This window comes from Oncorhynchus gorbuscha, unplaced genomic scaffold (genome assembly GCF_021184085.1).
Source record: "Oncorhynchus gorbuscha isolate QuinsamMale2020 ecotype Even-year unplaced genomic scaffold, OgorEven_v1.0 Un_scaffold_1225, whole genome shotgun sequence".
NCBI classification, from domain to species: domain Eukaryota; kingdom Metazoa; phylum Chordata; class Actinopteri; order Salmoniformes; family Salmonidae; genus Oncorhynchus; species Oncorhynchus gorbuscha.
In genome coordinates, this window is record NW_025746065.1 from 52,501 (window position 1) to 180,820 (window position 128,320).

At 44.7% G+C, this 128,320-nt stretch overlaps 1 protein-coding gene across 1 annotated transcript; it reads left to right on the plus strand.

The window, feature by feature from the left end:
• The first annotated feature begins 32,507 nt into the window (after positions 1-32,507).
• Positions 32,508-101,420, plus strand: LOC124021818 (protein asteroid homolog 1-like). The gene is made up of 6 exons (XM_046336946.1): positions 32,508-32,851; positions 94,335-94,933; positions 98,148-98,668; positions 100,223-100,436; positions 100,547-100,721; positions 100,863-101,420. The coding sequence occupies exons 1-6, from the start codon at positions 32,508-32,510 to the stop codon at positions 100,999-101,001; spliced, it is 1,992 nt and encodes a 663-aa protein (XP_046192902.1). The 3' UTR covers positions 101,002-101,420.
• The last annotated feature ends 26,900 nt before the right edge of the window (positions 101,421-128,320 follow it).

Below are 128,320 nucleotides of genomic sequence, written 5' to 3' on the forward strand. Positions count from 1 at the left end.
ATGCTTGTCTAGCTTTGGCTGTAAAGCATATTTTGACATTCTGAGACGACAGGGTGATTAACAAAAGGATAAGCTGTGTCTCAATATATTTCACTTGCGATTTTCATGAATATGAATATTTTCTAGGAATATTTATGTCCGTTGCGTTATGCTAATTAGTGTCAGTCGATGATTACGCTCCCTCGTGCGGGATGGGGAGTCACTAGATTAACTGACTTGCCTAGTTAATTAAAGGTCAAATAAAAATATATCAATAAATACCCCCTCTAGTTAAGTAGTTATTCCTATTCTTTATGCGGCCATGCCATTCAGACAACATATTGCTTAGTTTTACTTCTTCATTTCAGTTTTACATAGCCAAATTGTTCAAAATCTATGTAGGTCTAACCAGAGCCATATATTTAGAATGACTATATCGAAATACATGACTGTTGGCCCGAACCATTATAAAATTATTACTGCTGTGAAACCTTGTCCTTCCTGGTTGAGGTAACTTGAGGAAAGATATCATCTGAAATCCTCCTGTCAAGTGGACCTTTTGTGGAAATAATTGATAAAATTGCCACTGTGATTCATAAGATATGGAAGTTTTCCATGGCTCTCTATTCCCTATATAGTACACTATACTTGACCAGAGCCGTTAGGACCGTGGTCAGAAATAATGGGCTCTAAAGCAAATAGGGTGCCATTCGTGCCGTAGTTAAAATGTCTGTGTTTGGGCCCCCATTGTGAACCCGACAGCGTTTGGGCCCCCATTGTGAACCCGACAGTGTTTGGGCCCCCATTGTGAACCCGACAGTGTTTGGGTCCCCATTGTGAACCCGACAGCGTTTGGGTCCCCATTGTGAACCCGACAGCGTTTGGGTCCCCATTGTGAACCCGACAGCGTTTGGGTCCCCATTGTGAACCCGACAGCGTTTGGGCCCCCATTGTGAACCCGACAGCGTTTGGGCCCCCATTGTGAACCCGACAGCGTTTGGGCCCCCATTGTGAACCCGACAGCGTTTGGGCCCCCATTGTGAACCCGACAGCGTTTGGGCCCCCATTGTGAACCCGACAGCGTTTGGGTCCCTATTGTGAACCCGACAGCGTTTGGGCCCCCATTGTGAACCCGACAGCGTTTAGGTCCCCATTGTGAACCCGACAGCGTTTGGGCCCCCATTGTGAACCCGACAGCGTTTGGGCCCCCATTGTGAACCCGACAGCGTTTGGGTCCCCATTGTGAACCCGACAGCGTTTGGGCCCCCATTGTGAACCCGACAGCGTTTGGGTCCCCATTGTGAACCCGACAGCGTTTGGGTCCCCATTGTGAACCCAACAGCGTTTGGGTCCCTACTAGGTCATTGTGCCTGACTAATAAGGTTCAGTGAAACAGTAATGTTCTGTATTGTTTGTAACTGTGGATGTATAGCCTGCAATAGGTTGTTTCCATTGTCCAATGGGAGTAGCCTAGAGATGAAAGAAGAATTACAATTAGTCCAATTCGTTATTTTGTTCCATTTCCAGCAGGTCAAACAGTTGTTTAATAGTTGGAATGAAACAATAGATAGTGTTGTGGTATGTTTTTAAATCACGAGGTTGGTGCACGTGGAGACACTAAGCACAGGAAAGTAAGGGAAACATGACATGGATATACAAGTGAAGATAGCCTGGTCTCAGATCTGTTTGTGCTGTCTTGACAAATCATGTGGTCATTAGGTAAGACAATGCAAACAGATCTGGGACCAGGTTATAAGACCGTTAGATAACCAAATCACCTTCTCCCAATGCCTTTTTTTAAAGAATTGTTACGGTTTTCTTGTGGTGAAGGAGAGTCGGACCAAAATGCAGCGTGGTATTCTTGATACATGTTTAACCTCTTGATACATGTTTAACCTCTTGATACATGTTTAACCTCTTGATACATGTTTAACCTCTTGATACATGTTTAACCTCTTGATACATGTTTAACCTCTTGATACATGTTTAACCTCTTGATACATGTTTAACCTCTTGATACATGTTTAACCTCTTGATACATGTTTAACCTCTTGATACATGTTTAACCTCTTGATACATGTTTAACCTCTTGATACATGTTTAACCTCTTGATACATGTTTAACATGTTTAACCTCTTGATACATGTTTAACCTCTTGATACATTTTTAACCTCTTGATACATGTTTAACCTCTTGATACATTTTTAACCTCTTGATACATGTTTAACCTCTTGATACATTTTTAACCTCTTGATACATGTTTAACCTCTTGATACATGTTTAACCTCTTGATACATGTTTAACCTCTTGATACATGTTTAACCTCTTGATACATGTTTAACCTCTTGATACATGTTTAACCTCTTGATACATGTTTAACCTCTTGATACATGTTTAACCTCTTGATACATGTTTAACCTCTTGATACATGTTTAACCTCTTGATACATGTTTAACCTCTTGATACATGTTTAACCTCTTGATACATTTTTAATGACGATGAAAAAATGAACAATACAAAAACAACAACCGTGAAAACCTCTACAGCCTGTCTGGTGACAACTAACACAGAGACAGGAACAATCAACCCACGAAACACTCAAAGAATATGGCTGCCTAAATATGGTTCCCAATCAGAGACAACGATAATCACCTGCCTCTGATTGAGAACCACTTCAGGCAACCATAGACTTTACTAGATAACCCTACTAAGCCACAATCCCAAATACCTACTAAAACCCCAAGACAAAACACCACATAAATAAACCCATGTCACACCCTGGCCTGACCAAAGTAATAAAGAAAACACAGAATACTAAGACCAGGGCGTGACAGAACCCCCCCCCCCAAGGGGCGTGACAACCCCCCCCCCCCCCCAAGGGGTGTGACAGACCCCCCCCAAGGGGCGTGACAGAACCCCCCAAGGGGCGTGACAGACCCCCCCAAGGGGCATGACAGGACCCCCCAAGGGGCGTGACAGAACCCCCCAAGGGCCGTGAGAGAACCCCCCCCCTAAGGGGCGTGACAGGACCCCCCAAGGGGCGTGACAGAATCCCCCCCTAAGGGGCGTGACAGGACCCCCCCCCAAGGGGCGTGACAGAACACCCCCCCCAAGGGGCGTGACAGAACCCTCCCCCCCCAAGGGGCGTGACAGAACCCCTCCCCCCAAGGGGCGTGACAGAACCCCCCCCCCCAAGGGGCGTGACAGAACCTCCCCCCAAGGGGTGTGACTCCCAAGGGGCGTGACAGAACCTCTCCCCCAAGGGGTGTGACAGAACCCCCCCCAAGGAGCGTGACAGAACCTCTCCCCCCAAGGGGTGTGACAGAACCCCCCAAGGGGCGTGACAGGACCCCCCCAAGGGGCGTGACAGAACACCCCCCACCCAAGGAGCGTGACAGAACCCTCCCCGGGCGTGACAGAACCCCCCCCCCCAAGGGGCGTGACAGAACCCCTCCCCCCAAGGGGCGTGACAGAACCCCTCCCCCCAAGGGGCGTGACAGAACCTCTCCCCCCAAGGGATGTGACAGACCCCCCCCCAAGGGGCATGACAGGACCCCTCCCAAGGGGTGTGACAGAACCCCTCCCAAAGGGGCGTGAAGATCCCTTCTTCAAGGGGCGTGACAGAGCATTATTATAGACTAGAGCCAGACTTTCAATACAACCACCCAGGTTTCATTCTCTGCTGTTCGGGGTCTTTGGTTCAAAGCCTTTGGTGTCGTGTTAGAACTACAAGAACACAAATAAAGATTCTTAGAACTACAAGAACATGATTAAAGATTCTTAGAACTACAACACAAATAAAGATTCTTAGAACTACAAGAACACGATTAAAGATTCTTAGAACTACAAGAACACTAAAGATTCTTAGAACTACAAGAACACGATTAAAGATTCTTAGAACTACAAGAACACGATTAAAGATTCTTAGAACTACAAGAACACGATCAAAGATTCTTAGAACTACAAGAACACGATTAAAGATTCTTAGAACTACAAGAACACGATTAAAGATTCTTAGAACTACAAGAACACGATTAAAGCTTTACAAGAACACGATTAAAGATTCTTAGAACTACAAGAACACGATTAAAGATTCTTAGAACTACAAGAACATGATTAAAGATTCTTAGAACAGTCCTAAAGTCTTAGAACTACAAGAACACGATTAAAATTCTTAGAACTACAAGAACACGATTAAAACTTAGAACTACAAGAACACGATTAAAGATTCTTAGAACTACAAGAACACGATTAAAGATTCTTAGAACTACAAGAACACGATTAAAGTTTCTTAGAACTACAAGAACACGATTAAAGATTCTTAGAACTACAAGAACACGATTAAAGATTCTTAGAACTACAAGAACACGATTAAAGATTCTTAGAACTACAAGAACACGATTAAAGATTCTTAGAACTACAAGAAACGATTAAAGCTTCAGAACTACAAGAACACGATTAAAGATTCTTAGAACTACAAGAACACGATTAAAGATTCTTAGAACTACAAGAACACGATTAAAGATTCTTAGAACTACAAGAACACGATTAAAGATTCTTAGAACTACAAGAACACGATTAAAGATTCTTAGAACTACAAGAACACGATTAAAGATTCTTAGAACTACAAGAACACGATCAAAGATTCTCTTTTTGATTCTTCACTTCCTTGTGGTCAGATCATCCATTTTGAACCTGTTTAACCAATGTCTGTTACAACCATATATGTTACCGTTTTATATAAACAGTACATACGGTATCTATAAACTAATAACTAACTCATCATTTGACATTTGTTAAAAAACAATGTATAAACCCTGTATGAATACTTTACAATGAAAACTAATGCTTCATGTAGTGTTACCTAATTGTCGTCACCAACGACACGGTATACAACCTTTGACCCTGGTTACCCTGCGACCCCTTCTCACCTTCCCACCTGTCTTTGACCCCAAGAGAACTAGGCTCTCAGTTAGAGGAAAGCAATCTGATACCAAATGATCCCTAATGCACCCAATGATTAAACAAGCAGAGACATTAAGTATGTGTTGGTTAATGAGAGAGACAGAGTGAGCACCATGGCAGTGTGTCTTATTTAAGGGGAGTTGATTGTTAATTGTTTTCAATCTGTAGCAGCATCTTTTAATTAGATTGTTTGTGTTTCCTTCAAGCACCAATGGAGTCATTCAATCTCAGTTATTAAATTGAGAGCCTGTGTTTCTATCTGGTTGAGCTACGTACTGTATCTATAAAGCCTGGCTGTACATCATACCAATGGCAGACTATAGGTAGAGCTACAGGTAGGAGAGCTACAGGTAGGAGGGCTACAGGTAGGAGGGCTACAGGTAGGAGAGCTACAGGTAGGAGGGCTACAGGTAGGAGAGCTACAGGTAGGAGAGCTACAGGTAGGAGGGCTACAGGTAGGAGGGCTACAGGTAGGAGAGCTACAGGTAGGAGAGCTACAGGTAGGAGAGCTACAGGTAGGAGACTACAGGTAGGAGGCTACAGGAGGAGAGCTACAGGTAGGAGAGCTACAGGTAGGAGGGCTACAGGTAGGAGAGCTAAAGGTAGGAGAGCTACAGGTAGGAGAGCTACAGGTAGGAGAGCTACAGGTAAGAGAGCTACAGGTAGGAGAGCTACAGGTAGGGAGAGGTAGGAGAGCTACAGGAAGGAGACTACAGGTAGGAGAGCTACAGGTAGGAGAGCTACAGGAAGGAGACTACAGGTAGGAGGGCTACAGGTAGGAGAGCTACAGGTAGGAGGGCTACAGGTAGGAGGGCTACAGGTAGGAGGGCTACAGGTAGGAGAGCTACAGGAAGGAGACTACAGGTAGGAGAGCTACAGGTAGGAGAGCTACAGGAAGGAGACTACAGGTAGGAGGGCTACAGGTAGGAGAGCTACAGGTAGGAGGGCTACAGGTAGGAGGGCTACAGGTAGGAGGGCTACAGGTAGGAGGGCTACAGGTAGGATTCATTCTATGATATGTTTGATAAAGTGTATTGATGAGGTTTTAAAACTTTGCATACAGTATGCATTGGTTGAGCAGCGATGAGACATGTAAAATGTATATATTAAAGTGGAACCATCACACTTTCTAACCGAACATACTGTACTTGTTTGTTTACATCACATCTGATGTAGTACAGAACCAATAGAAGAAGAGGTCAGTGAGTTGATCTGATGTAGTACAGAACCAATAGAAGAAGAGGTCAGTGAGTTGATCTGATGTAGTACAGAACCAATAGAAGAAGAGGTCAGTGAGTTGATCTGATGTAGTACACGAACCAATAGAAGAAGAGGTCAGTGAGTTGATCTGACGTAGTACAGAACCAATAGAAGAAGAGGTCAGTGAGTTGATCTGATGTAGTACAGAACCAATAGAAGAAGAGGTCAGTGAGTTGATCTGATGTAGTACAGAACCAATAGAAGAAGAGGTCAGTGAATTGATCTGATGTAGTACACGAACCAATAGAAGAAGAGGTCAGTGAGTTGATCTGATGTAATACAGAACCAATAGAAGAAGAGGTCAGTGAGTTGATCTGATGTAGTACAGAACCAATAGAAGAAGAGGTCAGTGAGTTGATCTGATGTAGTACAGAACCAATAGAAGAAGAGGTCAGTGAGTTGATCTGATGTAGTACAGAACCAATAGAAGAAGAGGTCAGTGAGTTGATCTGACGTAGTACAGAACCAATAGAAGAAGAGGTCAGTGAGTTGATCTGATGTAGTACAGAACCAATAGAAGAAGAGGTCAGTGAGTTGATCTGATGTAGTACAGAACCAATAGAAGAAGAGGTCAGTGAGTTGATCTGATGTAGTACAGAACCAATAGAAGAAGAGGTCAGTGAGTTGATCTGATGTAGTACAGAACCAATAGAAGAAGAGGTCAGTGAGTTGATCTGATGTAGTACAGAACCAATAGAAGAAGAGGTCAGTGAGTTGATCTGATGTAGTACAGAACCAATAGAAGAAGAGGTCAGTGAGTTGATCTGATGTAGTACAGAACCAATAGAAGAAGAGGTCAGTGAGTTGATCTGATGTAGTACAGAACCAATAGAAGAAGAGGTCAGTGAGTTGATCTGATGTAATACACGAACCAATAGAAGAAGAGGTCAGTGAGTTGATCTGATGTAGTACAGAACCAATAGAAGAAGAGGTCAGTGAGTTGATCTGACGTAGTACAGAACCAATAGAAGAAGAGGTCAGTGAGTTGATCTGATGTAGTACAGAACCAATAGAAGAAGAGGTCAGTGAGTTGATCTGATGTAGTACAGAACCAATAGAAGAAGAGGTCAGTGAGTTGATCTGATGTAATACAGAACCAATAGAAGAAGAGGTCAGTGAGTTGATCTGATGTAATACAGAACCAATAGAAGAAGAGGTCAGTGAGTTGATCTGATGTAGTACAGAACCAATAGAAGAAGAGGTCAGTGAATTGATCTGATGTAGTACAGAACCAATAGAAGAGGAGGTCAGTGAGTTGATCTGATGTAATACAGAACCAATAGAAGAAGAGGTCAGTGAGTTGATCTGATGTAGTACAGAACCAATAGAAGAAGAGGTCAGTGAGTTGATCTGATGTAGTACAGAACCAATAGAAGAAGAGGTCAGTGAGTTGATCTGATGTAGTACAGAACCAATAGAAGAAGAGGTCAGTGAGTTGATCTGATGTAGTACAGAACCAATAGAAGAAGAGGTCAGTGAGTTGATCTGATGTAGTACAGAACCAATAGAAGAAGAGGTCAGTGAGTTGATCTGATGTAGTACAGAACCAATAGAAGAAGAGGTCAGTGAGTTGATCTGATGTAGTACAGAACCAATAGAAGAAGAGGTCAGCGAGTTGATTTCATGTAGTACAGATTCAATAGAAGAAGAGGTCAGTGAGTTGATCTGATGTAGTACAGAACCAATAGAAGAAGAGGTCAGTGAGTTGATCTGATGTAGTACAGAACCAATAGAAGAAGAGGTCAGTGAGTTGATCTGATGTAATACAGAACCAATAGAAGAAGAGGTCAGTGAGTTGATCTGATGTAATACAGAACCAATAGAAGAAGAGGTCAGTGAGTTGATCTGATGTAGTACAGAACCAATAGAAGAAGAGGTCAGTGAGTTGATCTGATGTAGTACAGAACCAATAGAAGAGGAGGTCAGTGAGTTGATCTGATGTAATACAGAACCAATAGAAGAAGAGGTCAGTGAGTTGATCTGATGTAGTACAGAACCAATAGAAGAAGAGGTCAGTGAGTTGATCTGATGTAGTACAGAACCAATAGAAGAAGAGGTCAGTGAGTTGATCTGATGTAGTACAGAACCAATAGAAGAAGACAGTGAGTTGATCTGATGAGTACAGAACCAATAGAAGAAGAGGTCAGTGAGTTGATCTGATGTAGTACAGAACCAATAGAAGAAGAGGTCAGAGTTGATCTGATGTAGTACAGAACCAATAGAAGAAGAGGTCAGTGAGTTGATCTGATGTAGTACAGAACCAATAGAAGAAGAGGTCAAGTTGATGTAGTACAGATTCAATAGAAGAAGAGGTCAGTGAGTTGATCTGATGTAGTACAGAACCAATAGAAGAAGAGGTCAGCGAGTTGATTTCATGTAGTACAGATTCAATAGAAGAAGAGGTCAGTGAGTTGATCTGATGTAGTACAGAACCAATAGAAGAAGAGGTCAGTGAGTTGATCTGAATACAGAACCAATAGAAGAAGAGGTCAGTGAGTTGATCTGATGTAGTACAGAACCAATAGAAGAAGAGGTCAGTGAGTTGATCTGATGTAGTACAGAACCAATAGAAGAAGAGGTCAGTGAGTTGATCTGACGTAGTACAGATCCAATAGAAGAAGAGGTCAGTGAGTTGATCTGATGTAGTACAGAACCAATAGAAGAAGAGGTCAGTGAGTTGATCTGATGTAGTACAGAACCAATAGAAGAAGAGGTCAGTGAGTTGATCTGATGTAGTACAGAACCAATAGAAGAAGAGGTCAGTGAGTTGATCTGATGTAGTACAGAACCAATAGAAGAAGAGGTCAGTGAGTTGATCTGATGTTACAGAACCAATAGAAGAAGAGGTCAGTGAGTTGATCTTGTAGTACAGAACCAATAGAAGAAGAGGTCAGTGAGTTGATCTGATGTAGTACAGAACCAATAGAAGAGGAGGTCAGTGAGTTGATCTGATGTAATACAGAACCAATAGAAGAAGAGGTCAGTGAGTTGATCTGATGTAGTACAGAACCAATAGAAGAAGAGGTCAGTGAGTTGATCTGATGTAGTACAGAACCAATAGAAGAAGAGGTCAGTGAGTTGATCTGATGTAGTACAGAACCAATAGAAGAAGAGGTCAGTGAGTTGATCTGATGTAGTACAGAACCAATAGAAGAAGAGGTCAGTGAGTTGATCTGATGTAGTACAGAACCAATAGAAGAAGAGGTCAGTGAGTTGATCTGATGTAGTACAGAACCAATAGAAGAAGAGGTCAGTGAGTTGATCTGATGTAGTACAGAACCAATAGAAGAAGAGGTCAGCGAGTTGATTTCATGTAGTACAGATTCAATAGAAGAAGAGGTCAGTGAGTTGATCTGATGTAGTACAGAACCAATAGAAGAAGAGGTCAGCGAGTTGATTTCATGTAGTACAGATTCAATAGAAGAAGAGGTCAGTGAGTTGATCTGATGTAGTACAGAACCAATAGAAGAAGAGGTCAGTGAGTTGATCTGATGTAGTACAGAACCAATAGAAGAAGAGGTCAGTGAGTTGATCTGATGTAGTACAGAACCAATAGAAGAAGAGGTCAGTGAGTTGATCTGATGTAGTACAGAACCAATAGAAGAAGAGGTCAGTGAGTTGATCTGACGTAGTACAGATCCAATAGAAGAAGAGGTCAGTGAGTTGATCTGATGTAGTACAGAACCAATAGAAGAAGAGGTCAGTGAGTTGATCTGATGTAGTACAGAACCAATAGAAGAAGAGGTCAGTGAGTTGATCTGATGTAGTACAGAACCAATAGAAGAAGAGGTCAGTGAGTTGATCTGATGTAGTACAGAACCAATAGAAGAAGAGGTCAGTGAGTTGATCTGATGTAGTACAGAACCAATAGAAGAAGAGGTCAGTGAGTTGATCTGATGTAGTACAGAACCAATAGAAGTTGTTTTGAAAACAATTATGACATCTTGTAGCTTTTCAATTTTCCTCTATTTGTTGTTTTCCTACCCTGGTTGGTTTATATGAGAGGTGAGTGTGTCTTTACAGAGGTAATCACACAGCTGCTGTATAAAGCCGCCCATTGAAATGTAGACAGATGAATACAAGGCTTTACTCTCAATGATAATGTCCCTCTATAGAGCTGCTCCCTGCATCAGGCAGAGATTTATGAAGAGGATCACAAGAGAAATAGACATGTTTTTTCATGTCCGAGACACGTTATTATTCTGTCGATTTTATGTTGTTTGTTGAGGTGGTTAGAGTTGTTTATGGCGCCCGAGGCCGTATCTCTTGGCAATGTCTGTTCGTCCTAGAATGATGCAACCAAAGGGCTGACAATTGACATTTATTGTAACGTGGTGAAGGGAAATGTGTAGTCAGCCGAGCAGCCAACAGCGTCCCAGACTAGCTACTTATCTTTCATCACGAAATGTGCCATTGATTCCTGGTGAAATGTTGACATCACATAAGTCAAAACGTGCGGCTGACCTTTCTGGATATTCCCGGAGTAAGGAGGAGCAGATAGAAACTGGGAATACCTGCTCAAATTTATTCCACCTTGACATTTTAACACCAGCTCGCCAGATTAGTATTCTGGACCTAAGATGGAGGGGAAACATGTCACATTTTTTTTTATTTACTACAGGGAATAGTCCAATTAAATGTGACTTTAAGGCCACTCCAGCCCTGCCACGTTTACGTTCTGTTGTCCATATTTTTCATTCATGTTGATGCTTGACACCTGGTATAAGTTTTTTCTCTCACCTAATGAGGATCAGCTTCTCTCTCTGAAACTAACTCAGCTGACCTCTGTAAATCAGGTTTAGGATCAGCTTCTCTCTCTGAAACTAACTCAGCTGACCTCTGTAAATCAGGTTTAGGATCAGCTTCTCTCTCTCTGAAACTAACTCAGCTGACCTCTGTAAATCAGGTTTAGGATCAGCTTCTCTCTCTCTCTGAAACTAACTCAGCTGACCTCTGTAAATCAGGTTTAGGATCAGCTTCTCTCTCTGAAACTAACTCAGCTGACCTCTGTAAATCAGGTTTAGGATCAGCTTCTCTCTCTCTGAAACTAACTCAGCTGACCTCTAGAATTCAGTGGGTGGTGGTGAATGTACAATCCTGTCTCAACCCTACTCTGTGTTGATGGGGGGGTGAATGTACTATCCTGTCTCAACCCTACTCTGTGTTGATCTGGGGTGAATGTACTATCCTGTCTCAACCCTACTCTGTGCTGATGGGGGGGTGAATGTACTATCCTGTCTCAACCCTACTCTGTGCTGATGGGGGGTGAATGTACTATCCTGTCTCAACCCTACTCTGTGTTGATGGGGGGGTGAATGTACTATCCTGTCTCAACCCTACTCTGTGTTGATGGGGGGGTGAATGTACTATCCTGTCTCAACCCTACTCTGTGTTGATGGGGGGGTGAATGTACTATCCTGTCTCAACCCTACTCTGTGTTGATGGGGGTGAATGTACTATCCTGTCTCACCCCTACTCTGTGTTGATGGGGGGGGGTGAATGTACTATCCTGTCTCAACCCTACTCTGTGTTGATGGGGGGGGGTGAATGTACTATCCTGTCTCAACCCTACTCTGTGTTGATGGGGGGGTGAATGTACTATCCTGTCTCAACCCTACTCTGTGTTGATGGGGGGTGAATGTACTATCCTGTCTCAACCCTACTCTGTGTTGATACTCTGTGTTGGGGGGGTGAATGTACTATCCTGTCTCAACCCTACTCTATGTTGATGGGGGTGAATGTACTATCCTGTCTCAACCCTACTCTGTGCTAATGGGGGTGAATGTACTATCCTGTCTCAACCCTACTCTGTGTTGATGGGGGTGAATGTACTATCCTGTCTCAACCCTACTCTGTGTTGATGGGGGTGAATGTACTATCCTGTCTCAACCCTACTCTGTGTTGATGGGGGTGAATGTACTATCCTGTCTCAACCCTACTCTGTGTTGATGGGGGGTGAATGTACTATCCTGTCTCAACCCTACTCTGTGTTGATGGGGGGGTGAATGTACTATCCTGTCTCAACCCTACTCTGTGTTGATGGGGGTGAATGTACTATCCTGTCTCAACCCTACTCTGTGTTGATGGGGGGGTGAATGTGAATGTACTATCCTGTCTCAACCCTACTCTGTGTTGATGGGGGTGAATGTACTATCCTGTCTCAACCCTACTCTGTGTTGATGGGGGTGAATGTACTATCCTGTCTCAACCCTACTCTGTGTTGATGGGGGTGAATGTACTATCCTGTCTCAACCCTACTCTGTGTTGATGGGGGGGGGTGAATGTACTATCCTGTCTCAACCCTACTCTGTGTTGATGGGGGGGTGAATGTACTATCCTGTCTCAACCCTACTCTGTGTTGATGGGGGGGTGAATGTACTATCCTGTCTCAACCCTACTCTGTGTTGATGTTGATGGGGGGGGGGGTGAATGTACTATCCTGTCTCAACCCTACTCTGTGTTGATGGGGGTGAATGTACTATCCTGTCTCAACCCTACTCTGTGTTGATGGGGGGGGTGAATGTACTATCCTGTCTCAACCCTACTCTGTGTTGATGGGGGTGAATGTACTATCCTGTCTCAACCCTACTCTGTGTTGATGGGGGTGAATGTACTATCCTGTCTCAACCCTACTCTGTGTTGATGGGGGTGAATGTACTATCCTGTCTCAACCCTACTCTGTGTTGATGGGGGTGAATGTACTATCCTGTCTCAACCCTACTCTGTGTTGATGGGGGGGTGAATGTACTATCCTGTCTCAACCCTACTCTGTGTTGATGGGGGTGAATGTACTATCCTGTCTCAACCCTACTCTGTGTTGATGGGGGGGTGAATGTACTATCCTGTCTCAACCCTACTCTGTGTTGATGGGGGGTGAATGTACTATCCTGTCTCAACCCTACTCTGTGTTGATGGGGGTGAATGTACTATCCTGTCTCAACCCTACTCTGTGTTGATGGGGGGGTGAATGTACTATCCTGTCTCAACCCTACTCTGTGTTGATGGGGGTGAATGTACTATCCTGTCTCAACCCTACTCTGTGTTGATGGGGGGTGAATGTACTATCCTGTCTCAACCCTACTCTGTGTTGATGGGGGTGAATGTACTATCCTGTCTCAACCCTACTCTGTGTTGATGGGGGGTGAATGTACTATCCTGTCTCACCCTACTCTGTGTTGATGGGGGTGAATGTACTATCCTGTCTCAACCCTACTCTGTGTTGATGGGGGGGTGAATGTACTATCCTGTCTCAACCCTACTCTGTGTTGATGGGGGTGAATGTACTATCCTGTCTCAACCCTACTCTGTGTTGATGGGGGTGAATGTACTATCCTGTCTCAACCCTACTCTGTGTTGATGGGGGTGAATGTACTATCCTGTCTCAACCCTACTCTGTGTTGATGGGGGGTGAATGTACTATCCTGTCTCAACCCTACTCTGTGTTGATGGGGGTGAATGTACTATCCTGTCTCAACCCTACTCTGTGTTGATGGGGGTGAATGTACTATCCTGTCTCAACCCTACTCTGTGTTGATGGGGGTGAATGTACTATCCTGTCTCAACCCTACTCTGTGTTGATGGGGGTGAATGTACTATCCTGTCTCAACCCTACTCTGGGGGTGAATGTACTATCCTGTCTCAACCCTACTCTGTGTTGATGGGGGTGAATGTACTATCCTGTCTCAACCCTACTCTGTGTTGACGGGGGTGAATGTACTATCCTGTCTCAACCCTACTCTGTGTTGATGGGGGTGAATGTACTATCCTGTCTCAACCCTACTCTGTGTTGATGGGGGTGAATGTACTATCCTGTCTCAACCCTACTCTGTGTTGATGGGGGTGAATGTACTATCCTGTCTCAACCCTACTCTGTGTTGATGGGGGTGAATGTACTATCCTGTCTCAACCCTACTCTGTGTTGATGGGGGTGAATGTACTATCCTGTCTCAACCCTACTCTGTGTTGATGGGGGTGAATGTACTATCCTGTCTCAACCCTACTCTGTGTTGATGGGGGTGAATGTACTATCCTGTCTCAACCCTACTCTGTGTTGATGGGGGTGAATGTACTATCCTGTCTCAACCCTACTCTGTGTTGATGGGGGTGAATGTACTATCCTGTCTCAACCCTACTCTGTGTTGATGGGGGTGAATGTACTATCCTGTCTCAACCCTACTCTGTGTTGATGGGGGTGAATGTACTATCCTGTCTCAACCCTACTCTGTGTTGATGGGGGTGAATGTACTATCCTGTCTCAACCCTACTCTGTGTTGATGGGGGTGAATGTACTATCCTGTCTCAACCCTACTCTGTGTTGATGGGGGGTGAATGTACTATCCTGTCTCAACCCTACTCTGTGTTGATGGGGGTGAATGTACTATCCTGTCTCAACCCTACTCTGTGTTGATGGGGGTGAATGTACTATCCTGTCTCAACCCTACTCTGTGTTGATGGGGGGTGAATGTACTATCCTGTCTCAACCCTACTCTGTGTTGATGGGGGTGAATGTACTATCCTGTCTCAACCCTACTCTGTGTTGATGGGGGTGAATGTACTATCCTGTCTCAACCCTACTCTGTGTTGATGGGGGTGAATGTACTATCCTGTCTCAACCCTACTCTGTGTTGATGGGGGTGAATGTACTATCCTGTCTCAACCCTACTCTGTGTTGACGGGGGTGAATGTACTATCCTGTCTCAACCCTACTCTGTGTTGATGGGGGTGAATGTACTATCCTGTCTCAACCCTACTCTGTGTTGATGGGGGGTGAATGTACTATCCTGTCTCAACCCTACTCTGTGTTGATGGGGGTGAATGTACTATCCTGTCTCAACCCTACTCTGTGTTGATGGGGGTGAATGTACTATCCTGTCTCAACCCTACTCTGTGTTGATGGGGGTGAATGTACTATCCTGTCTCAACCCTACTCTGTGTTGACGGGGGTGAATGTACTATCCTGTCTCAACCCTACTCTGTGTTGATGGGGGGTGAATGTACTATCCTGTCTCAACCCTATTCTGTGTTGATGGGGGGTGAATGTACTATCCTGTCTCAACCCTATTCTGTGTTGATGGGGGGTGAATGTACTATCCTGTCTCAACCCTATTCTGTGTTGACGGGGGGTGAATGTACTATCCTGTCTCAACCCTACTCTGTGTTGACGGGGGGTGAATGTACTATCCTGTCTCAACCCTACTCTGTGTTGATGGGGGTGAATGTACTATCCTGTCTCAACCCTACTCTGTGTTGACGGGGGGTGAATGTACTATCCTGTCTCAACCCTACTCTGTGTTGACGGGGGGTGAATGTACTATCCTGTCTCAACCCTACTCTGTGTTGACGGGGGGTGAATGTACTATCCTGTCTCACCCCTACTCTGTGTTGATGGGGGGTGAATGTACTATCCTGTCTCAACCCTACTCTGTGTTGATGGGAGGTGAATGTACTATCCTGTCTCAACCCTACTCTGTGTTGACGGGGGTGAATGTACTATCCTGTCTCAACCCTACTCTGTGTTGATGGGGGTGAATGTACTATCCTGTCTCAACCCTACTCTGTGTTGATGGGGGTGAATGTACTATCCTGTCTCAACCCTACTCTGTGTTGATGGGGGGTGAATGTACTATCCTGTCTCAACCCTACTCTGTGTTGATGGGAGGTGAATGTACTATCCTGTCTCAACCCTACTCTGTGTTGATGGGAGGTGAATGTACTATCCTGTCTCAACCCTACTCTGTGTTGATGGGGGGTGAATGTATGGGTGTTCATCTAACTCAGCCTGCCTCTCCGTCCATAATGATACAACATAATGGACAAATGTAACACTCTTATACAATAACGAGTAGATCAAAAGGACTGATGCAACGTTTTAAATTGGATGGGTAACATGTGCTGATGTGCGTGTGGGATTCGTTCATCATTAGTGTGGTTACAACACTTTCATCAACGTTGTTTAGAGGCCAGTTTCAGAGAGGAGTCCTCAGTGGGCCTTTACCACCATCTATCTGTCTGGAAATATGCATCACTCTTTCCCTCCCTCTACATTCCTATCTAACGACTCTGCTGTGCCCTGCAGGTTCCTGGCTCAAAACCACCCCCCCCCCCCTTTAACGACTCTGCTGTGCCCTGCAGGTTCCTGGCTCAACCCCCCCCTCTAACGACTCTGCTGTGCCCTGCAGGTTCCTGGCCCAAAACTGTCCCCACCCCCCTCTAACGACTCTGCTGTGTCCTGCAGGTTCCTGGCTCAACCCCCCCAGTACGATTCCTGCAGTCTAACTAACGCAGAAATAAATGGGCCAAAGTTTGTCTAATTGGAGTTGCTTGGATGTGTGTGTGTGTGTGTGTGTGTGTGTGTGTGTGTGTGTGTGTGTGTGTGTGTGTGTGTGTGTGTGTGTGTGTGTGTGTGTGTGTGTGTGTGTGTGTGTGTGTGTGTGTGTGTGTGTGTGTGTGTGTGTGTGTGTGTGTGTGTGTGCCTGTCTGTCTCTCTGTGTGTGTGTGTGTGCCTGTCTGTCTCTCTGTGTGTGTGTGTGTGCCTGTCTGTCTGTGTGTGTGTGTGTGCCTGTCTGTCTCTGTGTGTGTGTGTGCCTGTCTGTCTCTCTCTCGGTGTGTGTGTGCCTGTCTGTCTCTGTATGTGTGTGTGTGTGCCTGTCTGTCTCTCTCTCTCTCTGTGTGTGTGTGCCTGTCTGTCTCTCTGTGTGTGTGTGTGTGTGTGTGTGTGTGTGTGTGTGTGTGTGTGTGTGTGTGTGTGTGTGTGTGTGTGTGTGTGTGTGTGTGTGTGTGTGTGTGTGTGTGTGTGTGTGTGTGTGTGTGTGTGTGTGTGTGTGTGTGTGTGTGTGTGTGTGTGTGTGTGTGTAGAGATTGTATCATGCTGTATGAATCACTCGTAACATATCAATATTGAAGTAACACAAATCTGTATCTGTTGAACCCCCCCCCCCCGTTATTTTCCCCCGTTATTTTCCATTTTAACAACAGCCGTTAATTCTTTACGTTTAGATAAATATCAATGACCTATGCTCTCACAATACATAAAATAAAATGCTTGTTGCCAAGAAGATTTCAGAGACAATAGACAATAAGCTTTCCAATACAGTACAATTGCCAGGCTGTCAGCCCAGATTGGCTCGTTTTAGACTATGGCCTTAGGAGATCCCAGGTAAAACCCCAGCCTCTATCCTTCCAACGCTGATCTCATGGAGGGGAAACGTCCGTCTCTTTTCAAAGCCCCAGACGTGGCTGTTAACCCAATGCCCTTCGCTGCTTCCTCCAGTAGAGTCCAGAGAAGAGTTTGGGATTGTTCCAGACACCAGTCCATCTTGAAAGAACATGTTACAAAACAACCATAGACAATAACAATACTAAGACAACAAAAAGACAAAATGGTCCTTTGTCTTGTCTTGTCCTGTCATATCCTGTCCTGTCTTGTCCAGTCCTGTCATATCCTGTCCTGTCTTGTCCAGTCCTGGCTGGTCTTGTCCTGTCATATCCTGTCCTGTCTTGTCCAGTCCTGGCTGGTCTTGTCCTGTGCTGTCCTGTCATATCCTATCCTGTCTTGTCCAGTCCTGGCTGGTCTTGTCCTGTGCTGTCCTGTCATATCCTATCCTGTCTTGTCCAGTCCTGGCTGGTCTTGTCCTGTCCTGTCCTGTCTTGTCCAGTCCTGGCTGGTCTTGTCCTGTCTTGTCCAGTCCTGGCTGGTCTTGTCCTGTCCTGTCTTGTCCAGTCCTGGCTGGTCTTGTCCTGTCTTGTCTTGTCCAGTCCTGGCTGGTCTTGTCCTGTCCTGTCCTGTCCTGTCTTGTCCAGTCCTGGCTGGTCTTGTCCTGTCCTGTCCTGTCCTGTCTTGTCCAGTCCTGGCTGGTCTTGTCCTGTCCTGTCCTGTCTTGTCCAGTCCTGGCTGGTCTTGTCCTGTCCTGTCTTGTCCAGTCCTGGCTGGTCTTGTCCTGTCTTGTCTTGTCCAGTCCTGGCTGGTCTTGTCCTGTCCTGTCCTGTCTTGTCCAGTCCTGGCTGGTCTTGTCCTGTCCTGTCCTGTCCTGTCCTGTCTTGTCCAGTCCTGGCTGGTCTTGTCCTGTCCAGTCCTGGCTTGTCCAGTCCTGGCTGGTCTTGTCCTGTCCTGTCCTGTCCTGTCTTGTCCAGTCCTGGCTGGTCTTGTCCTGTCCTGTCTTGTCCAGTCCTGGCTGGTCTTGTCCTGTCTTGTCTTGTCCAGTCCTGGCTGGTATTGTCTTGTCCTGTCCTGTCCTGTCTTGTCCAGTCCTGGCTGGTCTTGTTCTGTGCTGTCTTGTTCGGTCATGTCCTGTCCTGGCTGGTCTTGTCCTGTCCGGTCCTGTCATATCCTGTCTGGACATGTCCTGTCCTGGCTGGTCTTGTCCTGTCTTGTCCAGTCCTGGCTGGTCTTGTCCTGTCCTGTCTTGTCCAGTCCTGGCTGGTCTTGTCCTGTCCTGTCTTGTCCAGTCCTGGCTGGTCTTGTCCTGTCTTGTCTTGTCCAGTCCTGGCTGGTCTTGTCCTGTCCTGTCCTGTCTTGTCCAGTCCTGGCTGGTCTTGTCCTGTCCTGTCTTGTCCAGTCCTGGCTGGTCTTGTCCTGTCCTGTCCTGTCTTGTCCAGTCCTGGCTGGTCTTGTCCTGTCCTGTCTTGTCCTGGCTGGTCTTGTCCTGTCTTGTCTTGTCCAGTCCTGGCTGGTCTTGTCCTGTCCTGTCTTGTCCAGTCCTGGCTGGTCTTGTCCTGTCCTGTCCTGTCTTGTCCAGTCCTGGCTGGTCTTGTCCTGTCCTGTCTTGTCCAGTCCTGGCTGGTCTTGTCCTGTCCTGTCCTGTCTTGTCCAGTCCTGGCTGGTCTTGTCCTGTCCTGTCTTGTCCAGTCCTGGCTGGTCTTGTCCTGTCTTGTCTTGTCCAGTCCTGGCTGGTATTGTCTTGTCCTGTCCTGTCCTGTCTTGTCCAGTCCTGGCTGGTCTTGTTCTGTGCTGTCTTGTTCGGTCATGTCCTGTCCTGGCTGGTCTTGTCCTGTCCGGTCCTGTCATATCCTGTCTGGACATGTCCTGTCCTGGCTGGTCTTGTCCTGTCTTGTCCAGTCCTGGCTGGTCTTGTCCTGTCATATCCTGTCTGGACATGTCCTGTCCTGGCTGGTCTTGTCCTGTCATATCCTGTCTGGACATGTCCTGTCCTGGCTGGTCTTGTCCTGTCATATCCTGTCTGGACATGTCCTGTCCTGTCCTGTCTTATCCAGTCCTGGCTGGTCTTGTCCTGTGCTGTCAGCCACTGAGAGAAGTTGTTTATTAAATCAGGCAGTCGATGAGATCAGCTCACCATCTCAGAGGATTATCAACACCATGTTCTCCCTAAGGGCCCGATTCAGACTGAGGGAAATGTACACCATGTTCTCCCTAAGGGCCTGATTCAGACTGAGGGAAATGTACACCATGTTCTCCCTAAGGGCCTGATTCAGACTGAGGAAATGTACACCATGTTCTCCCTAAGGGCCTGATTCAGACTGAGGGAAATGTACACCATGTTCTCCCTAAGGGCCCGATTCAGACTGAGGGAAATGTACACCATGTTCTCCCTAAGGGCCCGATTCAGACTGAGGAAATGTACACCATTCCTACACACGCTTTTCCTAAGCACTTCTCAGTAGTTGGTATTCAGACATACCTGATGCAGGTGTGTAAACGGGCTTTGGTCCCCTTGTACACGTTGAATACATTTTATTCAACTGCTGAAAAACCCTCCCACCTTCTGGCCAATAGATTTATTCTGTAAAGTTTTAAATTCATTAGGGTTTTAAGTACATTAATCTAAAGCCACCCCTTTAATGTTTGTGTACCATTTAATGAGAATTTTCTCGACAGACTCACTAGAATATATGGAGAGAAAGAGTTAATTTAGAATATTAGCGATCAATTAAAGAAAGCCATGTAAATGGAAGTACGGGCATATTCATCTCCTTTTCAGCACCGATTGGTACATAAAAAAATACTCTGCTCTTGTATATTATGTAGGCTTAGGAAAGTATCTATGAATAATAATTTAAAAAACTACACGCTACATATTTACACGCTAAAGATACTGGTGAATCATAAACACAGTGATTTGATTCAACCTACATGGTTCAAGCCATGAAATATTGGAAGATGAGATACTGGTGAATCAAAAACACAGTGATTTGATTCAACCTACATGGTTCAAGCCATGAAATATTGGACGGTGAGATAAGTGTCCAATAATGGGGTTTGAACATTAGTCCTATAAAATGTACCCTGATCCTGGTGAACCGTGCTGCCAGGCTCCAGGTTTAAACGGCTACGTTCAGTCAGCTTTCCGTGATTGATCCAAGAGGCTACATGTCCCAAATTATGGCACCTTGTTTCTCTATATAGTGCACTACTTGGCACCTTGTTTCTCTATATAGTGCACTACTTGGCACCTTGTTTCTCTCTATAGTGCACTACTTGGCACCTTTTTTCTCTATATAGTGCGCTACTTGGCACCTTGTTTCTCTACATAGTAGTGGATAAGGATCTTTATCAGTAGTGGATAAGGATCTTTCTCAGTAGTGGATAAGGATCTTTATCAGTAGTGGATAAGGATCTCATCTTTATCAGTAGTGGATAAGGATCTCACCTTTATCAGTAGTGGATAAGGATCTCATCTTTATCAGTAGTGGATAAGGATCTCACCTTTATCAGTAGTGGATAAGGATCTCACCTTTATCAGTAGTGGATAAGGATCCTTTATCAGTAGTGGATAAGGATCTCATCTTTATCAGTAGTGGATAAGGATCCTTTATCAGTGGTGGATAAGGATCTCACCTTTATCAGTAGTGGATAAGGATCTTTACCAGTAGTGGATAAGGATCCTTTACCAGTAGTGGATAAGGATCTTTACCAGTAGTGGATAAGGATCTTTACCAGTAGTGGATAAGGATCTTTACCAGTGGTGGATAAGGATCTTTACCAGTAGTGGATAAGGATCTTTACCAGTAGTGGATAAGGATCTTTACCAGTAGTGGATAAGGATCCTTTACCAGTAGTGGATAAGGATCTCACCTTTACCAGTAGTGGATAAGGATCTTTACCAGTAGTGGATAAGGATCTTTACCAGTAGTGGATAAGGATCTTTACCAGTAGTGGATAAGGATATTTATCAGTAGTGGATAAGGATCCTTTATCAGTAGTGGATAAGGATCTTTATCAGTAGTGGATAAGGATCTTTACCAGTAATGGATAAGGATCTCATCTTTATCAGTAGTGGATAAGGATCTCACCTTTATCAGTAGTGGATAAGGATCTCACCTTTATCAGTAGTGGATAAGGATCTCACCTTTCTCAGTAGTGGATAAGGATCTCACCTTTATCAGTAGTGGATAAGAATCCTTTATCAGTAGTGGATAAGGATATCACCGTTATCAGTAGTGGATAAGGATCTTATCTTTATCAGTAGTGGATAAGGATCTTATCTTTATCAGTAGTGGATAAGGATCCTTTATCAGTAGTGGATAAGGATCTTTATCAGTAGTGGATAAGGATCTGTATCAGTAGTGGATAAGGATCTCATCTTTACCAGTAGTGGATAAGGATCTTTACCAGTAGTGGATAAGGATCTTTACCAGTAGTGGATGAGGATCTTTACCAGTAGTGGATAAGGATCTTTATCAGTAGTGGATAAGGATCTTTACCAGTAGTGGATAAGGATCTCATCTTTATCAGTAGTGGATAAGGATCTTTATCAGTAGTGGATAAGGATCCTTTATCAGTAGTGGATAAGGATCTTATCTTTATCAGTAGTGGATAAGGATCTCACCTTTATCAGTAGTGGATAAGGATCTTTCTCAGTAGTGGATAAGGATCTCACCTTTATCAGTAGTGGATAAGGATCTCACCTTTATCAGTAGTGGATAAGGATCTCACCTTTATCAGTAGTGGATGGATCTCATCTTTATCAGTAGTGGGATCTCACCTTTATCAGTAGTTAAGGATCAGTAGTGGATAAGGATCTCACCTTTATCAGTAGTGGATAAGGATCTCACCTTTATCAGTAGTGGATAAGGATCTTTTATCAGTAGTGGATGGATCTCACCTTTATCAGTAGTGGATAAGAATCTCACCTTTATCAGTAGTGGATAAGGATCTCACCTTTATCAGTAGTGGATAAGGATCCTTTCTCAGTAGTGGATAAGGATCTCATCTTTATCAGTAGTGGATAAGGATCTCACCTTTATCAGTAGTGGATAAGAATCCTTTATCAGTAGTGGATAAGGATCTCACCATTATCAGTAGTGGATAAGGATCTTATCTTTATCAGTAGTGGATAAGAATCCTTTATCAGTAGTGGATAAGGATCTCACCTTTATCAGTAGTGGATAAGAATCCTTTATCAGTAGTGGATAAGGATATCACCGTTATCAGTAGTGGATAAGGATCTCAACTTTATCAGTAGTGGATAAGGATCTTATCTTTATCAGTAGTGGATAAGGATCCTTTATCAGTAGTGGATAAGGATCTTTATCAGTAGTGGATAAGGATCTGTATCAGTAGTGGATAAGGATCTCATCTTTACCAGTAGTGGATAAGGATCTTTACCAGTAGTGGATAAGGATCTTTACCAGTAGTGGATGAGGATCTTTACCAGTAGTGGATAAGGATCTTTACCAGTAGTGGATAAGGATCTTTACCAGTGGTGGATAAGGATCTTTATCAGTAGTGGATAAGGATCCTTTATCAGTAGTGGATAAGGATCCTTTATCAGTAGTGGATAAGGATCTTTATCAGTAGTGGATAAGGATCTTTATCAGTAGTGGATAAGGATCTCATCTTTATCAGTAGTGGATAAGGATCTCACCTTTATCAGTAGTGGATAAGGATCTTATCTTTATCAGTAGTGGATAAGGATCTTACCGCTATCAGTAGTGGATAAGGATCTCACCTTTATCAGTAGTGGATAAGGATCTCATCTTTACCAGTAGTGGATACGGATCTCATCTTTATCAGTAGTGGATAAGGATCTCACCTTTATCAGTAGTGGATAAGGATCTCACCTTTATCAGTAGTGGATAAGGATCTCACCTTTCTCAGTAGTGGATAAGGATCTCACCTTTATCAGTAGTGGATAAGGATCTCACCTTTATCAGTAGTGGATAAGGATCTCACCTTTATCAGTAGTGGATAAGGATCTTTCTCAGTAGTGGATCAGGATCTCACCTTTATCAGTAGTGGATAAGGATCTCACCTTTATCAGTAGTGCATAAGGATCTCATCTTTATCAGTAGTGGATAAGGATCTTTATCAGTAGTGGATAAGGATCCTTTATCAGTAGTGGATAAGGATCTTATCTTTATCAGTAGTGGATAAGGATCTCACCTTTATCAGTAGTGGATAAGGATCTTTCTCAGTAGTGGATAAGGATCTCACCTTTATCAGTAGTGGATAAGGATCTCACCTTTATCAGTAGTGGATAAGGATCTCACCTTTATCAGTAGTGGATAAGGATCTTTCTCAGTAGTGGATAAGGATCTCACCTTTATCAGTAGTGGATAAGGATCTCACCTTTATCAGTAGTGGATAAGGATCTCACCTTTATCAGTAGTGGATAAGGATCTCATCTTTATCAGTAGTGGATAAGGATCTCACCTTTATCAGTAGTGGATAAGGATCTCACCTTTATCAGTAGTGGATAAGGATCCTTTATCAGTGGTGGATAAGGATCTTATCTTTATCAGTAGTGGATAAGGATCTCATCTTTATCAGTAGTGGATAAGGATCTCACCTTTATCAGTAGTGGATAAGAATCCTTTATCAGTAGTGGATAAGGATCTCACCGTTATCAGTAGTGGATAAGGATCTTATCTTTATCAGTAGTGGATAAGAATCCTTTATCAGTAGTGGATAAGGATCTCACCTTTATCAGTAGTGGATAAGAATCCTTTATCAGTAGTGGATAAGGATATCACCGTTATCGGTAGTGGATAAGGATCTCAACTTTATCAGTAGTGGATAAGGATCTTATCTTTATCAGTAGTGGATAAGGATCTTATCTTTATCAGTAGTGGATAAGGATCCTTTATCAGTAGTGGATAAGGATCTTTATCAGTAGTGGATAAGGATCTGTATCAGTAGTGGATAAGGATCTCATCTTTACCAGTAGTGGATAAGGATCTTTACCAGTAGTGGATAAGGATCTTTACCAGTAGTGGATGAGGATCTTTACCAGTAGTGGATAAGGATCTTTACCAGTAGTGGATAAGGATCTTTACCAGTGGTGGATAAGGATCTTTATCAGTAGTGGATAAGGATCCTTTATCAGTAGTGGATAAGGATCCTTTATCAGTAGTGGATAAGGATCTTTATCAGTAGTGGATAAGGATCTTTATCAGTAGTGGATAAGGATCTCATCTTTATCAGTAGTGGATAAGGATCTCACCTTTATCAGTAGTGGATAAGGATCTTATCTTTATCAGTAGTGGATAAGGATCTTACCGCTATCAGTAGTGGATAAGGATCTCACCTTTATCAGTAGTGGATAAGGATCTCATCTTTACCAGTAGTGGATAAGGATCTCATCTTTATCAGTAGTGGATAAGGATCTCACCTTTATCAGTAGTGGATAAGGATCTTTCTCAGTAGTGGATAAGGATCTCACATTTATCAGTAGTGGATAAGGATCTCACCTTTATCAGTAGTGGATAAGGATCTCACCTTTCTCAGTAGTGGATAAGGATCTCACCTTTATCAGTAGTGGATAAGGATCTCACCTTTATCAGTAGTGGATAAGGATCTTATCTTTATCAGTAGTGGATAAGGATCTCACCTTTATCAGTAGTGGATAAGGATCTCACCTTTATCAGTAGTGGATAAGGATCTCACCTTTATCAGTAGTGGATAAGGATCTCACCTTTATCAGTAGTGGATAAGGATCTCACCTTTATCAGTAGTGGATAAGGATCTTATCTTTATCAGTAGTGGATACGGATCTCACCTTTATCAGTAGTGGATAAGGATCTCACCTTTATCAGTAGTGGATAAGGATCTTATCTTTATCAGTAGTGGATAAGGATCTCACCTTTATCAGTAGTGGATAAGGATCTTATCTTTATCAGTAGTGGATAAGGATCTCACCTTTATCAGTAGTGGATAAGGATCTTATCTTTATCAGTAGTGGATAAGGATCTCACCTTTATCAGTAGTGGATAAGGATCTTATCTTTATCAGTAGTGGATAAGGATCTCACCTGTATCAGTAGTGGATAAGGATCTCATCTTTATCAGTAGTGGATAAGGATCTCGCCGTTATCAGTAGTGGATAAGGATCTCACCTTTACCAGTAGTGGATAAGGATCTCACCTTTACCAGTAGTGGATAAGGATCTTATCTTTACCAGTAGTGGATAAGGATCTTTCTCAGTAGTGGATCAGGATCTCACCTTTATCAGTAGTGGATAAGGATCTTTACCAGTAGTGGATAAGGATCTTTACCAGTAGTGGATAAGGATCTTTACCAGTAGTGAATAAGGATCTTTACCAGTAGTGGATAAGGATCTTATCTTCACCAGTAGTGGATAAGGATCTTTACCAGTAGTGGATAAGGATCTTTACCAGTAGTGGATAAGGATCTCATCTTACCAGTAGTGGATAAGGATCTTATCTTTATCAGTAGTGGATAAGGATCTTTACCAGTAGTGGATAAGGATCTTATCTTCACCAGTAGTGGATAAGGATCTTTACCAGTAGTGGATAAGGATCTTTACCAGTAGTGGATAAGGATCTCATCTTACCAGTAGTGGATAAGGATCTTATCTTTATCAGTAGTGGATAAGGATCTTTACCAGTAGTGGATAAGGATCTTATCTTTACAAGTAGTGGATAAGGATCTTATCTTTATCAGTAGTGGATAAGGATCTTTACCGGCAGTGGATAAGGATCTTATCTTTATCAGTAGTGGATAAGGATCTTTACCAGTAGTGGATAAGGATAAGAACACTCGGCCCAATCAATAAAATAATCTGATTTCCAGTCACTTCAATGTGTCAAGAGGTGACATCAACAACAGCATGAAGTCAGTCGTGTAAGTTAGTTCCAGAAGTCAGTAGTGTGTCGCTCTGTAGTGACATTCATTCATCATGTATGCAGCTGGGGACGTTCTGATTGGCTTAACCTTCAGTGGTGCGAGGATCGAGTCTTGAGGGATCCCTATGAGAACCATATTTTAATGCCCTGTAAGCAGCAAAGCCTCGAAAGTCTCTCTAACTAACAAGACAGTGCAATGGGCCCGGCCCGGTTCCAGGCAAAGTGATGTCATATTGTTTAATTAGTGGAGATTGAGGACCTCACTCATCTCGGTTTTGCTGGAATCCATTCTGCCTGAGGTGACAAGAGGAAGTGGAATGAATTAACATTTAAAACGATGAATGTCAGAGAAACATTTAGACAAATAACAATACTGCTACCTGTCAGATCCCCTCCCTCCCTCCCTCCCTCCCTCCCTCCCTCCTCCCTCCCTCCCTCCCTCCCTCCCTCCCTCCCTCCCTCCCTCCCTCCCTCCCTCCCTCCCTCCCTCCCTCCCTCCCTCCCTAGCCCTCCCTCCCTAGCTCCCTCCCTAGCTCCCTCCCTCCCTCCCTCCCTAGCTCCCTCCCTCCCCCCTCCCTCCCTCCCCTCCCTCCCTCCCTCCACATTACATTTTTTATCATAGAACACGTCATTAACCAGTAGGATGACAGACCTAATTGGAGAAGAATGGAAATGATTTATGTTTCTGTCTGTTATTGTATCACATCTAGGCAATCAGAATGTGTTATTCCCAAATCAAACCCTTTCCCCTATATAGTACACTACTTTAGACGAGGACCAAATGGAACCCTTTTCCCTATATATATAGTACACTACTTTAGACGAGGACCAAATGGAACCCTTTCCCTATATATATAGTGCACTACTGTTGACCAGGACCAAATGGAACCCTTTTCCCTATATATATAGTACACTACTTTAGACGAGGACCAAATGGAACCCTTTCCCTATATATATAGTGCACTACTTTAGACCAGGACTAAAATGGAACCCTTTTCCCTATATATACAGTGCACTACTTTAGACCAGGACCAAATGGAACCCTTTTCCCTATATATATAGTGCACTACTTTAGACCAGGACCAAATGGAACCCTTTTCCCTATATATATAGTGCACTACTTTAGACCAGGACCAAATGGAACCCTTTTCCCTATATATATATAGTGCACTACTTTAGACCAGGACCAAATGGAACCCTTTTCCCTATATATATATATATATATATAGTGCACTACTTTAGGCCAGGACCAAATGGAACCCTTTTCCCTATATATATATATATATATATATATATATATATATATATATATATATATATATATATATATATATATATATATAGTGCACTACTTTAGACCAGGACCAAATGGAACCCCTTTCCCTATATATATAGTGCACTACTTTAGACCAGGACCAAATGGAACCCTTTTCCCTATATATATAGTGCACTACTTTAGACCAGGACCAAATGGAACCCTTTTCCCTATATATATATATATATATATAGTGCACTACTTTAGGCCAGGACCCAATGGAACCATTTTCCCCATATATATATATATAGTGCACTACTTTAGGTCAGGACCAAATGGAACCCCTTTCCCTATATATATAGTGCACTACTTTAGACCAGGACCAAATGGAACCCTTTTCCCTATATATATAGTGCACTACTTTAGACCAGGCCCAAATGGAACCCTTTTCCCTATGTCTACTTTTTTATTGACTTTGACAAGATACGGAGGGGCCTTCTTTACTTCACAAAGAGAAAAGACTTGACCATTATGAACATACACTTTATGGACTAAGAAGAAGGCAAAACAAAAACATTATGATAAGAGGAAATAAAACACTATGATGAGAGGAAATAAAACACTATGATAAGAGGAAATACTACACTATGATAAGAGGAAATACAACACTATGATAAGAGGAAATACAACACTATGATAAGAGGAAATACAACACTATGATAAGAGGAAATACAACACTATGATAAGAGGAAATACAACACTATGATAAGAGGAAATACAACACTATGATAAGAGGAAATAAACACTAACTGATAAGAGGAAATACAACACTATGATAAGAGGAAATACAACACTATGATAAGAGGAAATACAACACTATGATAAGAGGAAATAAAACACTATGATAAGAGGAAATACAACACTATGATAAGAGGAAATACAACACTATGATAAGAGGAAGTTAAACACTAACTGATAAGAGGAAATAAAACACTAACTGATAAGAGGAAATAAAACACTATGATAAGAGGAAATACAACACTATGATAAGAGGAAATACAACACTGACTGATAAGAGGAACTACAACACTATGATAAGAGGAAATACAACACTGACTGATAAGAGGAACTACAACACTATGATAAGAGGAAATACAACACTATGATAAGAGGAAATACAACACTATGATAAGAGGAAATACAACACTGACTGATAAGAGGAACTACAACACTATGATAAGAGGAAATACAACACTATGATAAGAGGAAATACAACACTGACTGATAAGAGGAAATACAACACTATGATAAGAGGAAATACAACACTAACTGATAAGAGGAACTACAACACTATGATAAGAGGAAATAAAACACTATGATAAGAGGAAATAAAACACTAACTGATAAGAGGAAATACAACACTATGATAAGAGGAAATGCAACACTGACTGATAAAAGGAAATAAAACACTATGATAAGAGGAAATACAACACTATGATAGGAGGAAATAGAACACTATGATAAGAGGAAATACAACACTATGATAAGAGGAAATACAACACTATGATAAGAGGAAATGCAACACTGACTGATAAAAGGAAATAAAACACTATGATAAGAGGAAATACAACACTATGATAGGAGGAAATAGAACACTATGATAAGAGGAAATACAACACTATGATAAGAGGAAATACAACACTATGATAAGAGGAAATACAACACTATGATAAGAGGAAATACAACACTATGATAACAGGAAATACAACACTAACTGATAAGAGGAAATACAACACTAACTGATAACAGGAAGTTAAACACTAACTGATAACAGGAAGTTAAACACTAACTGATAACAGGAAGTTAAACACTAACTGATAACAGGAAGTTAAACACTAACTGATAACAGGAAGTTAAACACTAACTGATAACAGGAAGTTAAACACTAACTGATAACAGGAAGTTAAACACTAACTGATAACAGGAAGTTAAACACTAACTGATAACAGGAAGTTAAACACTAACTGATAACAGGAAGTTAAACACTAACTGATAACAGGAAGTGAAACACTAACTGATAACAGGAAGTTAAACAAGTGCATACATAGTCGATGACACGTTGGGGTAAAGTGTTCCCCAATTCCCAGTAGTGCTTGTTGTTTCTATATTTGTTTACTATAACACTATGATAAGAGGAAATACAACACAGTAGTGATGATAAGAAGAAGTTAAACATTAACTGATAACAGGAAGTTAAACAAGTGTTCCCCAATTCCCAGTAGTGCTTGTTGTTTCTATATTTGTTTATCTGCCAGTATTTTCTCTATCAAATATGCCCTCGTAGTATCAACAAGCCTTCTGGACATAGTTAAGGGGACGCTAGTTAATGTATTACTGTACGACTCTGCATGGGGATTTGTATTGATGAGGATATGTGCATAATAATTGGTTAAAGAGTAGGAAGCTAGTTCAATAGTGACTCCATCCATATAAAATGTGCGTACACTCTACCACATCTTTCTCAACACTACAGAGATGACCACGACCGCAGGGCCACAGCCACAAACGGATGGTCATTGACACCATATCCCCTTCCTGTTTGGTTCCTTACATACACCTACCTTGCCAAAAGTATGTGGACACCTGCTCATTGACAATCTCCTTCCAAAATCATTGCCGTTAATATGGAGTTGGTCCCCCCTTTGCTGCTATAACAGCCTCCACTCTTCTGGGAAGGCTTTCCACTAGATGTTGGAACATTGCTGCGGGGACTTGCTTCCATTCAGCCACAAGAGCATTAGTAAGGTCGGGTACTGATATTGGGTGATTAGGCCTGGCTCGCAGTCGACGTTCCAATTCATCCCAAAGGTCTTCGATGTGGTTGAGGTCAGGGCACTTTGCAGGCCAGTCAAGTTCTTCCACACGGATCTCGACAAACCATTTCTGTATGGACCTCGCTTTGTGCAGGGGGGCATTGTCATGCTGAAACAGGAAAGGGCCTTCCCCAAACTGTTGCCACAAAGTTGGAAGCACAGAATCATCTAGAATGTCATTGAATGTGGTTGCGTTAAGGTTTCCCTTCACTGGAACTAAGGAGCCTGAACCTTGAAAAATAGCCCCAGACCATTATTCCTCCTCCACCAATCTTTACAGTTGGTGCTATGGATTGGGGCAGGTAGCGTTCTCCTGGCACCCAGGAGCATCTTAGGCTTGTGTTCGGCTGCTCGGCCATGGACACCCATTTCATGAAGCTCCCAATTATCAGTTTTGGTGCTGACGTTGCTTCCAGAGGCAGTTTGGAACTCCAGAGAGTCAATAGAGTCCAGAGTTCAGAGAGTCCAGAGTTCAGAGAGTCAATAGAGTCCAGAGTTCAGAGAGTCAATAGAGTCCAGAGTTCAGAGAGTCAATAGAGTCCAGAGTTCAGAGAGTCAATAGAGTCCAGAGTTCAGAGAGTCAATAGAGTTCAGAGAGTTCAGAGAGTCAATAGAGTCCAGAGTTCAGAGAGTCCAGAGTTCAGAGAGTCAATAGAGTTCAGAGAGTTCAGAGAGTCAATAGAGTCCAGAGTTCAGAGAGTCCAGAGTTCAGAGAGTCAATAGAGTTCAGAGAGTTCAGAGAGTCAATAGAGTCCAGAGTTCAGAGAGTCAATAGAGTCCAGAGTTCAGAGAGTCAATAGAGTTCAGAGAGTCAATAGAGTTCAGAGAGTCAATAGAGTTCAGAGAGTTCAGAGAGTCAATAGAGTCCAGAGAGTCAATAGAGTTCAGAGAGTTCAGAGAGTCAATAGAGTCCAGAGTTCAGAGTCAATAGAGTCCAGAGAGTCAATAGAGTCTGGAGAGTTCAGACAGTCCAGAGTTCAGAGAGTCCAGAGTTCAGAGAGTTCAGAGAGTCAATAGAGTTCAGAGAGTCAATAGAGTCCAGAGTGTTCAGAGAGTCCAGAGTTCAGAGAGTCAATAGAGTCCAGAGTTCAGAGAGTCCAGAGTTCAGAGAGTCAATAGAGTCCAGAGAGTTCAGAGAGTCAATAGAGTCCAGAGAGTTCAGAGAGTCAATAGAGTCCAGAGAGTTCAGAGAGTCCAGAGTTCAGAGAGTCAATAGAGTTCAGAGTGTTCAGAGAGTCCAGAGTTCAGAGAGTCAATAGAGTTCAGAGTGTTCAGAGAGTCAATAGAGTTCAGAGAGTCCAGAGTTCAGAGAGTCCATAGTTCAGAGTCAATAGAGTCCAGAGAGTCCAGAGTTCAGAGAGTCAATAGAGTCCAGAGTGTTCAGAGAGTCCAGAGTTCAGAGTCAATAGAGTCCAGAGTTCAGAGAGTTCAGAGAGTCCAGAGTTCAGAGAGTTCATTGCAGAAAATGCTATATTGAAAGTACTTTACTAGGGAAGCTTGCTAAGTTTATTTTGGTGTTTCATTCTATCCCATAATGGAACTGTTGAAAAAAAAAAAAACAACAAGCCCGTGCTCTAAAGATGTGTACAGAATCTCTGTGTGTGTGTGTACAGAATCTGTGTACGAGTCTTGCAGTTCGTGGCAGGAAAGGCTCTCTGTGTGTAATTGCACTCAGCATGTGGTAAACAGCTATTACAACTTGACAAGCTGTGATTTCATACTCCCAAGGATGAAGAGAGAGACTGCATCCCCAAAATGGCACCCTATTCTCCTACGTGGTTCACTTCTTTTAACCAGGAAGTGCATTTGCATAGCTAATAGGGGAGGTACCGTTTGGGACTCAGCCCCAGAGACAAAGCCTCATTCCTCAGCGTTTTACAGCCTGTTACATGAATGTCCCTCAGCTTCAATCCAGCTTCAAACCTATTGCTCTTCTTCCTCTTTTTCCAGATCCACCCCTCGGAGATGTTCCAGACTTTTTAATCATTTACAAAACAGGAGAAATGGGAGAAATTGAAATGCTTATTTTTAGTGGTGGTGTTGGTGTTATGGTTGCGGTTGGTTAAAACAGAATGTTTAATGATTGCCGATGGGGCCGTTGCATTAATCCCATTTATGTGCGGTGAGACCTTTCAGATGTGCTGGCACCCGTGGCAACCAGGGAGGGCGGGGGAGAGTGGGGTTGGGGAGTCGGGGGAGAGTGGCGGGGAGTTGGGGGAGAGTGGGGTGGGGGAGTCGGGGGAGAGTGGCGGGGAGTTGGGGGAGAGTGGGGTGGGGGAGTCGGGGGAGAGTGGGGGGGGAGTTGGGGGAGAGTGGGGTGGGGGAGTTGGGGGAGAGTGGCGGGGAGTTGGGGGAGAGTGGGGTGGGGGAGTTGGGGGAGAGTGGCGGGGAGTTGGGGGAGAGTGGGGTGGGGGAGTCGGGGAGAGTGGCGGGGAGTTGGGGGAGAGTGGGGTGGGGGAGTCGGGGGAGAGTGGGGTGGGGTGGGGGAGTCGGGGAGAGTGGCGGGGAGTTGGGGGAGAGTGGGGTGGGGAAGTCGGGGGAGAGTGGGGTGGGGGAGAGTGGCAGGGAGTTGGGGGAGAGTGGGGTGGGGGAGTCGGGGAGAGTGGGGTGGGGTGGGGGAGAGTGGGGTGGGGTGGGGGAGAGTGGGGTGGGGAAGTAGGGGGAGAGTGGGGTGGGGTGGGGGAGAGTGGCGGGGAGTTGGGGGAGAGTGGGGTGGGGGAGTCGGGGGAGAGTGGGGTGGGGTGGGGTGGGGGAGAGTGGGGTGGGGGAGTCGGGGGAGAGTGGGTGGGTTGGGGGGGAAACCACACCCCTCCTCTCCTTCTTCATCCCAACATCTCCCATCAACACAGAACAGATCCACCACGTTATCCCTTCTGTGTGTGTGATAGATATAACCTGGAGATGTACTGAGTCTATAGATATAACCTGGAGATGTACTGAGTCTATAGATATAACCTGGAGATGTACTGAGTCTATAGATGTAACCTGGAGATGTACTGAGTCTATAGATATAACCTGGAGATGTACTGAGTCTATAGATATAACCTGAAGATGTACTGAGTCTATAGATATAACCTGGAGATGTACTGAGTCTATAGATGTAACCTGGAGATGTACTGAGTCTATAGATGTAACCTGGAGATGTACTGAGTCTATAGATATAACCTGAAGATGTACTGAGTCTATAGATGTAACCTGGAGATGTACTGAGTCTATAGATGTAACCTGGAGATGTACTGAGTCTATATATATAACCTGGAGATGTACTGAGTCTATAGATATAACCTGGAGATGTACTGAGTCTATAGATATAACCTGGAGATGTACTGAGTCTATAGATATAACCTGGAGATGTACTGAGTCTATAGATGTAACCTGGAGATGTACTGAGTCTATAGATGTAACCTGGAGATGTACTGAGTCTATAGATATAACCTGGAGATGTACTGAGTCTATAGATATAACCTGGAGATGTACTGAGTCTATAGATATAACCTGGAGATGTACTGAGTCTATAGATATAACCTGGAGATGTACTGAGTCTATAGATATAACCTGGAGATGTACTGAGTCTATAGATATAACCTGGAGATGTACTGAGTCTATAGATATAACCTGGAGATGTACTGAGTCTATAGATATAACCTGGAGATGTACTGAGTCTATAGATATAACCTGGAGATGTACTGAGTCTATAGATATAACCTGGAGATGTACTGAGTCTATAGATGTAACCTGGAGATGTACTGAGTCTATAGATATAACCTGGAGATGTACTGAGTCTATAGATATAACCTGGAGATGTACTGAGTCTATAGATGTAACCTGGAGATGTACTGAGTCTATAGATATAACCTGGAGATGTACTGAGTCTATAGATATAACCTGGAGATGTACTGAGTCTATAGATGTAACCTGGAGATGTACTGAGTCTATAGATGTAACCTGGAGATGTACTGAGTCTATAGATATAACCTGGAGATGTACTGAGTCTATAGATGTAACCTGGAGATGTACTGAGTCTATAGATGTAACCTGGAGATGTACTGAGTCTATAGATGTAACCTGGAGATGTACTGAGTCTATAGATATAACCTGGAGATGTACTGAGTCTATAGATATAACCTGGAGATGTACTGAGTCTATAGATATAACCTGGAGATGTACTGAGTCTATAGATGTAACCTGGAGATGTACTGAGTCTATAGATATAACCTGGAGGAGTATTTTCCAGATGTTTCCATATGTATTTCCACAAATTAAAAAAGAGCTCTGCGAGTTCTTTCATTTACAGTTTTATTAACTGAAATATACAATTAGCTAAAGATATTTATTTAATACTGTCTTTAAAGAATCATTCCGATTAGTCCAATATTCTTTTTTAGTTTATGAATTTATGAATAATTTAGCTTCTTATAGACTCTTTCTACTGCAGTATATAACACATATATTAAACTATTTAAAATGCATCACTTGTTTGATCTCTCTTTTGAAGAACATATCAAGACCATTTCGAGGACAGCTTTTTTCCATCTACGTAACATTGCAAAAATCAGAAACTTTCTGTCCAAAAATGATGCAGAAAAATTAATCCATGCTTTTGTCACTTCTAGGTTAGACTACTGCAATGCTCTATTTTCCGGCTACCCGGATAAAGCACTAAATAAACTTCAGTTAGTGCTAAATACGGCTGCTAGAATCCTGACTAGAACCAAAAAATTTGATCATATTACTCCAGTGCTAGCCTCTCTACACTGGCTTCCTGTCAAAGCAAGGGCTGATTTCAAGGTTTTACTGCTAACCTACAAAGCATTACATGGGCTTGCTCCTACCTACCTCTCTGATTTGGTCCTGCCGTACATACCTATACGTACGCTACGGTCACAAGACGCAGGCCTCCTAATTGTCCCTAGAATTTCTAAGCAAACAGCTGGAGGCAGGGCTTTCTCCTATAGAGCTCCATTTTTATGGAACGGTCTGCCTACCCATGTCAGAGACGCAAACTCGGTCTCAACCTTTAAGTCTTTACTGAAGACTCATCTCTTCAGTGGGTCATATGATTGAGTGTAGTCTGGCCCAGGAGTGGGAAGGTGAACGGAAAGGCTCTGGAGCAACGAACCGCCCTTGCTGTCTCTGCCTGGCCGGTTCCCCTTTTTCCACTGGGATTCTCTGCCTCTAACCCTGTTACGGGGCTGAGTCACTGGCTTGCTGGGGCTCTCTCGTGCCGTCCCTGGGGGGGGTGCGTCACCTGGGTGGGTTGATTCACTGTTGTGGTCGGCCTGTCTGGGTTTCCCCCCCCCACCCCTTTGGGTTGTACCGTGTCGGAGATCTTTGTGGGCTATACTCGGCCTTGTCTCAGGATGGTAAGTTGGTGGTTGTAGATTTCCCTCTAGTGGTGTGGGGGCTGTGCTTTGGCAAAGTGGGTGGGGTTATATCCTTTCCGTTTGGCCCTGTCCGGGGGTGTCCTCGGATGGGGCCACAGTGTCTCCTGACCCCTCCTGTCTCAGCCTCCAGTATTTATGCTGCAGTAGTTTATGTGTCGGGGGGCTAGGGTCAGTTTGTTTATCTGGAGTACTTCTCCTGTCCTATTCGGTGTCCTGTGTAAATCTAAGTGTGCGTTCTCTAATTCTCTCCTTCTCTCCTTCTTTCTCTCTCTCGGAGGACCTGAGCCCTAGAACCATGCCCCAGGACTACCTGACATGATGACTCCTTGCTGTCCCCAGTCCACCTGGCCATGCTGCTGCTCCAGTTTCAACTGGCCTGGGCCCTAGGACCATGTCCCAGGACTACCTGACATGAGGACTCCTTGCTGTCCCCAGTCCACCTGGCCATGCTCCTGCTCCAGTTTCAACTGTTCTGCCTTACTATTATTCAACCATGCTGGTCATTTATGAACATTTGAACATCTTGGCCACGTTCTGTTATAATCTCCACCCGGCACAGCCAGAAGAGGACTGGCCACCCCACATATGCTCTCTCTAATTCTCTCTTTCTTTCTCTCTCTCGGAGGACCTGAGCCCTAGGACCGTGCCCCAGGACTACCTGACATGATGGCTCCTTGCTGTCCCCAGTCCACCTGACTGTGCTGCTGCTCCAGTTTCAACTGTTCTGCCTTATTATTATTTGACCATGCTGGTCATTTATGAACATTTGAACATCTTGGTCATTTTCTGTTATAATCTCTACCCGGCACAGCCAGAAGAGGACTGGCCACCCCACATAGCCCGGTTCCTCTCTAGGTTTCTTCCTAGGTTTTGGCCTTTCTAGGGAGTTTTTCCTAGCCACCGTGCTTTTACACCTGCATTGTTTGCTGTTTGGGGTTTTAGGCTGGGTTTCTGTACAGCACTTTGAGATATCAGCTGATGTACGAAGGGCTATATAAATAAATTTGATTTGATTTGATTTGATTTGATTTAACAGCTAAAACCTTACTACTAAGGAAACCAGCAGCTTCTGACAGAATCCTCCCTTGACATTACAGGTCCTGCAGGCCACAGCTCTGACAGAATCCTCCCTTAACATTACAGGTCCTGCACGCCACAGCTCTGACAGAATCCTCCCTTAACATTACAGGTCCTGCACGCCACAGCTTCTGACAGAATCCTCCCTTAACATTACAGGTCCTGCACGCCACAGCTCTGACAGAATCCTCCCTTGACATTACAGGTCCTGCAGGCCACAGCTCTGACAGAATCCTCCCTTGACATTACAGGTCCTGCACGCCACAGCTCTGACAGAATCCTCCCTTAACATTACAGGTCCTGCACGCCACAGCTCTGACAGAATCCTCCCTTAACATTACAGGTCCTGCACGCCACAGCTCTGACAGAATCCTCCCTTGACATTACAGGTCCTGCACGCCACAGCTCTGACAGAATCCTCCCTTAACATTACAGGTCCTGCACGCCACAGCTCTGACAGAATCCTCCCTTAACATTACAGGTCCTGCAGGCCACAGCTCTGACCATTAGAGAGAGTGTTTAAATGTGCGTAACGCTGTCATGAACTCAGATCACTGCGTCTGTCTGGCAATACTACGCAGCAGAGGATGCTGTTAGTGTAACAACTTTAGACCGTCCCTCGCCTTAACCCGGGCGCGAACCAGGGACCCTCTGCACACATCAACAACTGACACCCACGAAGCATCGTTACCCATCGCTCCACAAAAGCCACGGCCCTTGCAGAGCAAGGGGGAACCACTACTTCAAGGTCTCAGAGCAAGTGACGTCACCGATTGAAACACTATTTAGCGCGAACACCACCGCTAACTAAGCTAGCCGTTTCACATCCGTTACATTAGCTGCTATAACAGTTGACCTCCAAGTGACAGGTCACCCGGAGTTAACATTATGCTTTCCCATCGTCGCTCTCTCTAGGTCAGGGGTTAGGCAAGGGACAGTTTACTGGAAGTCTAAGTAAGAAATTACTTTGTATACCACAAGCCAGGGCTCTCTAACCCTGTTCCTAGAGAACTACCCTCCTGTAGGTTTTAACTCCAAGCCTGTTCCTAGAGAACTACCCTCCTGTAGGTTTTAACTCCAACCCTGTTCCTAGAGAACTACCCTCCTGTCGGTTTTAACTCTAACCCTGTTCCTAGAGAACTACCCTCCTGTAGGTTTTAACTCCAACCCTGTTCCCGGAGAGAGACCCTCCTGTAGGTTTTAACTCCAACCCTGTTCCCGGAGAGAGACCCTCCTGTAGGTTTTAACTCCATCCCTGTTCCCGGAGAGAGACCCTCCTGTAGGTTTTAACTCCAACCCTGTTCCTGGAGAGAGACCCTCCTGTAGGTTTTAACTCCAACCCTGTTCCTAGAGAACTACCCTCCTGTAGGTTTTAACTCCAACCCTGTTCCTAGAGAACTACCCTCCTGTAGGTTTTAACTCCAACCCTGTTCCTAGAGAGATACCCTCCTGTAGGTTTGAACTCTAACCCTGTTCCCGGAGAGAAACCCTCCTGTAGGTTTTAACTCCAACCCTGTTCCCGGAGAGAGACCCTCCTGTAGGTTTTAACTCCAACCCTGTTCCTAGAGAACTACTCTCCTGTAGGTTTTAACTCCAACCCTGTTCCTAGAGAGATACCCTCCTGTAGGTTTGAACTCTAACCCTGTTCCCGGAGAGAAACCCTCCTGTAGGTTTTAACTCCAACCCTGTTCCTGGAGAGAGACCCTCCTGCAAGGTTTTCCCCCCCAACCCTAATCTAGTGCACCTGACTCTAATAATTAGCAGTCAAAGTGATACCACAGATTGATGTCTATCACATGTTGTGTATCTGTCCCAATGTGATACCACAGATTGATGTCTACTACATGTTGTGTATCTGTCCCAATGTGAAACCACAGATTGATGTTTACTACATGTTGTGTATCTGTCCCAGTGGTGCTAGGCCACATTAACACCTCTCTCTTTCTGCTTCACTGAAGTGGTGCTAGGCCACATTAACACCTCTCTCTTTCTGCTTCACTGAAGTGGTGCTAGGCCACATTAACACCTCTCTCTTTCTGCTTCACTGAAGTGGTGCTAGGCCACATTAACACCTCTCTCTTTCTGCTTCACTGTAGTGGTGCTAGACCACATTATCACCTCTCTCTTTCTGCTTCACTGAAGTGGTGCTAGACCACATTAACACCTCTCTCTTTCTGCTTCACTGAAGTGGTGCAGGGCCACATTAACACCTCTCTCTTTCTGCTTCACTGAAGTGGTGCTAGACCACATTATCACCTCTCTCTTTCTGCTTCACTGAAGTGGTGCTAGGCCACATTAAACCTCTCTCTTTCTGCTTCACTGAAGTGGTGCTAGACCACATTATCACCTCTCTCTTTCTGCTTCACTGAAGTGGTGCTAGACCACATTAAACACCTCTCTCTTTCTGCTTCACTGAAGTGGTGCTAGACCACATTAACACCTCTCTCTTTCTGCTTCACTGAAGTGGTGCTAGGCCACATTAACACCTCTCTCTTTCTGCTTCACTGAAGTGGTGCTAGGCCACATTAACACCTCTCTCTTTCTGCTTCACTGAAGTGGTGCTAGGCCACATTAACACCTCTCTCTTTCTGCTTCACTGAAGTGGTGCTAGGCCACATTAACACCTCTCTCTTTCTGCTTCACTGAAGTGGTGCTAGACCACATTAACACCTCTCTCTTTCTGCTTCACTGAAGTGGTGCTAGACCACATTAACACCTCTCTCTTTCTGTTTCACTGAAGTGGTGCTAGACCACATTAACACCTCTCTCTTTCTGCTTCACTGAAGTGGTGCTAGACCACATTAACACCTCTCTCTTTCTGCTTCACTGAAGTGGTGCTAGACCACATTAACACCTCTCTCTTTCTGCTTCACTGAAGTGGTGCTAGACCACATTAACACCTCTCTCTTTCTGCTTCACTGAAGTGGTGCTAGACCACATTAACACCTCTCTCTTTCTGCTTCACTGAAGTGGTGCTAGACCACATTAACACCTCTCTCTTTCTGCTTCACTGAAGTGGTGCTAGGCCACATTAACACCTCTCTCTTTCTGCTTCACTGAAGTGGTGCTAGGCCACATTAACACCTCTCTCTTTCTGCTTCACTGAAGTGGTGCTAGACCACATTAACACCTCTCTCTTTCTGCTTCACTGAAGTGGTGCTAGACCACATTAACACCTCTCTCTTTCTGCTTCACTGAAGTGGTGCTAGGCCACATTAACACCTCTCTCTTTCTGCTTCACTGAAGTGGTGCTAGACCACATTAACACTCTCTCTTTCTGCTTCACTGAAGTGGTGCTAGGCCACATTAACATCTCTCTTTCTGCTTCACTGCCTCTTTTAATGAGCTGCTGTTTACTCTCTAGACCTCTAGCCACAATAGCAGGGTTTCGTCCCAAATGGCACCCTATTCCCTATATACTGCACTACTTTTGACCAGAGCCCTATATAGGGAATAGGGTGCCATTTGGAATGTAACTCCATGTTGTAAGCTCTGTCTGTTCACGCTCGTGGGTTTGTGTCAGTTTGTTTCAATCATTCTCAACAGCTTCAGCGTTCGCAGGCAGGCAGCATTGCCGTGGTGACAGATGGAAGAAGGGGGAGGGAAAGTAGGGAGGAGAAGGGAGGCTGTTGTGTTTTTGTCTAAATTCATAGTTAATCAAAATGTAAAACTGCCATATGTTGACCTGCAAGGGAATGTGCCATATGTTTGTAAATGATCTGGATGCTTGTAGATTTTAAGGCTCGTCTAAAACTGTACTTTTGTGTTATTGCAAATATCCTCCTCTACGCCCCAGCAATCTGGGAGTTGTGTCCCAAGTGCCAGCCCATTCCCCATGGGCCCTGGTCTAAAGTAGTGCACTACAGTACATAGTGGATAGGGTGCCATTTGGGATGGAGTTCTGGTGAGGTGGAGACTGAGTCATTAGCATTATCAGCATAATGAACAGCTCTGCACGGCTTCTACACCTCCGTACTGGCGAACATTGCCTGCCTGTCTCCCTCCCTGCCTGTCTCCCTCCCTGCCTGTCTCCCTGTCTGTCTCCCTGTCTGCCTGTCTCCATGCCTGCCTCTCTGTCAGCCTGTCTCCCTCCCTGCCTCCCTGCCTGCCTCCCTGCCTCCCTCCCTCCCTGCCTCCCTGCCTCCCTGTCTGCCTCCCTCCCTGCCTGTCTCCCTCCCTGCCTCTCTCCCTCCCTGCCTCTCTCCCTGCCTCCCTGCCTGCCTCCTTGCCTGTCTCCCTCCCCTCCCCGCCTCCCTCCCTGCCTCCCTGCCTGCCTGCCTCCCTCCTTGTCTCCCTCCCTGCCTCCCTCCCTGCCTCCCTCCCTTTCCTCCCTGCCTGTCTCCCTCCCTGCCTGCCTCCCTGTCTGTCTGCCTCTCTCCCTGCCTGCCTGCCTGCCTCCCTCCCTCCCTCCCTCCCTCCCTCCCTCCCTCCCTCCCTCCCTCCCTCCCTCCCTCCCTCCCTCCCTCCCTCCCTCCCTCCCTGCCTGCCTGCCTGCCTGCCTGCCTGCCTGCCTGCCTGCCTCCCTGTCTCCCTCCCTCCCTCCCTCCCTCCCTCCCTCCCTCCCTCCCTCCCTGCCTGCCTGCCTGCCTGCCTGCCTGCCTGCCTGCCTGCCTGCCTGCCTGCCTGCCTGCCTGCCTGCCTGCCTGCCTGCCTGCCTGCCTCCCTCCCTCCCTGCCTGCCTCCCTGCCTGTCTGCCTGTCTGCCTGTCTGCCTGCCTGTCTGTCTGTCTGTCTGTCTGTCTGTCTGTCTGTCTGTCTGTCTCGCTCCCTCCCTGCTATGATCCCTTATTGATGTCACTTGTTAAATCTACTTCAATCAGTGTAGATGAAGGGGAGGAAACAGGTTAAAGAAGGATTTTTAAGCCTTGAGACAATTGAGGCATGGATTGTGTCTGTGTACCATTCAGAGGGTGAATGGGGAAGACAAAAGATTTAAGTGCCTTTGAACAGGGTTATGGTAGTAGGTGCCAGGCTCACCAGCTTGAGTGTGTCAAGAACTGCAACGCTTCTGGGTTTTTCACTTTCAATCGTTTCCCGTGTTTATCAAGAACGGTCCACCACCCAAAAGGACATCCAGCCCACTTGACACAACTGTGGGAAGCACTGAAGTCAATATGGGCCAACATCAATGTGGAACGCTTTCGACACCTCGTAGAGTCCATCCCCAGACAAATTGAGTCTGTTCTGAGAGCGGCAACTCAATATTAGGAAGGTGTTCTTAATGTTTTGTACACTCGATACACAGTTGTGTAAATCATGTAGGATAAAGGCATCTGCTAAATGGATCATATTATTATTGATGTGCCTCGTTGCTGTTGTTATATATATATATATGCCATTTAGCAGACGCTTTTATCCAAAGCGACTTACAATCATGTGTGCATACATTCTACGTATGGGTGGTCCCGGGAATCGAACCCACTACCCTGGCGTTACAAGCGCCATGCTCTACCAACTGAGCTACAGAGGTTGGCATGTCCATAAACAGACAGAAGCATTTCACAGATGTTCTCATTTGATGTGATGTGCAGTCTCACTCTGTGCACCTGGCATTCCTGCAGCGGGAATGGATTTGATACCTTCTAAACTGGCTGGAATATGACTCAACCCTCTATTCCGTTCATATATTTCATTTCATATGTTCTGTATGAATGGAAGTCAACTGCCTGCCTGTCTTTACTGCTGTGGTGATGTAATAATGGAAGTCAACTGTCTGCCTGTCTTTACTGCTGTGGTGATGTAATAATGGAAGTCAACTGCCTGCCTGTCTTTACTGCTGTGGTGATGTAATAATGGAAGTCAACTACCTGCCTGTCTTTACTGCTGTGGTGATGTAATAATGGAAGTCATAATAATGGCTTTTGAATCTGGTCTTTCCTAACTGTTACTGACATTTGCTCTTTTAAGTGACACATTGGTCTTTGTTGGTATTTGGAGGCTGAGGAGACAGAGGAGACAGAGGAGACAGAGTAGGCTGAGGAGAATGAGGAAGCTGAGGAGGCTGGGGAGGCTGAGGAGGCAGAGTAGGTTGAGGAGGTTGAGGAGGCAGAGGAGACAGAGTAGGCTGAGGAGACTGAGGAAGCTGAGGAGGCTGGGGAGGCTGAGGAGGCTGAGGAGGCTGAGGAGGCAAAGGAGGCAGAGGTGGCTGAGGAGGCCGAGGAGAAAGAGACAGAGGATGCTGAGGAGACAGAGGAGGCTGAGGAGGCAGAGGAGGCAGAGGAGGCTGAGGAGGCTGAGGAGGCTGAGGAGGCTGAGGAGACTGGGGAGGCTGAGGAGACTGAGGAGACTGAGGAGGCAGAGGAGGCAGAGGAGACAGAGGAGGTTGAGGAGGCTGAGGAGGCTGAGGAGGCTGAGGAGACAGAGGAGACAGAGGAGGCTGAGGAGGCAGAGGAGGCTGAGGAGACTGAGGAGGCTGAGGAGACTGAGGAGGCTGAGGAGACTGAGGAGGCTGAGGAGACAGAGGAGGAGGCTGAAGAGACAGAGGAGACAGAGGAGGCTGAGGAGGCTGAGGAGGCAGAGGAGACTGAGGAGGCTGAGGAGACAGAGGAGGAGGCTGAAGAGACAGAGGAGACAGAGGAGGCTGAGGAGGCTGAGGAGGCAGAGGAGGCTGAGGAGGCTGAGTAAACAGAGGAGGTTGAGGAGACAGAGGAGACAGAGGAGGCAGAGGAGGCTGAGGAGGCAGAGGAGGCTGAGGAGGCTGAGTAAACAGAGGAGGTTGAGGAGACAGAGGAGACAGAGGAGGCAGAGGAGGTTGAGGAGACAGAGGAGACAGAGGAGGCACTATCTCTACTTCCTCCTCGTCATTCTCTTGTTTCCTCCTCCTCATTCTCTTGTTTCCTCCTCATCATTCTCTTGTTTCCTCCTCCTCATTCTCTTGTTTCCTCCTCCTCATTCTCTTGTTTCCTCCTCCTCATTATCTTGTTTCCTCCTCCTCATTATCTTGTTTCCTCCTCATCATTCTCTTGTTTCCTCCTCCTCATTCTCTTGTTTCCTCCTCGTCATTGTCTTGTTTCCTCCTCGTCATCCTCACTTTTCCTCCTCCTTATTCTGTAACAACTGGATGGAGGCTGAGTTGGACTGGAGTCAACTGTTTTCCTCTCACTGTCTGGCTGTCTGGACTTCTGGCAGCTTTAATCATCAACAGTTAAACAGATTGACAGTATTACCATAGATATGACATGAACATACATTCCAGTGACTTAACATTTACCCATCAACACTATCACCCCGTCCTGACACCCTCAGATCGTCCGTTTCTAGTCCTATTAGCATTTGAATATGTCTGATCATGCCAGTCTGCATTAAATATTCAGAGAGCGCCTCACAATCCAATTAAATGAGAGATGTGCTTTACGGGACATCGGCAAACATGATTGAATGCAGAGCCTCCCGATGACCAACATGGACAACTTCAAGAGGTTGGAGAGACTCACCAGGAAGCTAAATGGCAATGTGTTTATCAGTGATGCAATGACGCTGGGTGTCTGTGAAAGAAGTGCAGGAGCATGTACACACACACACACACACACACACACACACACACACACACACACACACACACACACACACACACACACACACACACACACACACACACACACACACACACACACACACGCACACACGCACACACGCACACACGCACACACGCACAGGGACACACACAGGCATGTGCTTATGTACACACAAACATGTGCTTTAATTTAAAAAAGACCAACATGGGATTAACAGGAGAGACACACTGTGGATTATCACGACTAAAACATCTCTGAACAGTCAGGGTTTGAAGAGAGAGAGAGACACACACTGTGGATTATCACGACTAAAACATCTCTGAACAGTCAGGGTTTGAAGAGAGAGAGAGACACACTGTGGATTATCACGACTAAAACGTCTCTGAACACTCAGGGTTTGGAGAGAGAGACACACTGTGGATTATCACGACTAAAACGTTTCTGAACACTCAGGGTTTGGAGAGAGAGAGAGAGACACACACTGTGGATTATCACGACTAAAACGTCTCTGAACACTCAGGGTTTGGAGAGAGAGACACACTGTGGATTATCACGACTAAAACGTTTCTGAACACTCAGGGTTTGGAGAGAGAGAGAGAGACACACTGTGGATTATCACGACTAAAACGTATCTGAACACTCAGGGTTTGGAGAGAGAGAGAGAGAGACACACTGTGGATTATCACGACTAAAACGTCTCTGAACACTCAGGGTTTGGAGAGAGAGAGAGAGAGACACACTGTGGATTATCACGACTAAAATGTATCTGAACACTCAGGGTTTGGAGAGAGAGAGAGAGAGAGACACTGTGGATTATCACAAATAAAACATCTCTGAACACTCAGGGTTTGGAGAGAGAGAGAGACACACTGTGGATTATCACGACTAAAACGTATCTGAACACTCAGGGTTTGGAGAGAGAGACACACTGTGGATTATCATGACTAAAACATCTCTGAACACTCAGGGTTTGGAGAGAGAGACACACTGTGGATTATCACGACTAAAACGTATCTGAACACTCAGGGTTTGGAGAGAGATGCTGTGGATTATCACGACTAAAACGTCTCTGAACACTCAGGGTTTGGAGAGAGAGACACACTGTGGATTATCACGACTAAAACGTCCCTAGACCCTTATGGTATTAGCTAGACCCTTATGCTATTAGCTAGACCCTTATGGTATTAACCAGACATTTATGATATTAGCTAGACGCTTATGGTATTAACTATACCCTTATGGTATTAGCCAGACATTTATGATATTAGCTAGACCCTTATGGTATTAACCAGACATTTATGATATTAGCTAGACGCTTATGGTATTAACTATACCCTTATGGTATTAGCCAGACATTTATGATATTAGCTAGACCCTTATGGTATTAGCTAGACCCTTATGGTATTAGCTAGACCCTTATGGTATTAGCCAGACCCTTATGGTATTAGCCAGACGCTTATGGTATTAACTATACCCTTATGGTATTAGCCAGACATTTATGATATTAGCTAGACCCTTATGGTATTAGCTAGACCCTTATGGTATTAGCCAGACTCTTATACGATTAGCTGGACCTTTATGCTATTAGCCAGACCCTTATGGTATTAGCTAGACCCTTATGGTATTAGCTAGACCCTTATGCTATTAGCTAGACCCTTATGGTATTAGCCAGACCCTTATACTATTAGCTGGACCTTTATGGTATTAGCTAGAACCTTATACTATTAGCTGGACCTTTATGCTATTAGCCAGACCCTTATCGTATTAGCTAGACCCTTATGCTATTAGCTAGACCCTTACGGTATTAGCTAGACCCTTATGGTATTAGCCAGATCCTTATGGTATCAGCCAGACCCTTATACTATTAGCTGGACCCTTATGGTATTAGCTAGACCCTTATGGTATTAGCTAGACCCTTATGGTATTAGCTAGACCCTTATGGTATTAGCCAGACCCTTATACTATTAGCTGGACCCTTATGGTATTAGCTAGACCCTTATGGTATTAGCTAGACGCTTACGGTATTAGTTAGACCCTTATGGCATTAGCTAGACCCTTATGATATTAGCCAGACCCTTATGGTATTAGCTAGACCCTTATGGTATTAGCTAGACCCTTATGATATTAGCTAGATCCTTAAGCTATTAGTCAGACCGTTATGGTATTAGCTAGACCCTTATGGTATTAGCCAGACCCTTACGCTATTACCTAGACCCTTATGGTATTAGCTAGACCCTTATGGTATTAGCTAGACCCTTATGCTATTAGCTAGACCCTTATGGTATTAGCCAGACCCTTATGATATTCGACCCTTATGCTATTAGACCCTTTTGGCATTAGCCAGATATAGGTTCATTAACTGATGATGAAGGGAAATGGTAATGAGGGTTGTTATATGTAGCTGCTGTTCAACTATAAATACTAATGATATTGAACCTGGGTGGACGTTTAAGTCCTTTAAGGTGGGTAGGTTCATATGCAATTTTCAGTCCATTAAGTATTGTGTTCTGTCAAGTGATGATAATAGTTTAGAAGTGAATCCAAAGCCGGCCGATCAGAAGGTTATGATTATGCATACAGACTGACATCTGTTATATTTACGATCAGGGTTAGGAGAGGTAATGTTAGGGTTAGGTCAGGTAATGTTAGGATTAGGGGAGGTAATGTTAGGGTTAGGGGAGGTAATGTTAGGATTAGGGGAGGTAATGTTAGGATTAGGATTAGGGGAGGTAATGTTAGGATTAGAGTTAGGAGAGGTAATGTCAGGGTTAGGTCAGGTAATGTTAGGATCGGTGGAGGTAATGTTAGGATTAGGGGATGTAATGTTAGGATTAGGGGAGGTAATGTTAGGATTAGGGGAGGTAATGTTAGGATTAGGATTAGGGGAGGTAATGTTAGGGTTAGGTTTAGGAGAGGAAACTTTAGGATTAGGGGAGGTAATGTTAGGATTAGAGTTAGGAGAGGTAATGTTAGGGTTAGGTTTAGGAGAGGGAACTTTAGGATTAGGGGAGGTAATGTTAGTATTAGTGTTAGGAGAGGTAATGTTAGGGTTAGGTTTAGGAGAGGAAACTTTAGGATTAGGGGAGGTAATGTTAGGGTTAGGGGAGGTAATGTCCGGATTAGGGTTAGGGGAGGTAATGTTAGGATTAGAGTTAGGAGAGGAAACTTTAGGATTAGGGGAGGTAATGTTAGGATTAGGGTTAGGGGAGGTAATGTCCGGATTAGGGTTAGGGGAGGTAATGTTAGGATTAGAGTTAGGAGAGGAAACTTTAGGATTAGGGGAGGTAATGTTAGGGTTAGGGGAGGTAATGTTAGGATTAGAGTTAGGCGAGGCAACTTTAGGATTAGGGGAGGTAATGTTAGGATTAGAGTTAGGCGAGGAAACTTTAGGATTAGAGTTAGGAGAGGAAACTTTAGGATTAGGGGAGGTAATGTTAGGATTAGGGTTAGGGGAGGTAATGTCCGGATTAGGGTTAGGGGAGGTAATGTTAGGATTAGAGTTAGGAGAGGAAACTTTAGGATTAGGGGAGGTAATGTTAGGATTAGTGTTAGGGGAGGTAATGTTAGGATTAAAGTTAGGCGAGGAAACTTTAGGATTAGGGGAGGTAATGTTAGAATTAGGTTTAGCAGAGGAAACTTTAGGATTAGGGGAGGTAATGTTAGGATTAGTGTTAGGGGAGGTTATATTAGGGTTAGGGTTGGTAATATCAGGATTAGGGTTAGGGGAGGTAATGTTAGGATTAGGGTTAGAGGAGGTAAATTTAGGATTGTTAGGATTAGGGTAGGAGAGGTAATGTCAGGATAAGGATAAAATTGGGGCTAGGGGAGGTAATGTTAGGATTAGGGTTGGTAATGTCAGGATTAGGGTTAGGGGAGGAAAATTTAGGATTAGGGAAGGTAATGTTAGGATTAGTGTTAGGGGGGGTAATGTTAGGATTAGGGTTATGGTTGGTAATATCAGGATTAGAGTTAGGGTAGGTAATGTTAGGATTAGGGTTAGGAGAGGAAACTTTAGGATTAGGGGGGGTAATGTTAGGATTAGAGTTAGGGGAGGTAATGTTAGGATTAGGGTTGGTAATATCAGGATTAGGGTTAGGGGAGGTAATGTTAGGATTAGTGTTAGGGGAGGTAATGTTAGGATTAGGATTAGGGTAGGTAATGTTAGGATTAGGGTGAGGGGAGGTAAGTTTAGGATTGTTAGGATTAGGGTTAGGAGAGGTAATGTCAGGGTTAGGGGAAGTAATGTTAGGATTAGTGTTACGGGAGGTAATGTTAGGATTAGTGTTACGGGAGGTAATGTTAGGGTTAGGGTTAGGGTAGGTAATGTTAGGATTAGTGTGAGGGGAGGTAAATTTAGGATTGTTAGGATTAGGGTTAGGAGAGGTAATGTTAGGATTAGTGTTACGGGAGGTAATGTTAGGATTAGGGGAGGTAATGTTAGGATTAGGGTCAGGGTTGGTAATATCAGGATTAGGGTTAGGGGAGGTAATGTTAGGATTAGGGTTAGGGTTGGTAATATCAGGATTAGGGTTAGGGGAGGTAATGTTAGGATTAGGGTTAGAGGAGGTAAATTTAGGATTGTTTGGACTAGAGTTAGGAGAGGTAATGTCAGGGTAAGGATGAAAATTGGGGCTAGGGTAGGTAATGTTAGGATTAGGGTTAGGGGAGGTAATGTTAGGATTAGTGTTACGGGAGGTAATGTTAGGATTAGGGGAGGTAATGTTAGGATTAGAGTTAGGGTTGGTAATATCAGGATTAGGGTTAGGGGAGGTAATGTTAGGATTAGGGTTAGGGTTGGTAATATCAGGATTAGGGTTAGGGGAGGTAATGTTAGGATTAGGGTTAGAGGAGGTAAATTTAGGATGGTTTGGATTAGGGTTAGGAGAGGTAATGTCAGGGTAAGGATGAAAATTGGGGCTAGGGTAGGTAATGTTAGGATTAGGGTTGGTGATGTCAGGATTAGAGTTAGGGGAGGTAATGTTAGGATTAGGGTTAGGGTTGGTAATGTCAGGATTAGGGTTAGGAGAGGAAACTTTAGGATTAGAAGAGGTAATATTAGAATTAGTTTTAGGGGAGTTAATATCAGGATTAGGGTTAGGGTTGGTAATATCAGGATTAGGGTTAGGGTTGGTAATATTAGGATTAGGGTTAGGAGAGGAAACTTTAGGATTAGGGTTAGGGTTGGTAATGTCAGGATTAGGGTTAGGGTTGGTAATATTAGGATTAGGGTTAGGGGAGGTACTATCAGGATTAGGGTTAGGGGAGGTACTATCAGGGTTAGGTAATGTTAATGTTAGTGTTTTGAGGTAATGTTAGGGTTAGGGGAGGTAATGCTATGGTTAGGGGAGGTAATGTTAGGGTTAGGGGAGGTAATGTTAGGGTTAAGGGAGGTAATGTTAGGGTTAGGGGAGGTAATGTTAGGGTTAGGGAGGTAATGTTAGGGTTAGGGGAGGTAATGTTAGGGTCAGGGGAGGTAATGTCAGGGTTAGGGGAGGTAATGTTAGGGTTAGGGTCAGGGTAGGTAATGTTAGGGTTTAGGGAGGTCATGTTAGGGTTAGGGAGGTAATGTTAGGGTCAGGGTAGGTAATGTTAGGGTTAAGGGAGGTCATGTTAGGGTTAGGGAGGTAATGTTAGGGTTAGGGAAATAATGTTAGGGTTAGGGAGGTAATGTTAGGGTTAGGGAGGTAATGTTAGGGTTAGGGGAGGTAATGTTATGGTTAGGGAGGTAATGTTAGGGTTAGGGAGGTAATGTTAGGTTAGGGAGGTAATGTTAGGGTTAGGGGAGGTAATGTTAGGGTTAGGGGAGGTAATGTTAGGGTTAGGGGAGGTAATGTCGGGGGGTTAGGGAGGTAATGTTAGGGTTAGGGGAGGTAATGTCGGGGTTAGGGGAGGTAATGTCGGGGTTAGGGGAGGTAATGTTTGGGTTAGGGAGGTAATGTTAGGGTTAGGGAGGTAATGGTCCTAGGACCTGAGCCCTAGGACCATGCCCCAGGACTACCTGACATGATGACTCCTTGCTGTCCCCAGTCCACCTGACTGTGCTGCTGCTCCAGTTTCAACTGTTCTGCCTGTGATTATTGTTATTTGACCATGCTGGTCATTTATGAACATTTGAACATCTTGGCCATGTTCTGTTATAATCTCCACCCGGCACAGCCAGAAGAGGACTGGCCACCCCACATAGCCTGGTTCCTCTCTCGGTTTCATCCTAGGTTTTGGCCTTTCTAGGGAGTTTTTCCTAGCCACCGTGCTTCTACACCTGTATTGCTTGCTGTTTGGGGTTTTAGGCTGGGTTTCTGTACAGCACTTTGAGATATCAGCTGATGTACGAAGGGCTATATAAATACATTTGATTTTTGTAATGTTAGGGTTAAGGGAGGTAATGTTAGGGCTAGGGGAGGTAATGTTAGGGTTAGGGGAGGTAATGTTAGGGTTAGGGGAGGTAATGTTAGGGTTAAGGGAGGTAATGTTAGGGTTAGGGGAGGTAATGCTAGGGTTAAGGGAGGTAATGTTAGGGTCAGGGGAGGTAAGTTAGGGTTAAGTGAGGTAATGCTAGGGTTAAGGGAGGTAATGTTAGGGTTAAGGGAGGTAATGTTAGGGTTAGGGGAGGTAATGTTAGGGTTAAGGGAGGTAATGTTAGGGTTATGGGAGGTAATGCTACGGTTAGGGGGGTAATGTTAGGGTTAAGGGAGGTAATGTTAGGGTTAGGGGAGGTAATGTTAGGGTTAAGGGAGGTAATGTTAGGGCTAGGGGAGGTAATGTTAGGGTTAGGGGAGGTAATGTTAGGGTCAGGGGAGGTAATGTCAGGGTTAGGGGAGGTAATGTTAGGGTTAGGGTTAGAGGAGGTAAATTTAGGATGGTTTGGATTAGGGTTAGGAGAGGTAATGTCAGGGTAAGGATGAAAATTGGGGCTAGGGTAGGTAATGTTAGGATTAGGGTTGGTGATGTCAGGATTAGAGTTAGGGGAGGTCATGTTAGGATTAGGGTTAGGGTTGGTAATGTCAGGATTAGGGTTAGGAGAGGAAACTTTAGGATTAGAAGAGGTAATATTAGAATTAGTTTTAGGGGAGTTAATATCAGGATTAGGGTTAGGGTTGGTAATATTAGGATTAGGGTTAGGGTTGGTAATATCAGGATTAGGGTTAGGGGAGGTACTATCAGGGTTAGGTAATGTTAATGTTAGTGTTTTGAGGTAATGTTAGGGTTAGGGGGAGGTAATGCTATGGTTAGGGAGGTAATGTTAGGGTTAGGGGAGGTAATGTTAGGGTTAAGGGAGGTAATGTTAGGGTTAGGGGAGGTAATGTTAGGGTTAGGGGAGGTAATGTTAGGTTAGGGAGGTAATGTTAGGGTCAGGGGAGGTAATGTCAGGGTTAGGGAGGTAATGTTAGGGTTAGGGTCAGGGTAGGTAATGTTAGGGTTTAGGGAGGTCATGTTAGGGTTAGGGAGGTAATGTTAGGGTCAGGGTAGGTAATGTTAGGGTTAAGGGAGGTCATGTTAGGGTTAGGGAGGTAATGTTAGGGTTAGGGAGGTAATGTTAGGGTTAGGGGAGGTAATGTTAGGGTTAGGGAGGTAATGTTAGGGTTAGGGAGGTAATGTTAGGGTTAGGGGAGGTAATGTTCGGGTTAGGGGAGGTAATGTTCGGGTTAGGGGAGGTAATGTTCGGGTTAGGGGAGGTAATGTTAGGGTTAGGGAGGTAATGTTAGGGTTAGGGGAGGTAATGTTCGGGTTAGGGAGGTAATGTTAGGGTTAGGGAGGTAATGTTAGGGTTAGGGAGGTAATGTTAGGGTTAGGGGAGGTAATGCTATGGTTAGGGGAGGTAATGTTAGGGTTAGGGGAGGTAATGTTAGGGTTAAGGGAGGTAATGTTAGGGTTAGGGGAGGTAATGTTAGGGTTAGGGGAGGTAATGTTAGGGTCAGGGGAGGTAATGTCAGGGTTAGGGGAGGTAATGTTAGGGTTAGGGTCAGGGTAGGTAATGTTAGGGTTTAGGGAGGTCATGTTAGGGTTAGGGGAGGTAATGTTAGGGTCAGGGTAGGTAATGTTAGGGTTAAGGGAGGTCATGTTAGGGTTAGGGGAGGTAATGTTAGGGTTAGGGGAAATAATGTTAGGGTTAGGGAGGTCATGTTAGGGTTAGGGAGGTAATGTTAGGGTCAGGGGAGGTAATGTTATGGTTAGGGGAGGTAATGTTAGGGTTAGGGGAGGTAATGTTAGGGTTAGGGGAGGTAATGTTAGGGTTAGGGGAGGTAATGTTAGGGTTAGGGGAGGTAATGTTAGGGTTAGGGGAGGTAATGTCGGGGTTAGGGGAGGTAATGTTAGGGTTAGGGGAGGTAATGTCGGGGTTAGGGGAGGTAATGTTTGGGTTAGGGGAGGTAATGTTAGGGTTAGGGGAGGTAATGGTCCTAGGACCTGAGCCCTAGGACCATGCCCCAGGACTACCTGACATGATGACTCCTTGCTGTCCCCAGTCCACCTGACTGTGCTGCTGCTCCAGTTTCAACTGTTCTGCCTGTGATTATTGTTATTTGACCATGCTGGTCATTTATGAACATTTGAACATCTTGGCCATGTTCTGTTATAATCTCCACCCGGCACAGCCAGAAGAGGACTGGCCACCCCACATAGCCTGGTTCCTCTCTCGGTTTCATCCTAGGTTTTGGCCTTTCTAGGGAGTTTTTCCTAGCCACCGTGCTTCTACACCTGTATTGCTTGCTGTTTGGGGTTTTAGGCTGGGTTTCTGTACAGCACTTTGAGATATCAGCTGATGTACGAAGGGCTATATAAATACATTTGATTTTTGTAATGTTAGGGTTAAGGGAGGTAATGTTAGGGCTAGGGGAGGTAATGTTAGGGTTAGGGGAGGTAATGTTAGGGTTAGGGGAGGTAATGTTAGGGTTAAGGGAGGTAATGTTAGGGTTAGGGGAGGTAATGCTAGGGTTAAGGGAGGTAATGTTAGGGTCAGGGGAGGTAAGTTAGGGTTAAGTGAGGTAATGCTAGGGTTAAGGGAGGTAATGTTAGGGTTAAGGGAGGTAATGTTAGGGTTAGGGGAGGTAATGTTAGGGTTAAGGGAGGTAATGTTAGGGTTAGGGTTAGAGGAGGTAAATTTAGGATGGTTTGGATTAGGGTTAGGAGAGGTAATGTCAGGGTAAGGATGAAAATTGGGGCTAGGGTAGGTAATGTTAGGATTAGGGTTGGTGATGTCAGGATTAGAGTTAGGGAGGTAATGTTAGGATTAGGGTTAGGGTTGGTAATGTCAGGATTAGGGTTAGGAGAGGAAACTTTAGGATTAGAAGAGGTAATATTAGAATTAGTTTTAGGGGAGTTAATATCAGGATTAGGGTTAGGGTTGGTAATATCAGGATTAGGGTTAGGGTTGGTAATATTAGGATTAGGGTTAGGAGAGGAAACTTTAGGATTAGAAGAGGTAATATTAGAATTAGTTTTAGGGGGAGTTAATATCAGGATTAGGGTTAGGGTTGGTAATATCAGGATTAGGGTTAGGGTTGGTAATATCAGGATTAGGGTTAGGGAGGTAATGTTAGGATTAGGGTTAGAGGAGGTAAATTTAGGATGGTTTGGATTAGGGTTAGGAGAGGTAATGTCAGGTAAGGATGAAAATTGGGGCTAGGGTAGGTAATGTTAGGATTAGGGTTGGTGATGTCAGGATTAGAGTTAGGGAGGTAATGTTAGGATTAGGGTTAGGGTTGGTAATGTCAGGATTAGGGTTAGGAGAGGAAACTTTAGGATTAGAAGAGGTAATATTAGAATTAGTTTTAGGGGAGTTAATATCAGGATTAGGGTTAGGGTTGGTAATATCAGGATTAGGGTTAGGGTTGGTAATATTAGGATTAGGGTTAGGAGAGGAAACTTTAGGATTAGAAGAGGTAATATTAGAATTAGTTTTAGGGGAGTTAATATCAGGATTAGGGTTAGGGTTGGTAATATCAGGATTAGGGTTAGGGTTGGTAATGTCAGGATTAGGGTTAGGGTTGGTAATATTAGGATTAGGGTTAGGGGAGGTACTATCAGGGTTAGGTAATGTTAATGTTAGTGTTTTGAGGTAATGTTAGGGTTAGGGGAGGTAATGCTATGGTTAGGGAGGTAATGTTAGGGTTAGGGAGGTAATGTTAGGGTTAAGGGAGGTAATGTTAGGGTTAGGGGAGGTAATGTTAGGGTTAGGGGAGGTAATGTTAGGGTTAGGGGAGGTAATGTTAGGGTTAGGGGAGGTAATGTTAGGGTTAGGGGAGGTAATGTTAGGGTCAGGGGAGGTAATGTCAGGGTTAGGGGAGGTAATGTTAGGGTTAGGGTCAGGGTAGGTAATGTTAGGGTTTAGGGAGGTCATGTTAGGGTTAGGGGAGGTAATGTTAGGGTCAGGGTAGGTAATGTTAGGGTTAAGGGAGGTCATGTTAGGGTTAGGGGAGGTAATGTTAGGGTTAGGGGAGGTAATGTTAGGGTTAGGGGAGGTAATGTTAGGGTTAGGGGAGGTAATGTTAGGGTTAGGGGAGGTAATGTTAGGGTTAGGGGAGGTAATGTTAGGGTTAGGGGAGGTAATGTTAGGGTTAGGGGAGGTAATGTTAGGGTTAGGGGAGGTAATGTTAGGGTTAGGGAGGTAATGTCGGGGTTAGGGGAGGTAATGTTAGGGTTAGGGAGGTAATGTCGGGGTTAGGGGAGGTAATGTTTGGGTTAGGGGAGGTAATGTTAGGGTTAGGGGAGGTAATGGTCCTAGGACCTGAGCCCTAGGACCATGCCCCAGGACTACCTGACATGATGACTCCTTGCTGTCCCCAGTCCACCTGACTGTGCTGCTGCTCCAGTTTCAACTGTTCTGCCTGTGATTATTGTTATTTGACCATGCTGGTCATTTATGAACATTTGAACATCTTGGCCATGTTCTGTTATAATCTCCACCCGGCACAGCCAGAAGAGGACTGGCCACCCCACATAGCCTGGTTCCTCTCTCGGTTTCATCCTAGGTTTTGGCCTTTCTAGGGAGTTTTTCCTAGCCACCGTGCTTCTACACCTGTATTGCTTGCTGTTTGGGGTTTTAGGCTGGGTTTCTGTACAGCACTTTGAGATATCAGCTGATGTACGAAGGGCTATATAAATACATTTGATTTTTGTAATGTTAGGGTTAAGGGAGGTAATGTTAGGGCTAGGGGAGGTAATGTTAGGGTTAGGGGAGGTAATGTTAGGGTTAGGGGAGGTAATGTTAGGGTTAAGGGAGGTAATGTTAGGGTTAGGGGAGGTAATGCTAGGGTTAAGGGAGGTAATGTTAGGGTCAGGGGAGGTAAGTTAGGGTTAAGTGAGGTAATGCTAGGGTTAAGGGAGGTAATGTTAGGGTTAAGGGAGGTAATGTTAGGGTTAGGGGAGGTAATGTTAGGGTTAAGGGAGGTAATGTTAGGGTTATGGGAGGTAATGCTACGGTTAGGGGGGTAATGTTAGGGTTAAGGGAGGTAATGTTAGGGTTAGGGGAGGTAATGTTAGGGTTAAGGGAGGTAATGTTAGGGCTAGGGGAGGTAATGTTAGGGTTAGGGGAGGTAATGTTAGGGTCAGGGGAGGTAATGTCAGGGTTAGGGAGGTAATGTTAGGGTTAGGGTTAGAGGAGGTAAATTTAGGATGGTTTGGATTAGGGTTAGGAGAGGTAGTGTCAGGGTAAGGATGAAAATTGGGGCTAGGGTAGGTAATGTTAGGATTAGGGTTGGTGATGTCAGGATTAGAGTTAGGGGAGGTCATGTTAGGATTAGGGTTAGGGTTGGTAATGTCAGGATTAGGGTTAGGAGAGGAAACTTTAGGATTAGAAGAGGTAATATTAGAATTAGTTTTAGGGGAGTTAATATCAGGATTAGGGTTAGGGTTGGTAATATCAGGATTAGGGTTAGGGTTGGTAATATTAGGATTAGGGTTAGGAGAGGAAACTTTAGGATTAGAAGAGGTAATATTAGAATTAGTTTTAGGGGAGTTAATATCAGGATTAGGGTTAGGGTTGGTAATATCAGGATTAGGGTTAGGGTTGGTAATATCAGGATTAGGTTAGGGAGGTAATGTTAGGATTAGGGTTAGAGGAGGTAAATTTAGGATGGTTTGGATTAGGGTTAGGAGAGGTAATGTCAGGGTAAGGATGAAAATTGGGGCTAGGGTAGGTAATGTTAGGATTAGGGTTGGTGATGTCAGGATTAGAGTTAGGGAGGTAATGTTAGGATTAGGGTTAGGGTTGGTAATGTCAGGATTAGGGTTAGGAGAGGAAACTTTAGGATTAGAAGAGGTAATATTAGAATTAGTTTTAGGGAGTTAATATCAGGATTAGGGTTAGGGTTGGTAATATCAGGATTAGGGTTAGGGTTGGTCATATTAGGATTAGGGTTAGGAGAGGAAACTTTAGGATTAGAAGAGGTAATATTAGAATTAGTTTTAGGGGAGTTAATATCAGGATTAGGGTTAGGGTTGGTAATATCAGGATTAGGGTTAGGGAGGTAATGTTAGGATTAGGGTTAGAGGAGGTAAATTTAGGATGGTTTGGATTAGGGTTAGGAGAGGTAATGTCAGGGTAAGGATGAAAATTGGGGCTAGGGTAGGTAATGTTAGGATTAGGGTTGGTGATGTCAGGATTAGAGTTAGGGGAGGTAATGTTAGGATTAGGGTTAGGGTTGGTAATGTCAGGATTAGGGTTAGGAGAGGAAACTTTAGGATTAGAAGAGGTAATATTAGAATTAGTTTTAGGGGAGTTAATATCAGGATTAGGGTTAGGGTTGGTAATATCAGGATTAGGGTTAGGGTTGGTAATATTAGGATTAGGGTTAGGGGAGGTACTATCAGGGTTAGGTAATGTTAATGTTAGTGTTTTGAGGTAATGTTAGGGTTAGGGGAGGTAATGCTATGGTTAGGGGAGGTAATGTTAGGGTTAGGGGAGGTAATGTTAGGGTTAAGGGAGGTAATGTTAGGGTTAGGGGAGGTAATGTTAGGGTTAGGGGAGGTAATGTTAGGGTTAGGGGAGGTAATGTTAGGGTCAGGGGAGGTAATGTCAGGGTTAGGGGAGGTAATGTTAGGGTTAGGGTCAGGGTAGGTAATGTTAGGGTTTAGGGAGGTCATGTTAGGGTTAGGGGAGGTAATGTTAGGGTCAGGGTAGGTAATGTTAGGGTTAAGGGAGGTCATGTTAGGGTTAGGGGAGGTAATGTTAGGGTTAGGGGAAATAATGTTAGGGTTAGGGGAGGTAATGTTAGGGTTAGGGGAGGTAATGTTAGGGTTAGGGGAGGTAATGTTATGGTTAGGGGAGGTAATGTTAGGGTTAGGGGAGGTAATGTTAGGGTTAGGGGAGGTAATGTTAGGGTTAGGGAGGTAATGTTAGGGTTAGGGAGGTAATGTTAGGGTTAGGGGAGGTAATGTTAGGGTTAGGGGAGGTAATGTCGGGGTTAGGGAGGTAATGTTAGGGTTAGGGAGGTAATGTCGGGGTTAGGGGAGGTAATGTTTGGGTTAGGGGAGGTAATGTTAGGGTTAGGGGGAGGTAATGGTCCTAGGACCTGAGCCCTAGGACCATGCCCCAGGACTACCTGACATGATGACTCCTTGCTGTCCCCAGTCCACCTGACTGTGCTGCTGCTCCAGTTTCAACTGTTCTGCCTGTGATTATTGTTATTTGACCATGCTGGTCATTTATGAACATTTGAACATCTTGGCCATGTTCTGTTATAATCTCCACCAGGCACAGCCAGAAGAGGACTGGCCACCCCACATAGCCTGGTTCCTCTCTCGGTTTCATCCTAGGTTTTGGCCTTTCTAGGGAGTTTTTCCTAGCCACCGTGCTTCTACACCTGTATTGCTTGCTGTTTGGGGTTTTAGGCTGGGTTTCTGTACAGCACTTTGAGATATCAGCTGATGTACGAAGGGCTATATAAATACATTTGATTTTTGTAATGTTAGGGTTAAGGGAGGTAATGTTAGGGCTAGGGGAGGTAATGTTAGGGTTAGGGGAGGTAATGTTAGGGTTAGGGGAGGTAATGTTAGGGTTAAGGGAGGTAATGTTAGGGTTAGGGGAGGTAATGCTAGGGTTAAGGGAGGTAATGTTAGGGTCAGGGGAGGTAAGTTAGGGTTAAGTGAGGTAATGCTAGGGTTAAGGGAGGTAATGTTAGGGTTAAGGGAGGTAATGTTAGGGTTAGGGGAGGTAATGTTAGGGTTAAGGGAGGTAATGTTAGGGTTATGGGAGGTAATGCTACGGTTAGGGGGGTAATGTTAGGGTTAAGGGAGGTAATGTTAGGGTTAGGGGAGGTAATGTTAGGGTTAAGGGAGGTAATGTTAGGGCTAGGGGAGGTAATGTTAGGGTTAGGGGAGGTAATGTTAGGGTCAGGGGAGGTAATGTCAGGGTTAGGGGAGGTAATGTTAGGGTTAGGGTTAGAGGAGGTAAATTTAGGATGGTTTGGATTAGGGTTAGGAGAGGTAATGTCAGGGTAAGGATGAAAATTGGGGCTAGGGTAGGTAATGTTAGGATTAGGGTTGGTGATGTCAGGATTAGAGTTAGGGGAGGTCATGTTAGGATTAGGGTTAGGGTTGGTAATGTCAGGATTAGGGTTAGGAGAGGAAACTTTAGGATTAGAAGAGGTAATATTAGAATTCGTTTTAGGGGAGTTAATATCAGGATTAGGGTTAGGGTTGGTAATATCAGGATTAGGGTTAGGGTTGGTAATATTAGGATTAGGGTTAGGAGAGGAAACTTTAGGATTAGAAGAGGTAATATTAGAATTAGTTTTAGGGGAGTTAATATCAGGATTAGGGTTAGGGGAGTTAATATCAGGATTAGGGTTAGGGTTGGTAATATCAGGATTAGGGTTAGGGGAGGTAATGTTAGGATTAGGGTTAGAGGAGGTAAATTTAGGATGGTTTGGATTAGGGTTAGGAGAGGTAATGTCAGGGTAAGGATGAAAATTGGGGCTAGGGTAGGTAATGTTAGGATTAGGGTTGGTGATGTCAGGATTAGAGTTAGGGGAGGTAATGTTAGGATTAGGGTTAGGGTTGGTAATGTCAGGATTAGGGTTAGGAGAGGAAACTTTAGGATTAGAAGAGGTAATATTATAATTAGTTTTAGGGGAGTTAATATCAGGATTAGGGTTAGGGTTGGTAATATCAGGATTAGGGTTAGGGTTGGTAATATTAGGATTAGGGTTAGGGGAGGTACTATCAGGGTTAGGTCATGTTAATGTTAGTGTTTTGAGGTAATGTTAGGGTTAGGGGAGGTAATGCTATGGTTAGGGGAGGTAATGTTAGGGTTAGGGGAGGTAATGTTAGGGTTAAGGGAGGTAATGTTAGGGTTAGGGGAGGTAATGTTAGGGTTAGGGGAGGTAATGTTAGGGTTAGGGGAGGTAATGTTAGGGTCAGGGGAGGTAATGTCAGGGTTAGGGGGAGGTAATGTTAGGGTTAGGGTCAGGGTAGGTAATGTTAGGGTTTAGGGAGGTCATGTTAGGGTTAGGGAGGTAATGTTAGGGTCAGGGTAGGTAATGTTAGGGTTAAGGGAGGTCATGTTAGGGTTAGGGAGGTAATGTTAGGGTTAGGGAAATAATGTTAGGGTTAGGGAGGTAATGTTAGGGTTAGGGAGGTAATGTTAGGGTTAGGGGAGGTAATGTTATGGTTAGGGGAGGTAATGTTAGGGTTAGGGGAGGTAATGTTAGGGTTAGGGAGGTAATGTTAGGGTTAGGGGAGGTAATGTTAGGGTTAGGGGAGGTAATGTTAGGGTTAGGGAGGTAATGTTAGGGTTAGGGAGGTAATGTCGGGGTTAGGGGAGGTAATGTTAGGGTTAGGGAGGTAATGTCGGGGTTAGGGGAGGTAATGTTTGGGTTAGGGGAGGTAATGTTAGGGTTAGGGAGGTAATGGTCCTAGGACCTGAGCCCTAGGACCATGCCCCAGGACTACCTGACATGATGACTCCTTGCTGTCCCCAGTCCACCTGACTGTGCTGCTGCTCCAGTTTCAACTGTTCTGCCTGTGATTATTGTTATTTGACCATGCTGGTCATTTATGAACATTTGAACATCTTGGCCATGTTCTGTTATAATCTCCACCCGGCACAGCCAGAAGAGGACTGGCCACCCCACATAGCCTGGTTCCTCTCTCGGTTTCATCCTAGGTTTTGGCCTTTCTAGGGAGTTTTTCCTAGCCACCGTGCTTCTACACCTGTATTGCTTGCTGTTTGGGGTTTTAGGCTGGGTTTCTGTACAGCACTTTGAGATATCAGCTGATGTACGAAGGGCTATATAAATACATTTGATTTTTGTAATGTTAGGGTTAAGGGAGGTAATGTTAGGGCTAGGGAGGTAATGTTAGGGTTAGGGGAGGTAATGTTAGGGTTAGGGAGGTAATGTTAGGGTTAAGGGAGGTAATGTTAGGGTTAGGGAGGTAATGCTAGGGTTAAGGGAGGTAATGTTAGGGTCAGGGGAGGTAAGTTAGGGTTAAGTGAGGTAATGCTAGGGTTAAGGGAGGTAATGTTAGGGTTAAGGGAGGTAATGTTAGGGTTAGGGGAGGTAATGTTAGGGTTAAGGGAGGTAATGTTAGGGTTAGGGTTAGAGGAGGTAAATTTAGGATGGTTTGGATTAGGGTTAGGAGAGGTAATGTCAGGGTAAGGATGAAAATTGGGGCTAGGGTAGGTAATGTTAGGATTAGGGTTGGTGATGTCAGGATTAGAGTTAGGGGAGGTAATGTTAGGATTAGGGTTAGGGTTGGTAATGTCAGGATTAGGGTTAGGAGAGGAAACTTTAGGATTAGAAGAGGTAATATTAGAATTAGTTTTAGGGGAGTTAATATCAGGATTAGGGTTAGGGTTGGTAATATCAGGATTAGGGTTAGGGTTGGTAATATCAGGATTAGGGTTAGGGGAGGTACTATCAGGGTTAGGTAATGTTAATGTTAGTGTTTTGAGGTAATGTTAGGGTTAGGGGAGGTAATGCTATGGTTAGGGGAGGTCATGTTAGGGTTAGGGGAGGTAATGTTAGGGTTAGGGGAAATAATGTTAGGGTTAGGGGAGGTAATGCTATGGTTAGGGGAGGTAATGTTAGGGTTAGGGGAGGTAATGTTAGGGTTAAGGGAGGTAATGTTAGGGTTAGGGGAGGTAATGTTAGGGTTAGGGGAGGTAATGTTAGGGGTAGGGGAGGTAATGTTAGGGTCAGGGAGGTAATGTCAGGGTTAGGGGAGGTAATGTTAGGGTTAGGGTCAGGGTAGGTAATGTTAGGGTTTAGGGAGGTCATGTTAGGGTTAGGGAGGTAATGTTAGGGTCAGGGTAGGTAATGTTAGGGTTAAGGGAGGTCATGTTAGGGTTAGGGGAGGTAATGTTAGGGTTAGGGAGGTAATGTTAGGGTTAGGGAGGTAATGTTAGGGTTAGGGAGGTAATGTTAGGGTTAGGGGAGGTAATGTTAGGGTTAGGGAGGTAATGTTAGGGTTAGGGGAGGTAATGTTAGGGTTAGGGGAGGTAATGTTAGGGTTAGGGAGGTAATGTTAGGGTTAGGGAGGTAATGTTAGGGTTAGGGGGAGGTAATGTCGGGGTTAGGGGAGGTAATGTTAGGGTTAGGGGAGGTAATGTCGGGGTTAGGGGAGGTAATGTTTGGGTTAGGGGAGGTAATGTTAGGGTTAGGGGAGGTAATGGTCCTAGGACCTGAGCCCTAGGACCATGCCCCAGGACTACCTGACATGATGACTCCTTGCTGTCCCCAGTCCACCTGACTGTGCTGCTGCTCCAGTTTCAACTGTTCTGCCTGTGATTATTGTTATTTGACCATGCTGGTCATTTATGAACATTTGAACATCTTGGCCATGTTCTGTTATAATCTCCACCCGGCACAGCCAGAAGAGGACTGGCCACCCCACATAGCCTGGTTCCTCTCTCGGTTTCATCCTAGGTTTTGGCCTTTCTAGGGAGTTTTTCCTAGCCACCGTGCTTCTACACCTGTATTGCTTGCTGTTTGGGGTTTTAGGCTGGGTTTCTGTACAGCACTTTGAGATATCAGCTGATGTACGAAGGGCTATATAAATACATTTGATTTTTGTAATGTTAGGGTTAAGGGAGGTAATGTTAGGGCTAGGGGAGGTAATGTTAGGGTTAGGGGAGGTAATGTTAGGGTTAGGGGAGGTAATGTTAGGGTTAAGGGAGGTAATGTTAGGGTTAGGGGAGGCAATGCTAGGGTTAAGGGAGGTAATGTTAGGGTCAGGGGAGGTAAGTTAGGGTTAAGTGAGGTAATGCTAGGGTTAAGGGAGGTAATGTTAGGGTTAAGGGAGGTAATGTTAGGGTTAGGGGAGGTAATGTTAGGGTTAAGGGAGGTAATGTTAGGGTTATGGGAGGTAATGCTACGGTTAGGGGGGTAATGTTAGGGTTAAGGGAGGTAATGTTAGGGTTAGGGGAGGTAATGTTAGGGTTAAGGGAGGTAATGTTAGGGCTAGGGGAGGTAATGTTAGGGTTAGGGGAGGTAATGTTAGGGTTAGGGAAGGTAATGCTATGGTTAGGGGGAGGTAATGTTAGGGTTAAGGGAGGTAATGTTAGGGTTAGGGGAGGTAATGCTATGGTTAGGGGAGGTAATGTTAGGGCTAGGGGAGGTAATGCTATGGTTAGGGGAGGTAATGTTAGGGTTAAGGGAGGTAATGTTAGGGTTAGGGGAGGTAATGCTAGGGTTAAGGGAGGTAATGTTAGGGTCAGGGGAGGTAAGTTAGAGTTAAGTGAGGTAATGCTAGGGTTAAGGGAGGTAATGTTAGGGTTAAGGGAGGTAATGTTAGGGTCAGGGGAGGTAAGTTAGGGTTAAGGGAGGTAATGCTAGGGTTAAGGGAGGTAATGTTAGGGTTAAGGGAGGTAATGTTAGGGTTATGGGAGGTAATGTTAGGGTTAGGGGAGGTAATGTTAGGGCTAGGGGAGGTAATGTTAGGATTAGGGGAGGTAATGTTAGGGTTAGGGGAGGTAATGTTAGGGTTAGGGGAGGTAATGTTAGGGTTAAGGGAGGTAATGTAATGGTTAGGGGAGGTAATGTTAGGGTTAAGGGAGGTAATGTAAGGGTTAGGGGAGGTAATGTTAGGGCTAGGGGAGGTAATGTTAGGGTTAAGGGAGGTAATGTTAGGGTTAGGGGAGGTAATGTTAGGGCTAGGGGAGGTAATGTTAGGATTAGGGGAGGTAATGTTAGGGCTAGGGGAGGTAATGTTAGGGCTAGGGGAGGTAATGTTAGGGTTAAGGGAGGTAATGTTAGGGTTAAGGGAGGTAATGTTAGGGTTAAGGGAGGTAATGTTAGGGTTACTTATTATTTCCACGCAATTTGCTGGTGACAAATAAATCCTGCTTTAGTCACAAAACACTTCTGTAACAGCATAATCCCCAACATGAAAACTGAGTTCTCCTCTCGTCTAATACGACGCTCGTTGAATTATTCAAGCGTGGCTGCTTTCATTTACAGAAAGGCATTTCCTATTTAATTAGTTGGATTGTTTCATGTCCTTTCATAAAAGACCACTTACATTTTGAATATTGAAATTATCTCAATTAATAAGCAAAGGCTTTTTGGCTTAATAACTTAAATAACTTTTCTAAATGTCTTCTGAACTTTGTTATCCACCGTAATGAAGGCCTATCAAAGTCGGCTACAGTTTCGAAAGCGTTCGGGCAAAATGAAATAAATATTTCAAACATTCACAAGAAAGAATGATTTTTAATGCGACCGCTGTGAATGGGAATCCGTCTTTAAATGAAATGTGTTTCCATGAAATCGTTAGTGTGTTAGGGATTTAAACAGATGCAAATGACAATCATGAATACTTTATTGACAGTATTAGTACTTCGTATAGCGAATGGTTGAGGTGAACGTCTAGGTTGGGGGTCTATGTTTTTGAAATCCAACTCCTTAAATAGCGTCGTGTCTCATTTCAATTTGATCAGAGTCTTTTAAAACTTAAAAGGACTATGTCAATGTACTGCATCACTGTGTCTCGCACGGCACCCTATGCCCTATGTAGTGAACTACTTTTCACCAGAGCCTTATGGGTCCTGTTCAAATATAGTGGATATAATATAGGGTGCCATTTTGGATGCACTGTTTCTCTGTTTGGTCGAGTTTCAGCCTGCAGTTATAATATGAATCAAAACCTAGTCTATTGTGTGACATATACAGTGGGGCAAAAAAAGTATTTAGTCAGTCACCAATTGTGCAAGTTCTCCCACGTAAAAAGATGAGAGAGGCCTGTAATTTTCATCATAGGTACGTACACTTCAACTATGACAGACAAAATTAGGAAAAAAAATCCAGAAAATCACATTGTAGGATTTTTTATGAATGTATTTGCAAATTATGGTGGAAAATAAGTATTTGGTCACCTACAAACAAGCAAGATTTCTGGCTCTCACTGACCTGTATCTTCTTCTTTAAGAGGCTCCTCTGTCCTCCACTCGATACCTGTATTAATGGCACCTGTTTGAACTTGTTATCAGTATAAAAGACACCTGTCCACAACCTCAAACAGTCACACTCCAAACTCCACTATGGCCAAGACCAAAGAGCTGTCAAAGGACACCATAAACAAAATTGCAGACCTGCACCAGGCTGGGAAGACTGAATCTGCAATAGGTAAGCAGCTTGGTTTGAAGAAATCAACTGTGGGAGCAATTATTAGGAAATGGAAGACATACAAGACCACTGATAACCTCCCTCGACCTGGGGCTCCACGCAAGATCTCACCCTGTGGGGTCAAAATTATCACAAGAACGGTGAAAATCCCAGAACCACACAGGGGGACCTAGTGAATGACCTGCAGAGAGCTGGGACCAAAGTAACAAAGCCTACCATCAGTAACACACTACGCCGCCAGGGACTCAAATCCTGCAGTGCCAGATGTCCCCCTGCTTAAGCCAGTACATGTCCAAGCCCGTCTGAAGTTTGCTAGAGAGCATTTGGATGTTCCAGAAGAAGATTGGGAGAATGTCATAAGGTCAGATGAAACCAAAATATAACTTTTTGGTAAAAACTCAACTTGTCGTGTTTAGAGGACAAAGAATGCTGAGTTGCATCCAAAGAACACCATACCTACTGTGAAGCATGGGGGTGGAATCATCATGCTTTGGGGCTGTTTTTCTGCAAAGGAACCAGGACGACTGATCCGTGTAAAGGAAAGAATGAATGGGGCCATGTATCGTGAGATTTTGAGTGAAAACTCCTTCCATCAGCAAGGGCATTGAAGATGAAACGTGGCTGGGTCTTTCAGCATGACAATGATTCCAAACATACCGCCCGGGCAACGAAGGAGTGGCTTCGTAAGAAGCATTTCAAGGTCCTGGAGTGGCCTAGCCAGTCTCCAGATCTCAACCCCATAGAAAATCTTTGGAGGGAGTTGAAAGTCCGTGTTGCCCAGCAACAGCCCCAAAACATCACTGCTCTAGAGGAGATCTGCATGGAGGAATGGGACAAAATACCAGCAACAGTGTGTGAAAACCTTGTGAAGACTTACAGAAAACGTTTGACCTCTGTCATTGCCAACAAAGGGTATATAACAAAGTATTGAGATAAACGTTTGTTCTTGACCAAATACTTATTTTACACCATAATTTGCAAACAAATTCATTAAAAATCCTACAATGTGATTTTCTGGATTTTTTTCCCTAATTTTGTCTGTCATAGTTGAAGTGTACCTATGATGAAAATTACAGACCTCTCTCATCTTTTTAAGTGGCAGAACTTGCACAAATGGTGGCTGACTAAATACTTTTTTGCCCCACTGTATATATATATATTTATATACATTTATTATTTACATTTTTTTAAATGTAACCTTTGTTTAAGTCAGTTAAAGATCAAATTCTTATTCACAATGACGGCCTACACGGGCCCGGATGACGCTGGACCAATTGTGCGGACTCCTAATCACGGCCGGTTGTGATACAGCCTGGATTCGAACCATGGTGTCTGTAGTGACGCGTCTAGCACTGAGATGCAGTGCCTTAGACCACTGCGCCACTCTGGAGCCCTATAGAGAGGATACACTATAGAGATAATCTATTTTACCTCAATGTGATTAACATTAGTCAGTATCCAACATACAGATCACAAACACAATTTTTTTTTATTTCAACACCTTGATGTCAGCCACTCAATCAAACAAGGCCATTGTTGTTTCAATGACAATGGCGAAAGTCCAACTTCCACACTCTCTCCCTCCATCATCTCTCCTCCTTGACTTGGAAATCGATGTGTTTGAGTGGTCGAGGAAGTTGTCAATTCGTTAGTAGGCAAACGGAAGACTGTCATCCCCTCCTCGATAGCCTCCTTTTGGCGAGGAAGCACAGGTGCATCCTACCTGAGTCCTTCGTGGAAGACTTCTGCCACACCCCCTTTGAATCAACTATAGTTTTATTGAAGGAGAACAGCATGCCAACATGTAAAAAAAAACATATTCTACTCATCTTTTATCCATGAAATGTCTTCCCGACTGGTTACATTGGTTTGGATCCCTTTATACATTTATTGTGGGGATTCCACCCTGTAAATATCATTGACCTGATGACGCGCGATTGACAGGAGACTCTCATTTCATATGAGAGTCATTTCCTCTCCTCGACCACCTCTCCTTGATGACCTTTGATCTTTTTCCAAAAGGAGGCCAGAGAGTAGGAGAGAGGAGGAGAGAGGAGGAGGGGGAGGAGAGAGGAGAGAGAAGGAGGGAGGAGAGAGGAGGAGGGGGAGGAGAGAGGAGGAGGGAGGAGGGTGTGGAGGAGGAGTGGGAGGAGAGAGGAGGGGGAGGAGGGAGGAGAGAGGAGGGGGGGAGGAGAGAGGAGGAGGGAGGAGGGTGAGGAGAGAGGAGGGAGGAGAGAGGAGGAGGGAGGAGGAGGGTGAGGAGAGAGGACTCAGGAGTTGAGCGAATCCAATTGAGAAAAGGCCACTGTCTGCACTGCCTCATCTGTCACTTGTCAGCAGGCAGTTAGACGATGTGAATGAGACGATTGAGTTGAGGTTAATGGAGGCACAGGCCATAACAGACACATCGCCTGCATCCCAAATGGCACCTTATTCCCTACATAGTGCACTACTTTAGACCAGGGCTGGCACCCTATTCCCTACATAGTGCACTACTTTAGACCAGGGCTGGCACCCTATTCCCTACATAGTGCACTACTTTAGACCAGGGTTGGCACCCTATTCCCTACATAGTGCACTACTTTAGACCAGGGTTGGCACCCTATTCCCTACATAGTGCACTACTTTAGACCAGGGTTGGCACCCTATTCCCTACATAGTGCACTACTTTAGACCAGGGTTGGCACCCTATTCCCTACATAGTGCACTACTTTAGACCAGGGTTGGCACCCTATTCCCTACATAGTGCACTACTTTAGACCAGGGTTGGCACCCTATTCCCTACATAGTGCACTACTTTAGACCAGGGCTGGCACCCTATTCCCTACATAGTGCACTACTTTAGACCAGGGTTGGCACCCTATTCCCTACATAGTGCACTACTTTAGACCAGGGTTGGCACCCTATTCCCTACATAGTGCAGAACTTTAGACCAGGGTTGGCACCCTATTCCCTACATAGTGCACTACTTTAGACCAGGGTTGGCACCCTATTCCCTACATAGTGCACTACTTTAGACCAGGGTTGGCACCCTATTCCCTACATAGTGCACTACTTTAGACCAGGGTTGGCACCCTATTCCCTACATAGTGCACTACTTTAGACCAGGGTTGGCACCCTATTCCCTACATAGTGCACTACTTTAGACCAGGGTTGGCACCCTATTACCTACATAGTGCACTACTTTAGACCAGGGTTGGCACCCTATTCCCTACATAGTGCACTACTTTAGACCAGGGCTGGGACCCTATTCCCTACATAGTGCACTACTTTAGACCAGGGTTGGCACCCTATTCCCTACATAGTGCACTACTTTAGACCAGGGTTGGCACCCTATTCCCAACATAGTGCACTACATTAGACCAGGGCTGGCACCCTATTCCCTACATAGTGCACTACTTTAGACCAGGGTTGGCACCCTATTCCCTACATAGTGCACTACTTTAGACCCAGGGCTGGCACCCTATTCCCTACATAGTGCACTACTTTAGACCAGGGCTGGCACCCTATTCCCTACATAGTGCACTACTTTAGACCAGGGTTGGCACCCTATTCCCTACATAGTGCACTACTTTAGACCAGGGTTGGCACCCTATTCCCTACATAGTGCACTACTTTAGACCAGGGCTGGCACCCTATTCCCTACATAGTGCACTACTTTAGACCAGGGTTGGCACCCTGTTCCCTACATAGTGCACTACTTTAGACCAGGGTTGGCACCCTATTCCCTACATAGTGCAGTACTTTAGACCAGGGCTGGCACCCTATTCCCTACATAGTGCACTACTTTAGACCAGGGTTGGCACCCTGTTCCCTACATAGTGCACTACTTTAGACCAGGGTTGGCACCCTATTCCCTACATAGTGCACTACTTTAGACCAGGGTTGGCACCCTGTTCCCTACATAGTGCACTACTTTAGACCAGGGTTGGCACCCTATTCCCTACATAGTGCAGTACTTTAGACCAGGGCTGGCACCCTATTCCCTACATAGTGCACTACTTTAGACCAGGGTTGGCACCCTGTTCCCTACATAGTGCACTACTTTAGACCAGGTTTGGCACCCTATTCCCTACATAGTGCACTACTTTAGACCAGGGTTGGCACCCTATTCCCTACATAGTGCACTACTTTAGACCAGGGCTGGCACCCTACTCCCCACATAGTGCACTACTTTAGAGCAGGGTTGGCACCCTGTTCCCTACATAGTGCACTACTTTAGACCAGGGTTGGCACCCTATTCCCTACATAGTGCACTACTTTAGACCAGGGCTGGCACCCTATTCCCTACATAGTGCACTACTTTAGACCAGGGTTGGCACCCTATTCCCTACATAGTGCACTACTTTAGACCAGGGCTGGCACCCTATTCCCTACATAGTGCACTACTTTAGACCAGGGTTGGCACCCTGTTCCCTACATAGTGCACTACTTTAGACCAGGGTTGGCACCCTATTCCCTACATAGTGCACTACTTTAGACCAGGGTTGGCACCCTATTCCCTACATAGTGCACTACTTTAGACCAGGGTTGGCACCCTATTCCCTACATAGTGCACTACTTTTGACCAGGGCTGGCACCCTATTCCCTACATAGTGCACTACTTTAGACCAGGGTTGGCACCCTATTCCCAACATAGTGCACTACTTTAGACCAGGGTTGGCACCCTATTCCCTACATAGTGCACTACTTTAGAACAGGGCTGGCACCCTATTCCCTACATAGTGCACTACTTTAGACCAGGGCTGGCACCCTATTCCCTACATAGTGCACTACTTTAGACCAGGGCTGGCACCCTATTCCCTACATAGTGCACTACTTTTGACCAGGGCTGGCACCCTATTCCCTACATAGTGCACTACTTTAGACCAGGGTTGGCACCCTATTCCCAACATAGTGCACTACTTTAGACCAGGGTTGGCACCCTATTCCCTACATAGTGCACTACTTTAGACCAGGGCTGGCACCCTATTCCCTACATAGTGCACTACTTTAGACCAGGGCTGGCACCCTATTCCCTACATAGTGCACTACTTTAGACCAGGGCTGGCACCCTATTCCCTACATAGTGCACTACTTTAGACCAGGGCTGGCACCCTATTCCCTACATAGTGCACTACTTTAGACCAGGGTTGGCACCCTGTTCCCTACATAGTGCACTACTTTAGACCAGGGTTGGCAACCTATTCCCTACATAGTGCACTACTTTAGACCAGGGTTGGCACCCTATTCCCTACATAGTGCACTACTTTAGACCAGGGCTGGCACCCTATTCCCTACATAGTGCACTACTTTAGACCAGGGTTGGCAACCTATTCCCTACATAGTGCACTACTTTAGACCAGGGTTGGCACCCTATTCCCTACATAGTGCACTACTTTAGACCAGGGCTGGCACCCTATTCCCTACATAGTGCACTACTTTTGACCAGGGCTGGCACCCTATTCCCTACATAGTGCACTACTTTAGACCAGGGTTGGCACCCTATTCCCAACATAGTGCACTACTTTAGACCAGGGTTGGCACCCTATTCCCTACATAGTGCACTACTTTAGAACAGGGCTGGCACCCTATTCCCTACATAGTGCACTACTTTAGACCAGGGCTGGCACCCTATTCCCTACATAGTGCACTACTTTAGACCAGGGCTGGCACCCTATTCCCTACATAGTGCACTACTTTAGACCAGGGCTGGCACCCTATTCCCTACATAGTGCACTACTTTAGGCCAGGGTTGGCACCCTATTCCCTACATAGTACACTACTTTTGACCAGGGTTGGCACCCTATTCCCAACATAGTGCACTACTTTAGACCAGGGCTGGCACCCTATTGCCTACATAGTGCACTACTTTAGACCAGGGTTGGCACCCTGTTCCCTACATAGTGCACTACTTTAGACCAGGGTTGGCACCCTATTCCCTACATAGTGCACTACTTTAGACCAGGGTTGGCACCCTGTTCCCTACATAGTGCACTACTTTAGACCAGGGTTGGCACCCTATTCCCTACATAGTGCACTACTTTAGACCAGGGTTGGCACCCTATTCCCTACATAGTGCACTACTTTAGACCAGGGCTGGCACCCTATTCCCTACATAGTGCACTACTTTAGACCAGGGCTGGCACCCTATTCCCTACATAGTGCACTACTTTAGACCAGGGCTGGCACCCTATTCCCTACATAGTGCACTACTTTAGACCAGGGTTGGCACCCTATTCCCTACATAGTGCACTACTTTAGACCAGGGTTGGCACCCTATTCCCTACATAGTGCACTACTTTTGACTGGAGCAGTATATAGGCTGCCGTTTGAGACTCAGCCATCATCACAATCTGAAGTTCAACAGGATCCACATCCTACAGTATAGAGTCCACTAGATGACTGAACAATGCTGTTATAATCATTATGGAGAATAGTCCACTAGCTGACTGAACAATGCTGTTATAATCATTATGGAGAATAGTCCACTAGATGACTGAACAATGCTGTTATAATCATTATGGAGAATAGTCCACTAGCTGACTGAACAATGCTGTTATAATCATTATGGAGAATAGTCCACTAGCTGACTGAACAATGCTGTTATAATCATTATGGAGAATAATCCACTAGATGACTGAACAATGCTGCTATAATCATTATGGAGAATAGTCCACTAAACAATGCTGCTATAATCATTATGGAGAATAGTCCACTAGATGACTGAACAATGCTGTTATAATCATTATGGAGAATAGTTCACTAGATGACTGAACAATGCTGTTATAATCATTATGGAGAATAGTCCACTAGATGACTGAACAATGCTGTTATAATCATTATGGAGAATAGTTCACTAGATGACTGAACAATGCTGTTATAATCATTATGGAGAGAGAATAGTTCACTAGATGACTGAACAATGCTGCTATAATCATTATGGAGGGAGAATAGTCCACTAGATGACTGAACAATGCTGTTATAATCATTATGGAGAATAGTCCACTAGCTGACTGAACAATGCTGTTATAATCATTATGGAGAATAGTTCACTAGATGACTGAACAATGCTGCTATAATCATTATGGAGAATAGTTCACTAGATGACTGAACAATGCTGCTATAATCATTATGGAGAATAGTCCACTAGCTGACTGAACAATGCTGTTATAATCATTATGGAGAATAGTCCACTAGCTGACTGAACAATGCTGTTATAATCATTATGGAGAGAGAATAGTTCACTAGATGACTGAACAATGCTGTTATAATCATTATGGAGAGAGAATAGTTCACTAGATGACTGAACAATGCTGTTATAATCATTATGGAGAGAGAATAGTCCACTAGCTGACTGAACAATGCTGCTATAATCATTATGGAGAATAGTTCACTAGCTGACTGAACAATGCTGTTATAATCATTATGGAGAATAGTCCACTAGCTGACTGAACAATGCTGTTATAATCATTATGGAGAGAGAATAGTTCACTAGATGACTGAACAATGCTGTTATAATCATTATGGAGAGAGAATAGTTCACTAGATGACTGAACAATGCTGTTATAATCATTATGGAGAGAGAATAGTCCACTAGCTGACTGAACAATGCTGCTATAATCATTATGGAGAATAGTTCACTAGCTGACTGAACAATGCTGTTATAATCATTATGGAGAATAGTTCACTAGATGACTGAACAATGCTGTTATAATCATTATGGAGAGAGAATAGTTCACTAGATGACTGAACAATGCTGTTATAATCATTATGGAGAGAGAATAGTCCACTAGCTGACTGAACAATGCTGCTATAATCATTATGGAGAATAGTTCACTAGCTGACTGAACAATGCTGTTATAATAATTATGGAGAATAGTCCACTAGATGACTGAACAATGCTGTTATAATCATTATGGAGAATAGTTCACTAGCTGACTGAACAATGCTGTTATAATCATTATGGAGAATAGTTCACTAGCTGACTGAACAATGCTGTTATAATCATTATGGAGAATAGTCCACTAGATGACTGAACAATGCTGTTATAATCATTATGGAGAATAGTTCACTAGCTGACTGAACAATGCTGTTATAATCATTATGGAGAATAGTTCACTAGATGACTGAACAATGCTGTTATAATCATTATGGAGAGAGAATAGTTCACTAGATGACTGAACAATGCTGTTATAATCATTATGGAGAGAGAATAGTCCACTAGATGACTGAACAATGCTGTTATAATCATTATGGAGAATAGTCCACTAGATGACTGAACAATGCTGTTATAATCATTATGGAAAATAGTCCACTAGATGACTGAACAATGCTGTTATAATCATTATGGAGAATAATCCACTAGATGACTGAACAATGCTGTTATAATCATTATGGAAAATAGTTCACTAGCTGACTGAACAATGCTCCTAATGTCATGATGGATAATGAACAGTACAGTTGTTTAGGTGGCCGATTTAATGCTCCTAATGTCATCATCAGTATGGATAGTTAAAGGTACAATAGAAGACGCACAGTAGAGAAGGTGGCTGATTTAATGCTCCTAATGTCATCATCAGTATGGATAGTTAAAGGTACAATAGAAGACGCACAGTAGAGAAGGTGGCTGATTTAATGCTCCTAATGTCATCATCAGTATGGATAGTTAAAGGTACAATAGAAGACGCACAGTAGAGAAGGTGGCTGATTTAATGCTCCTAATGTCATCATCAGTATGGATAGTTAAAGGTACAATAGAAGACGCACAGTAGAGAAGGTGGCTGATTTAATGCTCCTAATGTCATCATCAGTATGGATAGTTAAAGGTACAATAGAAGACGCACAGTAGAGAAGGTGGCTGATTTAATGCTCCTAATGTCATCATCAGTATGGATAGTTAAAGGTACAATAGAAGACGCACAGTAGAGAAGGTGGCTGATTTAATGCTCCTAATGTCATCATCAGTATGGATAGTTAAAGGTACAATAGAAGACGCACAGTAGAGAAGGTGGCTGATTTAATGCTCCTAATGTCATCATCAGTATGGATAGTTAAAGGTACAATAGAAGACTCACAGTAGAGAAGGTGGCTAATGTCATCATCAGTATGGATAGTTAAAGGTACAATAGAAGACGCACAGTAGAGAAGGTGGCTGATTTAATGCTCCTAATGTCATCATCAGTATGGATAGTTAAAGGTACAATAGAAGACGCACAGTAGAGAAGGTGGCTGATTTAATGCTCCTAATGTCATCATCAGTATGGATAGTTAAAGGTACAATAGAAGACGCACAGTAGAGAAGGTGGCTGGAACCACTCAGTAGGTAATAATGGGCCATAGCTAGTGTTATTATAGATAATGAAGAGGTGGTGGCTGAGCAGAACAATACACCTAAATGTCATTATCCGCTGGAATTCCTGCCTTCACAACTTCCCGACTGCTCTTAGCCTCACAGCCGCAATATGCCTGCTTGCCTAACTACCTGTCTTCACAACCAAGCTAGGCTAGCTGGGGTTGTGAAGGCAGGAAGTTAGGGTAGCAGGGGTTGTGAAGGCAGGGAGCAAGGCTAGCAGGGGTTTTTAAGGCAGAGAGCAAGGCTAGCAGGGGTTTTTAAGGCAGGAAGCTAGGCTAGCAGGGGTTGTGAAGGCAGGAAGTTAGGCTAGCAGGGGTTGTGAAGGCAGGAATCTAGGCTAGCAGGGGTTGTGAAGGCAGGAAGCTAGGATAGCAGGGGTTGTGAAGGCAGGACGTTAGGCTAGCAAGGGTTGTGAAGGCAGGAAGCTAGGCTAGCAGGGGTTGTGAAGGCAGGACGTTAGGCTAGCAAGGGTTGTGAAGGCAGGAAGTTAGGCTAGCGGGGGTTGTGAAGGCAGGAATTTAGGCTAGCAGGGGTTGTGGAGGCAGGAAGTTAGGCTAGCAGGGGTTGTGAAGGCAGGACGCTAGGCTAGCAGGGGTTGTGAAGGCTGGAAGCTAGGGTAACAGGGTTTGTGAAGGCAGGGAGCTAGGCTAGCAGGGGTTTTTAAGGCAGGAAGCTAGGCTAGCAGGGGTTGTAAAGGCAGGAAGTTAGGCTAGCAGGGGTTGTGAAGGCAGGAATCTAGGCTAGCAGGGGTTGTGAAGGCAGGAAGCTAGGATAGCAGGGGTTGTGAAGGCAGGAAGTTAGGCTAGCAGGGGTTGTGAAGGCAGGAAGCTAGGCTAGCAGGGGTTGTGAAGACAGGAAGCTAGGCTAGCAGGGGTTGTGAAGGCAGGAATTTAGGCTAGCAGGGGTTGTGAAGGCAGGAAGTTAGGCTAGCAGGGGTTGTGAAGGCAGGAAGTTAAGTTAGCAGGGGTTTCGAAGACAGACTGCTGTTGTGAGTCTAAGAGCAGGCAGGAAATTAGGCTTGCAGGGGTTGTGTAGGCAGGAAGTTAAGTTAGCAGGGAATTTAAAGACAGACTGCTCTAAGAGCAGGCAAGAAATTAGGTTAGCAGGAGTTGTGAAGGCAGGAAACTGCTGTGAGTCTAAGAACCAACCACAGCTACAGGAGAGGAGCCTATAGGTTTTGTGCAGGTGCTACTCCTCCTACGCCCAGTAGAAATAATCTAAACACAGCTGCTTGCAAGGAGAAATGACAGCTATTTCTCATAAACACACTTCCTCTCTATCTCTCCTCCTCTCTCTCCCCTCTTTCTCTTCTCTCTATCGCTCTCTCCCCCTCTCCCCTCTTTCTCTTCTCTCTATCGCTCTCTCCCCCTCTCCCCTCTTTCTCTTCTCTCTATCGCTCTCTCCCCCTCTCCCCTCTTTCTCTTCTCTCTATCGCTCTCTCTCCCCTCTCCCCTCTTTCTCTTCTCTCTATCGCTCTCTCCCCTCTCCCCTCTTTCTCTTCTCTCTATCGCTCTCTCCCCTCTCCCCTCTTTCTCTTCTCTCTATCGCTCTCTCCCCCTCTCCCCTCTCTCCATCTCCATCTCCTTATCTCCATCTCCTTATCTCCATCTCCTTATCTCCATCTCCTTATCTCCATCTCCTTATCTCCATCTCCTTATCTCCATCTCCTTATCTATCTCCTCTCTCTCTTCTCTCTATCTCCATCTCTCTCTCTCTCTCTCTCTCTCTCTCTCTCTCTCTCTCTCTCTCTCTCTCTCTCTCTCTCTCTCTCTCTCTCTCTCTCTCTCTCTCTCTCTCTCTCTCTCTCTCTCTTTCCATGCGTGATGATGTTGTCACTGCAGAAGATTGAGTCCCTTCCATAGCAGTTAGTAACAGAATTGTCAAGAACTGACGGTGGGTGTGAGTGTGAGAGAAATGACATGATCTGAAAATGAAGTGTTTTTCCCCACAGCCGAGCTCCATGTGAAACATGTGATCGATACATATACCATTTATTTTTCACAGTGGTCCATTTCTGTCCATTTCCAATCTAATCTGGTTTTAATGAGAAAAAGGCCAAATAACAAGGGGGGAGTATAAAATGACTTTTCATAGTCCTTCTTTCTGCCGTAACCTTTAACCTTTCCTGAAGACAAGTCTCGATGCAACAGGACGGCCGCTGAACAATGCTACAGGGACTCATCTTCAGAAAAAAACTGGCTGGCTACACTCTGAAATGTTTTTATCACAGAGTCAACAACATAACACATCTCTCAAAGGACGATCTTTGCTAGCCGGCGTGGCTGCACTTCATCAATCAGCCCCAAGGCACAATCGCAATCTCCTTTCACTTTTATAGTGTTGGAATGGAACCAATACCATCTGCGTATTTTAAATGTGGCCCATTGTACTGTAACATAGGAGTTTTGGGAAAGTATAGAGCGAAATAAACATGGTTTTGATGTCACAAAGTGCTGAGTATTAGCTCAGTACCTTTAGCTAACGAAGTATCTTTAGCTGTGCCAAATCCTCTTTTGAAAAGTGTGAGCGAGCCAGATACTTTAGTATGTATATACCTCCATATAGGGCTCTGCATAAACCTACTTTAGAATGATCTCACATGTATAATGGATTGAGTCATGTAGGATGCATCATTAACCTACTTCAGAATGAACTCACATGTATAATGGATTGAGTCATGTAGGATACATCATTAACCTACTTTAGAATGAACTCACATTTATAATGGATTGAATCATATAGGGCTCTGTATAAACCTACTTTAGAATAAACTCACATGTATAATGGATTCAGTCATGTAGGATACATCATAAACCTACTTTAGAATGAACTCACATGTATAATGGATTAAGTCATGTAGGGTTGAGTCATGTAGCATACCTCATAAACCTACTTTAGAATAAACTCACATGTATAATGGATTAAGTCATGTAGGATACATACTTTAGAATGATGTCACATGTATAATGGATTAAGTCATGTAGGATACATACTTTAGAATGAATTCACATGTATAATGGATTAAGTCATGTAGGATACATACTTTAGAATGATGTCACATGTATAATGGATTAAGTCATGTAGGATACATACTTTAGAATGATGTCACATGTATAATGGATTAAGTCATGTAGGATACATACTTTAGAATGATGTCACATGTACAGTACCAGTCAAAAGTTTGGACACATTTTTTGTATTCTAGAATAACTTTTAACAAGGCACACCTGCTAATTGAAATGCATTCCCGGTGACTGCCTCGTGAAGCTGGTTGAGAGAATGCCAAGAGTGTGCAAAGCTGTCATCAAGGCAAAGGGTGGCTACTTTGAAGAATCTCAAATATGAAATATATTTAGACTTGTTTAACATTTTTGTGTTATTGTGTTCTGTGTTATTTCATAGTTTTGATGTCTTCACTATTCATCTACAATGTAGAAAATAGTTTTTTTTTTAAATAAAGAAAAACCCTTGATTGAGTAGGTGTGTCCAAACTTTTGACCCGGTACTGAACGTTTTGGACTTGTTAGAGATTGGCTGTACTGATACCTCAGTATACTTCAGTATCTCCTGTGTGCAGCCCAAGGCAGAGATGCAATCAGGGAGCTTGCAGCAATCCTACAGTCAGATGGGAGGGCTTATTTTGGGATATTGGTTTGGCTGGGTAAATGACAAGCTTCTACAGAGATGGTGCAGTTGCATAGCAACTGTTGGAAGGTAATTTTCAGCGAGCAGGGTTTGATATTAGGGGGTGGAAATTGGCTTTAATGGAAGTCTGGATGGGATTGGAAAGACAGATGTTTTTGGTTTCATGCCAACAAAAATAAGGGTTGAGTAGAAAACAGGTTTTTAAATAATATAAAAGGCAAGTCAACATTTGTCCTGGTAAAATGGATTTCGCTTCGCAACACATATATACAGCCATCGGATAGTGAATTATATACAGCCGTAGTGTAGTGAATTATATACAGCCTTAGTATAGTGAATTATATACAGCCATCGGATAGTGAATTATATACAGCCGTAGTGTAGTGAATTATATACAGCCTTAGTATAGTGAATTATATACAGCCATCGGATAGTGAATTATATACAGCCGTAGTGTAGTGAATTATATACAGCCGTAGATAGTGAATTATATACAGCCTTAGTATAGTGAATTATATACAGCCGTAGATAGTGAATTATATACAGCCTTAGTATAGTGAATTATATACAGCCGTAGTATAGTGAATTATATACAGCCTTAGTATAGTGAATTATATACAGCCGTAGTATAGTGAATTATATACAGCCGTAGTATAGTGAATTATATACAGCCTTAGTATAGTGAATTATATACAGCCGTAGTATAGTGAATTATATACAGCCTTAGTATAGTGAATTATATACAGCCTTAGTATAGTGAATTATATACAGCCGTAGTATAGTGAATTATATACAGCCGTAGTATAGTGAATTATATACAGCCGTAGTGTAGTGAATTATATACAGCCGTAGTATAGTGAATTATATACAGCCGTAGTATAGTGAATTATATACAGCCGTAGTGTAGTGAATTATATACAGCCGTAGTATAGTGAATTATATACAGCCGTAGTATAGTGAATTATATACAGCCGTAGTATATAGAATTATATACAGCCTAAGTGTAGTGAATTATATACAGCCGTAGTGTAGTGAATTATATACAGCCGTAGTGTAGTGAATTATATACAGCCGTAGTATAGTGAATTATATACAGCCGTAGTGTAGTGAATTATATACAGCCTGGTAACTCTTGTTAAGTGGTAACTCTTGTTAAAATGGATTCTGCTGTCCAATCACTTAATACCACAGTTTAGCAAGTTCCACTTGTTCTATGGAGTGAATGAAATCATATTCATATATATCTAGAGTATGAAAATGGTCTGCAGGTTATAACTATGTAATGCTAAAGGAAATGTTAAGTTTCCCAGTTGTTTCCTCCAGTAGGGTGTAGCTGTAGGCCCGTCAGGGCGTAGCTTAGGTCCAGCATGGCGTAGCTTTAGGTCAAGCAGGGTGTAGCTTTAGGTCCAGCAGGACATAGCTTTAGGTCCAGCATGGCATAGCTTTAGGTCCAGCATGGTGTAGCTTTAGGTCCAGTAGGGTGTAGCTTTAGGTCCAGCAGGGTGTAGCTTTAGGCCCAGCAATTTCTGGCTTTAGGTACAGCAGGGTGTAGCTTTATGTCCAGCAGGGTGTAGCTTTAGGTCCAGCATGGCGTAGCTTTAGGTCCAGCATGGCGTAGCTTTAGGTCCAGCAGGGTGTAGCTTTAGGTCCAGCATGGCGTAGCTTTAGGTCCAGCATGGCGTAGCTGTAGGTCCAGCATGGCGTAGCTGTAGGTCCAGCATGGCGTAGCTGTAGGTCCAGGAGGGTGTAGCTTTAGGTCCAGTAGGGCATAGCTTCAGGTCCAGTAGGGTGTAGCTGTAGGTCCAGTAGGGTGTAGCTTTAGGTCCAGCAGGGCGTAGCTTTAGGTCCAGTAGGGTGTAGCTTTAGGTCCGGCAGGGCGTAGCTTTAGGTCCAGCAGGGTGTAACTTTAGGTCCAGTAGGTTGTAACTTTAGGTCCAGCAGGGCGTAGCTTTAGGTCCAGCAAGGTGTAGCTTTAGGTCCATCAGGGTGTAGCTTTAGGTCCAGTAGGTTGTAACTTTAGGTCCAGCAGGGTGTAGCTTTAGGTCCATCAGGGTGTAGCTTTAGGTCCAGTAGGTTGTAGCTTTAGGTCCAGCAGGGTGTAGCTTTAGGTCCAGCAGGGTGTAACTTTAGGTCCAGCAGGGCGTAGCTTTAGGTCCAGCAGGGCGTAGCTTTAGGTCCAGCAGGGCGTAGCTTTAGGTCCAGCAGGGCGTAGCTTTAGGTCCAGCAGGGCGTAGCTTTAGGTCCAGCAGGGCATAACTTTAGGTCCAGCAGGGCGTAGCTTTAGGTCCAGCAGGGCGTAGCTTTAGGTGCAGCTTGCCTACTACCTGCCTGCAGCTTGCCTATGAACAGTCCGATGACTGAAACTCTTCACTTGAAAATACATCATACTGCATCAATCATCATTTTTGGTCATCTTCATCAAGGGTGTTGGAGTTGACTATAGACTATACAGTATGTCAAGGGTGTCATTGATGTTGGAGTTGACTATAGACTATACAGTATGTCAAGGGTGTCATCGATGTTGGAGTTGACTATAGACTATACAGTATGTCAAGGGTGTCATCGATGTTGGAGTTGACTATAGACTATACAGTATGTCAAGGGTGTCATCGATGTTGGAGTTGACTATAGACAAAACAGTATGTCAAGGGTGTCATCGATGTTGGAGTTGACTATAGACTATACAGTATGTCAAGGGTGTCATCGATGTTGGAGTTGACTATAGACTATACAGTATGTCAAGGGTGTCATCGATGTTGGAGTTGACTATAGACTATACAGTATGTCAAGGGTGTCATCGATGTTGGAGTTGACTATAGACAAAACAGTATGTCAAGGGTGTCATCGATGTTGGAGTTGACTATAGACTATACAGTATGTCAAGGGTGTCATCGATGTTGGAGTTGACTATAGACTATACAGTATGTCAAGGGTGTCATCGATGTTGGAGTTGACTATAGACTATACAGTATGTCAAGGGTGTCATCGATGTTGGAGTTGACTATAGACTATACAGTATGTCAAGGGTGTCATCGATGTTGGAGTTGACTATAGACTATACAGTATGTCAAGGGTGTCATCGATGTTGGAGTTGACTATAGACTATACAGTATGTCAAGGGTGTCATCGATGTTGGAGTTGACTAAAGACTATACAGTATGTCAAGGGTGTCATCGATGTTGGAGTTGACTATAGACTATACAGTATGTCAAGGGTGTCAACACTGTTGGAGTTGACTATAGACTATACAGTATGTCAAGGGTGTCAATGTTGTTGGAGTTGACCATAGACTATACAGTATGTCAAGGGTGTCATCGATGTTGGAGTTGACTATAGACTATACAGTATGTCAAGGGTGTCATCGATGTTGGAGTTGACTAAAGACTATACAGTATGTCAAGGGTGTCAACACTGTTGGAGTTGACTATAGACTATACAGTATGTCAAGGGTGTCAATGTTGTTGGAGTTGACCATAGACTATACAGTATGTCAATCTTCAATCCAATAATAAACTGGGCATTAGCCCTTTGACCTCTTACTCCATGTCATCTAGTGTTTTAACTGACACATTACCATGGTAGCCCAAACCACCACCATGGTAGGCCACAATCCCACCACCATGGTAGGCCACAACCCCACCTCCACCACCATGGTAGGCCACAACCCCACCATGGTAGCCCAAACCACCACCATCATGGTAGGCCAAACCACCACCATCATGGTAGGCCACAACCCCACCACCAACACCATGGTAGCCCACACCACCACCATGGTAGGCCACAACCACACCACCACCACCATGGTAGGCCACAACCCCACCACCACCACCACCATAGTAGGCCACAACCCCACCACCACCCCCATGGTAGCCCACACCACCACCACAACCACCATGGTAGCCCACACCACCATCACCACCACCATGGTAGCCCACAACCCCACCACCACCACCATGGTAGCCAACACAAACATCACCACCACCATGGTAGCCCACACCACCACCACCACCATGGTAGCCCACACCACCACCACCACCATGGCAGCCCACACCACCACCACCACCATGGTAGCCCACACCACCATCACCACGCCCATGGTAGCCCACACCATCACCACCATGGTAGCCCACACCACCATCACCACCACCATGGTAGCCCACACCACCACCACCACCATGGTAGCCCACACCACCACCACCACCATGGTAGCCCACACCACCACCACCACCATGGTAGCCCACACCACCACCACCACCATGGCAGCCCACACCACCACCACCACCATGGTAGCCCACACCACCATCACCACGCCCATGGTAGCCCACACCACCACCACCATGGTAGCCAACACAAACATCACCACCACCATGGTAGCCCACACCACCACCACCACCATGGTAGCCCACACCACCACCGCCACCATGGTAGCCCACACCACCACCACCACCATGGTAGCCCACACCACCACCACCACCATGGTAGCCCACACCACCACCACGCCCATGGTAGCCCACACCACCACCACGCCCATGGTAGCCCACACCACCACCACCCCCATGGTAGCCCACACCACCACCACCCCCATGGTAGCCCACACCACCATCACCACCCCCATGGTAGCCCACACAACCACCACCCCCATGGTAGCCCACACCACCATTACCACCACCATGGTAGCCAACACAAACATCACCACCCCCATGGTAGCCCACACCACCACCACGCCCATGGTAGCCCACACCACCACCACCCCCATGGTAGCCCACACCACCATCACAACCCCCATGGTAGCCCACACCACCACCACGCCCATGGTAGCCCACACCACCACCATCATGGTAGGCCAAACCACCACCATCATGGTAGGCCAAACCACCACCATCATGGTAGGCCACAACCCCACCACCAACACCATGGTAGCCCACACCACCACCATGGTAGGCCACAACCACACCACCACCACCATGGTAGGCCACAACCCCACCACCACCACCACCATAGTAGGCCACAACCCAACCACCACCACCACCATAGTAGGCCACAACCCCACCACCACCACCATGGTAGGCCACAACCCCACCACCACCCCCATGGTAGCCCACACCACCACCACAACCACCATGGTAGCCCACACCACCATCACCACCACCATGGTAGCCCACAACCCCACCATCACCACCATGGTAGCCAACACAAACATCACCACCACCATGGTAGCCCACACCACCACCACCACCATGGTAGCCCACACCACCACCACCACCATGGCAGCCCACACCACCACCACCATGGTAGCCCACACCACCATCACCACGCCCATGGTAGCCCACACCACCACCACCATGGTAGCCCACACCACCATCACCACCCCCATGGTAGCCCACACCACCACCACCCCCATGGTAGCCCACACCACCACCACCACCACCATGGTAGCCAACACAAACATCACCACCACCATGGTAGCCCACACCACCACCACCACCATGGTAGCCCACACCACCACCACCACCATGGTAGCCCACACCACCACCACCACCATGGTAGCCCACACCACCACCACCACCATGGTAGCCCACACCACCACCACACCCATGGTAGCCCACACCACCACCACGCCCATGGTAGCCCACACCACCACCACCCCCATGGTAGCCCACACCACCATCACCACCCCCATGGTAGCCCACACAACCACCACCCCCATGGTAGCCCACACCACCATCACCACCACCATGGTAGCCAACACAAACATCACCATCCCCATGGTAGCCCACACCACCACCACGCCCATGGTAGCCCACACCACCACCACCCCATGATAGCCCACACCACCATCACAACCCCCATGGTAGCCCACACCACCACCACGCCCATGGTAGCCCACACCACCACCGCCCCCATGGTAGCCCACACCACCATCACCACCCCCATGGTAGCCCACACCACCACCACCCCCATGGTAGCCCACACCACCATCACCACCACCATGGTAGCCAACACAAACATCACCACCCCCATGGTAGCCCACACCACCACCACGCCCATGGTAGCCCACACCACCACCACCCCCATGGTAGCCCACACCACCATCACAACCCCCATGGTAGCCCACACCACCACCCCCATGGTAGCCCACACCACCACCACGCCCATGGTAGCCCACACCACCACCGCCCCCATGGTAGCCCACACCACCATCACCACCCCCATGGTAGCCCACACCACCACCACCCCCATGGTAGCCCACACTACCATCACCACCACCATGGTAGCCAACACCACCATCACCACCACCACCACTGTAGCCCATAACACCCCCATCATGGTAGCCCACAACTCCACCACCATGGTAGCCCACACCACCATCACCACCACCACCATGGTAGCCCATTCTAACTTATTCTAACTTCCGCAACGCATATAAGGCCCTGCCCCGCCCTCCTTTCGGAAAAGCTGACCACGACTCCATTTTGTTGATCCCTGCCTACAGACAGAAACTAAAACAAGAAGCTCCCACGCTGAGGTCTGTTCAACGCTGGTCCGACCAGGCTGATTCCACACTCCAAGACTGCTTCCATCACGTGGACTGGGATATGTTTCGTATCGCGTCAGACAACAACATTGACGAATACGCTGATTCGGTGTGCGAGTTCATTAGAACGTGCATTGAAGATGTCGTTCCCATAGCAACGATTAAAACATTCCCAAACCAGAAACCGTGGATTGGCATTTAACACCATAGTACCCTCCAAGCTCGTTATCAAGCTCGAGACCCTGGGTCTCGACCCGCCCTGTGCAACTGGGTACTGACTTCCTGACGGGCCGCCCCCAGGTGGTGAGGGTAGGCAACAACATCTCCACCCCGCTGATCCTCAACACTGGGGCCCCACAAGGGTGCGTTCTGAAGACTCTCCTGTACTCCCTGTTCACCCACGACTGCGTGGCCATGCACGCCTCCAACTCAATCATCAAGTTTGCGGACGACACAACAGTGGTAGGCTTGATTACCAACAACGATGAGACGGCCTACAGGGAGGAGGTGAGGGCCCTCGGAGTGTGGTGTCAGGAAAATAACCTCACACTCAACGTCAACAAAACTAAGGAGATGATTGTGGACTTCATGAAACAGCAGAGGGAACACCCCCCCTATCCACATCGATGGAACAGTAGTGGAGAGGGTAGTAAGTTAAGTTCCTCGGCATACACATCACAGACAAACTGAATTGGTCCACCCACACAGACAGCATTGTGAAGAAGGCGCAGCAGAACCTCTTCAACCTCAGGAGGCTGAAGAAATTCGGCTTGTCACCAAAAGCACTCACAAACTTCTACAGATGCACAATCGAGAGCATCCTGGCGGGCTGTATCACCGCCTGGTACGGCAACTGCTCCGCCCACAACCGTAAGGCTCTCCAAAGGGTAGTGAGGTCTGCACAACGCATCACTGGGGGCAAACTACCTGCCCTCCAGGACACCTAAACCACCCGATGTTACAGGAAGGCCATAAAGATCATCAAGGACAACAACCACCTGAGCCACTGCCTGTTCACCCCGCTATCATCCAGAAGGCGAGGTCAGTACAGGTGCATCAAAGCTGGGACCGAGAGATTGAAAAACAGCTTCTATCTCAAGGCCATCAGACTGTTAAACAGCAATCACTAACATTGAGTGGCTGCTGCCAACACACTGACTCAACTCCAGCCACTTTAATAATGGGAATTGATGGGAAATGATGTAAAATATATCACTAGCCACTATAAAAAAATGCTACCTAATATAATGTTTACATACCCTACATTATTCATCTCATATGTATACGAATATACTGTACTCTATATCATCTACTACATCTTTATGTAATACATGTATCACTAGCCACTTTAACTGTGCCACTTTGTTTACATACTCATCTCATATGTATATACTGTACTCGATACCATCTACTATATCTTGCCTATGCTGCTCTGTACCATCACTCATTCATATATATTTATGTACATATTCCTTATCCCCTTACACTGTGTATAAGACAGTAGTTTTGGAATTGTTAGTTAGATTACTTGTTGGTTATTACTGCATTGTCGGAACGAGAAGCACAAGCATTTCGCTACACTCGCATTAACATCTGCTAACCATGTGTATGTGACAAATTTGATTTGATTTGATTTGACAACACCATCAGCAACCTAAACTAAATACAGGCCTTTGCCAACCAACCCAATCAGTTTATAGAAATAGTGTGCAGCAGTTTATCAGTTATGGAAGTTCTATTTCCATATAAGATGGAACAGAAACTATACAAGGTAAGTCAGTTACCTGACAGTGTCAAAGTGATCATGTGATGACCAGTGTTTGCATAATACATTCCTCTTCCAGGGCGTTTGCCTGTTAGGTTTTCGGAAAGAGAAACTTAACCAAAGAGAAACCCATCCATTGTAATGATGATGTAGATAGTCATGTGACTGAAACTCTTCAGTCCATGTCCACATGTATTTAAAAAATGGTGTATATTTTATTAAAGTTTTACAGAATGTACATCAAGGATTTGACCAGACCACACCCACCACCATGGTAGCCCACACCACCACGGTAGCCCACACCACCACCACGGTAGCCCACACCACCACCACCACGGTAGCCCACATCACCACCATGGTAGCCCACACCAACACCATGGTAGCCCACATCACCACCACCACGGTAGCCCACACCACCACCATCATGGTAGCCCACACCACCACCACCATGGTAGCCCACACCACCACCACCATGGTAGTCCACACCACACCACCCTGGCAGCCCACACCACCACCATCACCATGGTAGCCCACACCACCACCACCACCACAGTCATCCACACCATCACCACCACCATGGTAGCCCACACCACCTCCACCACCATGGTTGCCCACACCACCTCCACCATGGTAGCCCACACCACTACCACAGTAGCCCACACCACCACCACCACGGAATATCCCACACCACCACCACCACGGTAGTTCACACCACCACCACGGTAGCCCACACCACAACCATCATGGTAGCCCAAACCACCACCACCACCATGGTAGCCCACACCACCACCACCACCATGGCAGCCCACACCACCACCACCACCATGGTAGCCCACACCACCATCACCACGCCCATGGTAGCCCACACCACCACCACCATGGTAGCCCACACCACCATCACCACCACCATGGTAGCCCACACCACCACCACCACCATGGTAGCCCACACCACCACCACCACCATGGTAGCCCACACCACCACCACCACCATGGCAGCCCACACCACCACCACCACCATGGTAGCCCACACCACCATCACCACGCCCATGGTAGCCCACACCACCACCACCATGGTAGCCAACACAAACATCACCACCACCATGGTAGCCCACACCACCACCACCACCATGGTAGCCCACACCACCACCGCCACCATGGTAGCCCACACCACCACCACCACCATGGTAGCCCACACCACCACCACCACCATGGTAGCCCACACCACCACCACGCCCATGGTAGCCCACACCACCACCACGCCCATGGTAGCCCACACCACCACCACCCCCATGGTAGCCCACACCACCACCACCCCCATGGTAGCCCACACCACCATCACCACCCCCATGGTAGCCCACACAACCACCACCCCCATGGTAGCCCACACCACCATTACCACCACCATGGTAGCCAACACAAACATCACCACCCCCATGGTAGCCCACACCACCACCACGCCCATGGTAGCCCACACCACCACCACCCCCATGGTAGCCCACACCACCATCACAACCCCCATGGTAGCCCACACCACCACCACGCCCATGGTAGCCCACACCACCACCATCATGGTAGGCCAAACCACCACCATCATGGTAGGCCAAACCACCACCATCATGGTAGGCCACAACCCCACCACCAACACCATGGTAGCCCACACCACCACCATGGTAGGCCACAACCACACCACCACCACCATGGTAGGCCACAACCCCACCACCACCACCACCATAGTAGGCCACAACCCCACCACCACCACCACCATAGTAGGCCACAACCCCACCACCACCACCATGGTAGGCCACAACCCCACCACCACCCCCATGGTAGCCCACACCACCACCACAACCACCATGGTAGCCCACACCACCATCACCACCACCATGGTAGCCCACAACCCCACCATCACCACCATGGTAGCCAACACAAACATCACCACCACCATGGTAGCCCACACCACCACCACCACCATGGTAGCCCACACCACCACCACCACCATGGCAGCCCACACCACCACCACCATGGTAGCCCACACCACCATCACCACGCCCATGGTAGCCCACACCACCACCACCATGGTAGCCCACACCACCATCACCACCCCCATGGTAGCCCACACCACCACCACCCCCATGGTAGCCCACACCACCACCACCACCACCATGGTAGCCAACACAAACATCACCACCACCATGGTAGCCCACACCACCACCACCACCATGGTAGCCCACACCACCACCACCACCATGGTAGCCCACACCACCACCACCACCATGGTAGCCCACACCACCACCACCACCATGGTAGCCCACACCACCACCACACCCATGGTAGCCCACACCACCACCACGCCCATGGTAGCCCACACCACCACCACCCCCATGGTAGCCCACACCACCATCACCACCCCCATGGTAGCCCACACAACCACCACCCCCATGGTAGCCCACACCACCATCACCACCACCATGGTAGCCAACACAAACATCACCATCCCCATGGTAGCCCACACCACCACCACGCCCATGGTAGCCCACACCACCACCACCCCATGATAGCCCACACCACCATCACAACCCCCATGGTAGCCCACACCACCACCACGCCCATGGTAGCCCACACCACCACCGCCCCCATGGTAGCCCACACCACCATCACCACCCCCATGGTAGCCCACACCACCACCACCCCCATGGTAGCCCACACCACCATCACCACCACCATGGTAGCCAACACAAACATCACCACCCCCATGGTAGCCCACACCACCACCACGCCCATGGTAGCCCACACCACCACCACCCCCATGGTAGCCCACACCACCATCACAACCCCCATGGTAGCCCACACCACCACCCCCATGGTAGCCCACACCACCACCACGCCCATGGTAGCCCACACCACCACCGCCCCCATGGTAGCCCACACCACCATCACCACCCCCATGGTAGCCCACACCACCACCACCCCCATGGTAGCCCACACTACCATCACCACCACCATGGTAGCCAACACCACCATCACCACCACCACCACTGTAGCCCATAACACCCCCATCATGGTAGCCCACAACTCCACCACCATGGTAGCCCACACCACCATCACCACCACCACCATGGTAGCCCATTCTAACTTATTCTAACTTCCGCAACGCATATAAGGCCCTGCCCCGCCCTCCTTTCGGAAAAGCTGACCACGACTCCATTTTGTTGATCCCTGCCTACAGACAGAAACTAAAACAAGAAGCTCCCACGCTGAGGTCTGTTCAACGCTGGTCCGACCAAGCTGATTCCACACTCCAAGACTGCTTCCATCACGTGGACTGGGATATGTTTCGTATCGCGTCAGACAACAACATTGACGAATACGCTGATTCGGTGTGCGAGTTCATTAGAACGTGCATTGAAGATGTCGTTCCCATAGCAACGATTAAAACATTCCCAAACCAGAAACCGTGGATTGGCATTTAACACCATAGTACCCTCCAAGCTCGTTATCAAGCTCGAGACCCTGGGTCTCGACCCCGCCCTGTGCAACTGGGTACTGGACTTCCTGACGGGCCGCCCCCAGGTGGTGAGGGTAGGCAACAACATCTCCACCCCGCTGATCCTCAACACTGGGGCCCCACAAGGGTGCGTTCTGAAGACTCTCCTGTACTCCCTGTTCACCCACGACTGCGTGGCCATGCACGCCTCCAACTCAATCATCAAGTTTGCGGACGACACAACAGTGGTAGGCTTGATTACCAACAACGATGAGACGGCCTACAGGGAGGAGGTGAGGGCCCTCGGAGTGTGGTGTCAGGAAAATAACCTCACACTCAACGTCAACAAAACTAAGGAGATGATTGTGGACTTCATGAAACAGCAGAGGGAACACCCCCCCTATCCACATCGATGGAACAGTAGTGGAGAGGGTAGTAAGTTAAGTTCCTCGGCATACACATCACAGACAAACTGAATTGGTCCACCCACTCAGACAGCATTGTGAAGAAGGCGCAGCAGAACCTCTTCAACCTCAGGAGGCTGAAGAAATTCGGCTTGTCACCAAAAGCACTCACAAACTTCTACAGATGCACAATCGAGAGCATCCTGGCGGGCTGTATCACCGCCTGGTACGGCAACTGCTCCGCCCACAACCGTAAGGCTCTCCAAAGGGTAGTGAGGTCTGCACAACGCATCACTGGGGGCAAACTACCTGCCCTCCAGGACACCTAAACCACCCGATGTTACAGGAAGGCCATAAAGATCATCAAGGACAACAACCACCTGAGCCACTGCCTGTTCACCCCGCTATCATCCAGAAGGCGAGGTCAGTACAGGTGCATCAAAGCTGGGACCGAGAGATTGAAAAACAGCTTCTATCTCAAGGCCATCAGACTGTTAAACAGCAATCACTAACATTGAGTGGCTGCTGCCAACACACTGACTCAACTCCAGCCACTTTAATAATGGGAATTGATGGGAAATGATGTAAAATATATCACTAGCCACTATAAAAAAATGCTACCTAATATAATGTTTACATACCCTACATTATTCATCTCATATGTATACGAATATACTGTACTCTATATCATCTACTACATCTTTATGTAATACATGTATCACTAGCCACTTTAACTGTGCCACTTTGTTTACATACTCATCTCATATGTATATACTGTACTCGATACCATCTACTATATCTTGCCTATGCTGCTCTGTACCATCACTCATTCATATATATTTATGTACATATTCCTTATCCCCTTACACTGTGTATAAGACAGTAGTTTTGGAATTGTTAGTTAGATTACTTGTTGGTTATTACTGCATTGTCGGAACGAGAAGCACAAGCATTTCGCTACACTCGCATTAACATCTGCTAACCATGTGTATGTGACAAATTTGATTTGATTTGATTTGACAACACCATCAGCAACCTAAACTAAATACAGGCCTTTGCCAACCAACCCAATCAGTTTATAGAAATAGTGTGCAGCAGTTTATCAGTTATGGAAGTTCTATTTCCATATAAGATGGAACAGAAACTATACAAGGTAAGTCAGTTACCTGACAGTGTCAAAGTGATCATGTGATGACCAGTGTTTGCATAATACATTCCTCTTCCAGGGCGTTTGCCTGTTAGGTTTTCGGAAAGAGAAACTTAACCAAAGAGAAACCCATCCATTGTAATGATGATGTAGATAGTCATGTGACTGAAACTCTTCAGTCCATGTCCACATGTATTTAAAAAATGGTGTATATTTTATTAAAGTTTTACAGAATGTACATCAAGGATTTGACCAGACCACACCCACCACCATGGTAGCCCACACCACCACGGTAGCCCACACCACCACCACGGTAGCCCACACCACCACCACCACGGTAGCCCACATCACCACCATGGTAGCCCACACCAACACCATGGTAGCCCACATCACCACCACCACGGTAGCCCACACCACCACCATCATGGTAGCCCACACCACCACCACCATGGTAGCCCACACCACCACCACCATGGTAGTCCACACCACACCACCCTGGCAGCCCACACCACCACCATCACCATGGTAGCCCACACCACCACCACCACCACAGTCATCCACACCATCACCACCACCATGGTAGCCCACACCACCTCCACCACCATGGTTGCCCACACCACCTCCACCATGGTAGCCCACACCACTACCACAGTAGCCCACACCACCACCACCACGGAATATCCCACACCACCACCACCACGGTAGTTCACACCACCACCACGGTAGCCCACACCACAACCATCATGGTAGCCCAAACCACCACCACGGTAGCCCACACCACCTCCACCAACATGGTAGCCCACACCTCCACCACCATGGTAGCCCACACCTCCACCACCATGGTAGCCCACACCACCACCACCATGGTAGCCCACACCTCCACCACCATGGTAGCCCACACCACAACCACCACCACGGTAGCCCACACCACCACCACCACGGTAGCCCACACAACCACCATCATGGTAGCCCACACCACCACCACCATGGTAGCCCACACCACCACCACTACCATGGTAGCCCACACCACCACCACCACCATGGCAGCACACCACCACCACCACCACCACCACCATGGTAGCCCACACCACCACCACCACCATGGTAGCCCACACCACCTCCACCAACATGGTAGCCCACACCACCATCACCACGGTAGCCCACACCACCACCACCACGGTAGCCCACACCACCACCACCACCATGGTAGCCCACACCACAACCACCACCACGGTAGCCCACACCACCACCACCACGGTAGCCAACACAAACACCACCACCACCACGGTAGCCCACACGACCACCACCATGGTAGCCCACACCACCACCACCATGGTAGCCCACACCACCACCACTACCATGGTAGCCCACACCACCACCACTACCATGGTAGCCCACACCACCACCACCACCACCACCACCACTCCCATGGTAGCCCATACCACCACCACCACCATGGCAGCACACCACCACCACCACCACCACCACCATGGTAGCCCACACCACCACCACCACCACCATGGTAGCCCACACCACCTCCACCAACATGGTAGCCCACACCAACCACCACCACGGTAGCCCACACCACCACCACCACGGTAGCCCACACCACCACCACGGTAGCCCACACCACCACCACCATGGTAGACCCCACCACCACCACGGTAGCCCACACCACAACCACCACGGTAGCCCACACCTCCACCACCACGGTAGCCCACACCACCACCACGGTAGCCCACACCACCACCACGGTAGCCCACACCTCCACCACCATGGTAGCCCACACCACAACCACCACCACGGTAGCCCAAACCACCACCACCACGGTAGCCCACACCTCCACCACCATGGTAGCCCACACCACCACCACCACGGTAGCCCACACAACCACCACCACGGTAGCCCACACCACCACCACCATGGTAGCCCACACCACCACCACTACCATGGTAGCCCACACCACCACCACTACCATGGTAGCCCACACCACCACCACCACCACCACCACCACCATGGTAGCCCACACCACCACCACTACCATGGTAGCCCACACCACCACCACTACCATGGTAGCCCACACCACCACCACCACCACCACCACCATGGTAGCCCACACCACCACCACCAGTATGGTAGCCCACACCACCACCACCAGCATGGTAGCCCACACCACCACCACCATCTAAACTAAATACAGGCCTTTGTCAACCAACCCCCACATGTTTTAAAATAGTGTGTAGCAGTTTATCAGTTGTGGAGGTTTCATTCACAAATTAGATGCAACAGAAAACTAGACAAGGTAAGTCAGTTACCTGACAGTGTCTAAGTGATCATGTGTGATGAGCACCTTTTGCATAATATATTCCTCTTCCAGGGCGTTTGCCTGTTAGGTTTTCGGAAAGAGAAACTTAACCAAAGAGAAACCCATCCATTGTAATGATGATGTAGATAGTCATGTGACTGAAACTCTTCAGTCCATGTCCACATGTATTTAAAAAATGGTGTATATTTTATTAAAGTTTTACAGAATGTACATCAAGGATTTGACCAGACCACACCCACCACCATGGTAGCCCACACCACCACCATGGTAGCCCACACCACCACCACGGTAGCCCACATCACCACCATGGTAGCCCACACCACCACCATGGTAGCCCACACCACCACCACCACGGTAGCCCACACCACCACCACCATGGTAGTCCACACCACCACCACCATGGTAGTCCACACCACCACCATGGTAGCCCACACCACCACCACCATGGTAATCCACACCACCACCATCATATTGGATTTCCCATAAACTAGTCTAGACCTGCTCAGCAAGTGACCATAGAGAGATTAGGGAGATGACGTATTGAAAGGGAAACTTAACGAAATGTAAGTCCTTCCATTGTGACGATGCTATAAATAGTCCTGTGACCTTCCATTGTGACTCTTCACTTAGAGAGACATCATATCCTAGAAGAAGCTCATCATGGGTATCAAGGGTTTGGCCAACTTCATAGATCAGTGTGGAACACTTTTAAAAGATTGTCATTTCAGAAACAGCAAGGTGGTCATAGATGGTAGTAATATATTCCACTTTCTTTATTTTAACTCAAGTGTGGATCAGCAGCATGGAGGGGATTATGAGGACCAGGTTTGCAAGTTCTTCAAGGCGCTGAGAGATTGTGGCATTGAACCTTATGTGATTATAGACGGAGGCTCCGACCCCACCGACAAAAAGTTTGAAACTCTCAGAAAACGAGCTGAATCAAAGATCAACACAGCCAACATGTTGTCCAAGGGGCTTCGAGGGGCCATGTTAATACCAACCCTTGCCAGACAAGTCTTTAAAGAGGTCCTTTCCAGCTTAGGGGTCCCGTTCGCACAGGCCCTTTCTGAGGCAGACCAAGAAATAGCCTCACTGGCTCAAAAGTGGAACTGTCCGGTCCTGTCCAATGACAATGACTTTTATATTTTTGACATCCAAGCTGGATTTCTGCTCCTGTCCCATTTTCAGTGGCAGAACGCGTCAGTGCAAAATGACATCCCCTGCAAGCTGTACACCACAACAAGCTTCTGCAGACACTTCAACATCAACACACAGCTTCTCCCAGTCTTCGCTGCCATCGCAGGAAACGACTATGTCAACTTGTATAATATGGGCTTTCCCATCAGGTGGAAAGACAACTCGCCAATGGAACCCAATCGAAATCCAAGTAAGTTTGAACATATTACGAGTATACAGAAGTAAACATAACTACTACAGATGCATTTGGGGCGGCAGGTCTACGTGTTGTGCCAACAGGGTTAACCCACTTGGTGGGAATTGTTAGGTGGCTCAAGGATCGCTACAATAATATTGTAGCTGTCGTCAAGGCAAATGTTGGCTATTTGAAGAATCTCAAATATCTCGAATTCCCGAGCTGACATGGTAAAAATCTGTCGTTCTGCCCCTGAACAGTTAACCCCATATTTTGATTTGTTTAACCCTTGTTTGGTTACTGATTCCATACGTGTCATTTCATAGTTTTGATGTCTTCACTATTATTCTACAATGTAGAACATTGTAAAAATAAGGAAAAACACTTGAGTGAGTAGGTGTTGTAAAACATTTGACTGGTTGTGTATATCTGAAATCAGAAGACAGACCACTGACTTTCATTCTGTTTATCTGAGACAACTGGTCAAATGCAGCAGCTCACAACATAGTGGACTTTACCATATGAAATACCATACAGTTACAGTATCTTTACTTTCATTTTGTAAACAAATACTACAAATACTACAAGCAAAGAAACAGAATGAAGTGCTTCCACCAGATAAGTGTTTCTTCAGAGATTAAAATAGTAATTGGGGAAGAGTTGTGACAAAAAAACTATGCAATACATTAATTAGTCTCTCTCTCTCTCTCTCTCTCTCTCTCTCTCTCTCTCTCTCTCTCTCTCTCTCTCTCTCTCTCTCTCTCTCTCTCTCTCTCTCTGTCTCTGTCTCTGTCTCTCTCAATTTCAATTCAATTTCAATTCAAGGGCTTTATTGGCATGGGAAACATGTGTTAACATTGCCAAAGCAAGTGAGGTAGACAACATACAAAGTGAATATATAAAGTGAAAAACAACCAAAATTAACAGTAAACATTACACATACAGATGTTTAAAAACAGTAAAGACATTACAAATGTCATATTATATATATATATATATATATATATATATATATCTCTGTCTCTCTCTGTCTCTCTCTCTCTCTCTCTCTCTCTCTCTCTCTCTCTCTCACACGCACACGCACGCGCACACGCACATACAATGTGTACAGATCCTTGATACTTGTGGCTGAAACATAATTTGCATGAATGGCATGACAAAGGGCCTTGGAATCTCGTGACGGTATCTCTGTGCATTCACATTTCCATTGATAAAATGCGATTGTGTTCATTGTCCGTAGCTTATACCTGCCCGTACCAACCAACTCAACCAGTTTGGGTTCCAGATCCGGACACCAACCAACCCAACAAGTTTTTACCAATTGTGTGCAGCAGCTTGTCTGTTACGAGGTTTCATTTCCAAGTCAGATGGAATAGAAAACGTTTTATATAATACATTCCTCCTAATGAGGGCCGATTAAGACCCAAGTTAAGCGCGTGTCAATGGAACATAATTCCCTTTTTCATGTACCATTCTCTCTTTTTGTTGTCTGACCATGAATTTAAACATGACAATGTTTCAATTTATGACAACATGATAATGTAATTTGTTGTGGAGATCAAATCATTTAAGGTGTGTCTACGGCATATTCTGACCTTGACTTAAATCAAATGTATTAGTCACATGTGCCGAATACAACATGTGTAGACCTTACAGTGAAATGCCTAGAAGGTCAGCATCCCGGAGTCGCCTCTTCACTGTTGACGTTGAGACTGGTGTTTTGAAGGGTACTATTTAATGAAGCTTCCAGTTGAGGACTTGTGAGCCTTCTGTTTCTCAAACTAGACACTCTAATGTACTTGTCCTCTTGCTCAGTTGTGCACCGGGGCCTCCCACTCCTCTTTTTATTTTGGTTAGAGACAGTTTGCGCTGTTCTGTGAAGGGAGTAGTACACAGCGTTGTACGAGATCTTCAGTTTCTTGGCAATTTCTCACATGGAATAGTCTTCATTTCTCAGAACAAGAATAGACTGACGAGTTTCTGGCCATTTTGAGCCTGTAATCGAATCCACAAATGCTGATGCTCCAGATACTCAACTAGTTTAAAGAAGGCCAAATTTATTGCTTCTTTAATCAGTACAACAGTTTTCAGCTCTTTTAACATAATGGCAAAAGGGTTTTCTAATGATCAATTAGCCTTTTAAAATGATGAACTTGGATTAACTAACACAACGTGCCATTGAAACACAGGAGTGATGGATGCTGATAATGGGCCTCTGTACGCCTATGTAGATATTCCATAACAAATCTTCCGTTTCCAACTCCAATAGTCATTTACAACATTAACAATGTCTACACTGTATTTCTGATCAATTTGATGTTATTTGTGTGGCCAAATATTGTGTTTTTCTTTCAAAAACAAGGACATTTCGAAGTGACCCAAAACTTTTGAATGGTAGTGTATATCATGATGATTTGCATAAATTAGGAGGTCATTGTTTAGCAGTCTCTGCCATGATGTGCTGCAGCAGTAGGCCTAACAGCAGAAACATTGCTAACCTAATACATTCCTCTCCTGCTAGATGCACAATTAAAGGGGAATTACAGATTTTTTAAAAACATTTGTTAGCATTTTTTTCAGACCTCTACGTTTTTCTGTTGATGTGATTTAAGCATTGACATGGACTCAGAACATCAATTTACATTGTTTTTCTCTCTGAATAATTGTAATATTGAGAGTAAAAAACAAAATTTGGAATAATTCAAAATAACATTTTATGTGGCCCCCTTAGAGTTGTTATTTGACTATTATATATTGCCAGAAAGCACATCTCTTGTATAAGGAACAGGGGAAGAGTTGCAGGGTTGAGGAGAGGAGAAGAATTTGATGATTTGAAAGCTATTAAAAAAATGAGTACTCGTGACAATCCATTTTCTTTATGTAGCTGTCATGCTAGAAAAGGTTGGAGATCCCTGCTGTACAGGCTTCCTTCTTTTCACTCTGTCAATTAGGTTAGTATTGTGGAATAACTACAATGTTGTTGATCCTCAGTTTTCTCCTATCACAGCCATTATCGTCACCATTGACCTCAAGGTGAAATCCCTGAGCGGTTTCCTTCCTCTCTGGCAACTGAGTTAGGAAGGATACCTGTATCTTTATTGTGACTGGGTGTATTGATACACCATCCGAAGTGTAATTAATAACTGGTGTAATTGATGCTCAAAGGTATATTCAATGCCTGCTTTATTTTATATATATATATATGTGTTGTTTTTTTGTGCTTGGGAAGGGGTTGTCTTTTTAAACAAGTTGCTGAAATGGCTGGCCAGTTTCCAGGAGAAGCAGGAGGCCTTGGACAATGTGCACCTCCTCATTGGTCATGGGGAAAACAACATGGATGCTGCCCTCCAGGCCCTCTCTCAGGGCATAGAAACATACCAGATTCAACCCGAATGCCTGGAGCGTTTCTTCAATGATGGCGAGGCTCCTGATCCCGGCCTTCTCCCAGACCATCTGAGTGTCCTTCCAGACTGGACCCTGCTGCCGTTGACAAAGGGGACACTTCCCCCCTACATGATATACATTCTGCAGCGGAGGCCAGTGATACAAGGTATCCAAGTGGAAGATCACAGCTTACCCAGTGGGAACATCACCTCTCGGCCCATACGGCAGGTATTCTACGGGCTGCTGCTGGGTGAAGGGGGGGAAGTGGAGGAGTATGACAGGGAAGGGAAGAACCTGACCAGGTTAAAGGTTAAAGCCATCCTGCCCAGTGCTGCCAAACAGCTGCAGCTGGCCACACTGGATAAGGTATGTCGACATGTGATATAGTATACAGTTATAAGTTATATATACATGTGATATAGTATACAGTATATATGTTATATATACATGTGATATAGTATACAGTATATGTTATATATACATGTGATATAGTATACAGTTATAAGTTATATATACATGTGATATAGTATACAGTTATAAGTTATATATACATGTGATATAGTATACAGTATATCAGGTATGTAGACATGTGATATAGTATACAGTTATAAGTTATATATACATGTGATATAGTATACAGTATATATGTTATATATACATGTGATATATTATACAGTATATCAGGTATGTAGACATGTGATATAGTATACAGTTATAAGTTATATATACATGTGATATAGTATACAGTAAATCAGGTATGTAGACATGTGATATAGTATACAGTTACAAGTTATATATACATGTGATATAGTATACAGTATATCAGGTATGTATACATGTGATATAGTATACAGTATATCAGGTATGTAGACATGTGATATAGTATACAGTTATAAGTTATATATACATGTGATATAGTATACAGTATATCAGGTATGTAGACATGTGATATAGTATACAGTTATAAGTTATATATACATGTGATATAGTATACAGTTATAAGTTATATATACATGTGATATAGTATACAGTATATCAGGTATGTATACATGTGATATAGTATACAGTATATCAGGTATGTAGACATGTGATATAGTATACAGTATATCAGGTATGTAGACATGTGATATAGTATACAGTATATCAGGTATGTAGACATGTGATATAGTATACAGTTATAAGTTATATATACATGTGATATAGTATACAGTATATCAGGTATGTAGACATGTGATATAGTATACAGTTATAAGTTATATATACATGTGATATAGTATACAGTTATAAGTTATATATACATGTGATATAGTATACAGTATATCAGGTATGTATACATGTGATATAGTATACAGTATATCAGGTATGTAGACATGTGATATAGTATACAGTATATCAGGTATGTAGACATGTGATATAGTATACAGTATATCAGGTATGTAGACATGTGATATAGTATACAGTATATCAGGTATGTAGACATGTGATATAGTATACAGTATATCAGGTATGTAGACATGTGATATTTTAAACAGTATATCAGGTATGTAGACATGGGATATAGTATACAGTATATCAGGTATGTAGACATGTGATGTAGTACACAGTATATCAGGTATGTAGACATGTGATATAGTATACAGTATATCAGGTATGTATACATGTGATATAGTATACAGTATATCAGGTATGTATACATGTGATGTAGTATACAGTATATCAGGTATGTATACATGTGATATAGTATACAGTATATCAGGTATGTAGACATGTGATATAGTATACAGTATATCAGGTATGTATACATGTGATATAGTATACAGTATATCAGGTATGTATACATGCGATATAGTATACAGTATAATATAAACATACTGCTGTTGATTCTGAAAATGATTCTCATTCTCTTGTTCTGTTTCTTAGACTCCATATTTTGAGCGTCTTGAGGTATTTTTGGAGACCGTTGGTGTGTCCCAGTCCACTTTGAATGGTGTCCCACCTCATCTGGGACTTCCTGTGGCTGTTACCTACTACTGGCTGAGGCACGCCCGTCAACGACCAGACCTTCCTCTCCTGCAGGCCCTGGTACTAGGACTTATGTTCGGAGAGCTCTGCAGACAGAGGAAGAGCCAGAGAGGTATGGACCAGAATATGAATGAAAACACACACACAGCCACACACAACTTAGCATGTATAAATAAAGTGCGTGAAGCGCAGCCAATGACTCCTCCCCTTCTTGTGTATCAGGGTTTATAGAGGAGGAACCAGTGTTGGAGAGGATGAGAGGGCTGATTCAGAGACCTGCTATGAGTCCAGACCTGGGTGTGGCCCACGTCTTTAGCCAATGGAATCGTTGCATGAGGGATGGCCTTGACCTGAACCAACTGCTGTGTCTCCCTCTACCTGAGCCTCAGTGTGCCTGGTAAGGTGTCCCTTCCTAAAACAACCCTAACCTCTAACCTCTAACCTTTAGAGTAGACCAGTGGTATTCCTTTACATTGTTTTCTAGCCCAGCAGCAACACAGCTAATTCAACCCTCTGTTGTTTTCCTATTGGAGTCTAGGCTGTACAAGGGAACTCTGGTGCACCAGCTTGTGGGCCAACTGAGAGAGGGGGTGACCCCGGATTCTCTCCTGATGGAAGACCCTTCCTCTGTGCAGCTGTACAGAGCCATGCTGGAAGCCATACTCAACTCCCAGTAAGCTGAGACCACTGGACAACCTGACGGCCCCTCTGCAGATTCTGTCGATGGAGGAAGAAGAAGATGTTGGTGATGATGATGATGGTGCTGGAGGAGGTTGTACTGAAGTCCCAATGTCCCACTGCAAGAGGAAGGAAAGATTTAACAAAGCTCTGTCAAGTTGTAAATATCGGGACCACTATATACAGACCACTATACAACTGTTGAGTTATAGATATAGGGACCACTATATAGGGACCACTATATAGGACCACTATATAGGACCACTATATAGGACCACTATATATAGGACCACTATATAGGACCACTATACAACTGTTGAGTTATAGATATAGGGACCACTATATAGGACCACTATATAGGACCACTATATAGGACCACTATATAGGACCACTATACAACTGCTGAGTTATAGATATAGGGACCACTATATAGGGACCATCATATAGGACCACTATATAGGACCACTATATAGGAACCATCATATAGGACCACTATATAGGACCACTATATAGGACCACTATATAGGACCACTATATAGGACCACTATATAGGGACCATCATATAGGGACCACTATATAGGGACGACTAGGGACCCAGTTTTCTGTGACATTTTATTGACAGAGGGCCTGGGTAGGAAGGCCCCACTTGCACACACACACACACACACACACACACACACACACACACACACACACACACACACACACACACACACACACACACACACACACACGAAGTAGTTTCACTTTCATTCACACACAGAGCATAAAGAAGAGTGAACATCGATAAGAGAATTTACATTTAGTTTAGTTAAAGGGCGCTGGAGGCATCTATAAAGTGAATTAATGGTTGATTTGATCTTATCATTGATTTGTGATATTGATTTGTGATTGGTTGATTTGTGATATTGATTTGTGATTGGTTGATTTGTGGTATTGATTTGTGATTGGTTGATTTGTGATATTGATTTGTGATTGGTTGATTTGTGATATTGATTTGTGATTGATCTGGGATTTTTTTATGGCTGTTTCTGGAACTTTGAATAAACTTGCTTTATTGTTCTGAAACCCTGTGTCATCAATGAGTTATACCAGTGCTTTTCTCTAGGTTTCTGAAATAGACTTGATCAAATCAAATCAAATGTATTTATATAGCCCTTCGTACATCAGCTGATATCTCAAAGTGCTGTACAGAAACCCAGCCTAAAACCCCAAACAGCAAACAATGCAGGTGTAGAAGCATGGTGGCTAGGAAAAACTCCCTAGAAAGGCCAAAACCTAGGAAGAGAGAGGAACCAGGCTATGTGGGGTGGCCAGTCCTCTTCTGGCTGTGCCGGGTGGAGATTATAACAGAACATGGCCAAGATGTTCAAATGTTCATATATGACTAGCATGGTCAAATAATAATAATCACAGGCAGAACAGTTGAAACTGGAGCAGCAGCACGACCAGGTGGACTGGGGATAGCAAGGAGTCATCATGCCCGGTAGTCCTGAGGCATGGTCCTAGAGCTCAGGTCCTCTGAGAGAGAGAAAGAAAGAGAGAAAGAGAGAATTAGAGAGAGCATACTTAAAACCTGTTAGAGACACCAGTTCCCATTTGGACACGAGCCCCCACCCCCCCAGCTGGAATGTGGTGCAGGGAACGCAAGAAATATTCCTAAAAATATTTAACCTCCACACATTAACAAGTAAAATAGCTCAAATGAAAGATAAACAAGTTGTTTATCTAGCCAGCAAGTCAGATTTCTAAAATGTTTTACAGTGAAAACATAGCACATATTTATGTCAAACCACCACCGCAGACATAGCTCATTAGCATAGCCAAGTAGGAAAAAATATGCAATCAACAAACGCAGGATTAAAAGAAAAATAATTTCACTAACCTTTTGAAATCTTCATCAGATGACAGTAATATAACATGTTACACAGTACATTCATTTTTTTTTTCAATAATATGCTATATATATATCCATAAATCTCTGTTTACAATGATGCATCGTTCAAAAAATGCTACTCAAATGTCCTGAGAAATGACGATAGCCCCGGCAGATAACGTCAGCTAACAAGGAATACACATCATAAACTTTGACTAAATATGCATGTTTTACATATGTATAGCAAGATACACTTCTTCTAAATGCAATTGCATTGTTACACTTAATTTTAACATTACATTTTGCATTCACTAGACCATAATATGGAGTCGGCGCTCCCACAGTAGCATCATGACTCCTCTATCTTGGAGTCGACAGAAACCCAAAATTAATACATTAAATATTCCCTTACCTTTGTTGTTCTTCCATCAAACGACCTGGAAGGGATTATATTTACCAAAGCAGCATTTAGTTTTCAAGTCTACATCTTTCGGTTCTCAAAATACCCACATTTCGGTCGAAATTTACGCAAAATTGATGTAGTTGCGCACCAAAACGTTGAAATGATATATTATATGTCTAGTTAACTTGTCAAACTAACTTCATAATCAAGCTTTAACATGTTATAAAGGTGTACAGCAATTTTGAGAACAAACAGAAACACAGGCACTGTTCAATCGATCTTGGAAGAAAGAGAGCACTTTACCAATGAGCACAGAAAAGTGACAGCTGTTTTTGATTGACTGGGAGCATACCGAGTGCTCAAACTCTCGAGCGGGCGATTCTCACAATGACAAGCCCCATTGAAAGCTGAGATCACGCTGAACACGTGGAGACTGTTCTGGGAGCGGTAACTGTTTGTGCAGGGTGTCTGTGATGACGTCAAGGTGGCATAAGTTTTCTGATGAGAAGAGATAGTTTGGGAGAATGCATATTTTGAGAGTTCTGCTTTACACAGAGACACAATTTAAACGGTTTTAAAAGCTTTAGAGTGTTTTCTATTCAATAATATTTTTTATTTGCATATATTAGCAACTTTTGACAAAAAATAATTATGTTTACCATGGGCACGCAATTACTCCAGCGGGGGCAGTAGACAGCCCTATCCCTAAGAGGTTAAATTCACACAGGACATCGGGTAGGACAGTACACCAGATAGTACACCAGATATAACAAACTGACCCCAGCCCCCGACACATAAACTACTGCAGCATAAATACTGGAAGCTGAGACAGGAGGGGTCAGGAGACACTGTGGCCCCATCCGATGACACCCCCCGGACAGGGCCAAACAGGAAGGATATAACCCCACCCACTTTGCCAAAGCACAGCCCCCACACCACTAGAGGGATATCTTCAACCACCAACTTACCATCCTGAGACAAGGCAGAGTATAGCCCACAAAGATCTCCGCCAAGGCACAACCCGTTGAGTTTGAGGACCAGTCCCCTGCTGTGTACTAGGTCAGTAGAATATTGACCTGCCATTGGGTAGACAGGGGTGAGTTAAATCCTGCATAGGTGTTATTTTAGTTTTGACAGTACCTTAAATAAGGATCCGCCCCTTTTTTCAATTTTCTCCTAAAATGACATACCCAAATCTAACTGCCTGTAGCTCAGGCCCTGAAGCAAGGATATAGATATTATTGGTACCATTTGAAAGGAAACACTTTGATGTTTGTGGAAATATGAAAGGAATGTAGGATAATATAACACAATAGATCTGGTAAAAGATAATACAAAGAAAAAAACAAATGTTATTTTTGTATTTCTTTCGTACCATCACCTTTGAAATGCAAGAGAAAGGCCATAATGTATTATTCCATCCCATCTGCAATTTATATTTTCGCCAGTAGATGGCAGCAGTGTATGTGCAAAGTTTTAGACTGATCCAATGAACCATTGCATTTCTGTTCAAAGTGTTGTGTCAAGACTGCCCAAATGTGCCCAATTTGTTTATTAATAACTTTCATGTTCAAAACTGTGCACTCTCCTCAAGTACTGTACATTGGACAGTGCAGTTAGATTAACAAGAATTTAAGCTTTCTGCCAATATCAGATATGTCTATGTCCTGTTCTTGTTACTTACAACCTCATGCTAATCGCATTAGCCTACGTTAGCTCAACTGTCCCGTGGAATGGACACCGATCCTGAAGTAGTTTTAACAACTAATCGCATTAGCCTACGTTAGCTCAACTGTCCCGTGGAAGGGACACCGATCCTGAAGTAGTTTTAACAACTAATCGCATTAGCCTATGTTAGCTCAACTGTCCCGTGGAAGGGACACCGATCCTGAAGTAGTTTTAAACAGGTCAACATTCACAAGGCTGCGGGGATTACCAGAATGGACGTGTACTCAGAGCGCGGACCAACTGGCAAGTGTATTCACATATTCAACCTGTCCCTGACCGAGTCTGTAATACCAACATGTTTCAAGCAGACAACCATCGTCCCTGTGCCCAAGAACATGGAGGAAACACGCCTAAAGGACTACCTTTATAAGTCTGTAGTCAGGAAGTGCTTTGAGAGGCTGGTCATGGCTCACATCAACATCATCATCCCGGAAACCCTGGACCCACTCCAATTTACATACCGCCCCAATAGATGATGTAATCTCTATTGCACTCCACACTGCCCTTTCCCATCCGGACAGAGGAACACAGACAGTGGGGAGAGCAAGTATTTGATACACTGCCGAATTTGCAGGTTTTCCTACTTACAACGCATGTAGAGGTCTGTAATTTTTTTATCAAAGGTACACTTCAACTGTGAGAGACGGAATCTAAAACAAAAAATCCAGAAAATAACATTGTATGATTTTTAAGCAATTCATTTGAATTTTATTGCATGACGTAAGTATTTGATCACTTACCAACCAGTAAGAATTCCGGCTCTCACAGTCCTGTTAGTTTTTCTTTAAGAAGCCCTCCTCTTCTCTACTCATTACCTGTATTAACTGTACCTGTTTGAACTCGTTACCTGTATAAAAGACACCTGTCCACACGCTCAATCAAACAGACTCCAACCTCTCCACAATGGCCAAGACCAGAGAGCTGTGTAAGGACATCAGGGATAACATTGTAGACCTGCACAAGGCTGGGATGGGCTACAGGACAATAGGCAAGCAGCTTGGTGGCGCAATTGTTAGAAAATGGAAGAAGTTCAAGATGACGGTCAATCACCCTCAGTCTGGGGCTCCATGCAAGATCTCACCTCGTGGGGCATCAATATTCATGAGGAAGGTGAGGGATCAGCCCAGAACTACACGACAGGACCTGGTCAATGACCTGAAGAGAGCTGGGACCACAGTCTCAAAGAAAACCATTAGTAACACACTACGCCCGTCATAAATTAAAATCCTGCAGCGCACGCAAGGTCCCCCTGCTCAAGCCAGCGCATGTCCAGGCCCGTCTGAAGTTTGCCAAAGACCATCGGGATGATCCAGAGGAGGAATGGGAAAAGGTCATGTGGTCTGATGAGACAAAAATAGAGCTTTTTGGTCTAAACTCCACTCGCCGTGTTTGGAGGAAGAAGAAGGATGAGTACAACCCCAAGAACACCATAAAAATCATACAATGTGATTTTCTGGATTTTTGTTTTAGATTCCGTCTCTCACAGTTGAAGTGTACCTTTGATAAAAAATTACAGACCTCTACATGCTTTATAAGTCGGAAAACCTGCAAAATCGGCAGTGTATCAAATACTTGTTCTCCCCACTGTATGTGAGAATGCTGTTCATTGACCATAGCTCAGCATTCAACACGATAGTGTCCACAAAGCTTATCACTAAGCTAATGACCCTGAGACTAAACACCTCCAACGGCAATTGGATCCTGGACTTCCCCAGGTGGTAAGTTTTATTTATCTTGTTTTTGTGTAACTAATTCTAACCTTAACCCTAAACACCCTAGAAATAGCATTTGACCCCCAGTTGGTCAAACACACACACACACACACACACGCACACGCACGCACACACACACACACACACACACACACACACACACACACACACACACACACACACACACACACACACACACACACACACACACACACACACACACACACACACACACACACACACACACACACACAAACAGTGCAACAGCAAGCCTCTGCTCTCAACGTTGCATGATAAAAGTGGCTCAAGCCTTGACGTCCAGTTAAAAGAGAATAAACACTCTGGGGGAGGAGTCAGCCACTTAGCCGCAATCCAATTTTCAACCAGACTATTTCTCTCTCTCTCCCCAGTCTCTCTCTTTGTCCCCCTCTTCTCGATCCCTCTTATTCTTTCGCTATCCCTCTCTCTCTCGTTCCTCTCTGTCTGTTTCTGTCTCTCTCTATAACCTTCGAATCTCTCATTAAACCATCCCAGCCCCCAGTCCCCCAGCCCTAGCTCAGGTATATCCAAGTCCCCCAGTCCTAGCTCAGGTATATCCCAGTCCCCCAGCCCTAGCTCAGGTATATCCCAGTCCCCCAGCCCTAGCTCAGGTATATCCCAGTCCCCCAGCCCTAGCTCAGGTATATCCCAGTCCCCAGTCCTCCAGCCCTAGCTCAGGTATATCCCAGTCCCCAGTCCCCCAGTCCTAGCTCAGGTATATCCCAGTCCCCCAGCCCTAGCTCAGGTATATCCCAGTCCCCAGTCCTCCAGCCCTAGCTCAGGTATATCCCAGTCCCCAGTCCTCCAGCCCTAGCTCAGGTATATCCCAGTCCCCAGTCCCCCAGCCCTAGCTCAGGTATATCCCAGTCCCCAGTCCTCCAGCCCTAGCTCAGGTATATCCCAGTCCCCAGTCCCCCAGTCCTAGCTCAGGTATATCCCAGTCCCCCAGCTCTAGCTCAGGTATGTCCCAGTCCCCCAGCCCCCCAGCCCTAGCTCAGGTATATCCCAGTCCCCCAGCCCCCCAGCCCTAGCTCAGGTATATCCCAGTCCCCCAGTCCTAGCTCAGGTATATCCCGGTCCCCCAGTCCTAGCTCAGGTATATCCCAGTCCCCCAGCCCTAGCTCAGGTATATCCCAGTCCCCAGTCCCCCAGTCCTAGCTCAGGTATATCCCAGTCCCCCAGTCCTAGCTCAGGTATATCCCAGTCCCCAGTCCCCCAGTCCTAGCTCAGGTATATCCCAGTCCCCCAGCCCTAGCTCAGGTATATCCCAGTCCCCCAGTCCTAGCTCAGGTATATCCCAGTCCCCAGTCCCCCAGTCCTAGCTCAGGTATATCCCGGTCCCCCAGTCCTAGCTCAGGTATATCCCAGTCCCCCAGCTCTAGCTCAGGTATGTCCCAGTCCCCCAGTCCCCCAGTCCTAGCTCAGGTATATCCCGGTCCCCCAGTCCCCAGTCCTAGCTCAGGTAAATCCCAGTCCCCCAGCCCTAGCTCAGGTATATCCCAGCCCCCAGCCCTAGCTCAGGTAAATCCCAGTCCCCCAGCCCTAGCTCAGGTATATCCCAGCCCCACAGCCCTAGCTCAGGTATATCCCAGCCCCCCAGCCCTAGCTCAGGTATATCCCAGTCCCCAGTCCCCCAGTCCTAGCTCAGGTATATCCCAGTCCCCAGTCCCCCAGTCCTAGCTCAGGTATATCCCGGTCCCCCAGTCCTAGCTCAGGTATATCCCAGTCCCCCAGCTCTAGCTCAGGTATATCCCAGTCCCCAGTCCCCCAGTCCTAGCTCAGGTATATCCCGGTCCCCCAGTCCCCCAGTCCTAGCTCAGGTAAATCCCAGTCCCCCAGCCCTAGCTCAGGTATATCCCAGCCCCCCAGCCCTAGCTCAGGTAAATCCCAGTCCCCCAGCCCTAGCTCAGGTATATCCCAGCCCCACAGCCCTAGCTCAGGTATATCCCAGCCCCCCAGCCCTAGCTCAGGTATATCCCAGCCCCTAGGCTCTCAGTCCCAGCTCAGGTGAGCCTCCTTCAGGTATACATCAACAAGCCGCATGGGAGGCCTACTCAGAGTGGAGGGGAGCTGGAATATCAGGGCTTAGACTCTATGTTTCCTAAATGGCACCCCATTCCCATTGGGAGTCACTCTTAGACTCTTTTCCCAACAACCCCTGTTCTCACCATGTCCCATTACTTGCTTCCCACCTGCCAACAGATCTTTCCCCCTCCAATTAGAGACAAGCATCCCAGATGAAGAGAGGAGTGCTCTCTGTCTCCCTCTGTCTCTCTCTGTCAATTACAATTCAATTTCAATTCAATTCAATTCAAGGGCTTTATTGGCATGGGAAACATGTGTTAACATTGCCAACGCAAGTGAGGTAGATAATATATAAAGTGAAATAAACAATAACAATTAACAGTAAACATTACACATACAGAAGTTTCAAAACAATAAAGACATTACAAATGTCATATTATATATACAGTGTTTAACAGTTTTTCTCAGTCGCTTCGGTGCATTTTTCACATCATCCCTAACATGTGCAAAATAATAAGTGCATTTCTCAGAACAATTTGTACAAACTGCAATATACAATAGACATGTTTCTAAAGCTAGTCAGTCACTAAAAATCCTTAGTACATCTCTCAAAAGTAAATATCCGTGCCAATGATCATGTCAGTGTCATCAGAATGATAAGTCATTGAGTCATTGTTCACGAACAAGGTGGTCAAAATGTTTAGGCATGTTGTCAATGTAACTGTGTACTTTATCCCAGAACACACAGTTGAATTTGTTTTGGTAAGGAAGAGTGACATAAAATGTACATATATTGCATGTTCCTTCCACAGCAATGGAAATGTGTGCAGTTTATGCTTACTGTACTATGTATCACTATAAAATGTTGCTGTAAAGTAGTTACATAGATATATGTTTTACCTGTACATACTGGTACCGTAGCTCCTTAACTCTGTCCTCATTCCTTTGGAATGGTACACGGTACAGCTGTTTCATACTCATCTGGTTTCTATGCAGCACCCTGTCGATGGTTGAGATGTTAACCGTATGGATGTTTTCAAAGACATCGTTGTCTTCTATAATGGTCCTTTGTATTTCCCTGAGTCTCATGGCATTGTTTGCTCGGACCATGGTGCAAATAGCCTCCTCCTGTTGAGGTGTGAAAAGGCGTCCTCTGCCACCGGTTTGAGGTAATCTTGCAGTCCTATGTGGGGAAAAATGCAGTGATGCATCGCACACTTTCACATCGACAAAAACTATGCGAACACACATTTTACTGTAAAACATACAGGTGGGTGCATGTAAGGTGCAGTATGTATCTGTATAGAGTATATTTCTGTATGCTGTGAAATACAAGTGGACTACTGTAATATGAAGCATTGTAGGAAGAATACTGCTTATATACAGTAACAGTGGACTACTGTAATATGAAGCATTGTAGGAAGTATACAGTATACTGCTTATATACAGTAACAGTAGACTACTGTAATATGAAGTATTGTAGGAAGTATACTGCTTATATACAGTAACAGTAGACTACTGTAATATGAAGCATTGTAGGAAGTATACTGCTTATATACAGTAACAGTAGACTACTGTAATATGAAGCATTGTAGGAAGTATACTGCTTATATACAGTAACAGTGGACTACTGTAATATGAAGCATTGTAGGAAGTATACTGCTTATATACAGTAACAGTGCACTGTACATTGTTCTCTCTTCGAAACGTTTGAACTATTGAGGACACGGTTGATCTCCCAATATTCGGCTGCACCCTTCGACCCGCCTCAGCCATTGTAAGGCCATGATTGACAACATGGTCTACAATAGTGGCCCTTATGTCATCAGATTAGCGCCTATGTCCTTTTCTGCCTCTTCCTCTGTTTTGCCTTCCACCACGCATCCTTGCTCCTCTTCTTCCTCCTCTTGGCTGTTGACCCTGTTCGTTTCCTGGTCCATCCATTATTGGAAAATTGCAACTCTGTGTTGTGGTCTGTCTATATCTGCTTGCCAATTGATTCTTCATGAGATGCACCTTTGAGCAATTTAGACAACTGGTTGATTGTTGGAAGTGCAGCTCAGTTTCCACCTCATTTTGTGGGCAGTGAGCACATAGCCTGTATTCTCTTGAGAGCCATGTCTGCCTACGGCGGCCTTTCTCAATAGCAAGGCTACGGTCACTGAGTCTGTACATAGTCAAGGATTTCCTTAATTTATGGTCACAGTGGTAAAATATTCTGCCACTATGTTCTCTCTGTTTATCTCTGGTTGATTCTTTCCAGTGTTTCAAATACAAAAATATAAACGCAACATGCAACAATTTAAAATATTTTTACTGAGTTACAGTTCATAAAAGGAAATAAGTCAATTGAAATAAATTAGTTTAATTTAAATTAGTCTAATCTATGGATTTCACATGACTGGGCAGGGGGGCAGGGGAGCCAGGCCCACCCACTTGGGAGCCAGGCCCAGCCAATCAGAATAAGTTATTCCCCACTAAAGGGCTTTATTACTGACAGAAATACTCCTCAACTTAATTTAACATCTCTTTTCTGGATTTTGATAACTAGTGGCTCAGGTTCCAATTCTGCTCTGCATGCATTGCTTGGTGTTTTGCATTTCAATTGGGTGTTCGTCCCGTTTTGTGAATCGGGGTGGTAGTAGGTTTGACAACTGATTGAAGTAATTTTTAGCCAGATCCTAATTGGGATGTTGAGTTTTATGTTCCTTTTGATGGCGTAGAAGGCCCTTCTTGCCTTGTCTCTCAGCTCGTTCACAACATTGTGGAATTTACCTGTGGTGTTGATGTTAAGGCCGAGGTAGGTGTATTTCTTTGCGCTCCAGGGTGACGGTGTCTCCAGGGCAATGGTGTCTCCCAGGGCGACGGTGTCTCCAGGGCGACGGTGTCTCCCAGGGCGACGTTGTCTACATAGAATTTGTTTTTGTTGTCTTTGTGGCTGGACCTTCTTTGGAACACCATTATTCTGGTCTTACTGAGATTCACTGTTAGAGCCGAAGTCTGGCAGAATCTGTGCAGAAGATCTAGGTGCTGCTCTAGGCCCTCCTAGGTTGGAGACAGAACCACCAGTAGACATTTGAGTCCTATAAGGGGAGACCGGGTGCTGCGGACTGTTCTCGTGCCCTCGCCAAATCATTGATATACGTACACTATATATACAAAAGTATGTGGACAGCCCTTCAAATGAGTGGATTTGGGTATTTCAGCCACACCCATTGCTGACAGGTTTATAAAATCGAGTACACAGCCACGCAATCTCCATAGACAAACATTGTCAGTAGAATGGCCTTACTGAAGAGCTCAGTGACTTTCAACGTGGTACCGTCATAGGATTCCACCTTTCCAAATTTTGTCAAATTTCTGCCCTGCTAGAGCTGCCCCGGTCAACTGTAAGTGCTGTTATTCTGAAGTGGAAACGTCTAACCGCAACAACAGCTCTGAAGTGGAAATGTCTAGGAGCAACAACGGCTCAGACGTGAAGTGGTAGGCCACACATGCTCACAGAACGGGGCCGCCGAGTGCTGACGCGTGTAGCGTAAAAATCGTCTGTCCTCGTTTGCAACACTCACTACTGAGTTTTCAACTGCCTCTGGAAGCCACGTCAGCTCAAGAACTGTTTGTTGGGAGCTTCATGAAATGGGTTTCCATGGCAGAGCAGCCGCACACAAGCCTAACATCACCATCCGCAATGCCAAGCGTCGGCTGGAGTGGTGTAAAGCTTGCCTCCATTGGACTCTGGGGCAGTGGAAACACGTTCTCCGGAGTGATGAATTACACTTCACCATCTGGCAGTCAGACGGACCAATCTGGGTTTGACGGACGCCAGGAGTACGTAATTTTGGGAAGGACCTTTTCTGTTTCATCCTGACAATGCCCCGTGCACAAATCGAGGTCCATACAGAAATGGTTTGTCGAGATGCATGTGGAAGAACTTGACTAGCCTGTACAGAGCTCTGACCTCAACCCCATCAAACACCTTTGGGATGAATTGGAACGCCGACTGCGAGCCAGGCCTAATCGCCCACATCAGTGCCCGACCTCACTAATGCTCTTGTGGCTGAATGGAAGCAAGTCCTCACAGCAATGTTCCAACATCTAGTGGAAAGCCTTCCTAGAAGAGTGGAGGCTGTTATAGCAGCAATATAGCAGCAATGTTACAACATCTAGTGGAAAGCCTTCCCAGAAGAGTGGAGGCTGTTATAGCAGCAATGTTGCAACATCTAGTGGAAAGCCTTTCCAGAAGAGTGGAGGCTGTTATAGCAGCAATGTTGCAACATCTAGTGGAAAGCCTTCCCAGAAGAGTGGAGGCTGTTATAGCAGCAATGTTACAACATCTAGTGGAAAGCCTTCCTAGAAGAGTGGAGGCTGTTATAGCATAACAGGGGTACCAATATTAATATCCATATTAATGCCCATGATTTTGTATTGAGATGTTTGAAGAGCATACTTTTGATCATGTAGTGTATATGCTGAACAGGGTGGGCCTCAAGCTGCATCCCTGTTTCATCCCACGGCCCCTGAAGAAATGCATCTGTCTGTTTTAAAGCAAATTTAACTGCACACTTGTTGTTAGTGTACATTGATTTTATAAAATCATATGCCCCCCCAACACTGCTTTCCAACAATTTGCATAGCAGACCTCTCATGCCAAATGTTTAAATCAACAAAGCATAACAAGACTTTGCTTTTGTTTTTTTGTTTTGTGTTTGTTTGTCAATAAGGGTGCGCAGGGTGAATATGTGGTCTGTCATACAATATTTTGATAAGAAGGCAATTTGACATTTGCTCAGGACATTTTGTTTTCACTGAGGAAACTGAGGAAGCTGTTGATGACCTTTCAGAGATGGCTGCTGATGTGTATTTTTTGGGGTCAAATTTGTCTCCATTTTTGTGGATTGGGATGATCAGGCCTTGGATTCCAAAATATTAGGGAAGATGTCAGAGCTGAGAATAATGTTGAAGAGTTTAAAGAATAAAATATTAGGGAAGATGCCAGAGCTGAGAATAATGTTGAAGAGTTTAAAGAATAAAATATTAGGGAAGATGCCAGAGCTGAGAATAATGTTGAAGAGTTTAAAGAATAAAATATTAGGGAAGATGCCAGAGCTGAGAATAATGTTGAAGAGTTTAAAGAATAAAATATTAGGGAAGATGCCAGAGCTGAGAATAATGTTGAAGAGTTTAAAGAATAATATATTAGGGAAGATGCCAGAGCTGAGAATAATGTTGAAGAGTTTAAAGAATAAAATATTAGGGAAGATGTCAGAGCTGAGAATAATGTTGAAGAGTTTAAAGAATAAAATATTAGGGAAGATGTCAGAGCTGAGAATAATGTTGAAGAGTTTAAAGAATAAAATATTAGGGAAGATGCCAGAGCTGAGAATAATGTTGAAGAGTTTAAAGAATAAAATATTAGGGAAGATGTCAGAGCTGAGAATAATGTTGAAGAGTTTAAAGAATAAAATATTAGGGAAGATGCCAGAGCTGAGAATAATGTTGAAGAGTTTAAAGAATAAAATATTAGGGAAGATGCCAGAGCTGAGAATAATGTTGAAGAGTTTAAAGAATAAAATATTAGGGAAGATGCCAGAGCTGAGAATAATGTTGAAGAGTTTAAAGAATAAAAATTAGGGAAGATGTCAGAGCTGAGAATAATGTTGAAGAGTTTAAAGAATAAAATATTAGGGAAGATGTCAGAGCTGAGAATAATGTTGAAGAGTTTAAAGAATAAAATATTAGGGAAGATGTCAGAGCTGAGAATAATGTTGAAGAGTTTAAAGAATAAAATATTAGGGAAGATGTCAGAGCTGAGAATAATGTTGAAGAGTTTAAAGAATAAAATATTAGGGAAGATGTCAGAGCTGAGAATAATGTTGAAGAGTTTAAAGAATAAAATATTAGGGAAGATGTCAGAGCTGAGAATAATGTTGAAGAGTTTAAAGAATAAAATATTAGGAAGAATGAGAATAATGTTGAAGAGTTTAAAGAATAAAATATTAGGGGAAGATGTCAGAGCTGAGAATAATGTTGAAGAGTTTAAAGAATAAAATATTAGAAGATGCCAGAGCTGAGAATAATGTTGAAGAGTTTAAAGAATAAAATATTAGGGAAGATGCCAGAGCTGAGAATAATGTTGAAGAGTTTAAAGAATAAAATATTAGGGAAGATGTCAGAGCTGAGAATAATGTTGAAGAGGAAGAATAAAATATTAGGGAAGATGCCAGAGCTGAGAATAATGTTGAAGAGTTTAAAGAATAAAATATTAGGGAAGATGTCAGAGCTGAGAATAATGTTGAAGAGTTTAAAGAATAAAATATTAGGGAAGATGCCAGAGCTGAGAATAATGTTGAAGAGTTTAAAGAATTTAGGAAGATGCCAGATGAGAATAATGTTGAAGAGTTTAAAGGGAAGATGCCAGAGCTGAGAATAATGTTGAAGAGTTTAAAGAATAAAATATTAGGGAAGATGCCAGAGCTGAGAATAATGTTGAAGAGTTTAAAGAATAAAATATTAGGGAAGATGCAGAGCTGAGAATAATGTTGAAGAGTTTAAAGAATAAAATATTAGGGAAGATGCCAGAGCTGAGAATAATGTTGAAGAGTTTAAAGAATAAAATATTAGGGAAGATGCCAGAGCTGAGAATAATGTTGAAGAGTTTAAAGAATAAAATATTAGGGAAGATGCCAGAGCTGAGAATAATGTTGAAGAGTTTAAAGAATAAAAATAGGGAAGATGCCAGAGCTGAGAAGAGTTTAAAGAATAAAATATTAGGGAAGATGTCAGAGCTGAGAATAATGTTGAAGAGTTTAAAGAATAAAATATTAGGGAAGATGCCAGAGCTGAGAATAATGTTGAAGAGTTTAAAGAATAAAATATTAGGGAAGATGTCAGAGCTGAGAATAATGTTGAAGAGTTTAAAGAATAAATATTAGGGAAGATGTCAGAGCTGAGAATAATGTTGAAGAGTTTAAAGAATAAAATATTAGGGAAGATGTCAGAGCTGAGAATAATGTTGAAGAGTTTAAAGAATAAAATATTAGGGAAGATGCCAGAGCTGAGAATAATGTTGAAGAGTTTAAAGAATAAAATATTAGGGAAGATGTCAGAGCTGAGAATAATGTTGAAGAGTTTAAAGAAGAAAAATATTAGGGAAGATGCCAGAGCTGAGAATAATGTTGAAGAGTTTAAAGAATAAAATATTAGGGAAGATGCCAGAGCTGAGAATAATGTTGAAGAGTTTAAAGAATAAAATATTAGGGAAGATGTCAGAGCTGAGAATAATGTTGAAGAGTTTAAAGAATAAAATATTAGGGAAGATGCCAGAGCTGAGAATAATGTTGAAGAGTTTAAAGAATAAAATATTAGGGAAGATGCCAGAGCTGAGAATAATGTTGAAGAGTTTAAAGAATAAAATATTAGGGAAGATGTCAGAGCTGAGAATAATGTTGAAGAGTTTAAAGAATAAAATATTAGGGAAGATGTCAGAGCTGAGAATAATGTTGAAGAGTTTAAAGAATAAAATATTAGGGAAGATGCCAGAGCTGAGAATAATGTTGAAGAGTTTAAAGAATAAAATATTAGGGAAGATGTCAGAGCTGAGAATAATGTTGAAGAGTTTAAAGAATAAAATATTAGGGAAGATGTCAGAGCTGAGAATAATGTTGAAGAGTTTAAAGAATAAAATATTAGGGAAGATGCCAGAGCTGAGAATAATGTTGAAGAGTTTAAAGAATAAAATATTAGGAAGATGCCAGAGCTGAGAATAATGTTGAAGAGTTTAAAGAATAAAATATTAGGGAAGATGCCAGAGCTGAGAATAATGTTGAAGAGTTTAAAGAATAAAATATTAGGGAAGATGCCAGAGCTGAGAATAATGTTGAAGAGTTTAAAGAATAAAATATTAGGGAAGATGCCAGAGCTGAGAATAATGTTGAAGAGTTTAAAGAATAAAATATTAGGGAAGATGTCAGAGCTGAGAATGAAATGTTGAAGAGTTTAAAGAATAAAATATTAGGGAAGATGCCAGAGCTGAGAATAATGTTGAAGAGTTTAAAGAATAAAATATTAGGGAAGATGCCAGAGCTGAGAATAATGTTGAAGAGTTTAAAGAATAAAATATTAGGGAAGATGTCAGAGCTGAGAATAATGTTGAAGAGTTTAAAGAATAAAATATTAGGGAAGATGTCAGAGCTGAGAATAATGTTGAAGAGTTTAAAGAATAAAATATTAGGGAAGATGTCAGAGCTGAGAATAATGTTGAAGAGTTTAAAGAATAAAATATTAGGGAAGATGCCAGAGCTGAGAATAATGTTGAAGAGTTTAAAGAATAAAATATTAGGGAAGATGCCAGAGCTGAGAATAATGTTGAAGAGTTTAAAGAATAAAATATTAGGGAAGATGCCAGAGCTGAGAATAATGTTGAAGAGTTTAAAGAATAAAATATTAGGGAAGATGCCAGAGCTGAGAATAATGTTGAAGAGTTTAAAGAATAAAATATTAGGGAAGATGCCAGAGCTGAGAATAATGTTGAAGAGTTTAAAGAATAAAATATTAGGGAAGATGCCAGAGCTGAGAATAATGTTGAAGAGTTTAAAGAATAAAATATTAGGGAAGATGCCAGAGCTGAGAATAATGTTGAAAGAGTTTAAAGAATAACCCATTTTGAATTAGTTTGTGTATTTGATCATTTTGTTCAGTATATCATCTGGGGTTGGGTGGTGGGGGGGGGAGCTGTCACCGCCAGGTAGGTGTTTGTCCCCCTGTGTGCTGAGGGTGTCAGGTTCTTGTCCAGTTCTGGCATTTAAGTCACCACAGGCTAGTACATTTCCCTGGACCTGGAAATGATAGATTTCCCTCTCCAAGATGGAAAAGCTGTCATCGTTATGGTATGGGGATCTACTGGGGGATCTAGGTAGCAATATTTTTATTTTTATTTCTATCCAGGTGTAAAATGTTCCTGTTTTGAATAATTTCATAGAGTGAGTTAGGTCTGCTCTACACCAAATTAGCATACCCCCTGAGTCCATTCCCTGTTTCCATTCCCCATTCCCTGTTTCCCTGTCTCTGTAACCTAGAGGGCAACCAGTGAGTCTGTCTCCTCCATCTTCTTTATACCATAAATACCATGTTTCAATCTCTCTCTCTGTCTCTCTCTGTCTCTCTCTCTCTCTCTCTCTCTCTCTCTCTCTCTCTCTCTCTCTCTCTCTCTCTCTCTCTCTCTCTCTCTCTCTCTCTCTCTCTCTCTCACTCTGTTTGTCTCTCTCTCTCTCTCTCTCACTCTGTTTGTCTCTCTCTCTCTCTCTCTCTCTCTCTCTCTCTCTCTCTCTCTCTCTCTCTCTCTCTCTCTCTCTCTCTCTCTCTCTCTCTCTCTCTCTCACTCTGTTTGTCTCTCTCTCTCTCTCTCTCTCTCTCTCTCTCTCTCTCTCTCTCTCTCTCTCTCTCTCTCTCTCTCTGTTTCTCTCTCTCTCTCTCTCTCTCTCTCTCTCTCTCTCTCTCTCTCTCTCTCTCTCTCTCTCTCTCTCTCTCTCTCTCTCTCTCTCTCACTCTGTTTGTCTCTCTCTCTCGCTCCGAAGGAGAAGACTCATCATCTTGATATACAGTATCAAACAAGTGTACAGTATCCTCCCCCCAGCAGCTACTCTTCCTGGGGTTTATGGATCCCCATTAGTTCCCTCCCCCAGCAGCAGCTACTCTTCCTGGGGTTTATTATGGATCCCCATTAGTTCCCTCCCCCCAGCAGCAGCTACTCTTCCTGGGGTTTATTATGGATCCCCATTAGTTCCCTCCCCCAGCAGCAGCTACTCTTCCTGGGGTTTATTATGGATCCCCATTAGTTCCCCCCCAGCAGCAGCTACTCTTCCTGGGGTTTATTATGGATCCCCATTAGTTCCCTCCCCCCAGCAGCAGCTACTCTTCCTGGGGTTTATTATGGATCCCCATTAGTTCCCTCCCCCAGCAGCTACTCTTCCTGGGGTTTATTATGGATCCCCATTAGTTCCCTCCCCAGCAGCAGCTACTCTTCCTGGGGTTTATTATGGATCTCCATTAGTTCCTGTCAAGGCAGCAGCTACTCTTCCTGGGGTTTATTATGGATCCCCATTAGTTCCCTCCAAGGCAGCAGCTACTCTTCCTGGGTTTATTATGGATCCCCATTAGTTCCCTCCAAGGTAGCAGCTACTCTTCCTGGGGTTTATTATGGATCCCCATTAGTTCCTCCAAGGCAGCAGCTACACTTCCTGGGGTTTATTATGGATCCCCATTAGTTCCCTCCAAGGCAGCAGCTACACTTCCTGGGGTTTATTATGGATCCCCATTAGTTCCCTCCAAGGCAGCAGCTACACTTCCTGGGGTTTATTATGGATCCCCATTAGTTGCCTCCAAGGCAGCAGCTACACTTCCTGGGGTTTATTATGGATCCCATTAGTTCCTCCAAGGCAGCAGCTACACTTCCTGGGGTTTATTATGGATCCCCATTAGTTCCTGCCAAGGCAGCAGCTACACTTCCTGGGGTTTATTATGGATCCCCATTAGTTCCCTCAAGGCAGCAGCTACACTTCCTGGGGTTTATTATGGATCCCCATTAGTTCCCTCCAAGGCAGCAGCTACACTTCCTGGGGTTTATTATGGATCCCCATTAGTTCCCTCCAAGGCAGCAGCTACACTTCCTGGGGTTTATTATGGATCCCCATTAGTTCCCTCCAAGGCAGCAGCTACACTTCCTGGGGTTTATTATGGATCCCCATTAGTTCCCTCCAAGGCAGCAGCTACACTTCCTGGGGTTTATTATGGATCCCCATTAGTTCCCTCCAAGGCAGCACCTACACTTCCTGGGGTTTATTATGGATCCCCATTAGTTCCCTCCAAGGCAGCAGCTACACTTCCTGGGGTTTATTATGGATCCCCATTAGTTCCTGCCAAGGCAGCAGCTACACTTCCTGGGGTTTATTATGGATCCCCATTAGTTCCCTCCAAGGCAGCAGCTACACTTCCTGGGGTTTATTATGGATCCCCATTAGTTCCCTCCAAGGCAGCAGCTACACTTCCTGGGGTTTATTATGGATCCCCATTAGTTCCCTCCAAGGCAGCAGCTACACTTCCTGGGGTTTATTATGGATCCCCATTAGTTCCCTCAAGGCAGCAGCTACACTTCCTGGGGTTTATTATGGATCCCCATTAGTTCCTGCCAAGACAGCAGCTACTCTTCCTGGGGTTAGTTATGGATCCCCATTAGTTCCTGCCAAGACAGCAGCTACACTTCCCGGGGTTTATTATGGATCCCCATTAGTTCCTGCCAAGGCAGCAGCTACTCTTCCTGGGGTTTATTATGGATCCCCATTAGTTCCTGCAAAAGCAGCAGCTACTCTTCCTGGGGTTTATTATGGATCCCCATTAGTTCCTGTCAAGGCAGCGGCTACTCTTCCGGGGTTTATTATGGATCCCCATTAGTTCCTGTCAAGGCAGCGGCTACTCTTCCTGGGGTTTATTATGGATCCCCATTAGTTCCTGTCAAGGCAGCAGCTACTCTTCCTGGGGTTTATTATGGATCCCCATTAGTTCCTGCCAAGACAGCAGTTACTCTTCCTGGGGTTTATTATGGACCCCCATTAGTTCCTGTCAAGACAGCAGCTACTCTTCCTGGGGTTTATAATGGATCCCCATTAGTTCCCTGCCAGGACAGCAGCTCGCTTCCTGGGGTTTATTATGGATCCCCATTAGTTCCTGTCAAGGCAGCAGCTACTCTTCCTGGGGTTTATTATGGATCCCCATTAGTTCCTGCCAGGACAGCAGCTACGCTTCCTGGGGTTTATTATGGATCCCCATTAGTTCCTGTCAAGGCAGCAGCTACACTTCCTGGGGTTTATTATGGATCCCCATTAGTTCCCTCCAAGGCAGCAGCTACACTTCCTGGGGTTTATTATGGATCCCCATTAGTTCCCTCCAAGGCAGCAGCTACACTTCCTGGGGTTTATTATGGATCCCCATTAGTTCCTGTCAAGACAGCAGCTACTCTTCCTGGGGTTTATTATGGATCCCCATTAGTTCCTGTCAAGACAGCGGCTACTCTTCCCGGGGTTTATTATGGATCCCCATTAGTTCCTGTCAAGGCAGCAGCTACTCTTCCTGGGGTTTATTATGGATCCCCATTAGTTCCCTCCAAGGCAGCAGCTACACTTCCTGGGGTTTATTATGGATCCCCATTAGTTCCTGTCAAGACAGCGGCTACTCTTCCGGGGTTTATTATGGATCCCCATTAGTTCCTGTCAAGGCAGCAGCTACTCTTCCTGGGGTTTATTATGGATCCCCATTAGTTCCTGTCAAGACAGCAGTTACTCTTCCTGGGGTTTATTATGGATCCCCATTAGTTCCTGCCAAGGCAGCTACTCTTCCTGGGGTCCAGCAAAATTAAGGCAGTTATACTATTTGTGTGTGTGTGTGTGTGTGTGTGTGTGTGTGTGTGTGTGTGTGTGTGTGTGTGTGTGTGTGTGTGTGTGTGTGTGTGTGTGTGTGTGTGTGTGTGTGTGTGTGTGTGTGTGTGTGTGTGTGTGTGTGTGTGTGTGTGTGTGTGTGTGTGTGTGTGTGTCCATATCTGCGTCAGCATGTTGATGTTCACATTGTTTGCAGCCCCAGGGCAGTTGTGTCTACCTGTTGTTGTCTCTGAGCTAATAAGGCCCTGTCACATAACAGGATAGGACAGGAGACCTGTTGTCTGTGTTTTACCGAGAAGCAAATGCCATTAAGCAGGCAAGGAAAACAGTGATTCACACACACACACACACACACACACACACACACACACACACACACACACACACACACACACACACACACACACACACACACACACACACACACACACACACACACACACACACACACACACACACACACACACACACACACACACACACACTGAGATGGGGATGATTGCTCAACACCACATTGTGTAACTTGAGTCATATAAGATACTCAAGACGTTTCACTTTATATGTCCTTATAGGCAGGGTTGTGGCTGTGTTCCTTGTTGTACTATACTCTACTGTTGTGGCTGTATTCCTTGTTGTACTCTACTGTTGTGGCTATATTCCTTGTTGTAAGAAACACAGCCACAAGTGTAGAGTACAACAAGGAACACAGCCACAACAGTATAGTACAACAAGGAACACAGCCACAACAGTATAGTACAACAAGGAACACAGCCACAACAGTAGAGTACAACAAGGAACACAGCCACAACAGTACAGTACAACAAGGAATACAGCCACAACAGTAGAGTATAGTACAATAAGGAATACAGCCACAACAGTAGAGTACAACAAGGAACACAGCCACAACAGTAGAGTACAACAAGGAATACAGCCACAACAGTAGAGTACAACAAGGAATACAGCCACAACAGTACAGTACAACAAGGAATATAGCCATAACAGTACAGTACAACAAGGAATACAGCCACAACAGTAGAGTACAACAAAGAACACAGCCACAACAGTGGAGTACAACAAGGAATACAGCCACAACAGTAGAGTACAACAAGGAATACAGCCACAACAGTAGAGTATAGTACAACAAGGAATACAGCCACAACAGTAGAGTACAACAAGGAATATAGCCACAACAGTAGAGTACAACAAGGAATACAGCCACAACAGTAGAGTATAGTACAACAAGGAACACAGCCACAACAGTAGAGTACAACAAGGAATACAGCCACAACAGTAGAGTACAACAAGGAATACAGCCACAACAGTAGAGTATAGTACAACAATGAATATAGCCACGACAGTACAGTACAACAAGGAACACAGCCACAACAGTAGAGTACAACAAGGAACACAGCCACAACAGTAGAGTACAACAAGGAACACAGCCACAACAGTAGAGTACAACAAGGAATACAGCTACAACAGTAGAGTAGAGTACAACAAGGAACACAGCCACAACAGTAGAGTATAGTACAACAAAGGAAAACAGCCACAACAGTATAGTACAACAAGGAATACAGCCACAACAGTATAGTACAAAAGGAATACAGCCACAACAGTAGAGTACAACAAGGAATACAGCCACAACAGTAGAGTATAGTACAACAAGGAATACAGCCACAACAGTAGAGTATAGTACAAGGAATACAGCCACAACAGTATAGTACAACAAGGAATACAGCCACAACAGTAGAGTATAGTACAACAAGGAACACAGCCACAGAGTACAGTACAATAAGGAATACAGCCACAACAGTATAGTACAACAAGGAATACAGCCACAACAGTATAGTACAACAAGGAATACAGCCACAACAGTAGAGAGTACAATAAGGAATACAGCCACAACAGTATAGTACAACAAGGAATGCAGCCACAACAGTAGAGAGTACAACAGGAACACAGCCACAACAGTAGAGTACAACAAGAACACAGCCACAACAGTAGAGTACAACAAGAATACAGCTACAACAGTAGGTAGAGTACAACAAGGAACACAGCCACAACAGTAGAGTACAACAAGGAACACAGCCACAACAGTAGAGTACAACAAGGAATACAGCTACAACAGTAGTAGAGTACAACAAGGAACACAGCCACAACAGTAGAGTACAACAAGGAACACAGCCACAACAGTAGAGTACAACAAGGAATATAGCCACAACAGTAGAGTATAGTACAACAAGGAATATAGCCACAACAGTAGAGTACAACAAGGAACACAGCCACAACAGTAGAGTACAACAAGGAACACAGCCACAACAGTAGAGTACAACAAGGAATACAGCCACAACAGTAGAGTACAACAAGGAACACAGCCACAACAGTAGAGTACAACAAGGAATACAGCCACAACAGTAGAGTACAACAAGGAATATAGCCACAACAGTAGAGTATAGTACAACAAGGAATACAGCCACAACAGTAGAGTACAACAAGGAATATAGCCACAACAGTAGAGTATAGTACAACAAGGAATATAGAGTACAACAAGGAATACAGCCACAACAGTAGAGTACAACAAGGAATATAGCCACAACAGTAGAGTACAACAAGGAATATAGCCACAACAGTAGAGTATAGTACAACAAGGAATACAGCCACAACAGTAGAGTACAACAAGGAATACAGCCACAACAGTAGAGTACAACAAGGAATATAGCCACAACAGTAGAGTATAGTACAACAAGGAATACAGCCACAACAGTAGAGTACAACAAGGAATACAGCCACAACAGTAGAGTACAACAAGGAATACAGCCACAACAGTAGAGTACAACAAGGAATATAGCCACAACAGTATAGTACAACAAGGAATACAGCCACAACAGTAGAGTACAACAAGGAATACAGCCACAACAGTATAGTACAACAAGGAATACAGCCACAACAGTATAGTACAACAAGGAATACAGCCACAACAGTAGAGTACAATAAGGAATACAGCCACAACAGTATAGTACAACAAGGAATGCAGCCACAACAGTAGAGTACAACAAGGAACACAGCCACAACAGTAGAGTACAACAAGGAACACAGCCACAACAGTAGAGTACAACAAGGAATACAGCTACAACAGTAGAGTAGAGTACAACAAGGAACACAGCCACAACAGTAGAGTACAACAAGGAACACAGCCACAACAGTAGAGTACAACAAGGAATACAGCTACAACAGTAGAGTAAGTACAACAAGGAACACAGCCACAACAGTAGAGTACAACAAGAACACAGCCACAACAGTAGAGTACAACAAGGGAATATAGCCACAACAGTAGAGTATAGTACAACAAGGAATATAGCCACAACAGTACAGTACAACAAGGAACACAGCCACAACAGTAGAGTATAGTACAACAAGGAATACAGCCACAACAGTAGAGTACAACAAGGAATACAGCCACAACAGTAGAGTACAACAAGGAATATAGCCACAACAGTAGAGTACAACAAGGAATATAGCCACAACAGTAGAGTATAGTACAACAAGGAATACAGCCACAACAGTAGAAGTACAACAAGGAATACAGCCACAACAGTAGAGTACAACAAGGAATATAGCCACAACAGTAGAGTATAGTACAACAAGGAATACAGCCACAACAGTAGAGTACAACAAGGAATACAGCCACAACAGTAGAGTACAACAAGGAATACAGCCACAACAATAAGTACAACAAGGAATATAGCCACAACAGTATAGTATAACAAGGAATACAGCCACAACAGTAAGTACAACAAGGAATACAGCCACAACAGTAGAGTACAACAAGGAATATAGCCACAACAGTAGAGTATAGTACAACAAGGAATACAGCCACAACAGTAGAGTACAACAAGGAATATAGCCACAACAGTAGAGTACAACAAGGAATATAGCCACAACAGTAGAGTATAGTACAACAAGGAATACAGCCACAACAGTAGAGTACAACAAGGGAATACAGCCACAACAGTAGAGTACAACAAGGAATACAGCCACAACAGTAGAGTACAACAAAGGAATACAGCCACAACAGTAGAGTACAACAAGGAATATAGCCACAACAGTAGAGTATAGTACAACAAGGAATACAGCCACAACAGTAGAGTACAACAAGGAATACAGCCACAACAGTAGAGTACAACAAGGAATACAGCCACAACGGTAAGTACAACAAGGAATATAGCCACAACAGTACAGTACAACAAGGAATATAGCCACAACCCTGCCTATAAGGACATATAAAGTGAAACGTCTTGAGTATCTTATATGACTCAAGTTACACAATGTAAGTTGAGCAATCATCCACATCTCAGTGTGTGTGTGTGTGTGTGTGTGTGTGTGTGTGTGTGTGTGTGTGTGTGTGTGTGTGTGTGTGTGTGTGTGTGCGTGTGTGTGTGTGTGTGTGTGCGTGTGTGTGTGTGTGTGTGTGTGTGTGTGTGTGTGTGTGTGTGTGTGTGTGTGTGTGTGTGTGTGTGAGAAATCAGTGGTCCTGGTTTTCCTGTGAGTCTGGTCAGAAATGACCCAGTTGTTGGAGATTCAGCAGCATTAGAAGAAAGACTGACACATAGGTTTGTTTGCTCCTGAGCCACACACACACACACACACACACACACACACACACACACACACACACACACACACACACACACACACACACACACACACACACACACACACACACACACACACACACACACACACACACACACACACCACACACACACACACACACACACACACACACACACACACACACACACACACACAGAGGCAGAGGCAGAATAGACTAGGGTGTGTTTCCCTTCTAAAACGCAGTCAGGCTCAATAACAACAAACACAGGATGTAAGGACTGTGGTCTAGTGTATTATAATGATCACAACCCAGATTAACATCACACAGCTAGGTGGGTCTAGTGTATTATAATGATCACAACCCCAGATTAACATCACACAGCTAGGTGGGTCTAGTGTATTATAATGATCACAACCCAGATTAACATCACACAGCTAGGTGGGTCTAGTGTATTATAATGATCACAACCCAGATTAACATCACACACAGCTAGGTGGGTCTAGTGTATTATAATGATCACAACCCAGAGTAACAACACACAGCTAGGTGGGTCTAGTGTATTATAATGATCACAACCCAGATTAACACACACAGCTAGGTGGGTCTAGTGTATTATAATGATCACAACCCAGAGTAACAACACTGAACTAACTAAATGTTAGAAAATGTAACATGGTGTAACATCTCTTCTGAAATAGAAACCTATATAACCGTTTCAATATGTTAAATCCCATTTTTAAAAATCCCATTGATCTTTATTTAGATTAAAACACACAATCTATAGATTGATTTGTATAAACAGAACATGTGCTGTTGTTAAATAGGACATTTACATTAGAAGTCTTGACATTAAAATGAAACCTATTCTCTGTTTCTGTAAAACTAAACAACTGGGAGATGTGGGTCTGGAGAAGTGCAACCAGTCTCAAATCCATAGACAGAGAGCGTTGGATGCCAGGACTGACCATCCACCATATCGGGGCGGCAGCGTAGCCTAGTGGTTAGAGCGTTGGACTAGTAACCGGAAGGTTGCGAGTTCAAACCCCGAGCTGACAAATGTACAAAATCTGTCGTTCTGCCCCTGAAAAGGCAGTTAACCATTGTTCCCAGGCCGTCATTGAAAAGAAGAATATGTTCTTAACTGACTTGCCTGGTTAAATAAAGGTAAAATAAAATAAAAATAAATAAATATCAACATGCCGGTTTCAACCATGTTTTGACACTGCACAGTGTTTTAAAAACAACAACATTTACATTGTTTACAAACATTGGCGTAACAACAAGCTTGTATTTGTTTTGTTCTAATGGGAAACAACAGTTGAACTAAACTCATAAGTTATATTATTCAAGAGAGATATAAATACTGCATATCAGCAGTCCTACTACAGGCCCTGGAGAGTGAGAGAGGGATAAACTGATCCTAGATCAGCACTCCTACTACAGGCCCTGGAGAGTGAGAGAGGGATAAACTGATCTCAGATCAGCACTCCTACCTACAGGCCCTGGAGAGTGAGAGAGGATAAACTGATCCTAGATCAGCACTCCTACAACAGGCCCTGGAGAGTGAGAGAGGGATAAACTGATCCTAGATCAGCAGTCCTACTACAGGCCCTGGAGAGTGCGAGGGATAAACTGATCCCTAGATCAGCACTCCTACTACAGGCCCTGGAGAGTGAGAGAGGGATACACTGACCTAGACCAGCACTCCCACAACAGAGTGAGAGAAGGATAAACTGATCCTAGACCAGCTATCCTGCTACAGGCCCTGGAGAGGGGATACACTGACCCTAGACCAGCACTCCTACTACAGAGTGAGAGAAGGATAAACTGATCCTAGACCAGCACTCCTACTACACAGAATGAGAGAGGGATAAACTGATCCTAGACCAGCACTCCTACTACAGAAGGAGAGGAGCTATGTAAACAAGCCATCCATTATGTAGAGGAATTCCAGTATAAAATGAAGACATCGTCAAACCAATGAGAAGGAACCTAACAACCCTCATTTAAAGACACACACACACAGCTGGTTTGTTTCCCTTCTGAACCAATGAGAAGGGAACCTAACAACCCCTCATTTAAAGACACACACACAGCTGGTTTGTTTCCCTTCTGAACCAATGAGAAGGGAACCTAAAACCCTCATTTAAAGACACACACACACAGCTGGTTTGTTTCCTTTCTAAACTAATGAGAAGGAACTAAGAATAAACTATTAAAATAGGATGACATAGTTGGTTTATAGAGCTTCTCTAAACCACAAGATATGAACCAAATAAACTCATTTAAAGACACGCACAGTTGGTTTGTTTTCTAAAACTAACATGAGAAGGGAACCTAACAACCCTCATTTAAAGACACACAGCTGGTTTGTTTCCCTTTCTAAACCAATGAGAAGGGAACCTAACAACCTCATTTAAAGACACGCACAACAAATGGTTTGTTTCTCTGAACCAATAGAAGGGGAACCTAACAACCCTCATTTAAAGACACGC

Bases quoted from the DNA above. Each gene is read 5' to 3' on its own strand.
- LOC124021818 (XM_046336946.1), top strand. From the start codon at position 32,508: ATGTGCTGGCACCCGTGGCAACCAGGGAGGGCGGGGGAGAGTGGGGTT. The intron at 98,669-100,222 runs GTATGTCGACAT...TCTGTTTCTTAG, and splicing joins AGCTGGCCACACTGGATAAG to ACTCCATATTTTGAGCGTCT. The intron at 100,722-100,862 runs GTAAGGTGTCCC...ATTGGAGTCTAG, and splicing joins CCTGAGCCTCAGTGTGCCTG to GCTGTACAAGGGAACTCTGG.